Source organism: Dreissena polymorpha, chromosome 9 (assembly GCF_020536995.1).
Source record: "Dreissena polymorpha isolate Duluth1 chromosome 9, UMN_Dpol_1.0, whole genome shotgun sequence".
Taxonomy (NCBI): domain Eukaryota; kingdom Metazoa; phylum Mollusca; class Bivalvia; order Myida; family Dreissenidae; genus Dreissena; species Dreissena polymorpha.
In genome coordinates, this window is record NC_068363.1 from 64388431 (window position 1) to 64532609 (window position 144179).

At 34.5% G+C, this 144179-nt stretch overlaps 5 protein-coding genes across 18 annotated transcripts; 3 read left to right on the forward strand and 2 right to left on the reverse strand.

The window, feature by feature from the left end:
• Positions 1-635: 635 nt before the first annotated feature.
• LOC127844043 (uncharacterized) lies at positions 636-27576 on the forward strand. 14 transcript variants are annotated; one of them, XM_052374007.1, is made up of 9 exons: positions 636-1007; positions 4715-4843; positions 7949-8260; positions 9170-9193; positions 9506-9582; positions 22537-22665; positions 25837-26144; positions 26514-26537; positions 26855-26977. In XM_052374007.1, the coding sequence occupies exons 1-6, from the start codon at positions 755-757 to the stop codon at positions 22594-22596; spliced, it is 855 nt and encodes a 284-aa protein (XP_052229967.1). In that variant the 5' UTR covers positions 636-754; the 3' UTR covers positions 22597-22665; positions 25837-26144; positions 26514-26537; positions 26855-26977. The 14 variants fall into 14 exon arrangements, with proteins under 14 accessions (XP_052229967.1, XP_052229959.1, XP_052229965.1 ...); XM_052373999.1 differs by lacking the exons at positions 22537-22665; positions 25837-26144; positions 26514-26537; positions 26855-26977 and adding exons at positions 13603-13731; positions 16884-17023 and having other exon boundaries at positions 7949-8272; XM_052374005.1 differs by lacking the exons at positions 9170-9193; positions 9506-9582; positions 22537-22665; positions 25837-26144; positions 26514-26537 and adding an exon at positions 18105-18128 and having other exon boundaries at positions 7949-8272; positions 26855-27576.
• Positions 27577-48341: 20765 nt separating this feature from the next.
• Positions 48342-50048, reverse strand: LOC127846107 (uncharacterized). Its single transcript, XM_052377283.1, has 3 exons — positions 49695-50048; positions 49229-49530; positions 48342-49017 (listed from the first exon to the last, which is right to left on the reverse strand). Exons 1-3 carry the CDS (start codon positions 50046-50048, stop codon positions 48342-48344), a joined length of 1332 nt encoding a protein of 443 aa, XP_052233243.1.
• A 19399-nt stretch (positions 50049-69447) lies between these two features.
• Positions 69448-90048, reverse strand: LOC127846108 (low-density lipoprotein receptor-related protein 6-like). Its single transcript, XM_052377284.1, has 16 exons — positions 89966-90048; positions 79399-79655; positions 78653-78763; positions 78213-78368; positions 77872-77982; positions 77498-77660; positions 77120-77260; positions 76806-76923; positions 76374-76512; positions 74530-74763; positions 73387-73414; positions 72328-72455; positions 71502-71658; positions 71086-71204; positions 70171-70302; positions 69448-69569 (listed from the first exon to the last, which is right to left on the reverse strand). Exons 1-16 carry the CDS (start codon positions 90046-90048, stop codon positions 69448-69450), a joined length of 2199 nt encoding a protein of 732 aa, XP_052233244.1.
• A 4288-nt stretch (positions 90049-94336) lies between these two features.
• On the forward strand, positions 94337-95245 carry LOC127846109 (uncharacterized). Its single transcript, XM_052377285.1, has one exon. The coding sequence runs from the start codon at positions 94337-94339 to the stop codon at positions 95243-95245; it is 909 nt and encodes a 302-aa protein (XP_052233245.1).
• LOC127846111 (uncharacterized) lies at positions 95242-96462 on the forward strand. The gene has a single exon (XM_052377286.1). The coding sequence runs from the start codon at positions 95242-95244 to the stop codon at positions 96460-96462; it is 1221 nt and encodes a 406-aa protein (XP_052233246.1).
• The last annotated feature ends 47717 nt before the right edge of the window (positions 96463-144179 follow it).

The window sequence follows — 144179 nt, forward strand, 5'->3', positions numbered from 1 at the left end:
ATTTTACAACTTGTCTTCTCTTCGTCCTCGTGGTTGACAGTCCCTTTAAAATACATTTAAACGCTGCTATAACAAATGAAGTCAAATAAACCTTATAAGAAAAATATATTTTTATCGAATCATGTTTTATTAAAAATATATGGTTTAAACTTTAAATGAATAGCATAAACTTAAATGATTATGTTTTTACTCATACTCGTATGTCCCAATGTTTTAATACATTGATTGTTTCCATAGTGTGTCATAATGTTGACATATGCTGGAATCGTCTTCATTCAGTTACTTAACGAACAAATTTTCAATTTGGTTGAAATATTGCAAGATACGAATACCACCAAAGGGATAGAACATACACACATCATTTTAATATCATCCTAATAGTTTTTTTTCTTTTAATAGATATCCTTTCCGATTTAATAAAAATAATTTCTTTAAAAAATAATTTATTTTATTTGAAGTAGCGAATACATGTCTCCGGTGAATAAACGGTTTAAATCTCGTATAAATCATTCTATACAAGTAGACGACAATAAACCATGCGTGAAATCGATTTCAGTAGTGACTGTCTGACGTCACTAATACGGTATATATGCTCGTGCTCCACGTATCTCGTTCTTTTTGCGAAATAGCTTTGACTGAGAAACTTGTGTTTACACAACCATAAAACTTAAATCTACAATGTCGGGTAGAGGTCGTAGCGTGCAAAGACGGGTGGGGAAAGTCGTAGCGAAACAGCCAGAGAGAGGGACGGGGTATGCGGGCGGCAGTTGATCCGGCCCCGGCGAAGGAACAAAGGACCAGATGGCTTAGAAGGAATGCGGCGGAAACGGCGCCGGTACCAGAGCCGGCATCAGCTCCTGTTCAGGGACCAAAGCCAGAGGTGGCACTCGCAGCAGCGCCACCTTCAAAACGTAAACGCGCAGACGATGACGCCGCAAATGGTGAGGTTGTGGATTTCTGTGATATTTTCGGCAAAGCCCATGGGCTACCACGTGGTCACAACGTGGGTAAGCACGAGGCACAAGCGTGTAATGAAAAACGAAATCTTACCTAAGACAGGTCTGTCTAGAATGGATAATAGTCAAAGAATTTTTATATTGCCTAGACAAACTAATGATGATGTATCAGTTTACGTGTCTGCGTCGCTTACACAGCGACATGTATTAGTTGTGGCGAATATGTTAAAGTGATCTTATGAGTTTTTTTTTCACTGTTGAAATGAGCTTAAAAGAAGTAACATGTCAAAATATTTAGTTAAAATGTGGTTACTGACCGATTGTCTGGAGCTCGTCTTTCTTCTAGTTATTTAAAAAAAATAATTTTATATTCGATATTTTACATGACTGGCGAGTCCTGTAAGCCGGGATGATCCGTAAAACAAAATTGTATCTTTGTGTCGTATGAAGGAATCTTCACTAAAACTAAATTTGGTGTCGCATCGTGCCTGCATGTTCGGTTGTCAAACTCGAGTGCGGTTGGTATTCGGATGCGTTGTTTTTCTCTTTCTGGTATATTGTTTTAGTATGTTGATGCTGCATTGGCAGATATAAGTGTATAGGCAGTAAAAACAAAACAAATAAACAACGGTTCCGATAGACACCTATAGACTGTTAGATGCCCATAATAGCGGTTTAATCTTGCATTATTGCTTAAAACCGCCCGATCTGATATTTCTCACAACAATTCAGTTATCTCAACTGACCAGAATTGATCAGTATTCGTCAGTCACATTCTATAGCTTAACTCTTCCCTACTGATTTTCGAAAAAAACTGTGTCAAAAATGCCCAAAGCATCAAAATTTGAAACCTAATCATGTACATAACGGAATCCTCCAGACTATTTTTAACCTGTGACTTATGCACGCTTTGGGTATCGTGAGCGCCAATTTCACGTGATGTCCGCTTCCGCGCAATTCAAAACAAAGAAGAACTACTAAATAACACAATCTGTGTGCTTGTGTTTGGATCTAAATCCATTTATGTTCATACTTTGTACGTTTAAAGACATATTTAAAGTTTGTTCCTGTATACTAGCAACTTATCTACATTTATAACATATAAGATATCAATACGACACAAACATGGCTGCGGGTGTAAAACATGCATTTGAACTGGAAATACGCGACACACTATACACGTGCTTAAAATGACATGAACAAATAAAGATGACTTCGCTCATGAATTAAACGTTAGCGGGCATTTTTTGTATTGACAGGGTTAAATAAATCATAGCAGACGATAAAAAATGTATCGGTAGAGTTTTAAAGCTGAAATTTAAAGAACGTGAAAACAAGCGGTCGATAGTAAAGTTAACATGGGGCGGGTTATACGAGTATTGAAAATGTAGTCATAAAGCAGACGGAGTGTATTTACGAATTAAATCGGCAGTATAAAATCACATTTTGTGAACATGATTTAAACGAAATGTGCATGAGGAAGACCGCATATATTTTAACTGGTAATGACATTATTATTCATCATTCATGCAAATGGCGTTGTAAACATTGATGTAATGGTCACGTGATTAGAGCGTGTTCGGAGACTGGGCCCGTTTGCGGACACGGCAGTAACTCCAATGCCGGCTTACCTATGGGATGTATTCAATATAGAGCTAAATAATTGCTACGCGCAGGCATTTCTAAATAAACGCAATAAGAATATATAACGGCGATATGTTTATTTAATGAATTCAGGGAGTTGTATAGGTCAGCTGTAGTATGGCCAGCTCTCGGGGTTGTCATTTTATTATAGGATTAACGTATGGTACTGCATTTCGGACATATTTTTTTGTAAGCGAAATACTTCAGGGCGGTCAGAGGCAAAGGCATGTCGTGGATAAGAGCCACGATTTTTATGTTATGTTCGATTCTGCCAAAGGTCGCTCATGATAAGCCTGAATCTGTATTGGCCAAGAATATCTCTACGTGGGAATTTATTATCGTTTATTCAGAATCAGCGAATTAGAATCTATTAAATATATTAAAAGGGCATTTCCGGCGAGCATAATAGTATCGAAAAACACCAGGTTTTTCAAAAATGATGGCGTTCACTTATCTGACGTCGGACTCGAAATATATATTAAGATTCGTTGCGCGAGTGTTTATTAAAATTAGTTTTAAAGATGTCATAGAATTTGGGGGAAAATAAATAAATTTTTTTTGTGGCGGAAATTCTATGTATTGGAGGTGATCGGAACCATTAAAATTATAAATAGGTAACTATATATTGATGTACATACGTCCGGGGGAGGTAAACATAGCATTTTGCTGTCACCTATCACGTAGTGCTCGTATGTGTGAGGATGGCAGGAATGCTTTCGAAATTATTTTCGGGAAAGTATGGGTGTTTTAGTACTCGCTCGATGGCTCGGCGTGCTTAGGCGTACCTGGAATAACTCTTTTGTCTTGAAAACCTACGGTACGGCGTACCGAGGAAAATGGCTGGTTGCGGATGGCCTTAACGATTGCGCATGTATGTTATGTTGCACGGTACGGCGTACCGAGAATTTATTTGGCCGGTTGCGGATGGCCTTAGCGATTGCGCATGTATAATATCTATTTCCGAACCACCACCTAATTCCCTGAAATAGGATTGTATACATTTGCGAAATAGCATAAAATGGTGTGGATTGTCTGTTGGCGATTATTGCATAAACGAGAAGCTAAATCAATAGTGCAACTGGGGTTGGGGCTATCTTTAGGGCAGTACTTCCGGTCGCCTCCTCGACATGACTCAATTATAGTGCTAGTCTATAGCTGAGGTTTATTTACTCTAGTGCTTGTCTTGTGTTAATTATATTCCGCCATTTGGCCATTTAATTCCATTTATATTTTTGTATTGCTCCTCTCGTATGTTTTCTATTGTTCAAATATAGAATATAAAATGTGTTTACGTAAAGTATCACATTAAAACATTTAAATAAATATTAACTGACAAAGCTGGCTTTTCTTGTAATTATTTATCAGCCATTGCTCTTGTTAATAAATTCGCGTAGAACGAGTGGGTGTCGCCAAGAGATCAGGGATCAATTTGATAAGTTGGCTTCTGTAACCGAACGTGCATAACATAGACAAATGGTAAAGGACGGTTACACTTTGTAATCCGAATAACTTTAACCGGATGAATGAATCGAATCTTTGTTAACGAATGGGGTACTGAGCTGCTTTCTGAAATAATATGTAAAGAACCAGTTACAGCCAGTGTTTGGTTTATTTATTACACCAGTTTAATTTCAATATTATTCTGATTTTTCATGAATACTTTGACCTTCATAATTTAAATTGAATTATTTAAAACAAAAACCAATAACCTCACGGGTTTAAGCGCATTTAGCTAGGTTGCGGGATACAATAAGTTTTATCACCGTGGTGTTCAATATCCCATTACTACCTTATTTAAACCTTAATTTAATTTAATTTATGTAAATACTAATTAACGGAGCAAAGCTGTACATAAATTTTGGGATTTCGAAAGTAAATTGATTGCATAGCTTTATCACTTAGTATTTTTTGGAAACGTATTGAATTTCTTGTCTCTTATAATTTCATGTACGTGTTATTTTCTGACGGTGTTCTCTGGTATAGATAAACTGATATGCCGTACTGTGCGAAAATAAAACATGGTTGCTTGCATAAAAATTGAAATAAAAAATAGAATTTGGAATAAATTGTCTTCATGTGTTTCTGGATTTTTTAATCATTGTTGCTTTTATCAGCTTCAAGTTTCAACGTCAGACCAGAGACGCCAGCGCCCAACTTCCTGCCGAGTCCCTTGAATGTCACTTTCCGGCGCGGGGAGCTGGCGGTACAGGGATGCAGCGTGTACAACCTCGGGAACAAAAACGGTTTGAAAATACTCATTTATTAATGAATTTAAATATATAGCATTGCAGTAAGGCACTCGAACATTTCTGTTTCTTAAAACGGAAATATAAAAATATAAAACAATAAAGTGTAGTGCCTTTTAAAATGTATTTCGATAATATTTTGTTTATAAAAGTTTGGTACTATTAATCATCATTTCATGTGTACATTATTCTGATATATATATATATATATATATATATATATTATTATATATAAGCTAGCTAAATTATATCATTTTCAATCCTTACTATGAACATAACAATATTGGATAAGTGAAAAGTATCAGGAAGCAACTCTTACGTTCTATGCATAGTCGAATGATTGATCCCTTTCAATGCACATGTTTTAGCAGTGGACAGATAACATGGTTTAAATCGAGGTTCAATTTAAATGAAAAAAATTGAATTCCAAATTAAGAGACCTACGTGCTGTTGTAACTTAGATAAACAAAAAACAATATTTTGTATTTGATTGTCGATTTGGGTCTGCAAAGTGGGTTAAAAAACAATACCACAGTCATACCAATCATTTTGTGCTTAAAATTCGCGTGATCTTATGCATCCGTGAATTGCCCCGAACGTTATGTAAACTATATTCTATATGTTCTTATATACTGGTAATATGTATGAAAACATATATCCATTTAAGAATTTAAGAAATCACTTACATGGATATCTTCATAATCGTATGCAAACTCTCACGAATTCTTACTTAAACGTACCATGATTGATAAAATGTCTGCAAATATTGTGTGCAAAATCAATTAAGGGTTTTAGATATCATATTCAGTAAAAACATCAATCTGTATTGTAATGGTGGGAATCGTTTGCAATAAGTTTTTGCTTGAAACGTTATCAATCATTCACGATCTGTGAAATCGGAATTAAGCTTAATTACGCTTTGTATAACAATTTAATCTTCTATGAATGTGTTTTTGGTGCGCCAGCATTCCTTAAGCACTGGCTTGTAAACTATAAGTTTGTATTCATTATTGATGTCGGAAAACTGCAAATATTTAATATTTGATGTTCGCATCTTGCTTAAATAACCATCATTATAAACTTTTTCCCTATATATATTTATATATCGTTCTAAATATCCAAAATATTCTCAAACTATATTTGGCTTATAAACACAATTTAAAGTGACGGCAAAATGTAGTATTTGTGCAATTAAAATACATCTAAATGTGTACATCATGACGTGTATACAATAAATACAAATACCACTATATTATACTTGACAAGGTTGTTTATAGGCGACAGGAACATTCTTTCCCATTGACAACGGCACGATGACCGTTGTGGCAGACGACCGGATACAGATTGGTCATGTAGACTTTAAGAATCAATGGGATCTAATGATTAAAAATGTGCAACCGGAAGACGAGGGCGTGTATGAGTGCTAGGTGCCATCAACCAATAAGTATATGCGCAGAATGGTCACTTTCACAGTGATTGGTTGCTTCATTTCTAAAATTGACGTCATTTCCGCCATTCTATTTTTGTGTGTAAGACAGTGCGCTTGTCTCTTGATTTTAATTATATCAGTTAAGATAACGTTGTGCATATGGTTTAGATTTTTATCCTTCCGACTCGATGTACCATCATTTCTATCGCTTCAGGTTGTAATAAATTTTGAAACCGTATTTCACATCGAGTGTTATAGTTGATAAGTAATGATTAATTGCTAACGAATAAAATAAATACAATGTTTCTAAAAAAACAACAATGAACGTCGTTTTGTATGATAAGTTACCAGAATCGAACAACATGTAAATACATACAGTAAGTTTATTTGGACTCAAACGATAGAGTACGATAACACTTCTATGTAAGTTTTAGTGCATTATGTACAGCACTTAACGCAAATGAACATTAAAACACATTTATCTTCTGTCAGGTTCCCCGTTTAGATCTATGATCAATACTAAACTATAACCATGTGCATTTGTAGTATCGGTCCTCTTAATGAATACTTCTAAATAGTTTTTTTACAAAATACTTGCTAGGGTTAGCTGTAGTAATCTAATCTGTATCATGTACACAACTTCTGTTAATATCAGTCCTTCTGATTGGTTGCTCAGGCATTTGACTATGCGCATGTGCTTGTTCTATCAATAGATTCCAAATGAAAAATTGAAACTTTTGACCATGTTGGTTCTTTAATATTGTAAGATTATTTTCACAAAGATGTGGCTTATAAAACATTGGATAAACCTACTGATAAATGATAAACAAACTGATACAATTATGTGTTACGTAATAAAAAAAATGCAAGCATCACTCTGAAATAAACATAACCTACTTTCCACTGAAAATCAGAAATCATGACAATGGTCGTCGTAATTTTTCATTTATTAACACTAAATACATTGACACTTATTAATATTGACAAAAGATAAGCTGTCAAGCACTTCTTGAGGGTTTTTCGTTTAAGTCACAATACGATAAGGAGAGGCGATTCTATGCGAATAAACGATACATCGCGAAGATTGATAATAGAAAAACTCTACGTGAAAATACGTCAAAATTTAAAGTGTTTAATCTAAATATTTTTATTTCACAGCATGGCACTTAATAGGCTTAAATATGAGATATTGCTCCATAATATGTATTTTAACATCAAACACTCACTGACTAGTTTAATCATGTATATCGACTAGCGCATTTTCATATTTATGTCTCTATCATAGATTTTTCGAATTGTGATATCTAACATGTTTTCTCTGTGCAATGCTTCTTAATAATTTGTCTAATTTAAAGCTCCATTACCGGTAACAACATACGAAATAGTTATTTATTCTTGCATTTCAAAGTATCACTCATATAAACATTTATTATCAATGCATAATGGTTTCGGAAAACAATATTATTTAATGCCTTGTTATCACGTTTTACATTTTCGAATTTGAAACGAAGTTTTAAATAAAGTGCATTAGATTTGGTTCAGATTAACGGGCGAACGTGCGAGCGGGCGAGTTCATGCATGTGTTGAGATTGCTGTTGGGTCCCCAACCCCCATTCCCCAAATATAAATCAGTAAACATTTGATGCTTAGGTTCGCGCGTTCTATAATTTCAGATTCAAGAGCAGATGCACCGGAGATTTCCATCAGCGAAGAACAATACGTTGAACGTGGCGAACCAGTCACTTTACACTGCAACGCCACGGGACAGCACTATACCCCGGATGAGATAGACAGGTTCCGAAACGGCAAAAAAGTCACGTCGGAGAAACATAGTGGCATAAAATTATTTAAACATCTATCAATTACTCATAAAACGTTTACTAGCATTTTGAGCATAGATAAAGCGACTATGGAAGACAATGGAGTGTATGTTTGCAGGGCGTCCAATGTGCGCATTGCTAATACGAAAGTCCACGTTTTGAACGGTAAGAACAAAGGTACATATAGTAGTGCTTTTTAACCAGGTTTTCCGAAGGAAAAAACTGGTTATTAGATTGGCGAATGCGGGCGGGCTGGCTGGCTGGCTGGCGGGCTGGCTGGCTGGCTGGCGGGTTGGCGGGCTGGCGGAACAAGCTTGTCCGGGCCATAACTATGTCGTTCATTGTCAGATTTTAAAATCATTTGGCACATTTGTTCACCATCATTGGACGGTGTGTCGCGCGAAATAATTACGTTGATATCTCCAAGGTCAAGGTCACACTTTGAGTTCAAAGGTCAAAAATGGCCATAAATGAGCTTGTCCTGGCCATAACTATGTCATTCATTGTGAGATTTTAAAATCATTTGGCACATTTGTTCACCATCATGGGACGGTGTGTCGCACGAAAGAATCACGTCAATATCTCCAATGTCAAGGTCGCCACGACTAAAAATAGATTTAAAAAAAAAACAAACTTACAAAGGGGGTTAATTTTGTTTGTTCATTTCAAAAGTTCAGTTTGAGTTTTCTCCCTTTATCAGATTTTTTTTTACAATGAAAACCTGGTTTTGTGACAATTTTGTCCCTTGTTGTTTTTTAAATCATGTATACATCATTTACAGTTCTTATAATTTTATAGTAATTCGTTAATGTGTTTTAGAACTTTCTAATCAATCTTATGTTGTTTACGTGATAAAAAGTTAGTTAAATGTATACAATACACATATAATAAATAATGTTTACGATAAAAACCTAATAAACTTGTTACGATGAGCGGCCATTCAAAGCCGTTAGCCATCAAAATAGAACGTTGTATTTTGAACTTACAGTTTTTTGTTTCGATTTTTGTCAGCTTACATGTTAACGTGGAACACGATTATAATCGTAAGTGTAATGCTTTACATTTATATTTTAGCGGAAACGTCCAATAAAAAGCGAGGTACATTCATTTATTATTGTACTATGGTTCAATGATAGGAAATAAATACATTTAAATGGCAATTGCGAACTTGACAATACATACACATTAAAATAATTCCAAACCATATAATGTAAACAGTTAATTTGGCGTAGATGTTCAAATTTTAACCGTAAGTAACCAGTGATTTGTACAAACGCTAAATAAATACACGAACAGATAATCAATATATTGTGTTATTGATAGTTACTTAAGACTCTTAATTTGTTTACAAAGTGCATTATACTTTGTGAGCATGACGCTTTTTTAGAATATCTGCGTGTTTCTTTGCAGGAACATATCATGACGGGTATGCTGACGAACAAGTGTCCAGTGGTCATATGAAGTCGTCTGCTTCGACTATTCGGGAGGTGACATTCACGTATATTATCCTGTGTATTTTGCTAATGTTCAACTATTGATACAAACGGCATGAGCATGAAATAAGCCCATGCAGAGACTAATTCGAACTGAAAACTGAAACGGATTACAGCGTCAAACACGATATTAATCAGAATTGTCAAATGATATATATTAATTCGGAACGGTCAATTACGTCTTCAAAACGACAGGTGGAATAAAAGACTAGCACAACGGTATTACCGCCGCATTCTAAACGACAAATGTACTACAAGAGTTTATGCAACTGCATGCCAATCACTCGATCGCAAATCTGCTTTTTTCACGAAGATATTTTGGAATCAAAATATATACTAAGAGTAGTATGTGGCTGAAGACCCGTCTGAAGATATCAGTGATATACAACGTGTAGCGTGTGTGGCGGTCATTGAACTATAAATTTGGGCCAGATAATTGTGTAAACAATAAATTGTGTTTTATATGTATTCCTGCTATAAAAGTATTTGTCCGGCATAGATTCGAGCTGAATTGCTATTTACATATGTTTACATCATGTTAATTACATCGGCTGTATACGCGTATTTTTATCTATATGTAAATATAATCTTAAACGGTTTATTGCAACAGTGTATGTGTGGGGATGGGTCATTAAATACTGTCTAATGCCAGTTTCTCCCCTTTTTTGATCGAACATGAGCAGTTGTCGGTAACTAGCATAATTATGTTCAATAAGTACTGGTTATCAGGAAAACGAGCGTTTGTAAATTGACTATGAATGAAACATAGTTAAAGAAAAGAACAAACATTCAAACATAAACACATAAAAAATACGTTCGACACTTTGGTCTGCACATGCCTTAAAGGTTTTATCAATTTCGTATCGATCCCGATTGAATACAAAATATTGAAAATGTTTAAAAAAATTAATTGCGAGGTGGGGTTAATTGCCAAAACGAATACTTGATAGACTCCTGTGAAATTTAGGCCAGCTATATCAGGACGATTTTTATTATTATTTAATCAAGCTGAATTGTTGCCGCTAGTTTGGACTAAAAGAATAATTCCAATAATTTAAAAGGGCGATAAATCTTACGTTAGTAATTACAGGGCAATAACATTGTAAATCAATTATGCTAAGTGATTTTTAGCCCATTAACCATAAAGATATACTTTAGGACAGGCAGAAAAACTGAAGATGCAGCGTTTATCCTTCATTCCTTGATTCCAAATTTTTTTAATATTCATAGAAGTCTTTATTACTGCTTAGTTGACATAATTCAGTTAAACATTTAAGCAACGCCTTGAATTATTTAATTATCGCAGTTCGGTGAAGGTTGGGGAAATACTTTCGTTCTTAGTATTCCCTCTGTTCGTTAACGGTCTAGAACTTAATTTTACAAAACTGTATATATTTGTGGAATTATTTTGCGAGATATTCATTGTTATCTTTATTACTTTTTCGCAGATGATAAGGTTGTATTAGACACAAATCCGGAAAAAATCCTAATCTCAAATTGTTCATACAACTAATATTTTACTTGCAAATTACAACTAAATATATAAAAAGAAACAATGATGTTGTAAGTTTGTCTCGTAAACAGGGAAGTGCATATGTAAACGAGACGTGAGCATACATACGAGAAGAACTTAAAAATCCTGAAGTATTGTATTAACATAGGGGTTACCCAAAATTATACAGAAAGTGTAAGTTTAATACTTGCATTCTACATGGCAATCGTTCAAACGTATTAAACAATTTGTTATCAAAATTAAAACCTATGTTTATAATCAAAAGGTTGCATTGAAAATTTCTGAAACTGTACAGTTATCTGTAATGACGACTGGTGTGTTCTGTAACTTATATTGCCTATTGTATGGAAACATTCAACTTGTGATTTGTAGGCAACATTTGAATGAATATTCATAATAAGGACAGGTATTCACGGATTTACGGACACGAACTTATGATGAAACTACATTATCAAAGAGATGCATTCTATTGTATGTTGAAGCATTTTTGTTCATTAAAATCTATGCCGTGATAGTAGTAGATGGATATGACTTTTATATCTTTTCTGTGCGTATGTAAAAGACGATCGACATTTTGAAATATATTGTTATAACATGCATGCGTTACGAGTTTTGTTTCCAATTTGTAGAAACAATAACCATAGGTTATGTGAATATATTTTTAAGTAACACAGATTTTCTATAAAAATCGTTATTAACGTCTTTTTATGAAGAAATAACGAAGGCCCTGTCACAAAAATCATTGTTAAAGGTGTCCGCATAAATGCGTTTAATACTTTAATAATTATTTATTTTGGTAATCGAGGGGAAGTAAAGGAAAAATAATTGAATATTTTTTAGAAAGAATGCTTCTTCACAAACGTGACACAGCTGAAAATGTTCAATGTATGTAAGCAATAAATATTGATAAATTGCCGAGACTTTTGTTTTCTGTTATTTACAATGTACAAGTGCTCCAATCAACCTATGGGTCTTATAAAACTTTGTTTTTTTTATAAGGAATTGTTGAGTATCAGATCAAATTTGTTAAGTCGAATAGCGTAACTTACCAATTGTTCATCCTCTGCACTTTAATATGCATTTGTTTTGTATATATTTGTGATTTTAACGCTGGTTTTCTGCGAATATACATGTTGACATATATATATACCAACAACATGTGATATCGACGATGTACATTGTGCATTCAAAAAAAAATGTGTGTATGTATGTCTGTAATACAAAAAGAGTAGTTGTGCTGAAAAGATGCTCATGTCATTTGATATATTCTTATTTTTCCTAAAAACGATTAACAAGGATTTCAAGTCCCTTTCATCGTAATAGGCACATAAATATTTATTTTTTTTGCAGGGAAAAAAATATTCAATACATCTGCTGTACATGCGCTTATTATCAAGATGAGGCGTCACATTGGTTGCACTCGCGCGTGTATGAATTGTATATATGACAGTGTCCGACAAATTTCTTATTTTTCAGGTAGCCCACTGGGCTACCAATAAAAATATTTGGTAGCCCATAAAATTTTCCTACACAATGATAAGAGGCAGGTTTTCATCTTTATTTTATTTCTTCATTTACATATACATAATATGTATACATACATATACATAATACAGCAAGTAGTCTTATGTACACGGTCAATATTGTTAATTAATGTTACAGTACAGGCACCGTGTACTTAAATGTAAATGTACCAAAGAAAATCATATACTACATGTAGATATTACATGTATGTTCACATGCATGTGTACTTAAATTCGGACAGCACGTTAAGTTGGAAACGTAAATAAAGCGTTTAGATAATCAATACGATTGACTCGTATGGTGTTGCAATTGCCCTTTTTAACAACAAATACCGAGTTTCAAGAAATCAAGAGTATTAAATCATTTATTTACTTGTGTCCGGATGAATGAATCGAATCTTTGTTAACGAATGGGGTACTGAGCTGCTTTCTGAAATAATATGTAAAGAACCAGTTACAGCCAGTGTTTGGTTTATTTATTACACCAGTTTAATTTCAATATTATTCTGATTTTTCATGAATACTTTGACGTTCATAATTTAAATTGAATTATTTAAAACAAAAACCAATAACCTCACGGGTTTAAGCGCATTTAGCTAGGTTGCGGGATACAATAAGTTTTATCACCGTGGTGTTCAATATCCCATTACTACCTTATTTAAACCTTAATTTAATTTAATTTATGTAAATACTAATTAACGGAGCAAAGCTGTACATGAATTTTGGGATTTCGAAAGTAAATTGATTGTATAGCTTTATCACTTAGTATTTTTTGGAAACGTATTGAATTTCTTGTCTCTTATAATTTCATGTACGTGTTATTTTCTGACGGTGTTCTCTGGTATAGATAAACTGATATGCCGTACTGTGCGAAAATAAAACATGGTTGCTTGCATAAAAATTGAAATAAAAAATAGAATTTGGAATAAATTGTCTTCATGTGTTTCTGGATTTTTTAATCATTGTTGCTTTTATCAGCTTCAAGTTTCAACGTCAGACCAGAGACGCCAGCGCCCAACTTCCTGCCGAGTCCCTTGAATGTCACTTTCCGGCGCGGGGAGCTGGCGGTACAGGGATGCAGCGTGTACAACCTCGGGAACAAAAACGGTTTGAAAATACTCATTTATTAATGAATTTAAATATATAGCATTGCAGTAAGGCACTCGAACATTTCTGTTTCTTAAAACGGAAATATAAAAATATAAAACAATAAAGTGTAGTGCCTTTTAAAATGTATTTTGATAATATTTTGTTTATAAAAGTTTGGTACTATTAATCATCATTTCATGTGTACATTATTCTGATATATATATATATATATATATATATATATATATATATATATATATATATATATAATATATATATATATATATTTATTTATTTATATATAAGCTAGCTAAATTATATCATTTTCAATCCTTACTATGAACATAACAATATTGGATAAGTGAAAAGTATCAGGAAGCAACTCTTACGTTCTATGCATAGTCGAATGATTGATCCCTTTCAATGCACATGTTTTAGCAGTGGACAGATAACATGGTTTAAATCGAGGTTCAATTTAAATGAAAAAAATTGAATTCCAAATTAAGAGACCTACGTGCTGTTGTAACTTAGATAAACAAAAAACAATATTTTGTATTTGATTGTCGATTTGGGTCTGCAAAGTGGGTTAAAAAACAATACCACAGTCATACCAATCATTTTGTGCTTAAAATTCGCGTGATCTTATGCATCCGTGAATTGCCCCGAACGTTATGTAAACTATATTCTATATGTTCTTATATACTGGTAATATGTATGAAAACATATATCCATTTAAGAATTTAAGAAATCACTTACATGGATATCTTCATAATCGTATGCAAACACTCACGAATTCTTACTTAAACGTACCATGATTGATAAAATGTCTGCAAATATTGTGTGCAAAATCAATTAAGGGTTTTAGATATCATATTCAGTAAAAACATCAATCTGTATTGTAATGGTGGGAATCGTTTGCAATAAGTTTTTGCTTGAAACGTTATCAATCATTCACGATCTGTGAAATCGGAATTAAGCTTAATTACGCTTTGTATAACAATTTAATCTTCTATGAATGTGTTTTTGGTGCGCCAGCATTCCTTAAGCACTGGCTTGTAAACTATAAGTTTGTATTCATTATTGATGTCGGAAAACTGCAAATATTTAATATTTGATGTTCGCATCTTGCTTAAATAACCATCATTATAAACTTTTTCCCTATATATATTTATATATCGTTCTAAATATCCAAAATATTCTCAAACTATATTTGGCTTATAAACACAATTTAAAGTGACGGCAAAATGTAGTATTTGTGCAATTAAAATACATCTAAATGTGTACATCATGACGTGTATACAATAAATACAAATACCACTATATTATACTTGACAAGGTTGTTTAGAGGCGACAGGAACATTCTTTCCCATTGACAACGGCACGATGACCGTTGTGGCAGACGACCGTTAACAGATTGGTCATGTAGACTTTAAGAATCAATGGGATCTAATGATTAAAAATGTGCAACCGGAAGACGAGGGCGTGTATGAGTGCTAGGTGCCATCAACCAATAAGTATATGCGCAGAATGGTCACTTTCACAGTGATTGGTTGCTTCATTTCTAAAATTGACGTCATTTCCGCCATTCTATTTTTGTGTGTAAGACAGTGCGCTTGTCTCTTGATTTTAATTATATCAGTTAAGATAACGTTGTGCATATGGTTTAGATTTTTATCCTTCCGACTCGATGTACCATCATTTCTATCGCTTCAGGTTGTAATAAATTTTGAAACCGTATTTCACATCGAGTGTTATAGTTGATAAGTAATGATTAATTGCTAACGAATAAAATAAATACAATGTTTCTAAAAAAACAACAATGAACGTCGTTTTGCATGATAAGTTACCAGAATCGAACAACATGTAAATACATACAGTAAGTTTATTTGGACTCAAACGATAGAGTACGATAACACTTCTATGTAAGTTTTAGTGCATTATGTACAGCACTTAACGCAAATGAACATTAAAACACATTTATCTTCTGTCAGGTTCCCCGTTTAGATCTATGATCAATACTAAACTATAACCATGTGCATTTGTAGTATCGGTCCTCTTAATGAATACTTCTAAATAGTTTTTTACAAAATACTTGCTAGGGTTAGCTGTAGTAATCTAATCTGTATCATGTACACAATTTCTGTTAATATCAGTCCTTCTGATTGGTTGCTCAGGCATTTGACTATGCGCATGTGCTTGTTCTATCAATAGATTCCAAATGAAAAATTGAAACTTTTGACCATGTTGGTTCTTTAATATTGTAAGATTATTTTCACAAAGATGTGGCTTATAAAACATTGGATAAACCTACTGATAAATGATAAACAAACTGATACAATTATGTGTTACGTAATAAAAAAAATGCAAGCATCACTCTGAAATAAACATAACCTACTTTCCACTGAAAATCAGAAATCATGACAATGGTCGTCGTAATTTTTCATTTATTAACACTAAATACATTGACACTTATTAATATTGACAAAAGATAAGCTGTCAAGCACTTCTTGAGGGTTTTTCGTTTAAGTCACAATACGATAAGGAGAGGCGATTCTATGCGAATAAACGATACATCGCGAAGATTGATAATAGAAAAACTCTACGTGAAAATACGTCAAAATTTAAAGTGTTTAATCTAAATATTTTTATTTACAGCATGGCACTTAATAGGCTTAAATATGAGATATTGCTCCATAATATGTATTTTAACATCAAACACTCACTGACTAGTTTAATCATGTATATCGACTAGCGCATTTTCATATTTATGTCTCTATCATAGATTTTTCGAATTGTGATATCTAACATGTTTTCTCTGTGCAATGCTTCTTAATAATTTGTCTAATTTAAAGCTCCATTACCGGTAACAACATACGAAATAGTTATTTATTCTTGCATTTCAAAGTATCACTCATATAAACATTTATTATCAATGCATAATGGTTTCGGAAAACAATATTATTTAATGCCTTGTTATCACGTTTTACATTTTCGAATTTGAAACGAAGTTTTAAATAAAGTGCATTAGATTTGGTTCAGATTAACGGGCGAACGTGCGAGCGGGCGAGTTCATGCATGTGTTGAGATTGCTGTTGGGTCCCCAACCCCCATTCCCCAAATATAAATCAGTAAACATTTGATGCTTAGGTTCGCGCGTTCTATAATTTCAGATTCAAGAGCAGATGCACCGGAGATTTCCATCAGCGAAGAACAATACGTTGAACGTGGCGAACCAGTCACTTTACACTGCAACGCCACGGGACAGCACTATACCCCGGATGAGATAGACAGGTTCCGAAACGGCAAAAAAGTCACGTCGGAGAAACATAGTGGCATAAAATTATTTAAACATCTATCAATTACTCATAAAACGTTTACTAGCATTTTGAGCATAGATAAAGCGACTATGGAAGACAATGGAGTGTATGTTTGCAGGGCGTCCAATGTGCGCATTGCTAATACGAAAGTCCACGTTTTGAACGGTAAGAACAAAGGTACATATAGTAGTGCTTTTTAACCAGGTTTTCCGAAGGAAAAAACTGGTTATTAGATTGGCGAATGCGGGCGGGCTGGCTGGCTGGCTGGCGGGCTGGCTGGCTGGCTGGCGGGTTGGCGGGCTGGCGGAACAAGCTTGTCCGGGCCATAACTATGTCGTTCATTGTCAGATTTTAAAATCATTTGGCACATTTGTTCACCATCATTGGACGGTGTGTCGCGCGAAATAATTACGTTGATATCTCCAAGGTCAAGGTCACACTTTGAGTTCAAAGGTCAAAAATGGCCATAAATGAGCTTGTCCTGGCCATAACTATGTCATTCATTGTGAGATTTTAAAATCATTTGGCACATTTGTTCACCATCATGGGACGGTGTGTCGCAGGAAAGAATCACGTCAATATCTCCAATGTCAAGGTCGCCACGACTAAAAATAGATTAAAAAAAAAAACAAACTTACAAAGGGGGTTAATTTTGTTTGTTCATTTCAAAAGTTCAGTTTGAGTTTTCTCCCTTTATCAGATTTTTTTTTACAATGAAAACCTGGTTTTGTGACAATTTTGTCCCTTGTTGTTTTTTAAATCATGTATACATCATTTACAGTTCTTATAATTTTATAGTAATTCGTTAATGTGTTTTAGAACTTTCTAATCAATCTTATGTTGTTTACGTGATAAAAAGTTAGTTAAATGTATACAATACACATATAATAAATAATGTTTACGATAAAAACCTAATAAACTTGTTACGATGAGCGGCCATTCAAAGCCGTTAGCCATCAAAATAGAACGTTGTATTTTGAACTTACAGTTTTTTGTTTCGATTTTTGTCAGCTTACATGTTAACGTGGAACACGATTATAATCGTAAGTGTAATGCTTTACATTTATATTTTAGCGGAAACGTCCAATAAAAAGCGAGGTACATTCATTTATTATTGTACTATGGTTCAATGATAGGAAATAAATACATTTAAATGGCAATTGCGAACTTGACAATACATACACATTAAAATAATTCCAAACCATATAATGTAAACAGTTAATTTGGCGTAGATGTTCAAATTTTAACCGTAAGTAACCAGTGATTTGTACAAACGCTAAATAAATACACGAACAGATAATCAATATATTGTGTTATTGATAGTTACTAAAGACTCTTAATTTGTTTACAAAGTGCATTATACTTTGTGAGCATGACGCTTTTTTAGAATATCTGCGTGTTTCTTTGCAGGAACATATCATGACGGGTATGCTGACGAACAAGTGTCCAGTGGTCATATGAAGTCGTCTGCTTCGACTATTCGGGAGGTGACATTCACGTATATTATCCTGTGTATTTTGCTAATGTTCAACTATTGATACAAACGGCATGAGCATGAAATAAGCCCATGCAGAGACTAATTCGAACTGAAAACTGAAACGGATTACAGCGTCAAACACGATATTAATCAGAATTGTCAAATGATATATATTAATTCGGAACGGTCAATTACGTCTTCAAAACGACAGGTGGAATAAAAGACTAGCACAACGGTATTACCGCCGCATTCTAAACGACAAATGTACTACAAGAGTTTATGCAACTGCATGCCAATCACTCGATCGCAAATCTGCTTTTTTCACGAAGATATTTTGGAATCAAAATATATACTAAGAGTAGTATGTGGCTGAAGACCCGTCTGAAGATATCAGTGATATACAACGTGAAGCGTGTGTGGCGGTCATTGAACTATAAATTTGGGCCAGATAATTGTGTAAACAATAAATTGTGTTTTATATGTATTCCTGCTATAAAAGTATTTGTCCGGCATAGATTCGAGCTGAATTGCTATTTACATATGTTTACATCATGTTAATAATATCGGCTGTATACGCGTATTTTTATCTATATGTAAATATAATCTTAAACGGTTTATTGCAACAGTGTATGTGTGGGGATGGGTCATTAAATACTGTCTAATGCCAGTTTCTCCCCTTTTTTGATCGAACATGAGCAGTTGTCGGTAACTAGCATAATTATGTTCAATAAGTACTGGTTATCAGGAAAACGAGCGTTTGTAAATTGACTATGAATGAAACATAGTTAAAGAAAAGAACAAACATTCAAACATAAACACATAAAGAATACGTTCGACACTTTGGTCTGCACATGCCTTAAAGGTTTTATCAATTTCGTATCGATCCCGATTGAATACAAAATATTGAAAATGTTTAAAAAAATTAATTGCGAGGTGGGGTTAATTGCCAAAACGAATACTTGATAGACTCCTGTGAAATTTAGGCCAGCTATATCAGGACGATTTTTATTATTATTTAATCAAGCTGAATTGTTGCCGCTAGTTTGGACTAAAAGAATAATTCCAATAATTTAAAAGGGCGATAAATCTTACGTTAGTAATTACAGGGCAATAACATTGTAAATCAATTATGCTAAGTGATTTTTAGCCCATTAACCATAAAGATATACTTTAGGACAGGCAGAAAAACTGAAGATGCAGCGTTTATCCTTCATTCCTTGATTCCAATTTTTTTAAATATTCATAGAAGTCTTTATTACTGCTTAGTTGACATAATTCAGTTAAACATTTAAGCAACGCCTTGAATTATTTAATTATCGCAGTTCGGTGAAGGTTGGGGAAATACTTTCGTTCTTAGTATTCCCTCTGTTCGTTAACGGTCTAGAACTTAATTTTACAAAACTGTATATATTTGTGGAATTATTTTGCAAGATATTCATTGTTATCTTTATTACTTTTTCGCAGATGATAAGGTTGTATTAGACACAAATCCGGAAAAAATCCTAATCTCAAATTGTTCATACAACTAATATTTTACTTGCAAATTACAACTAAATATATAAAAAGAAACAATGATGTTGTAAGTTTGTCTCGTAAACAGGGAAGTGCATATGTAAACGAGACGTGAGCATACATACGAGAAGAACTTAAAAATCCTGAAGTATTGTATTAACATAGGGGTTACCCAAAATTATACAGAAAGTGTAAGTTTAATACTTGCATTCTACATGGCAATCGTTCAAACGTATTAAACAATTTGTTATCAAAATTAAAACCTATGTTTATAATCAAAAGGTTGCATTGAAAATTTCTGAAACTGTACAGTTATCTGTAATGACGACTGGTGTGTTCTGTAACTTATATTGCCTATTGTATGGAAACATTCAACTTGTGATTTGTAGGCAACATTTGAATGAATATTCATAATAAGGACAGGTATGCACGGATTTACGGACACGAACTTATGATGAAACTACATTATCAAAGAGATGCATTCTATTGTATGTTGAAGCATTTTTGTTCATTAAAATCTATGCCGTGATAGTAGTAGATGGATATGACTTTTATATCTTTTCTGTGCGTATGTAAAAGACGATCGACATTTTGAAATATATTGTTATAACATGCATGCGTTACGAGTTTTGTTTCCAATTTGTAGAAACAAAAACCATAGGTTATGTGAATATATTTTTAAGTAACACAGATTTTCTATAAAAATCGTTATTAACGTCTTTTTATGAAGAAATAACGAAGGCCCTGTCACAAAAATCATTGTTAAAGGTGTCCGCATAAATGCGTTTAATACTTTAATAATTATTTATTTTGGTAATCGAGGGGAAGTAAAGGAAAAATAATTGAATATTTTTTAGAAAGAATGCTTCTTCACAAACGTGACACAGCTGAAAATGTTCAATGTATGTAAGCAATAAATATTGATAAATTGCCGAGACTTTTGTTTTCTGTTATTTACAATGTACAAGTGCTCCAATCAACCTATGGGTCTTATAAAACTTTGTTTTTTTATAAGGAATTGTTGAGTATCAGATCAAATTTGTTAAGTCGAATAGCGTAACTTACCAATTGTTCATCCTCTGCACTTTAATATGCATTTGTTTTGTATATATTTGTGATTTTAACGCTGGTTTTCTGCGAATATACATGTTGACATATATATATACCAACAACATGTGATATCGACGATGTACATTGTGCATTCAAAAAAAAATGTGTGTATGTATGTCTGTAATACAAAAAGAGTAGTTGTGCTGAAAAGATGCTCATGTCATTTGATATATTCATATTTTTCCTAAAAACGATTAACAAGGATTTCAAGTCCCTTTCATCGTAATAGGCACATAAATATTTATTTTTTTTGCAGGGAAAAAAATATTCAATACATCTGCTGTACATGCGCTTATTATCAAGATGAGGCGTCACATTGGTTGCACTCGCGCGTGTATGAATTGTATATATGACAGTGTCCGACAAATTTCTTATTTTTCAGGTAGCCCACTGGGCTACCAATAAAAATATTTGGTAGCCCATAAAATTTTCCTACACAATGATAAGAGGCAGGTTTTCATCTTTATTTTATTTCTTCATTTACATATACATAATATGTATACATACATATACATAATACAGCAAGTAGTCTTATGTACACGGTCAATATTGTTAATTAATGTTACAGTACAGGCACCGTGTACTTAAATGTAAATGTACCAAAGAAAATCATATACTACATGTAGATATTACATGTATGTTCACATGCATGTGTACTTAAATTCGGACAGCACGTTAAGTTGGAAACGTAAATAAAGCGTTTAGATAATCAATACGATTGACTCGTATGGTGTTGCAATTGCCCTTTTTAACAACAAATACCGAGTTTCAAGAAATCAAGAGTATTAAATCATTCATTTACTTGTGTCCGGATGAATGAATCGAATCTTTGTTAACGAATGGGGTACTGAGCTGCTTTCTGAAATAATATGTAAAGAACCAGTTACAGCCAGTGTTTGGTTTATTTATTACACCAGTTTAATTTCAATATTATTCTGATTTTTCATGAATACTTTGACGTTCATAATTTAAATTGAATTATTTAAAACAAAAACCAATAACCTCACGGGTTTAAGCGCATTTAGCTAGGTTGCGGGATACAATAAGTTTTATCACCGTGGTGTTCAATATCCCATTACTACCTTATTTAAACCTTAATTTAATTTAATTTATGTAAATACTAATTAACGGAGCAAAGCTGTACATGAATTTTGGGATTTCGAAAGTAAATTGATTGTATAGCTTTATCACTTAGTATTTTTTGGAAACGTATTGAATTTCTTGTCTCTTATAATTTCATGTACGTGTTATTTTCTGACGGTGTTCTCTGGTATAGATAAACTGATATGCCGTACTGTGCGAAAATAAAACATGGTTGCTTGCATAAAAATTGAAATAAAAAATAGAATTTGGAATAAATTGTCTTCATGTGTTTCTGGATTTTTTAATCATTGTTGCTTTTATCAGCTTCAAGTTTCAACGTCAGACCAGAGACGCCAGCGCCCAACTTCCTGCCGAGTCCCTTGAATGTCACTTTCCGGCGCGGGGAGCTGGCGGTACAGGGATGCAGCGTGTACAACCTCGGGAACAAAAACGGTTTGAAAATACTCATTTATTAATGAATTTAAATATATAGCATTGCAGTAAGGCACTCGAACATTTCTGTTTCTTAAAACGGAAATATAAAAATATAAAACAATAAAGTGTAGTGCCTTTTAAAATGTATTTTGATAATATTTTGTTTATAAAAGTTTGGTACTATTAATCATCATTTCATGTGTACATTATTCTGATATATATATATATATATATATATATATATATATATATATATATATATATATATATATATATATATATAAATATAAATATATATATATATATTTATTTATTTATATATAAGCTAGCTAAATTATATCATTTTCAATCCTTACTATGAACATAACAATTTTGGATAAGTGAAAAGTATCAGGAAGCAACTCTTACGTTCTATGCATAGTCGAATGATTGATCCCTTTCAATGCACATGTTTTAGCAGTGGACAGATAACATGGTTTAAATCGAGGTTCAATTTAAATGAAAAAAATTGAATTCCAAATTAAGAGACCTACGTGCTGTTGTAACTTAGATAAACAAAAAACAATATTTTGTATTTGATTGTCGATTTGGGTCTGCAAAGTGGGTTAAAAAACAATACCACAGTCATACCAATCATTTTGTGCTTAAAATTCGCGTGATCTTATGCATCCGTGAATTGCCCCGAACGTTATGTAAACTATATTCTATATGTTCTTATATACTGGTAATATGTATGAAAACATATATCCATTTAAGAATTTAAGAAATCACTTACATGGATATCTTCATAATCGTATGCAAACACTCACGAATTCTTACTTAAACGTACCATGATTGATAAAATGTCTGCAAATATTGTGTGCAAAATCAATTAAGGGTTTTAGATATCATATTCAGTAAAAACATCAATCTGTATTGTAATGGTGGGAATCGTTTGCAATAAGTTTTTGCTTGAAACGTTATCAATCATTCACGATCTGTGAAATCGGAATTAAGCTTAATTACGCTTTGTATAACAATTTAATCTTCTATGAATGTGTTTTTGGTGCGCCAGCATTCCTTAAGCACTGGCTTGTAAACTATAAGTTTGTATTCATTATTGATGTCGGAAAACTGCAAATATTTAATATTTGATGTTCGCATCTTGCTTAAATAACCATCATTATAAACTTTTTCCCTATATATATTTATATATCGTTCTAAATATCCAAAATATTCTCAAACTATATTTGGCTTATAAACACAATTTAAAGTGACGGCAAAATGTAGTATTTGTGCAATTAAATACATCTAAATGTGTACATCATGACGTGTATACAATAAATACAAATACCACTATATTATACTTGACAAGGTTGTTTAGAGGCGACAGGAACATTCTTTCCCATTGACAACGGCACGATGACCGTTGTGGCAGACGACCGTTAACAGATTGGTCATGTAGACTTTAAGAATCAATGGGATCTAATGATTACAAATGTGCAACCGGAAGACGAGGGCGTGTATGAGTGCTAGGTGCCATCAACCAATAAGTATATGCGCAGAATGGTCACTTTCACAGTGATTGGTTGCTTCATTTCTAAAATTGACGTCATTTCCGCCATTCTATTTTTGTGTGTAAGACAGTGCGCTTGTCTCTTGATTTTAATTATATCAGTTAAGATAACGTTGTGCATATGGTTTAGATTTTTATCCTTCCGACTCGATGTACCATCATTTCTATCGCTTCAGGTTGTAATAAATTTTGAAACCGTATTTCACATCGAGTGTTATAGTTGATAAGTAATGATTAATTGCTAACGAATAAAATAAATACAATGTTTCTAAAAAAACAACAATGAACGTCGTTTGCATGATAAGTTACCAGAATCGAACAACATGTAAATACATACAGTAAGTTTATTTGGACTCAAACGATAGAGTACGATAACACTTCTATGTAAGTTTTAGTGCATTATGTACAGCACTTAACGCAAATGAACATTAAAACACATTTATCTTCTGTCAGGTTCCCCGTTTAGATCTATGATCAATACTAAACTATAACCATGTGCATTTGTAGTATCGGTCCTCTTAATGAATACTTCTAAATAGTTTTTTACAAAATACTTGCTAGGGTTAGCTGTAGTAATCTAATCTGTATCATGTACACAATTTCTGTTAATATCAGTCCTTCTGATTGGTTGCTCAGGCATTTGACTATGCGCATGTGCTTGTTCTATCAATAGATTCCAAATGAAAAATTGAAACTTTTGACCATGTTGGTTCTTTAATATTGTAAGATTATTTTCACAAAGATGTGGCTTATAAAACATTGGATAAACCTACTGATAAATGATAAACAAACTGATACAATTATGTGTTACGTAATAAAAAAAATGCAAGCATCACTCTGAAATAAACATAACCTACTTTCCACTGAAAATCAGAAATCATGACAATGGTCGTCGTAATTTTTCATTTATTAACACTAAATACATTGACACTTATTAATATTGACAAAAGATAAGCTGTCAAGCACTTCTTGAGGGTTTTTCGTTTAAGTCACAATACGATAAGGAGAGGCGATTCTATGCGAATAAACGATACATCGCGAAGATTGATAATAGTAAAAATCTACGTGAAAATACGTCGAAATTTAAAGTGTTTAATCTAAATATTTTTTATTTACAGCATGGCACTTAATAGGCTTAAATATGAGATATTGCTCCATAATATGTATTTTAACATCAAACACTCACTGACTAGTTTAATTAATCATGTATATCGACTAGCGCATTTTCATATTTATGTCTCTATCATAGGTTTTTCGAATTGTGATATCTAACATGTTTTCTCTGTGCAATGCTTCTTAATAATATGTCTAATCTAAAGCTCCATTACCGGTAACAACATACGAAATAGTTATTTATTCCTTCATTTCAAAGTATCACTCTTATAAACATATTATCAATGCAGAATAGTTTCGGAAGAAATATTATTTAATGCCTTGTTATCACGTTTTACATTTTCGAATTTGAAACGAAGTTTTAAATAACGTTCATTAGATTTGGTTCAGATTAACGGGCGAACGTGCGAGCGGGCGAGTTCATGCATGTGTTGAGATTGCTGTTGGTGCCCCAACCCCCATTCCCCAAATATAAATCAGTAAACATTTGATGCTTAAGTTCGCACGTTCTATAATTTCAGATTCAAGAGCAGAAGACCCGGAGATTTCCATCAGCGAAGAACAATACTTTGAACGTGGCGAACCAGTCACTTTACACTGCCACGCCACGGGACAGCACTATACCCCGGATGAGACTGGTTCCGAAACGGCGAAAAAGTCACGTCGGAGAAACATAGTGGCATAAAATTATTTAAACATCTATCAATTGCTCATAGAATGTTTACTACCATTTTGAGCATAGATAAAGCGACCATGGAAGACAATGAAGTGTATGTTTGTAGGGCGTCCAATATGCGCATTGCTAATACATAAGTCCACGTTTTGAACGGTAAGAACAAAGGTTCATATAGTACTGCGTTTTGTTTTTTTTCAATCATGTATACATCATTTACAGTTCTTATAATTTTATAGTAATTAATATAGTATAGTAATATGTTTAAGATCTTTCTAATCAATCTTATGTTGTTTACGTGATAAAAAGTTAGTTAAATGTATACAATACACATATAATAAAAAAAAAATTACGATAAAAACCTAATAAACTTGTTTCGATGAGCAGCCATTCAAACCCGTTAGCCAACAAAATAGGACGTTGTATTTTGTACTTACAGTTTTTTGTTCCGATTTTTGTCAGCTTACATGTTAACGTGGAACACGACTATAATCGTAAGTGTAATGCTTTACATTTAAATTTCAGCGGAGACGTCCAATAAAAAGCGAGGTACATTCATTTATTACTGTACTATGGTTCAATGATAGAAAATAAATATATTTAAATGGCAATTGCGAACTTGACAATACATACACATTAAAATAATTCCAAACCATATAATGTAAATTGTTAATTTGGCGTAGATATTCAAATTTTAACCGTAAGTAACCAGCGATTTGTACAAACGCTAAATAAATACACGAACAGATAATCAATATATTGTGTTATTGATAGTTACTAAAGACTCTTAATTTGTTAACAAAGTGCATTATACTTTGTGAACATGAGGCTTTTTTTTTAAAGAATATCTGCGTGTTTCTTTGCAGGAACATATCATGACGGCTATTCTAACGAACAAGTGTCAAGTGGTCATATGAAGTCGTCTGCTTCGACTATTCGGGAGGTGACATTTACGTATATTATCCTGTGTATTTTGCTAATTTTCAAATATTGATACAAACGGCATGAGCATGAAATAAGCCCATGAAGAGACTAATTCGAACTGAAAACTGAAAAGGATAACAGCGTCAACACGGTATTAATCAGGATTGTCAAATGATATATATTAATTCGGAACGGGCAATTAAGTCTTCAAAACGACAGGTGGAATAAAAGACTAGCACAACGGTATTACCGCCGCCTTCTAAACTGCACATGCACTACAAGAGTTAATGCAACTGCATGCCAATCACACGATCGCAAATCTGCTTTTTTCACGAAGATATTTTGGAAACAAAATATATACTAAGAGTAGTATGTGGTTGAAGACCCGTCTGAAGATATCGGTGATATACAACGTGAAGCGTGTGTGGCGGTCATTGCACTCTAAATTTGCGCCAGATAATTGTGTAAACAATAAATTGTGTTTTATATGTATTCCTGCTATAAAAGTATTTGTCCGGCATAGATTCGAGCTGAATTGCTATTTACATCTGTTTACATCATGTTAATAACATCGGCGGCTGTATACGCGTATTTTTATCTTTATGTAAATATAATCTTAAACGGTTTATTGCAACATTGTATGTGTGGGGAGGGGTCATTAAATACTGTCAAATGCATTTTCTCTCTGTCTTTGATTGAACATGAGCAGTTATCTGTAACTAGCATAATTATGTTCAATAAGTACTGGGTATCATGAAAAAGGCGTTTAAAATTGACTATGAATGAAACATTGTTAAAGAAAAGAACAAACATTCAAACATAAACACATTAAAAAAACGTTCGACACTTTGGTCTGCACATGCCTTAAAGGTTTTATCAATTTCGTATCGATCCCGATTGAATACAAAGTATTGAAAATGTTTAAAAACTAAATTGCGAGGTGGGGTTAATTGCCAAAACGAATACTTGATAGACTCGTGTGAACTTTTGGCCAGCAATATCAGGACGATTTTTAATATTATTTAATTAAGCTGAATTGTTGCCGCTAGTTTGGACTAAAAGAATAATTCCAATAATTAAAAAGGGCGATGAATCTTACGTTAGTAATAACAGGGCAATAACATTGTAAAAAAATTATGCTAAGTGATTTTTAGCCCATTAACAATAAATAGATACTTAGGGAAAAGCAGGAAAACTGAAGATGCAGTGTATATCTTTCATTCCTTGATCCCAAAATATTTGTATATTCATAGAAGTCTTTATTACTGCTTAGTTGACATAAGTCCGTGAAACATTTAAGCAACGCCTTGAATTATTTAATTATCGCAGTTCGGTGAAGGTATGGGAAATACTTGTGTTCTTAGTATTCCCTCTGTTCGTTAACGGTCTAGAACTTATTTTAACAAAACTGTATATATTTGTGGAATTATTCTGCAAGATATTCATTGTTATCTTTATTTCTTTTTCGCAGATGATAAGGTTGTATTAGACAATTCCGGAAACAAAACTAATCTCAAATTGTTCATACAACTAATATTTTACTTGCAAATTACAACTAAATATATAAAAAGAAACAATGATGTTGTGAGTTTGTCTCGTAAACAGGGAAGTGCATATGTAAACGAGACGTGAGCATACATACGAAAAGAACTTAATCCTAAAGTTTTGTATTAACAAAGGGGTTACCCAAAATTATACAGAAAGTGTAAGTTTAATACTAGCATTCTACATGGCAATCGTTCAAACGTATTAAACAATTTGTTATCAAAATTAAAACCTATGTTTGCAATCAAAAGGTTGCATTGAAAATTTCTGAAACTGTATAGTTATTTGTAATAACGACTGGTGTGTTCTGTAACTTATATTGCCTATTGTATGGAAACATTCAACTTGTGATTTGTTGGCAACATTTGAATGACTATTCATAATAAGGACAGGTATGTACGGATTTACGGACATGAACTTCTGATGAAACTACATTATCAAAGAGATACATTCTATTGTATGCTGAAGTATTTTGTTCATTAAAATCTATGCCGTGATAGTAGTAAATGGATATGACTTTAATATCTTTTCTGTGCGTATTTAAAAGACGATTGACATTTTGAAATATATTGTTATAACATGCATGCGTTACGAGTTTTGTTTCGAATTTGTAGAAACAATAACCATAGGTTATGTGCATATACTTTTAAGTAACACAGATTTTCTATCAAAATCGTTATTTACGTCTTTTTATGAAGAAATTACGAAGGCCCTGTAACAAAAATCAATGTTAAAGGTGTCCGCATAAATGCGTTTAATACTTTAATAATTATTTATTTTGGTAATCGAGGGGAAGTAAAGGAAAAATAATTGAATATTTTTAGAAAGAATGCTTTTTCACAAACGTGACACAGCTGAAAATGTTCAATGTATGTAAGCAATAAATATTGATGAATTGCCGAGACTTTTGTTTTTTGTTATTTAGTATGTACAAGTGCTCCAATCAACCTATAGGTCTTATAAAACTTTGTTTTTTTTATAAGGAATCGTTGAGTATCAGATCAAATTTGTTAAGTCGAATAGCGTAACTTACCAATTGTTCATCCTCTTCACTTTAATATGCATTTGTTTTGTATATATTTGTGTTTTTAACGCTGGTTTTCTGCGAATATACATGTTGACATATATCAATACCAACAACATGTGATATCGACGATGTACATTGTGCATTCAAAAAAAAGTGTGTATGTATGTCTGTAATACAAAAAGAGTAGTTGTGCTGAAAAGATGCTCATGTCATTTGATATATTCTTATTTTTCCTAAAAACGATTAACAAGGATTTCAAGTCCCTTTCATCGTAATAGGCACATCAATATTTAATTTTTTTTGCTGGGAAAAAAATATTCAATACATCTGCTGTACATGCGCTTATTATCAAGATGAGGCGTCACATTGGTTGCACTCGCGCGTGTATGAATTGTATATATGAGTTGAAATTGTACCTAAACTGTATCAAAACCCAGTTTAATGTCGATTGTTCAATCTAAGAATGGATGTTTAGGATGATTATTACGAACAATAGGATGATCCAATTGCATTTAATAATACTGAACTCTTATTTGCACAGCAAGCAATGTTTCGTTTTATATCTGGAAAAGGATTTGTATTTTGGTTCAAGTGACGATCAAATGGACTATACTCGCTCGTGATTGGTGAAATGAAAAAAGTACAACATAGAAAGAGTGTTATCGATAATCAGTACTCATTTATTTTCCCTCAATTTAATCACAACGTCTCGAGAAATATTGAGGCACACTAGCGAGAAATATTCAGAGACAGGACAGCTTACATAATAATGTAAGTACTTATTCTGGTCAAAAGAATCTAACGTTCGTTGTTTTGATACGAGCCCACGAATATTACAGTGTTTTCCCAGGCAGAACTTTGGCTTCTTTTATTTGAACAGTTTTAAACTAACTTGATTGTCATTGTTAGGCGAGGTGGCGTCATAGATCTGCATGATATCTTAAACAACTCAAGATAGTATCCTTTAATGTTCAGTTGAAATAGTGAATTGTGGTACCAATTGAGAAAATACAGTGATAAATGTACATTTACCAATACAAATATCATTTATTTAAGCACATATCCAACGGAATACTTATTTTCCTTGCATATTCTGAATATTCTTCACAAACATCAGTATAATAAACGATGATTGTTTGACTCTTTGAAACACTGTATGTTATTAAACTTAGCATACAGCCATGCATTTCTGACTAAAATTACCATTAATAAACAGCATTCAGGCTGGAAAGGGCATCTTTTTTTTAAACACGTTGTTACTGAAACAAACCCTGCGCGTTTTATAGAATGACCGTAGGGACAGCAACAAAAACTCCTATTGTCTGACCCGATGTTAAAAATGGACTCTAACCGACAGATGATGATTCGGACCTGTATTGTTATTTCGCAGATCACACAGCATAAAATATATTAATAGTTGGTAAATTCTGCATAATGTATAAGGACAAAGCGATTTCATAGGATAATTTATGCATGTACATTCGACTTTTACCATGGTGCTAAATATGAAGTTTTTGTGTAAGTAAATTGCAGAAATTGCTAATGTATACTACGTGATTGTCCGTTCTTTCGTTGGTCACTTCATAGTGTTGACGCAACTCTTATGTAAGACACTAGTTGAAAGACAATTACTCAATTTGCAGGTCTATACTTAAAAACTAGCCGTTAAGACACAGAGGCGACATGTAGATAAACTTCTGACCTACACACAATCTCTCAATTCCTTCTTCTGATCTACACACACAATCTCTCAATTCCTTCTTTTGATCTACACACACAATTCTCAATTCCTTCTTCTGATCTGCACATACACTCTCTCAATTCCTTTTTCTGATCTACATACACAATCTCTCAACTCCTTCTTCTGATCTACAAACATAATCTCTCAATTCCTTTTTAATTGGTTTTAGATCGAATGGACGTAACTTCTGATCTACACACAATCTCTCAATTCCTTTCCAATTGGCATTAGATCGAATGGACTTAACTTTTGATCTACAAACATAATCACCCAATTCCTTTCCAAATGGCATTAGATCGAATGGACGTTGTTTAGTTGATAACACTGAAAATCGTGTGATTGTTAAAACGCATTTCATAATATTCATGTGAACGGAATAAACGATACCGACACGCATTTGTTACTTGCACATACATAATATGCAAATGTAGATATTCTCCAGGCATCGCAAGCTGACGTACACTCAGAAACTGTATGATGCAAACACACTTATCTTTTTCTACTTATACGCAAATAGTGCTTTATAGTCAGAACGCACATGTCATAATCATTAGGAATAATTAACAAAACATTGTCCGTTTTTCGTGCCTAAAATGCGATGGCGTTGTAAGTTATTTTGCTTCCAATTGGTAGTGGTACAGTGCATGGTAATGCAAAGTAGAAAATAGACAATGCAATAATGGAAATCGAATTAAATGTTAATATGCGTGATTGAATATCAAAGAGGACTTAACATTACTCCCCATGATGCTTTATTTTTGCGTTCAAATTATGTTACATAAATATGTCTGTTTCCCAATACAAAGATTACAAAGAACGTTAGAGTGATTCATAATATTAAAACTATATATGCCCAATTTTCCGGTTTCATCGTTTCTTCACATGGATCAAGTGCCATTTATTACCTCTTAATGCGAATGAACTCGAAAATATGCAGGTATACTCCGTAAAAAACTCAAGTGTGCATTCCCAATGGAATATCCGTATGTCTGTCCAGTCTACTAACACCTGCTATGCACGCATTCTCTTGCTCGTAAACGAATTTAAGTTTGCATACTCAAGTGTCTATCAAGTTTTAAAGGTCAACATGAAATCTACACCCAATCTACGTACACAGAATACACAAACGCAATTAAATCTAAACCACGATATATCCACGATATAACCATTACTCTGAGAAATTTGATTCTAAGACTTTTGAGGTATGTTAATAAAAAACAACACCTTTCTTATAAATGATTAACGACCAAACAACAATCACATCGGCAGAAAATTGCCAAATTGCCGTTTTTTAATCAATTTACGGACATTAGTATTAATCTTGCTTGTTCAATTTATCAACCAAGTGCGTAACCGACAACATTGAAATATTCGCTTAAGAAAGAAAGAATTGTTTAAGGCATTTTCAAAATAAGCAAATATGGTATACTTTCACTGGAAATGTGTTTTATGTACACTCGTTAACAGCAATAAAAAAAGGCAAAAAACTTTTAAAGAATCCCATCACATAAGTAACAATTAAGCTTATTAAAAATTACATTGACTATGGCTGTTCCGTTGTGAAAAAACTAATACTGCGTGGTCTCATCTCATAATATTCACAACAACGATACTAAAACTAAACGAAGCAAGACGTTTCAAATTTAATATTGAACTGGTATCATTAAAAGCGAATAAATACAACGAAACACCTTCTATGATATTAACATGATATTACCGACAATGGTATTCAAGACATACATAATGTCGTTTCAAAACAATACACCTGTACATACAAGATTCCTACAGAATAAGTCAAAACATATCATATTTATATAATATTGATTTAATTTTTTTTAATTTTAGGGCTACGAATAAAAGCGCGAACACCACTTATTGGTTAGTGTTTATGACTTGCTATGATAAGATGTTTCTTCAATCTCACAGGCATAAGTGAACATGTTTTCATTTATTAAACAGATATGAACACAATGTAATTAATTATTCAATGGTTTTAATTACTTTAAAAGAAAAGCTAAAATTAACAAAGATATTTAATTGTGCCATAATTATCGAAATACATGTTATACATGTACTCATATCCAATGATTTTAAACAAAAGCAGACATGTTAATTTGTATCTTAATTTAATGTAACTATGTTTGTTGATTATCCCGTTAGATTAGCTAACAATTGCTGTCTCAAGACTCGACTATTCTTCTATAATTGTTTATATTTATGTATACTCTCTAAGGGAGAAAACTGCGCAAACAGATCTATGATGATATATCTACCAAATACAGAGTCGTAGCGTTACTCGCTTTGCGTTTGTTTTTACCAAACCAAGAATGGTAAACGGGACCAAATAATTTCGATTTCAAATATTGATTGTTAAATTAAAATTGAAACGAAATATGGATACATTAATACGTTTCGTGTTTTGCATTATACTTTGTACAACAAAACAACGATAGAATAAGTTGATTTGGTTTTCATATTTTGTTTTTTTAAGTTTTCAGCACAGACTGAAGTAAATGTTCTACATTATAACAAAACTGTGTTCAGATTATATGCAGAACTGATGAGCAAATTATTGTATACCACACATAGCATTTCAAAAATGTGCCCCACACATAGCATAATTACATTTTTTATACAACACTCCGAATCAGATGTATTTGCGCAAACATACAATGTATGCAGCTTCTCTATGAAGTCCGCCCTATTTTTCAAACCTTCGACAATATTATAATGAACGTTTTTGTTGATTGAATAAAAATATACCACACATAGCATTTCACTTCGTGTGTTTTCAAACACGAGATTGCACTTTTTGGAAAAAAACTTAATTAATTTTAAGCAAACTTAACAAAGTTGTGTATTTTGACAATGACCAGGCACTCGTCTTTGTTTTTTGTAAATGGATTTTAATGAATGAAGAAATCATCAAAAACGTTACCTGAAGCGATGTTTTGTTGACATCCGATTATCCCACACATAGTCGAAAAAGTCACGTGGTACAGGCACCTTGTTGTAGGAATTGGTGGAGCCTCTTTATAATACTAACTTACGTGCTTTGTTACATATGCAGTCAACACAGGCTAATCAGGGGCGACACTTTCCTCTTCTATGGTATTTTTTGTTTGCAGAAAGTCTCTTCTTAGCAAAAATACAGTTTGGGCGGAAAATGTCGTCCCTGATTAGACTGTGCGAACTGCACATGCTAATCTGGAATGACACTTTACGCACACGCATTTAACCCCTTTTTTACAGAGCACTGCCCATGTGTATCGTCTACTCATTAGTAAACTGCAATACAACAAGCTATTGAACCTGACTTTTGTCACGTGCACAGGAGGAACTTGTTGGCTGAATAGACGCTAGCTTGCTGTGTTTCACCATACTACCATGACAGCATTCATACACATGCATAATACAACTTAATTCCACACCTAACGGTGAATATATGAATACTTATACGTATACTTATACTTACGATACATTTTGCAAAGCCCTCGACAACGGTTTAGAGGTTAAAGCTGTCTTTTTCGACATTAGTAAAGCATTTGATAAAGTCTGGCACCTAGGTCTTTTACATAAACTGAATGCTATTGGCATCCGTGGAAAATTACACTCTTGTTTTACTAACTATCTTAATGGAAGACGTCAACGTGTAGTACTTCCAGGCGCAGTGTCAAACTGGGCTTCACTAGAGGCCGGTTATCCTCAGGGCTCTATATTAGGTCCCCTTCTTTTTATTATTTTCATAAATGATATTGTTAATGACATTCAAAGTAACATTCGTCTTTTTGCCGACGACACATCTTTATACATTATCATAGATGACCCAAACACTTCAAATTCAATATGACATAACAATATCAACCGAATATTTGACTGGGCACTAAAATGGCATGTCTTATTTTTTCCTTCCAAATCTAAAACACTAACATTCTCCAGAAAGCAACAACCGAATACCTATCAATTCACAATGTTGTCAACGCCAATACATGAAGTAAGCTCTTACAAACACCTTGCAGTTTTCTTTCGAACGATTGTAAGTGGCACATCCATATTAATTACATAACAGATAAAGCATGGAGTCGGATTAATATCATGCGTAAACTGAATTGCAAAGAGAAATTAACTGGGAACCGCTAAAAGATCGACACGAGAAACATCAACTAATACAAAATGCAAAATTCACTAACCCCTAAGTACTTGACCGACCTTGTACTTCAACATGTCGGAGCTGCTTCTAGGTATACTCTCCGTGATGCACATGAATTACACACACCCGAATCAAGATCAACGCTCTACTATAATTCCTTTCTACCAGCAGTCATTCGAAAATGGAATGTACTACCAGAAGAAATTAAACATAGTGAATCGTTGAATATATTTATATCCAACCTTAAAAAAATGATTAAAACACCACCGTACTTTTATGTAGGAAAACGTTACCTCCAAATACTTCATACGCGGCTAAGGACTAAATCGAGCGCACTTAATGAACATCTTTGCTCAAGAAACATCATCGCATCCCCATTGTGCTCCTGTGGAGATATTGAGTCCAATCACCACTTCCTTCTCGTATGTCCTCGCTTTAACACTAGACGTATTAAATTAATGAATAATATCACCGGAATAACCAGTTATGCTGAGCTTGATATAATACTTTTCGGTAATACACATCTTAACGAAACTGAAAACTCTGAAATTTCCCTACATGTTCAACAATTTATTACAGAATCCCGGCGATTCGCTTAACAACCCGGTTACTATTTGTCGTGGCTATTTTAAATCATAGTCCTCGCATTTACAATCCTTCATCCTTAATTGGCTATTTGCTTATTGTTCTCTTTCTTTGTTCTCTATTTTAGGTCTCGTGTTTTCTTCTTTTTTTCAAACCTACGTATAAGTATCACTCACATTTCCTATGTGTAGCATCAACTAAGTTATGTTGTTCCTAATACACTGGCAATAATTTGTAAACATAATCCAAAGGAGAGAAACCATATAAGAATTATTTATTTCGTTTCAATCCTTTTCTGATATATATTGTATTGTGCATTTTGATAAATTGTACTTGATAAAAGAAATAAATATATTTAAACTATAGAATTGCATTTGTGGCAAACACATTTTTTATAGCATATTGTAATTATATTAAAAGTTGAATGTGCATAATTAAAGGATTGTCCACTCCGTCGACCGCGGCCCGCAAACCTTTTATTAGACATTGTAAACACTAAAAGACTTAGATCATGGAAGATATATTCGGCGTTTGAATACATACGGACTACTCAAGGACGATTATGTCAGAAATAGAATGTTTGAATTGAATGGCTATTTATTCATCAGTTGTAAAATTACATGTCATACTAAACTGTTCAATGCCGGCAGAACATTCAAGATTTAAATATAATCATTTTTTGAACTTAAGTCTAACCCTGGGTTGATGGGTAATGGCCCTGAGAATATATGGGCCGTGTTCTGTGAAAAAGGGTTTTAATGCATGTGCGTAAACTGTCGTCACAGATTAGCCTGTACTTCCACACAAGCTAATCAGGGAAGACACTTTACACTTTTATTGTATTTATATCAAGGAAGACATTGAAATGTGTTGAATACGCATTTTAGCACTAACATAGCATAAAATATTAGAATATATTCACAAATATGTCTGTTGTTGAAGTATTTTTCCCCATATATTATCACCCTATACAAGACAAGGCACGACACGTACATCACAGAAATATAGACTAAATTAGCCATATACAATGATTCCCCAAAGCACATTTAAAGGTGCTTTTCCATGTTTTGGTAAAATGACAAAATAAAAAAAAATGTTTCAGATTCGCAAATTTTGGTTGTGATCTTTGTGATGGAACAGTAATACCAAATATTTACCATGCTCTAAAACATAAATTACATGCATCTTTTGACGATTTAAAAACCTGAAAATTATAAAGCGTCGCAACGCGTAACGATTGAATAGTTTGGAGAGTTCTGTTATTGCCGTTATATTTTGTGATACTGCGAGGATTGCTAATATAATGTATAAAATACATCAATAGTTGTATGGGCACGGATGGCCGAGTGGTCTAAGCGATAGACTTTTACTCCAAGGGTCAGTGGTTCGAGCCCAGTTGAGGGTTACTTTTTTCTTTCTTCAATTGTATTCTTGTCTTTTTACTGGAGCTATTTAGATTCAGTGTTTACATTGATCAATATAAAGCATTTAATGAAAAACCTCAATACATGCAAAAATCTGTGTTAAGGTCCCGTTAAGAAAAAAAACACAACCAAATGGTGCTTTGGCATTACATATTATCGATTACCATGTATATATATATATATATATATATATATATATATATATATATATATATAGTTATATATATATATATATATATATTTATATACAGGCATTTCCCCAGGGGATTTTGATCAGGCCTAGCGGCGAGACAGCGCGGAAGGGGGTAGGTGCGGAAGGGGGCGGGCCCCGTTTCGCGTGTCGACTTTTTAAATTTTGTAAATGATCTAAATCAAAATCTACACTATTTCAAAGCAATTAGAATACAAAATATTATTTTATTACTTTTTATGTTTTCTTAATTTATTTCATTTATGTTAAATATTTTAATATTAGATAGCAAGCAAAAAAGCAGTAGGCATTTCAACGCCAAATAATTGAAAAAACAACCACAATACATATTTTACCACAAGTACACAGATTAACATTGTTTTTAAAAAAAGTTCTCCGTAGCTCGTCCTGGTGCCAGACATCCACCATTCTTCCAAAGTCCACTGCCTCATTGTCTTGTCCTGTTATGCTGACCACCATTAGAGCATTGAGGACTGCAGACTTCAGGCGAGAACAATTGTTAACCCTTTTCATTGAGCTGAAGCCCCTATCGCAGACTCAAATACACACGATGTGTTAATTACTCTGACATTAGATCTTTAAATCGTTTCGAATGAAAAAGAACGAGATATTTAAGCTAAAAATGCATATTTTGTTTGTTAGTGTGTTTTTGACAGCCGAGTCAAGCATCTACCAGCTGAAGATGTATTTGTAGGGAGAAGTAGGCGAACAACTTACCTAGGTTAGTATGAGGGATATAGTTTGTTGTATGAAGAATTTCCTGTTTCCTGTTTCATCAACCAGCTCAAGTTCTGAAGGCTGCCATCATGTTACTCTTTTGTAGAGAGCACAGATCTTCAAACTGCCCAACCGAATTTCTCAGTCGGTTTACCCTGATGTGTTTGGCCTGGAAGTGGGTCTTTGTATTCTGATCGAGACTTGGTGAGTCCCTTGCCATCCATGTGTAAGGCACCTGTACCCATGGAGCAGTACCGTCTTCCAAACGCACTGGTCACTATATGTGACGAATGCACCCAGAGAACGGTACACCTATGAAACTAGTTATCAAACATTTTTTTATTAATAGTGTAATTTATGTTTACATATGTTACATATGATTTCATATTGAAATATAACTATGTTAAATGTCTAATCTTTATTACAAATATCTGATATACTGTTACAGAGACTATTCAGTAGTTGGCTTGACCAAGAAGCAAGTAATTGCAGATTTCCCAGACCCAATAACTGGTCGTTTCTTAGTTTTAATCATTGTTGTCATGCACAACAACTTAAGACAAGAGCACCGCCTTGCGGGTGCAGAACGCTCATCTATTTTCTTTTTAAAGGTGAAGGGACTCTCATTTTCAATCACAAAGGAGGGAGGGGTGGAGTGAAGAGCGGTGCATTGTGTGGGGGTGTGGACATTTATTACATTATCTTCCAAAAATGCGAAAAAAAGGAAAAACAATCGGGGGGGGGGGTGGGGGGGGGGTGGGGGGTGGGGGGTTGGGGGTGGGGGGTGGGGGATGGGTGGGGGTGGGGATTCTTGGGTGCGATGGTTGGACGGTATTTCAAACATTAAATAATAAAAATAAATATTTGTTTTTTAACTGTTTCAAAAAAAAATAAATTTGGGGGGGGGGGGTGAGGTGGGAGGGTATAGTGTGAGGGTGTGGTGGTAATTTGTGAGATGATCTTTAAAAAAAAATAGGGGGGGTATTCGGGTGGGGGGAGGGGGGGTGGGGGGGATTCTTGGGTGCGATGGTTGGACGGTATTTCAAACATAAAATAATCAAAATAAATAGTTTTGTTTTTTAACCGTTTAAAAAAAAATTCGGGATGTGGTGGGGTGGGGGGGGGTGAGGGGTATAGTGTGAGGGTGTGGTGGTCATTTGTGAGATGATCTTAAAAAAAATAGGGGGGGGTTCGGGGGTGGGAGGTTCGGGGGGGGGGGGGGCACGGGCGATGGTTTGGGTGGAGTCTATTGTGGTATGTCAGGTAAGAGTATTTTTGTCAAAGTATCAATCAAATCTAATCACAAATAAAGAAGTTATGGCAATTTTAGCGAAATTTAATAATTTGACCTTGAGAGTCAAGGTCATTCAAAGGTAAAGGTAAAATTCAACTTGCCAGGTACAGTAACCTCATGATAGCATTAAAGTATTTGAAGTTTGAAAGCAATAGCCTTGATACTTAAGTAGGAAAGTGGATCGAAACACAAAATTTAACCATATATTCAAAGTTACTAAGTCAAAAAAGGGCCATAATTCCGTAAAAATGACATCCAGAGTTATGCAACTTGTCCTTTTACTGTACCCTTATGATAGTTTGCGAGTGTTCCAAGTATGAAAGCAATATCTATGATACTTTAGGGGTAAAGTGGACCAAAACACAAAACTTAACCAAACTTTCAATTTTCTAAGTATAAAGGGCCCATAATTCCGTCCAAATGCCAGTCAGAGTTACATAACTTTGCCTGCACAGTCCCCTTACGATAGTTAGTAAGTGTTGCAAGTATGAAAGCAATAGCTTTGATACTTAAGGAATAAAATGGACCTAAACACAAAACCTAACCAAAATTTTCAATTTTCTAAGTATAAAAAGGGCACATAATTCTGTCAAAATGCACGCCAGAGTTATCTAACTTTGCCTGCCCAGTTCCCTCATGATAGTAAGTAAGTGTACCAAGTTTGAATGCAAAAGCATTGATACTTTCTGAAAAAAGTGAACCTAAACGCAAAACTTAACCAAAATTTTCAATTTTCTAAGTATAAAAAGGGCACATAATTCAGTCAAAATGCACGCCAGAGTTATCTAACTTTGCCTGCCCAGTCCCCTCATGATAGTAAGTAAGTGTACCAAGTTTGAATGCAATAGCATTGATACTTTCTGAGAAAAGTGGACCTAAGCGCAAAACTTAACCGGACGCCGACGCCGACGCCGACGCTGCCGCAGACGCCGACGCCGACGTGATGACAATAGCTCATAATTTTTTTTCAAAAAATAGATGAGCTAAAAAATTGTTTGCAAGTATATAGCGTATTCCTTAAATATCATAGAGCATATTGAATGTGAATAATAAAATGTTGGTGCTGTTAATATGTAGTCGCAATTGGGAAAATAGCGTGGACACATTTTAAAAAGGCGAGACCAATCAAACGAGACGTTTGACTGCATTTAATTGTAATTATTAATTCAATTACCTACTGTATGTATGTATTTATTTTGACCTTGCGGTCAAGGATAACCCATGAAAGTGCAAGCACTTATTTCCAATGGGGTCCTTTGGTTTTGCTGAAGAGACAGCAAGCAGAAGAGACAGTATTGGGATACAAGGAATCCGCGTGCGATACCCTAGCTCTTTGCGAATAGATAACTTGGTTCGTTTACGTGCTCAGTGTATAGCACCGATACACGCGAGAATTACCTGGGTTTCATACCAGTACATCTCTAGTTGGTCGGGGAACACTTGTGGCATTTCGGAAATTTCCAGTGCCCCGGCCGGGATTTGAACCGGGGACCTTTGGAATGGTAGACAAGAGTGTTACCACTCGACCACCGCACCACCCACTACTACTGCAACAAACACCAGTTACTGCTGATTTTTAAATACCGCTGAAATACTCGTTAATATTTAAAATAAAACAAACACACACATTTAGCATACCTTTTATTTGCTATTACGCAACGTGTACCGGTATAACCGATCTATATCGACCATTAATAGTGGACAAACAACATCATTGACCCCCATAGACGTCCCATAAAACGTCTACACCTCATATCTAAGTCTTTATGCCCACAAAGATTATGAGCGCGTGCTTGTTTTGGTTGGTCATTGGCCGAATGCAGACAATATTCGGACCATAACTTGCAAGCGCTTTCGAAATCTTAAAGCGTCGCGGCGACATGATCAGAAAATCAAGCGCCGCAACGAAATATATTTTTAAGTCCAAGCACCGCGGTGCCGCTGTTGTAAAACCGCCTGGGGAAATGCTTGATAGCAGGGTCGATTTATGATTGAGTACGATCAATGTGACGAGTAGTACCATGGGTACTGTGCGAGGGCGGTTCATGATTTAGTGCGATCACTGTGATGAGTAGTACCGTGGGAAATGTGTGAGGTCGGTTCATGATTTAGTGTGATCACTGTGATAAGCAGTACCGTGGGTAATGCGTGATGGCGGTTCGTGATTGAGTGCGATCACTGTGATGAGCAGTACCGTCGGTCATGTGTGAATTCTTCTGCCCTCAGATGGTTTTGACATCCTGAAATACCGCTGTCCATTGAAGTAATTCGTGTTTGTTTTTACACGTTATAATATAGACAGCCGTGGCGTTTCTGCTCAATGTCTGATTACTTGTTTTGCACAGGCTGGACTGTGCGATGGCATATTTAACATTAAATGTTATGTAATACAAAAGTATTTCTGAATATGAAAACAGGCCTCTTTTTTTCTTAACGTGAATGAAATATTAAAGATTTATGTTTCAAGCTCACAAAATTTAAACTGTAAAACTATAACGCGCATTGTTGTTTAAAAGTTGAATACCACATGCGTGTAACATAACAATACTGGACATTTGTCGGGACTAGGAAAAATTTACATCTTTGTTTTCTAGAAAGGAAGAAGGTATGTGACTGTAAAATTGTGTTAAGTCAAGAAAAGCATCTTCATCAACAACACCAAAATAAAGCTAAAATAATAATAACAAAATGCATATAAAACAAATTTACAACGCATTTTAAAATCATACAATGTACAAAATATTGACAAAGATAATTTTATAAAAACATGATAAAGTGCAAAACATTTATTGTTGGATGATATGTTGTTTGTCCTATTAATTTTGTTTCAAAATATTAAGTAATATATACACGAACTCATCACAAGTTATGTTTTTAATTAAAAACATCAAACAAACATGATTAAACCTGTTGTATTAACGCAACAAATCTGCAATTAAGTAAAATCACGTAACAATTTAAAAAGAAAACAATCAATCAAAAACATAATTTTTGTCAGGCGTTTGTAAACAAAAGACTTTATCTTTATGAATTGTGTATATACACACATATAGTATGCACATCTTGGTATTTAATCGTATATATGCTTATTAAATCATCATACGTGCGTAGCAACGTACTGTATTCTAAAAATACCTTTAAATGTAATTAAAACGGGAGAGGAGAGCTTAAAAAGTAATACAAATAAGAGGACCCGGATGATACGTGATCGCTCACCCGACATACAGAGGTAAAATACTCGAGATGCCTGGTCTGTGATTACTTTTTACTACAGAGGCTTACATTTGACACGCTAAATAGTGGATCAGTTTACGATCAATATAATATTTTAGTGCCCAAAATATTTACACAAGTTCCACCCTTCCTTTCAGAGGTTATTTTGCTAAATAGTATAACTATAAATCAGGTTACTCATCGGGCGTGGTCAGCTTTTGTCCCAGAGGCATGAATATGTAACACACTTTATATAAGACCACTATCGGAGGTGATATACTCAGTATTAAAGCTCGGGACCTTGTAGTTTCGGATAATACTTACATGTGTGTACGGCTGTGTGTTCATATTATAATTATGACCCCTTTGTGTATGGTCTATTTTCAAGCTTCTGGCATGATTTGAATACATTTTGTAAGTTGGGAAGTAAAACTGATGATCCCCGGGTCGAGGACACTGTTCATCCCAGGACCATAATTAAAATAAATTTCTGAAATATCCTTTAGGTGATGCCACATGCCAAAGACAATATTAGTTTTTAAGCAATTCTCAACATAAGTCTGTGTAAAACTGTTAACCCTCGGAGTGGGGCTAGTATTGACCCCAAAGAGCATCATTAAAATAAAAATTGTAGAGAACCACATTGCAATACTATATATGAACTATTTAAATCACATAAACTTTCGGTGTAATTGGAGATTGATGACTTTTTAAATCTCAAAACACCAGGAGGTACTTGTCACCTAATTAATCAAATTACAGAAACGAGTTGAACAATTTCAATAGAGGATCACAACAGAAAAATTACTATATTCCAATATGTCGTCATGAGAACGCTGTGCAAAGGTGAGCTAAAACACACGCACATACAAACACCTCCACCCACGGTTTAAAACAGATATGTAATAAACGATCAAAACATGCAAAGGATACTGGCGTTCGCATAGTTCCGAAAACTATATACAAGTTGGTCCCTATATATATACAATGTACATCTTATTGCTATTATATAGTCAAGCTACGTTACATAGTACTGTTTCTTATATACAGTGCGAATTGGTTCTATGCAAATATAAACCAATCAAGTTAAACCAATCAAGTAATCATTTGAGCCGCTTTCTATGAAAACAGAGCTAAATGCATGTGCGTAAACTGTCATCCCATATTAGTCAGTACTTTCCGCTCAGGCTAATCAGGGACGACACTTTACGCCTAAACTAAATGGTTTTCCAAGAAGAGACTTCCTTTTAACGCAAAATACAATACATGCGAAAAGTGTCGTCCCTGATCCTGATTAGCCTGTGCGGACTGCAACAACTAATCTAGGACGACACTTACGCACATGAATTAAACATTAAGCATACTCTTTCCAGAGCAAGGCTCATTTATAAGGGTAATTTATTTCAATCGACGGCCACTTCGTATACACCGATGTGTGTCTCTTTCTCAGATCGTCTCTTTACCAAGTCGCCTTTTTATCAACTCGTCTCTTTATCAAGTCGCCTTTTTATCAACTCGTCTCTTTATTGAGACGCTTTTTTATCGACTCGTATCTTTATCGAGTCGCCTTTTTATTAAATCGCCTCTTTATCGAGTCGCCATTTTATAAAATCGTCTCTTTATTGTGTCCTAGACTGATCAAAATCCTTGTCATAGTTAGTGAGGCCGGTGCTGTTGGTGTTGCTGTGCTTCCGCCTGGTGTCATCCGAGTCCGAGGTGGTCGCCTTGTACTTGGACATGTCGCAGCATAACTTTCTCCATGCGTTCCTAATCTGTAATGATGATTTTTATGATTGTTTAATAGTAATAAACGTAAATAATTTTAATAGTAATAACGGTAAATAAAAATATATAAACAATAAAAATAATAATTAATAAAATAATAAGTAAATAAAAATAAATGAAAATAAATATAATTAAAACAAGCACAACTTTTTAAATCTAACATAACGTCCCCCAAACGTTCTGTATATGTAATGTTGGTATTAATGATTGTTAAATAGCAATAAAAGTTCATATAAATAAAAATAAATGACAATACATAATAAAACATTAATACAAATAAATAATAAAAATAATAAATAATAATAAGTAAATAAACACTAATAAAAATAAATGAAACAAATGATAATTACAACAAGCGCAACTATGTAAGACTAACATAACTTTCTCCAAGCAATCCTTATCTGCAATGATGAAATAATGTTTTTGTCATTTAAATGAGAGAGATGTTATAAGTCCAGTCGATGTGTGTGAAAATTGTTCACAAAATGATAAAAGCATGAAACTTTGCAAAAATGGAGTTTAGATTATAACAATTAATTTCGGAAATGGACCCATCTTAAAATTTAAATGGCGGATTGTGGCAGCCATTTTATAATGGCGGCCATAATTTGTTCATAATATCTTCAAAAAATAACAATGATATTTTTCATCTATTTCAATAAAATTTGGTATACAAATCTCTAATAATATCCCCAATCAATAAACTTCTTCAATTGGCAAAAATACGACGGCCATCTTAAATAGCGGCCATTTTGAAAATTACATTTTTCAAAATAGTCCAAAAAATAAATGCATGTTTTTAAATTATGTTATATTAATATTAGGCAATCTTTTTTCATGAAAATTACAAACGCTTACATATAATTTTTAATGTATATCATAACACATTATCTATGTCAATCATTTTTCAACTCAATACATGCACATATCTATTCTGGATACCAGACTAAAATATTCTGCAGTAATTATCGCGACGCGCTGAGCAATTGCGTTCGCAACCTCTGTCATTCCAGCACATGCTTGTGTAAATATCTGGGATACTTTAAAAAGAGCAATACTGGTCTTTCTTAATGACGTAAGCCACGTCAAAAGAAAATTAAAACACGTCCAATTGTCAATGACATTTAAACGAAAACAATGTTTACAAAATACACAGATCAGTTTGACAAATTATACAGGATGCATATGGCCAATTTCGGATATTATTGTAACATGGTAAATATTTTCATTTGGATAAAATTGCATACATTATTTTAATAATTGTATTACAAAAGGTGGGTGGTGAAAATAGTTTAAAAGATCGGATTTTGTACACAGAAAAGTCGCATCGTTAAATAAGACGAAGGTACAAATATTGTACAAAAAAGTTTCGTCTTATACACCAGAAAATACGGCAAATAAAAGGTTTTTATGCAAGTTTTTGTAAATTGCAGGTTTACCCAAGTAGTTCTTGCATTTCAAAAAACATGTGACTTTTAAAGATATAATGGCAAAAAAAGTAAACTTGTAGATGTTCATGATATACCTACCGTAAAACCTCTGATCCATTCGATTGGAAATAATGTTTGATTTGTCAAGAGAGAACACACGAGGAATTACAATGTCCTGCTGATACGAAAAGAACTGATGTAGTAATTGGAGCTGGTTACTATTCATTTGGAACTATTATACAAATATGTAAAGTAATAAACTGGTTCCCTGTAAAACTTAACTAACAGCAACTGGATGAAGAAAATGGCGTTAAATCAACACTTCAAATACGCAAGGCAAAGTGGCGTAAAACGTGCAAAAACAAATTTTCTGATCCTAAGATGTCAGGAAAAAAAAAGAAACAAACATCTGATTTAGTTGGAGATTCACAATCTGGACAGGGAAGTAAACTAACCAGACCAGTTGTGGTTATACAACAAAAACAATGATGCCCGGATGCTTTTTTGTGGGGATGAGTTTGGAGACCTTCATGAGGCATCAACATTCATGATAGACAGACGAGTTCGGGAATGTGCACAAGAACTACAAGATAAAATTCTTTTAGCTAAACTAATTGCTGGTGATCTAATATCACATGAGGCGGCGAAATATCATACCACCTGCTTGATAAACCTTTATAACAGGACACGAAAACATGTTCCAAAAACCGAGGAGGAACGTCAGGAATCGGTCGTTCAAGGACTCGTTCTTGCCGAATTGGTAGAATTTATTGATGCATCACGATCTGAAACTGATGCCGTCCCGGTATACAAGCTGATAGACTTGCAAAAACTATATAACGAGCGTCTTGAACAATTAGGCGTCTCTGTTGAAAGTCGTGTCAATGCAACACGTTTGAAAAATAGGATATTGGCTGCCTTACCAGATTTACAAGCCCATAAGCAAGGGAAAGATTTTCTTTAAGTTTTTAAAGAAGATGTTGGCAAAGTTCTCAAGCAGTCAACATCTTGTAATTACGATGATGAAGGTATAATGTTAGCAAAAGCAGCAAAGATAGTGAGAAGGGATATGCTGAATACAAAGTATCGAATTACAGGCACATTCAATGAACGCTGCCAACAAGAATCAGTTGCAAAAACGTTACTTTCATTAGTTAGAATGATCCTAGGAGGACCCATCATTGAGATTCATGCTAGTAATGTTGTCGAATCGCAATCAATACTAATCATTTATCAGCTATTACAGTTCAACTGTGCAATACATCGTCGAAAAGATGCAGATGCAATTTACCATTCTTCAGATAAAGAGTCTCCATTGCAAATATACTAAGGAATGTTTATCCACACAGAAACAAGAAAAAGGGATCTTGTTGATACACTTTTCAGTTTAGGACTCAGCATATCGTATGACAGGTTGATGGTGTCTCGAAAAACTTCATGGCAATATTTTTACAACCGGAGCAGTTGATACTATTGACCACAATTTAAGCTCCACTACAGCTAAAGGATCATTGCATGGAACAGAGATTTTTCTATTTCAACACCCAGAAGTTGATAACCTAGGTCTGACAGAGAAGGGACCTTTATCAATGAAGACTTGAAAAGAGACAATATAAAACCATTCATTCATTCAATTCTCTCTGCGCCGTCTGGTGCTTGAGGCGACGGCAAGGGAACGCCACTTTGGTCTGTCAGCTGCTGTTGCGGGTGCTGTCTGCAGAGTGAGGCATCTGTTCTTGCGCTCTCGCTCAGCGGATCGGCGCCACGTTTCTTTCGGTCGTCTACGGTTTCTTTTCCCCTGTGGCGTCCATCTAAGTGCCACCCTGGGTAGCGAGTCGGGTGGCATTCTGCAGACGTGGCCTAGCCATCTTCATCTCCTCAAAGCGATGGTCTCAGCGATGCTGTTTGCACAAGCTCTTCTACGCAGTTCCATGTTCGCGATCATGTTTGGCCAGAAGACTTTCAAGATCCGTCGTAGGCACGTGTTCTGGAAGACTTCCAGTTTGCGCTCGTTGGTAGCAGTAGTCTTCCAGCACTCAGACCCATACAGAAGGACGCTCAGCACGTTGCTCTTGAAGAGTTTGTTGCGCATGCTAAGACTTGTGGTCCTCCAGATGGGCTTCAGCATTGCGAAGGCTTGGCTTTGCTGATTCTCGTGTTGAACTCCCTTGCACAGTCTCCATCTGTGGTGACCTTGCTGCTCAGGTAAACGACCATCTTGCAGAGGCTGGCCATTGATGGTAATTGGGTCGCCCACTTTGGTGTTCTTCCTCATGACCTGAGTCTTTCCAATGTTGACCCTGAGACCTATGGTGCTTGCTGACAGTGCCAACTGTTATGTCTTCTGCTGTTGATGTCCTGGTTCCTGCTAGCAAGTAGACCGATATCGTCGGCGAAGTCCAGGTCATCTAGCAGCGATGTCAGCGTCCACTGTATTCCTTGCCTCCTTCCCTCTGTGGTGCGGCGAATGATCCGGTCAATTGCCATTGAAAAGAAGAGCGGCGAGAGGATACATCCTTGCTTCACTCCAGTTTCCACCTTGAATGGTTCAGTGACCTGGTTGTTGTGGACGACTCTGCGCTCAAAGTTTTCGTACAGAGACCTGATGACGTTGACAATTTTCTTAGGGATGCCATAATGTCGCAGAATCTTCCAGAGAGAGTCTCGGTGTAGGCTGTCGAAGGCCTTTTCAAAGTCCACAAAAACCACGTAGAGGGATCCATTCCATTCATGGGACTGTTCAAGGATCTGCCTCAGGACAAAGATGTAGTCGATGCAGGACTTGCCTTTCCTGAAGCCTGTCTGTTCCTGGCGAAGGATACCGTCGACAGCTGTTGAGATGCGTTGGAGGATGATGCAGCTGAAGATCTTACTGGTGAGAGACAGTAAAGTGATGCCTCGCCAGTTGTTACAGTTCCCCAGGTTTCCTTCCTTGGGCAGTTTGACGATGGTGCCGGTCTTCAATTCGGTTGGCGCTTCTTCACTGTCCCAAATCTTTTAAAGAATCTAGCAAAGGAGCTGCGGTGTCACGGTGTCTTCTGCTATCAGCATCTCAGGGCACACTCCATCGTCGCCAGGTGCCTTCCCATTCTTTAGCTTATGGATGGCTTCATTGACTTGACTCTTCAGCTTCAGGAATGTCGGCGAGGGCTGGTGGGTCTGGGCGGTTTAGGATGGACTCGAAGTGTTGCTACCATCTCTTCAACTTCTCCTCTTCCAAAGTGACATGCGTTCCGTCTTCAGCTCTCACAGGAAGGGCATTGTGCTGGCCGTAGTCGCCCTTAAGCTTCCTGGTGTTCTGGTACACTGTCCACATGTCATTGTGCTCGGCTGCTGTCTCCGCCTCCTCTACCAGCCTATCTATGTACCTCCTCTTGTCTCTTCTGGCTGATGTCTTCACCACCTTGTCTTTCTTACTATATTCCTTTGAAATTATTTCCTTAAGTCTTAGGGATTTGGTGTCCAACAGTTTGTTTTTTGATCTGTCTTCTTTTTGCTATATGAGAACATGTATCTTCTGAGATCCATGCTATCCTGTTGCTCTTTCTGAAGCCTAGAACTTCCTCTTATGTCTCTTTCATTACTCTATTGAAGCCTTCGATGGTCAGTGCTGTCTCATCTTCCAAAATACTTAATCTATTCCTGAGGGTTATATCTTACCGCTTCTTTCACTTTTGGGTCTTTCAACGTAACCACATCGTAGTGTTGGTTCTTGATGTCTCCCGTCTTGGCTTTCCTGAGCTTCAAAGGCACCTTGGCCCCAAGAAGACTATGGTCGCTGCCGATGTCTGCATGTCGCATCACACGCACGTCCTGCAGAGATAGCCTCCACCGACTGTTGATGATAATGTGGTCGACCTGGTTCTGGGTCCTGTCGTCTGGTGATGTCCATGTAAATTTGTGGATCTCCTTTTGCGCGAACAGGGTCCTTCCTATGAACAAGTCGTTTTGTTGGCAGAAGTTGACTAGTCTCTCCCCGTTGTCGGTGATCACACCCACTCCATGTCTTCCCATGGTCCTCTCTCTGTCTTTGTTGTCGCAGCCAACCTTAGCATTGAAGTCGCCGAGCAACATCAGCACGTCGTGTTGGGGGATGTCCTCTTAAACTCTTTGAAGGGCATCGTAGAATGCATCCTTGTCCTCTTCTTCCGCGCCGTCTATTGGTGCGTAGCCCATGACAACAGACAGCTTGGCGTACTTGGAGTTCATCCTGACGTACAGCAGGCGCTCGTTCACAGGTTTCCTCCGTAGCACGGTGTTGGCCTTGCTCTTGCTGATGATGACGGCAACTCCTTCCCGGTGGTCGTTGTCAGTTCTTCCTGACCAGATGATGACTTCTCCGGAACCCACCTTCTGCTTGCCAGAGCCAGTCCATCTTGCGTCTGTTACTCCCATAAGGGTCAGGTTGTATCGGTTCAGCTCACTCACCACTTGTGCTAGATTTCCAGTCTGGTAGAGTGTTTGCACGTTCCGACATCCAACTCTGATCCATCGCTTTGGCGTCAAGAGTTCCGCTATCGGGTTGGGGACGTCCTTGCGGCTTTGATCACCATCCTACATTAGTCCAGTTACCTGGTCTGCTTCACTATCGGCGCCGTTTGTCGCTTGTTCCATTGTTTTTGTTTCCGTAGCAAGTATTTCTTCACGGGATGGGGTTGCTAGCCCCACGCCCAACCCTTCTTCTTTTTCAGCGCGGGCTTGGGACCATCCTTGGCGGATTTATAAAACCATTACAAGAAAGATACACAATAGTACCACCTGTCATTCTCCCTAAGGAGCTAGCTGCTGTACCACTTTTGGAAGGACCATTGACGATCCATTCAGACCATTTCAGTGAAGCACAAGACTTAGAGTATAGGACTATTTTATGAGTAGAGCTTATAATTTATATAAAAGCATGTTGTATAAAAATAACACTAGCGCATATAACCTCAGATATGTACTTAAAAGCCATTTCGCACAGGAATACAAACATACATTGTATATCTATGTAGCACTTTTCATTGCTTTGACAATGCAATTCTGGATAAAGCATCAATCTTAAGATTTTCTATCTGAACATATTCATGCTTACATGTATGCTTAATTGTGCTTAATGTTGCTTATTTACCCCTGGCTTAATCATGTACGTCAAGAGATCGAAAAAGGTGATGAATAAGGCAATGTCTGCTGCAATTAGTCGGCACTTAATAACCATTATCAAAGAGTGTGTACATTTTCTTAATCCATGACAAATAACTGTTATGGCATGTGCTCAGCCACTTTTTGCCCTTGACAAAATCATTCAATGGATTTGGCCCGAGAGATACGCAGAGAATCTTATTGTATTGTACCAATCTTGTTGGTGGTCTTCACATGGAGATTACTGCTTTGAGAACGATTGGCTACAGGATAGTGGCTTGGTGAATGCGTTAATTAATGTTGCATCTGCCGGTACAGCAGACTCATTCCTCAAGTCATCACATGTAATTAGAACCCGACATGCGCACCAGATAACTGCTTGCACCATACATATTTTGATGCATAAAGACTCTACTAAATTCTTAGACAGTGTCGATGATATAGGGGTCAATAGTCACAGTTCTGAGGAGTGGGAAGAAAGAAGAAATGGAAAGTCCACTGTTCAAATTCTGGTCACTTACATTGAAGCTTAAACTAATAATTCTCATCTTTGTAAGGTCTCTACGAGAAAGAAATTTTGAGCTGTATAAAGAATCTTTAACCATGTTAATTCTCTTATTATTCGCGTTGGACCATCCAAATTACGCTCGTTGGCTCCCTATTCATGTGAGAGATATGATTGCGTTAGACAGCGTAGCACCAGGTATAGCGACATAATTCAAGAAGGGTCATTTTGTTATACAAAAAACTCACCACGCATTTTCTGCAATAGCTATCGACCATTTTCATGAGCAAAACAACACATAAGTGAAGGGACAAGGAGGAGTTATCGGGCTTAGAGTGAATGCATCTCAACTTGTACGATAGATGGTATGTGGTCCAGAAATGGCTCGTGTGGTCAATGAGTTTGAGATTTCACAAGAACGTATCAAGCAAGAACAAACTAAAGGGCCGGACATAAAACACATTGAGCAAGTAGAAAGTAAACATAATTCATTTGTTAAAAAGTCCAAGCGATAACAAATACTCCTGAGAAAATGGGGAATCCATTCTTGGAAAATGTGAGGTTCTTTTAGTCCTAGGCACGCGTGACATTGCTGATCCGAAGGTTGCAAATACAAAATATTGAACAGATTGGCAAGAATCAACTAAATCACTTTCTGTTCCTATTAAACAAAACAAATTACATCTATTCAGTTGTCAAGAATCCAAGGATGTCGCATAGGATAAATAGCAAATAAGTTCACTGAAACAAAATTGTTCGCTTTTTTCTCAGTTGTATGTGTCTTGTCAGGTTCGTGACGGTAATCTTGACGAATACTTTCGTCATAAGAATCAAGCGTATCCACCTTCTCTTCCGCAATTCGGACAGTTGAGACTCGGTTTAAGTCAGATTTGTTAGTGCCTCTAGAGAAGATCATCACATCACAAACTGATTGTCCTGATATATACGCTTTGATCTTAGACGGAGCTGTAATTGTCAATATGCTGAAGCCAAGATTCTGCAAGACGTTCGAAGATTATGCCCAAAACGGTTTTTTACCTTACATTGACAACCAATTGAAGACGTGTAGCAGAGTTGATGTTGTATGTGATGAATATTGCCAAGACAGTTTGAAAGCTTCAACTCGTGGCAAGCGTGGAAAAGGAATAAGAAGACGTGTTCATGCACATTCAGCCGTTCCATGAAACTGGGAATCCTTTCTTCGCATTGATTACAATAAGACGGAGGTATTTACCTATCTAGCAGAACAGTTATCGACATTTAAAGCAACCGATGACAATATAGTTCTCTCCACACTCAGAACGGAAGTTGTATGCAATTGAAAGGATACAAGCCAAATATCACCGTGTAACCATGAAGAAGCAGAAACGCGCATTGTGTTACACGTTCAGGATGCAGTACAAACTGGTATGCGTCTAATAATGATCAGAACCGTAGATATTGATATTGTTGTCATTACAATATCGAGTGTGCATAAACTGAACATACTAATCTTGTGGATAGCATTTGGAGTCGGTAAAAAACTAAGATACATTCCAGTTCATGAAATCGCTGCCAATTTGGGATCTTCCAAGTCCAGTGCACTTCTTTTCTTCCATGCCTTCAGCGGCTGTGACCCAGTGCCATCCTTTTCTAATCGTGGAAAGAAGACTGCATGTGAAATATGGTCCGTCTTTGATGAAGTAACTACAGATTTCGAAAAATTGAGTGATAAGCCAGATATCGATAGTATCAATGAATGTACTTCAAACATTCAACGTTTTGTTGTGTTGTTATATGACAGGAGCAGTGATTGCATAACCGTAGATGAGGCAAGAAAATATCTTTTTACTCGAATAGGGCATGAAATCGATAATATCCCACCAAACTCTGTCGCGTTACACCAACACATCAAGAGAGCGGCTTACCAGGAAGGATTTTGCTGGGGACAGTCACTTAACAAACAACAAGAGCCCCAACCACCTAGCTCCTTGGGTTGAAAGCGCAACAAAGTTGGAATGTGGAAACCTTTCTGGACAACCTAACAGCAAGCATCTGAGTCTTGTGCTGAACTCATCAGATGTGGATGCACAAGTGTAAATGGCTGCCGAGGACGTTGCAAGTTTGTAAAAGCAGCTTTGAGCTGTACAACTCTATGTAAATGTGGAGGGCTATGTTATAGGGAATGAATACATTTTCTTTTACTTTGGACTTGACATTAAATTTTTATTTGATCCTGCACATGTGATCTGTGTTGTTTACGGATAGTGAACTCTTAATTAACCTAAATTTGTTTCAATATATTTTCAAATCATACCAATCACTTGCTATTATTATTATGTTTGCAGTGTATATTTTAATCGGATCGTTAAAAATGTTCAAGACAGTTTAATATAATATTTTTCAATGATTTTGGCAAATGTGGCTAGAATTTCATATTTCAAGATGGCCGCCATTTAATTTGATCATATTTATTTTAAATTTGGAATTTGATAACATTGATAAGGTCATTTGCATGGTAAATACAAAATTTCAGGTCAGTTGATACACTTATAAAATTGGATGAATTTTTATATGTATTTTTTGGAAATTTGACGGCCGCCATTTTAAAATAGCCGCCATACCCCTATATACAAATTTTTGAGAATGTGTCCATATCTGATATTGTTCAGTATGTTCGTAGCTAGTATTCTGCGAATTGTCATGCTTTAATCAAAACATGAACAATTCTGGTAAAAATCTGCACAAATCAACTGGACTATAAGTGATCGCAACTAATTTTGTTGCGTGCATATTCCCGTATTTATTTTATTGCGTGTGTTTACCGTTTATGATGATCGTAAATGGTATAGATGTAAATAACTTCCCCCAGCGTTTTTTATCTACAAAATAAGCCGTGTTGTGGAAAAACTGGGCTTAATGCATCTGCGTTAAGTATAGTACCAGTTTCGCTTGTGCAATTTGCGCATGCGCATACGGAACAACACTATCCCCTAAAATGGATTTGTTCTTCGATGAGACTTCCTTTAAACAAAACATTCGGAAAAGTTTTGTCGCTGATTTGCGTGTGCAAACTGCTCAGGCTAACACGAGACGACACTTGACTCACATGCATTTAGCTTTTTTTTTTCAGAAGAAGACTCACATAATGATTTTGTAATTTTAGTGAGAGGATTTTTAAGGTATCGCAACTAAATGTATTGTGTTCTTTTTTTGGTTTCCGTTAATGGTATATGGTACAGTCGTTAGTTCCGGTGACTAGCTATGTGTAATAAACGTCTGGCCCCAAAGTGGTTGACACATTGATGACAAAGTTGAGATTTAAAAATATTTCGATCAATATAAGAAATAAAATCACTTAGTGTTCCCCGACCACAAATGCCAGATGCTTTTTATGTTTTACCGATAACAGAAATTAAATTATCATGACATTATTATGTTGTTCGTCTTTACGTTTAAAGATTTGCAAACATACACATGAAACAACAAATACAATTACACTTCAGTAGTAAACTCAATGTTCCGGACATATTCGTAGCAAATGTGTTGAAGGGACGAGATCACGAATAAGCTAAAATAAATGTTTCATGATACTATATTTTTAAGATATTTCAATCTAAGTAGTGAATACATTTTATAACATTGTTCAACATGCGAAAATACGTCAACACGCTGCATTACATAGTTATAACAGATCTGTACCTGTTTAACCCTTGCGGTGAAAAGAAGAAACACACACAGTCCCTGGAATGCGTTGAAGATGGCAAACAGGTAGTGGAAGGCGATACGGGTATCGTCCACTGTCAGGAACCCGAACACCCATGTTAGTCCTGGCAAAACATACATACATTAGTACCAACACATTTCACATGAACATCACGAGTTTAGCAGCTGTATATTTGTATTTTACCTCAATCATAATACTCAAATTCTTATTGGCTATGCCTAGTCACATGCTGACCTTATTTTTTCTATATTAGGTTTAAATGCCTTTTATATCAATCAAATAACAATACATGACGAAACATAATTAAATAAATGTCTACAATAAATGATTTTAGTCGCAAGCGAATTATTCCTTAATGAATAGTTAGGTAGTAGTCTTTACAGCAGCGTCACAACCCCGAATTGGATCCATTAATTGACTATACTTGACTACATACAACTGTGAAATCGTAGCAATAAGTATATGTTAAGAAGTTCTGATTCATTTTAAGCCTATTTATGTCAATTTAATCCGACGCTTAATTTAGGCTTTCCGAGAAGAACTCGAGTCCATTTGCTTGATAGATAAGTATATCAAGACAAACTCTCAAACGATAAATCAGGATCGATACAGACCAAGATCCACTAAAGACTTTTTCCACTACGCTTTATACCCTTTATGGTCTCTACCATCTACGGACTCTAAGAACTACGGACTCTATCAGTTACGTCAACGCGATTGCAAATGATTCACACTTTTTATATCAATAACCAATCCTAAAGCTAGGTCTTTTTAAACTGGAAGAAATAAAGAAAAACAGATATAAATAATGAAAAAGAAAAGTGCTAACCTAAAATGAAAAAAATGGACACGGCAGCCTGGAAATGCAGAAAGGCCATCTTTCTGTCCGACTGGTTAGACGCCAGATGTTTGTTCTTCCGGCGGAAAAGTTTACACATCACCATTGTAAAGACGATAAGGTTAGATAGTATGATGACGGCCACCGGTATAATGAAACCATAAAGCATTGGATCTCGAGACAGCCAACAACTGAAACATTACTAATATAATATAAAAACACTCTAATTGTGTATCACAAATAATTAATTGACTAGTTTATTCAAACTATATTATTAATCTAAATACGTCACGTTGCGTACCAAGTAAGGATTGCCGATGTTTAATTTGGTGTATGTCTTCCGTACATTGTATTTCATAAGCACGAACCTTTCACTGACAGTTTATCCATCAAAATATGGACATTTAATTGTATTTAAAAGGCAACGAGAGGCTGTCTCAAACAGAGTATACCCCGCCACAGGTGCAATGTTGTCGAAACGGTACACTAAATGCGATTGCATTTAAAAAAAATAGCTGTTTCAAAAACAAACTAGCACCAGGATTCATATATCTTGTTTGAGTACTTTTGAGTAATAGCAGGATCGAGATTTTGGTAATTTATTTAATTTGAAACAGTTGCAATCACTCGAAAAACGTCACTGAAATAGCGTTTGTAAGCCCTACAATTTTTTTTATTTACAAACCGAGTTACCAATCTTAGCCTTTTTGGTATAAGGGGAGGATCCATATGACAATTTTCATTAATTATCTAGAGTAAAACACACACAATTGTTTTATCCTACAAGTTTTATCAACTTAGTTTAGATAGTTTGTGAGTCATCCCAGGACGACCAGCGTATTACGGACAACGGATAGACGATCAATCACACGCACGCACGGACGTAATGACGCCTGTTATATTCATATCGACCGTGGCCTTTGAAAAGTGGTTTAATGCGTAAAGTCTCGTTCCAGATTAGCCTGTGCAGCCCGCAAAAGCTTATGAGGAATGACACTTTACGCTTCAATTTGGCCGTTTACAGAGAGTCTCTTCTTAGCAAAAATCCAGTATGAGCTCCACAGGCTAATCTGGGACGGCACTTTACGCTCATGCATTAAACACCCTTTTTACAGTGCTCTGTGTAAAGGGGCTTTATGCAGTCCGAACAGGCTAATCAGGGACGACACTTTCCGCATTAACTTGATTTTTACTAAGAAGAAACGGAAAGCTTCGTCCCTGATAAGCCTGTGCGGACATGCATTCAGCCCCTTTACACAGAGCACGGTTTATATGTTAACATTTCATAATAACACTAGGTAACTTACTATCCTTTCCCGCCGTAATACATATCGTAATCAACAGCCAGGATCACGATAACCGGAATGAGTGGAATGCCTGGAAAGAATCCAATCAGAATTATGCGTTAATCTAAGCACAATTCTGGGCGCTAATAAAACTAGTAACTAACTAAAATATGACAACTATACTATTTAATCAAAATTAACTTAGGGGTGACGAATCTACTGAAAATTCAGCAAAACGGGGATTGTATATTGAGACAGTAAATTTAAGAGTCGGCTATCAAAAGTTGAATTGCTCAAGTCAATAACACAAACTAGGAATTATAATATACAATCGTAGAAATGTACCAGCTAAATACACGTATACCTCACTCAAGGATACACAATTGCTTACCCCATGCAGGTATCATGGACTTCATCATAAAATTTGGAATGTAGGTGCCCAGCACCTTAACGAACCGGAGGTACTGCAGAACACCTTCCACTAACATCCACATAAATGATACCAGGATAAAATAGTGCAGCAACACCTAAGAAGAAAACGATTTATTTCGTTATTTAGAGCGCGAATGAAACTCTACAAAACAAACTTGTCATGCACGTGTTAGATACAAATAGATATCAACTATCTTCAAATTAAGATTGATTTAAAGATCTTTGCATAGATATACTAAATATCTGATTCAAAATAAACAACAGTAAATAAACAGGTACAGTTGTTTAAAGCCATCATTTAGCAATTGCATCGGCGTTTTTATATAATTGGATTATCGTATTTACGATTTCTGCATACGTTTTGCATTATTGTTGGGGATAAACACAATATCCCACGTGACTACAGATGCAAACAGCCTTAACTAATATGATACAATGACGTAAAGTCAAGAGGTATGTAGTTTTCCACGATATACAATTTATTATTAAGAAAAAAACACCTGCATAGCATAAAACATCGATATTTTCGCTTTCTAGCACTATACTGCTTGTGATTTTTAGTCTGGTTAAACTATTATTTCTAAAAATATTCAAAGAACAATTTCGATAAGAAAATGTAAACTTACACACTTTTTAGTACATGTGTGTTTTCCATTTATAACAAGATGTGTTTGTGAAACACATATGTGTATGTGTATATGATCTGAGATCAAATAAATGAGTGTATTAAAATAATTTGAATACAGTTATAAATAAAGTGAATGTACCGCAACGGCAATGCAGCCGCCATATGATGATGTCCGATCCATTCCGACTAAAAACAAAATGGCGGAACACAGCATGGCTGCACTAAGGTTAACAAGCGCATGTTGACCACGCCCATTGCGGAGATGTCTAAAGTAAACAAGAAAGTTCGTTGAATTCATATCCAACGCGCAAATTTCAAAATTTTGCGCCAGACATACGGACAGAATGGCGGGCGGGCGGTCGGACGGAATGACGGACGGACGACGCCAAATTATATCCCTCCACCGTTGACAGATGATAAAAATGTCTTTTGTTAATATCATTTCAATAAAGACTAAATACTTGCATGTCTGTAAAACTCATACATTGTCAAAACTAAACCACGATCAGTAATTGTAGCTAAAATTTAATATTGTCATGAATATGTTATTGCAAGAACAATATGACGTCATTTGATGAACATCGTGTGTCTTGATGTACCTTCTTCCATTGTCTTGACGATTTTCAAACTTTCTTGACACTTTTAATATAATACTTGGTTAGAGTCGGATAAGTTTAGTTGCTTGGAACAAAAACACGAACCCTTTGCAAAATCTAGTGGGTGATGCTTTCGACGCCTCGCTAAACGAAAAAGTCTGTATTTAACATTTATTTAAAATTCTCTATTTTTATTACTTCTTGTTTTCTATTTATTGTGCCACTTTGCCATTTAAGTAATGTCACGTAAAATACTACAAACATAAAATATTTAAAAGTAATAATGGCTTTAATATGGCATTTATTTTGCATATTTTAAATATATACATATCTAGCAATAAAAACTTTAAAGGGTCATTTTCACCGATTTTGTCATGTTTTGAAGTTTGTCATTAAATGCTTTCTATTGCTGAATGTAAACATTTGTTTTTAAAAGCTACAGTAAAAAGTCAAGAATAAAAAAAAAAAAATTTCCCTCAACAGGGTCGAACCACTGACCCCTGGAGTCCTGGAGTAAAAATTCTCCTACTTTGACCTCTCGAGCATCCTTCCGTATACAATGAATGATGCATTTTATACTATATATAAGCAATCCTCGTTGTTCACAAAATATAACGACAACAACAACAAAATATAACGACAACAACAGAACTATCAGCATTATTCAATCGTTTCGCGTTGCAACGCTTTATAATTTTCATGTGTTTAAATCGTCAAAAGATGCATATAATGGCTATAATAGTGCATGGAAAATGTTAAGTATTATTTTTTACTCACACATATCATAACTAAATCGAAAATTTGCGAATCTGAAACAACTTTTTTAAATGTTGTCAATTTACCAAAACGTTAAAAGACCCCTTTAATTAACCAATAAACACCTGAACCATTATAGCGAGCGGAATGACTGTTACCATACCATTATTTTAAAGATTTCTTTCATAATACTTACTTAAACATCAGGAACGTTAAAATCGTCAGCCCGAATCCAATTATGGAGAGAATGAGACCAACTTTTGTGATGATGCTCAGGACGACTTTGTCAGTCTCAGATAGTTGACTGTTAGCGTTGAGATCCTGAAAACGTATATGCAAGTATTTTACAATGAATTAAAGATTTCTGAGATCCCAGCCAATCCAAACCAGATAAGCCTGTGTGAAATCGACCTTCTTTAAACTTAAAATATCAAAAAGCGGAAAATGTTGTCCCCGATTAGCCTGTGCGGACTGCTGAGACTAATCTGGGACGACACTTTGCGCACATGCTTCAACCACTTTTAACAGACCACGGCCCAACAGCAGTCAGGCGATAGTAGTGAGTTCAAAATTGCCAGAGAGGTTCAAAGGCGTTTAACCATCGTAGGGATGCAAATTGCAAATATCAATGTAATATTTTATGCACTCCTTGCCATGGATGTAAAAAATAGAATACTACATGGAACACATAATAATTCATATATTAAAAAAAAAATATATATATATATATATATATATATATATATATATATATATATATATATATATATATATATGTGTGTGTGTGTGTGTGTGTGTGTGTTTGTGTCAGGGGTCTGGGGCCTACATCACAAAAAACTTTGTACGATAAAGGGAAAAAAATGTATTATACTCATAAAGTAATATGTTCAAAGTTAAACAAATGTTATATACTTGATAAGATAACGTAAGTCCCTCTACTAACCACCAGAACTGCAAAGTTAGTCAGATGATTGCACTTGCAGACAATGGTATCACCGTCATCATCACCGACATCATCGTCGTAATTATCATCATGTGTTAGGTTACACCCGTCGGTCTCCCAGCCGCCAGCAGCCTCATTGGCATTGTAATCCCAGTAGGCGCACACGAGGTTGGCCGGGGTCTAGAGAGTGAACAAGTGAGATATGAGGTCGACGTGGAGTAGCGGATATGGTGTCCACCAAGCGACCGGGAGGACACGGGTTCGATCCAAACTGTGGTAGCGTTCTTAAGAAACCTCCCCAAGAAACACTTATTACTGGTTCTAGTCTCATAAAACGGACACATATAAGCTTTAGGCTTTCTATGCAATCGAGCTAAAATAAATAGGTTTAAACTTAATAATTGAGGAAAACACCAAGTTGGCGTGGGTCTAGAACGAACAAGAGATGTGAGGAATACACTTATTTGGCACGGGTCTAGAAAGTGAACATAAGAGATATAAGGACCGAACGAAAAACGATGTTTTAAATGCAAAAGGCGCACACCAAAGTGACGTAGGTCTTGAGAGTAAACAAGAAAGATGGTATTTTTTAAATGTTAAAAAATATGTTGCTATACCAGAATGCACAACCACATTGGCATGGGTCTGGATAATTGAATAATAAACAAGAGAGATGAGAGGAATAAACGATAACAATTAATACCAATACCAGTAGGCGCAAACAAAGTTGGCGTGGGTCTAGAGAATGAAAATTAAAAATATCAGGACTAAACAAGATGAACTTTCAACAATACAGTAGGCGCAAACCAAGTTAGTGTGGGTATTGAGAATGAACAATAAAGATTAAAGGACTAAACGATATAAAATTTGCCAATACAGTAAGCGCAAACCAAGTTGTCGTTGGTATTGAGAATAAAGAATAAAGACTTTGGGACTAAACGATTCAAACTGTAACCAATGACATGTTATGACAATAGATATGTACTAAATAACGTGCCATTGTTATAAAACATATGCAGCAGCTTTGCATTTTACTGAACAAAGACGTTATGAACTATTGTCAAAACGTTTACCTACCTCATAAATGGAACAGACAGATTAAAAATGAATGTATTGCTTTGATTCCTATCTTAACCTCGGTAATATTGAACATGAAAGAGATGACCTCATTGCTTCAACACTTACCTCTGATATATCGACCAGTTATCAAATTAATTGTCTAGATGCCTACTTATCTCGTATATATCGAACACAGAGGAGAAGAACGCGCGCATTGCCTAAATGCCTACCTACCAAGTAAACATAGACCTTAGAGGTTATGAAATTAATTGCCTAGTCTCAGGGTACCAATTATCGGTCGCTTTTTGCCGATTTTTATTTTATTTGTCAAACTATTTAAAATTAAAAAAAACTTAAGCTTATATTTCAGGTTAAAGTAATAACTTTATGAAACTATAAAATATAAAGAAAACAAGCGTTAATAACTCGACCTTACCGTTGGTCAAACGAAGTTGGTTCTGTTTTCATTTTGCGGTTCTTAGCCTACAGAATAGACACAATCCAATTGACATGCCAGACGCATAACACCCAAATGATGGCATGTGTGCATCAACGAATGGAATGGTTGGATGTGACAAATGTTCCAACTTGTTCTATTATCAATGTCTGGTCGGCAGCTACGTTTAACTATGGCACGTGCAAAAATTCTAATGAGAGAAAGGGTGATAGGCATTAACCTAGAGGCCATGTACTTCATATAGTTATTAAGGGCCTGCTCGTCGGCTGCATTTAAAGTAGGATCAATCCCTCGCTTTTTAATTACCCCTTCTAACTTTCCCTGACTGTGATCGTACAGTGTGGAGTTTGGTATTCTAATTGTTCTTGATACTTTGGACAAACATTTTCCTTTTTTGACTTCTCTAACTGCTGCATGTGGAGCGCAGACTGAGCATTTATTTGATTTTGTTCGTGTAATTTGTTTAAAAAAAGAAAAATGAAATCTAAATAGGTATTTTTTAATTATAAATAAAATAATTCTCAATAAATGCGGTTGAATGTTACCGAATTACGATTTGGCTTCAGTACGAATTGACCATAAAACAACATAGTTGTTTGCAACATAATCGAATAAAATAAAACATAGAAAACAGAGCGATGTCAAGAATGCAATCACTTATTTTGACAGTTGTAATCAATGTGAAAGGCAGTAAAAAACCTTAAAGGGGAATGAAAACATCGCTCATATTGTTAGAATCTTATAAAACAAAACATTTTGATGACTTACTGAATTAACCATCTGGTCAAATATTAAAATTGTACTTGGTTCAATGAATCTTCGTCTGCAGTTGCGTTTACAAATAGGCTGTAAAGAGTTATTTTTATAATTTATAAAAATTGTTCGGGAATTTGTTCCGTTAGAGAATTGGTACCCTGAGGCTTGATGCCTACTTACCTCGGATATATCAAAAACAGATGAGAAGAACGCATTGCCTACATGAATACCTACCAAGTATATATGGACCATAGAGGTTATGAAATTAATTGACTAGATGATGTTAATTTACTCTGATGTATCGAACACAGAAACCATGAACTAATTACATAGATTCCTTGGATATACTAAATAAAGAGCTATTAACCTTAGATTCCTGCCTACCTCGGATATTTGGACCACAGAATGGTTAACTACTTATTGTTTAGATTTCTACCAACACCGGTAATATCGGACTCAGCCTTTATGGGCCACAAAGGGTATGCAATAATTTCCAAGAAGTATACCTACTTTGGATATATGGATCGTAGAGGTTATGAATAAATTGAATTAATTGACTAGATTCCTATCTACCTCGGGTAACACAGGGACTATGAACTAAATGCCTGGAATCCTATGCACCTTTGATAAATGGAACATCGCCGTTACGAACTCGTTGCCCAGATCTCGGACCTCTCGGTTGTTTCTGGTAAGTCTTGCCGCGGCAACGCTGCTCTGGACGACGTACCTGTTACTGCTGTCAGAGAACAGATTCCATCTGCTATACACATGGAACGAAAGCTTTGTAAGATTACCTGAAACAAATAAGATCACCTTAAAAAAGTACGATCACCTTAAAACAAGTGCGATCACCTTAAACAAGTACAATCACCTTAAAACCTGAAAATACCTTCTAACTAGCAAGATCACATTAAAACAAGCAAGATAAACTTCAAACAAGTAAGTCTAACTTGCAACAATAAGATCCCGAACAACAAGTAATCTCACCTTAAAAAAAGAAAACCACTTAAACAAGTAACGTCATGTTAACTGAGGAGTATAGCACTATATATCACCTTAAAACATTTAAGGTCATCTTTTTACAAGTAAGTGTATAAGAATATGCACAACTCTCAGAGGAAAGATATGCCATACTGTAGCCGTGGAACGCCAGATTCTAAGTCACCGTGACACACACACAAACGCACACGCGCACAGGCGCACACACACACGCACAAACACTTCAACACTTACCTTTTAAAAGGTTTTTTGTAAGATAGATTGCAACCTCTGTCTTATTGAATCGGAGTTCAGAGTCCTCGGCCAATGATGTTACTGATCCAGGTTTGATCTTTCTGTCGCTATCATTGTCGACACTGATACCTATTACAACACGCCCGTCCCCATTTTGTAGCCACACCTCGCTAGCTATGTAGTCTTCAACAAACGATGCTGACTCATTGTCACGGTCAATAAGGCCCGGTAATTGTATGCGGTTGGTAAGATCGTCCACTGATTTTACGATTCTGAAGTATAATTGATTCATTATTAACAAAGTTGATGTTATGTCAGGAGATAACAAAACTGAAACGTAAAGGTTCCACACAAATTGCAATTGTGATTTTAATAAATTATCCGCCTTCTTTTGTTCGATTGTTTCGTTTGACGACTGGAAATAATGTTTTTTTAGACAAAAAAAATAGCAAAACCTTAGAAAAATCAAGAATGTATATCTGCTTTACACATATTAATGACGCTTAATTGTATTGGCCGCGGTCATGATCTATGGCTCTGAATGGTCAACCTTTAATCAGCGTTCGTGATGTATGATTTTGATACAATTGATGGTCGCGTTCGTTCTTGATATATGATTTTGTTTGAACCATCTGTTTGTCGCGTGTGTGATATATGATTCTGTTTGATTTACCTGATTGTCGCGTTCTTGACATATAATTCTGTTTAACCCCCCTAATTACCGCGTATATGAACAATTGCTGTCTTTATGTTGGCCACGCTAATATATTTCGTTCTTTTTGAAAAACCTGTTGGCCGAGTTAGTGATCTATGGTTCAGTTTGACTCACCAATTGGTCCTTATAGTTATGTATGGCGATTTTTTACTCACCTGTTGGTGGGTGATCTATGTTTTTAAACCACCTGTTGGCCGCGTTCTCGATATGTGGATCTGTTGGAGACTCTTTTGTTAGTCGAGTTATTATGTATGGCTCAAATCGACTCGTTTGATGACAGGGTTCGTTATCTGTGATTATGTTTGACCCACCTGTTACCACGTTCAGTATCTATGGTTCCGTTAAACCTTTTTATTCGCCTGTTTCGTGATATTTTTTTCTTTTTAAACAATCTGTATACAGAATGTTTGCTTGTGTGTTTTGTTTTACAAACCTGTTTGCGGCGTTAGTGATCTTCTGTGAGTTGTTAATAGCTGCTCTGTCAGCGAAGAGAATGTTGTTGGTTATTTTATAAACGGAGCTTAATACCTGAAATAAGAGCTTAAACAATTATTTTTTAAATGATCTTTACTTTTTAAATTTATTTAATCTAATGTCATGCCTGTCCTATTTGAAAAAAAAGAATGCAATTGATAATGATTTGATGTCGTAGTCAAAACTGCGTCATAGTACAGATTAAAGTGTAATGACACTCTAAAGAAACAACCAACAGTTAAGAAAATAGAGAATCATTCTCTTAAGTTTTGAGTTGCAAATGGCCTCTTCAAAATGATCAGTTGTTTGGTGAATTGTGCCTCAAACGTGAGCGAAATAATAGTTTTGTCCCCATTTAATATGCAAAAATAGGCGAGCTATATCAGTCTATGTAAACAGGAAACGCCCCATGGGGGAAAAGTCTTAAGACATGATAATGATTTGAACAAACTTGGTTGAGAATGACTAAAGGATGTGTAGTAATACATACCGAACCTCTGGGTCGAGCGACTTCAGTGGAGACGATTTAATTGATTAAGTTGTCAGTTTACACGCATAAGAAAAACAAGTTTCCTCTGATTAGTGCCAATGATCCCATGGTATGATTTGAACAAATTGTGTAGAGGAAAAAGATGTGATTTTAAATTTATATTTTACATATCAAACCTCTGGGAAATGCAGTTTTATAAGAGGAGATTTTGGTTAATGTTCACTAAATGCTTGTAAAAAGTTCGTTTTCGCACCCCCCCCCCGAAATGCTGTGATAATGGAGCCAGAAAGTAAGAAAGAATTAACGTGAACGTCTCAATTATTGCGAAGTGGAAGCTTAAACATAGTGGACCCCGTATTTTGTTTTAAATTACTTACATAAACGTTTGATGAAATGAAGTATATTAATTAAATAAGTAGATATTATCATTTATGAAAAAAACAGTTTTGGTTAATAACTGGATTGAAATATTGAGACTCAATTATGTCTGTTTGTGCCTGAAAAGATTTGTAGGAGTTCAAAAAATGCAATGCAAATGTATGGGAATGCGAACATTGCATTAACAATAGAGTTCCGTTTTGGAAAAACTGAGCTATAATGTTTGCGTTAAGTGTCGTTACAGATTAGCCTGTGCAGGTTGAACATGCTAATCTGGGACGACACTTTCGGCCTCGCCTGGATTTTCATTTAGAGATTTAATTAAAATAAACAGGTCTATAAAAGCGGGAAGTGTAGTGAAGTTCGCCCAGGCGAATCTTAGACGAAACTTTAAGCACATGCATCAAGTCAAGTCTTCCCAGAGCGAAACTCCATTAACGCAGAGTCACAATTGCAAAGAACAACTTATTAAAAAAATTACCGTATCGGTGCTCTTTAAGTTTGCATCGTAGAGGTTACTCAGTATGTCCGCCGTGTAAATTACGTCTGCCTCAGTGACGTTGACGTCAGGTGACGTCAGATTGACAGTGTTCCGTAGGATGTCTATATAGTTATGCTCGTCCATTTTGGTCTGAAACAAGTAATTCCCTGGTAATTAGGGAACTATGAATAAATGAGTCAACTGAAGTAGTATTTAGTTCGATCCATTTCGGGTGCACTCATTAGGTGTGATGAATAATATCCATGTGGTTGTTCATAAAAAAACAAGTGGTAAATATGAAGTTGACTGAATGAGTCAACTCTTGATATGCATGTTTTCTAGCCATATTAGGAAAACGGCATAAATACGCGACTAAAATACTAAGAAACCTGGATTATTTAAAATGTACACAGGATATAAATTTAAATACACACTATTATATATATCGTACAAAACTGAAGGGCGAGACAAAATATAACCTAAAGATTGAAAAATAGTAAACAATGAAAACAAACACTAGGCATAAAAAGTTTGATATCGAAGAAACATGCAAACAACAGATTTTACACACGATACATAAGTGTGAAAATACATAAGTAACACGATGTGTTTGCGAAACACTATGTCCCCCCATATATTTTACCTTTGACCTTGAAAGATAACCTTGACCTTTCACCATTCAAATTGTGCAGCTCCATGAGATACACATGCGTGCCAAATGTCAAGTTCCTATCACAATATTGCCAAAGTCATAACCAGGGTTAAAGTTTTAGGACAGACACACACATGCAATGACAGACACACACATACAATGACAAACAGACAGGCCAAAAACAATACACCCCGATTTTTCGATCCGGAGCATAAAATATCATAAAGTGATTAGTTTAAACTAATTTATTAAAACACGTTTGCATTAAAAGTATTTACCCCTTATTTAAAACGCTCGCGAGTGCGTTTCCAAGGCATAGAACCAGTAAGTGTTCTCTTTTGAAGAGATCTAAAGAAAGAAACTACATGTTTTACCATTGCGAGACCCTTAAGACTCGAGGTGCTACTGGACTGATTGTAATCCGGCACCGTTCCACAAGCAGGGGCCAACAGTGTATTCTCCCAGAAGGCCCCAGTCTCGTTAGTTCCGTTGCAGTCCGCAGTCGCTAGTGCTTTGTTGTCTGGAAGTAATTTGATTGCGTCATGAAAAAATGGGTCTAATATAAAATGCGACCAGCGTAGATCCAGCCAAGCCTTCGCACCGGCGCAATATGGTCAGGAGCTACCCTGTCCCCTTATAGGCCCACGAGAAACATGCATGGCTTTATATTGGAGAGCTGAGCTCCTGACTTGATTGCGAACATACCAGGCTGATTTTCGGCTACGCTGGGCGCATATGTCGTAAGACCAATTTTATCATGAGGCTACTTGTAAATATGACTTACGTGTTCGTATTCATAAGCAATATAATAATTACATGCCAGGAGAAGAGTTTTGGGAAGAGTTCAAATCATGTGATTGCTTTTTGCCAATGTGTGTTACGTGTATGTTTGAATAATATATATATGTATCATCTACTTGGTACCAAACATAAGTCACCTTTGAATAAAGTTGTGTCGATTTTTTTAAATGTAATTTAAAAGGGCCTTTTCACGTTTTGGTAAATTGACAAAATAAAACATTAGCTGTTTCAGATTCGCAAACTTTCGTTTTAGTTATGATATTTGTGAGGAAACAGTAATACTGATCTTGTACCATTCACTCAAATATCTATTATATGCATCGTTTGTGGATTTAAAACCCTGAAAATTATAAAGCGTTGCAACGCTAAACGATTGAATAATTTGGAGAGTTCTGTTGTTGTTGTTATATTTTGTGAAACTACGAGGATTGCTTATATAAAGTTTAAAATACATCTGCCATTCTATAAGCAAAGTTGGCCGAGTGTTCTAAATAGTAAACGTTTACTCCAGGACTTCATGGGTCATTGGTGCGAGCCCACTTGAGGGTTACTTTTTTTCTTTTTTTAAATGTATTCTTATTTTTTTACTGGAGCATTTAAGATCGAATGTTCATATTTATCAATATTTTACAATTTTAGAGTAGATTAATTGTTCTAAACAGGAATGGGTAAGGTAATTACAAAGTTCTGCTCTTCTGTCAAAACATAAACTTATTTTTGAATATGAAACATTCTTTCATTAGGAATGTATGGATCCGCAAATAAGTATTGAAATACATATTTTTAACTTGAAAATATGATAAATAAGTATACAATTAGTATAGTAACAGTATGGAACCAATGTGTTTGTAACATGTTTTTCGGTAGTGATGTTAGAATGCCAGTTTTGAGAGTAAATTGTTATACTGAACAAGTATAATACCATCTACCGGAAAAAATACCCAAAGCTGTATCATACCCTATAATACTTGAGGGCGAGAAAACCCAAAGTAATATTTATATGTAGGTTTAGAATCTTTAACCTATCCTGGATAACACCTTTCCCGGAAGTATCACGTCTCTTTAATGCTTGAACTGGGAATGTTAACTTTAAGAGCTATAATTATCTATAACTTAAAGCCTTTACATGGATAACATCTCTCCCAGCTGTATCCCCTCTCTCCAATGCGTGTAGCCGAGAATGTAAACACCTTCCGGTCCTCTTGCATCTCACGCATCGGACACGAGACTGAAACAGGGTAAGAAAGGCGGGCACGCAGACGGATATATAATATTGCTTATAAAAAATAGTTTTTAACTCAACCAACTGATCGGAATGACAACGAAAAAAAGATGAGACGACAAATAAAAAATAAGTAAAAACTATTTATTTTTGTTAGACATGTTCAGCATGATGTGGTTGTTGTTGATGTGGATGATGAGGCTGTTGTTGTTATAGATGCAACACACATAAATTGCATCAAACCTTTTAACATAATATATCGTTAGATATAACAATACGGTATGCTACAAGGGATATTTTATAGACTCTTAACTGATGATATATATCACACTATTTAACCAGTTCATTATACCGAAACTTTCACACTTTTCTTAGTGACTATGACATATAATTGTTTCAAAAAGGGTAATGATCTGGTAGGATGTCTTGTCGTGAAAGGAAGACTTAAAATATGTGGAAAGGCAACTTACTATATCAATATCCTATACTTGATAAATACGTGCATAAGCTTAAGCTCTAAGTAAGATGCTTGTGCTTTGCCGCTTTTGTGGTAAATAAAACTTTAAAATCTCGATTATGTATCATAAATATAACATTTAAGTCATACCACTACGGCATGTCTTTCCATCCAGATGCACTTGCTCTCCGTCAGGGCACCCACACGTGAAGCTGTTCGGTGTTGGGTGACAGAACGTGCTGCAGTTTCCTCGTCCATTGTTACTGCTGCATTGTGACTGGACTATAATATTCATTTAAATTATGATATCATCCGAAATGGTTTATGTTTATAGATATTAACTGCCTTAGTTGTAATGTGATATTATGTGCTGAATTCGTTACCTTGTCCATTGTTACTGCTGCATTGTGACTGGGCTATAATATTCAATAAAGTTGTGCTATTTTCCGAAATTGTTTATGTAGGTAGAAATTAACTGTATTAGTTGTAATGTAACAGTATGTGCTTAGTTGTAATGTGACAGTATGTGCTTAGTTGTAATGTCATATTATGTGCTTATTTGTTTCCTCGTCCGTTGTTACTGCTGCATTGTGACTGGACAATAATATTCATTTAAGTTATGATATTATCCGAAATGGTTTATGTTTGTAGAAATCAACTGTCTTAGTTGTTATGTGACAGTATGTGCTAATTTCGTTCCGCTCGTGGTCCCTGTTCATCAGAAAATTGAGTAGAGCACATATCTATACATTCGAACGGAATGGTTAACAAATCCGCATCAACGCTATTTCGTTTACAATTTCTAATACATGGCAAACTAGGTAATACAATGAAGACCAAACCAAATTATATTCGTCATGTATGTGTATGAATTAACATATTCACAAAACGTGTCTGATTATGATAATGACAAAAACAAACTAATACATGTATCGACAATGCAATTTATACATTTGTTGATCTTAGGTAAATAAATACAATGGATTGTATACAAATTTGTTTTATTTAATTAAAAAACAATTAATGCCGTATTGTATGTTCAATACATATTTTAGATAATCTTACTATTTGTTGGGAGAAAGGTTGAAGAGTACAAAGAAATGGAATCCAATCTGCCGAGTTCTGCATTGTTTGCGAATTTAGCGATGTCGCTTGAGTTAGTTTTGTGCAATTTAGTTATGTACCTGAAAACAGATGATTGAAATACATTTTTTCAAAGCAAGTTACATTTAAAAATCATTTGAATAATGAATATTGTGAAAAATATTATTTACATCAATTAGTAGCGTGGACAATAACATATTGATATATCCAAGTAAATGTATTTTGATTAGTGGTAATGCTTTCATTTTGCTAAAACGTAATCAATAAAATATATCTTGTAAGTATATACAAAGGAACGTGAAAATTAATGTCAAACGTCATTACATGAAGTATTTTGTAAAATGTTCTATAACATTTCATACGCAAAATAACCTTACACTTTATTCCAAGCAGTGTAATAGAGATAGTTTCCGAGAAGTTTAATGTCCATGAGATGAGATTCAGGGTCCTTAAAGTATTGATCGCACGTGTTCACCTCATACCCACAGCGGTAGATTATGTTTGTATAGCCATCGGTAACGTATAATGCGCTTGCTGAAAACGACATTTAATTTAAAACAAAACATATTCTGTCTGAAAACAATTTTCTTCCATTAATCGTTATACTAGAGAGACCTTTCTGTTTCAGAAATTTACCCAAACAGATTTTCGTCCCATTAATTACGAATTTCTAGAAATGCATGCCAAGTGAATTATATGCGTATTTATTTCAAAATGAGCATGTGTTACTCAAGCCTTTACAAATTAAGGAAATGTTTTGTCGTTTAAAAAAGCACACGGCTAATGCTATACAAAATGTATTACATAAGTATTTTATCTGTTGACACTTTTCTTATATCTATGAAGATATTGTTTATCAAATATTTCTAATGCCTATTAAAAAAGAGACAATGTGGGCTTTTTGTACCGTGTAATATAAATGTAAACTACACTTGACGAGACCTTTTATGTCTGACCATTAGTAACTGTCTCTGTTTGTGCATACATTTTCCTTTAGAGATATAATTAATTTATACCAATTTAACGAGAAAACTATACAATTAAACGTAGCAAGAAATGAAATAATTAGATACGTGTTTTCAGTATCCCAAAAGTAAATGTTTTAAATCTAAAACTATATAATAGCAACATCAGTATATAACTGAAACTTTAAATAGACAAACATCAAGTTTAGAGAATAAACAGAAAACATAAATGTGATACCCGATCTGTCAATGGCAATCCCGTTAGGCCATTTCATTGATGTAAACAGTGTTACAATTTTGGTGCCGTCTGTGTGGGCGCGTTTTAATACTGCAGGTGTTGTACCATAGTCGGTCCAAAACAGATATCTAAATTGGATTTGGTTAAACGATTGGTAACAGAAAATTCATATATTAATACAAATAAAAATATTAGCATACAAAACATAATCATTTATTGCAGCATCCACAAAACATATGTTTTTTGTCCAAAAGAAGGATACACTCAACAGAAAACTCTCCATAAAACCTGATTTATGATTTAAATATAGTCGTAAAACAAGTTTTATCATTAAATATTGTTCGCTAGCAGGACTATTATTTAAAGACTTCTTACAAATATGACTACAAAAAACTATGATTATATTTTTACCATTGTAAACAAAAGACACATACAATGTAAGACATAACATTTAAGACATAAGTTTCACCGACAACATTTACAAATATAGTTTTTTTTTGAAAAAAAATGTGAAGATGAGGTATAATAAATACTTATAATGCAAAAACATCCCTGCTGTGTAATCGGATATTTTATACATAGATTGCTTAAGATCAATTATATTAATCTGGTAATTTCAACACAGGATGCCAATATCCGAAATAGTGTTAGCAGAAATACATTTTTCTGATACTAACTTCATTTAATCGTGCCAAACGGAATTGCAATTGTGTTGCTCATGTAAACATCAAACCAAGCGAAACATTCAATGGCAATAATCAAATTCTTATTATCTTGTAGTGCTCTTGAATTGTAATTTTATTACTATCCTTACGTTGTGGTGAATGTTTCTTAACAAGTCAGTGTTTTCGATTAATTGTAATTACATGTACGGTTTGGCATGGCTTTCTACCAATCTAAACCCGTTTTAATTGCATTGACTGTTCTAAGGCGGCGATAGGATGTTTATATCATTTATCATACCACCGAATTGATATCTGCCTAATATAACGTTGCCTGATATATTTTTTCAATCATGGTCAACAGGAAGTTCTTATATCAGTCAATGTTTGGAGTTACGTGGGTTTTGCAAAAAAGTCAACAATTTCTATCAACATGAATCAGGTTCAACAAAACAAACAATTTGATACCAAGAACGTACATATTTTATTCTAGTTTAAAGTCATAAATCACAAAAACGTTTATTTTTAAAAAATCACCACAGCCCGCACTACCGAAGTTAAATGACGTAATCGATGGGAAATTAATCTTAAAGATCGATAAAGTCATTGCACTCGCATGTGTTGCACAGAAAGACAAGACACATGCTAACTGTATGCTAATCCTCAACTATTTAACAAACGATTTAACACGCCTATGGCAATATTGACACCATCATCAAAATGTCAATTTCAATACACATCTCCAAAATAGCGTCTCCGTGGCGTAGTGGATATGGTGTCCGACTAGCGATCGGGAGGTCACGGGTTCGATCCCCACTGTGAGAGCGTTCTTTAGATCTCCCCCATAGACACCAAGGACACGGACTCGAGAGCGTTTCATATAAGCTTAGGCTTGTTACGCAATCGAGCTTAAAATAAATAGGTTTAAAAAAAATAGCGTCTCCATTCGGTGAAGTGTGTTCTTTTATTAAATTTGTCGCTGCAGTCCATACCTGATCTTTAATTCAAGACGTTTATAATTAAAGTGGGTGTACTCTTCCCATTCGTAGTGCAAACAACTTTTTTCTCTATAAGATGTTTACAATAAGCAATTATTCGTGTCGTCTTTTCGAACGCCGTTGCTACATGTATGTCAACGTGTAAAAGCCGGATCGGCCGGGATCCGTACATTTAAAATATAAAAAAATGGATTGTTTTGAAGATTTTTAGGAAAATGTGTTATGATAAACATAAAAAACAGGTTATTGTCCCATCGTTTTGTTATATATTAGGCTCGGTACGAATCAAATAACGGCTCGGCAAGCCTTGCCGTTATATTATTTTAAGCCTCGCCTAATATATTACAAAACGATGGGATAGTAACCTGTTATTATCTATATATCTTATGATATATTGATATTATATCTCTTGTTCTATGTATCAAACTGTATTAGTAAGCTAATTATACAGTTTCCTTCACTACATGGCAAGCTTAAGTAAGATAAAGGCATTTATATTTTAAAAGAAACTTCTTAAAAATGGTTTTTCTTGAAATCATAACTTATGTCTTGTGTTCGATAATGTTTGTATATGTTTACCCACCCTTTGCTTGGGTCAATTTCAACTGCTCTCGGATAAACACCTCCCGAGATCAATTTTCTATGGTGACCATTAGGAGACACAACTCCGATTCCGGTGAAACTTGCTGGCAATTGACTCGTTTTCACAGCAGTGTAGTAAATGTTTCCCGTACTGTAGTCAAGAGCCAGTCGGTCGGGGTGTGCACGATACACCCCTGTGGAATAAAGGATAGACACACAACTGTTATACACTGAGAAACATTAAATTAAAATGAATGATTGATTCAATGGTTGCAAAACAACAATTAAAAATAAAAAAAATGTTGCAATATGAAATCCAATGACTGAGTTGGAAAATTATCAGTTAATATACATGGCAAATATCTGCAGACGGTTTAAATAGCAAATCACTTAATTTTAAACCCTTCTTAAAACATATTAGAAAGGGACATCTGAAGGAAACTATGATTCCGCAATTGGTAACGGTATGGAAAGTGAAATAAATATTACTGTCGTTTGTTTTTATATGGAGGCACTATTTGTTACGTCTTTTTTATACATGTCAAAGGTTAAAACCGCATTGCATTGCATTTTCCGGTCCAATTGTGTAATCCGCATTAAGATTCTTTAAGGTTGGTGTTTTTAGTTAATTTTAAATTAAAATATAAAAAGCAGCTTTACGTTTTCATAAGAGAAAAACAATTACGAGTTTAATTTTTTGAGCAAATACAATTTTTCAAATGTCTGTAACATACATCAAACTGGGAATACTGATGTGCACGGATAAACCATATAAGCACAGAAAGGTGTATTAGATCTAAAGACGTGTCAAAAATGGGCCGGTACTCTAAATTTGTAATACGCTTTTGCAAAAGCACAAGCTATGCAAGATAAACTTCTGTTGAACCAAAGGTCAATGCATTACGCATAATGCGTTTAAGTTATGTACGTACCAACATCAATTAACACGGAATATCCCGCACCGTTGACATTTGCAGACTGAATATAATTCGTTGTGGTATCACCCCAATATATTCTGTTCGTTATTGAATTATAAAGTACTCCAGTAGGGGCATCGACGGTCGAACTATCAAGGGCGTTTACAGCGTCATTTATTAGAGAAACTTGATATAGTTTATTATGGGTCCAATCAGAAATATACATAAAATTGTCCGACAGTGGTTCTGCAATAACAAAGCGGAACACGTGGTTTTAAATTAGCATATCAATAATACATTAACTAGTTCATGTTTAAATATTATAGTTTTATGCATAATCTTATGAGCGGTAGTTAACTGAATCCGTTATTTGTGGAATTCAGGAAAACGTTACACAACTATTTCACGAAGCTTTACAGTTGTGCCATGTTTATCAATAGCACGGTGTTCCTTTAATTCAATAACAGAATAGAATATCAGACTTATTTGTATGTATGATTTATTTACGCTCCTGAACGGATTAGCAAGCAAATTGACGGGCAACTGACACGTACCTGATGAGCACGTTTCCTTGTTGCTATCAAGAACGAAACCATAGCTACACTGACATATTCTGTTTTGACCAAGTGGAATACAAATGTGCTCACATTTTCCATTATTAGCATCGCAAGGACCTTTACGAGAAAGAAGATATATCAAAGCTGTATTTACCGCCTAATATATGTTTTGATTTATCACTAACGCAATACATAAAATACTACATTCACAAAATGAAGTCTGTTTAATGAATTTACGACAAACATAAGTTTTTGTTCATTAAATGTTACAATTGAAAAAAAAGCAAAGCAAGAAAAATAATATACAAAGTCATTCACCAAGTTATTTACCGTTCTCTTTTGGCTGTTCGTTGATATCAACAACACATATATCAGTAACTGATACAAGAGTTCTAAGAGATGCGCTCCCTGTCCCTGTCAGGGGCACAACATCAATATTAAAGCCATCGTCAGCCACAAGAAGGTTATTCTGGAAATCAAAACTTGTGAGCGACACTCTGACACAGTTATTGTATTTCTAACTTCGACAAAATCACGTTTTTGCAACAAAATGACCAAGTCCGAAACATACAATAATAAATTAGCAGAACAATGTGTGACTAGTTTTACATACAAAATAATGACCTCTACTCCATTGTCATATGTTACATTCGTTTTTCATCACGATACGTTTTTTTCAGCAAATGAATACGTTATACCTGTGCCTCTTAATGTATATCGTGGTCATTATAGCACTCGTTGATGCAATTTATAAACAATTACCTTGTATGAATGAAGTTTTAGAGGTCGAATAGTGTAAGCAACCCATACGTATACTTCTGTCAGTTCAGATCCATCTAACTGCACTGATTTGAAAGAGTTACCGTCAATAAAATACAGTCTGAAATAATAAAAATTTATAATTACGACGAATTACGAGAAAAAGTATCTAGTTAGAATTAATTATTGTGCCATCAAATTTGTGAAACATCCGTTTTAATAAATAGCAAAGCTTTGCAGTATTATTGTTGTTTTATCAAAACATGTCATTGAAGACGCATTTTCTAAAATGCATTTTTAAAAATATATGCGCAAACCTTTGGGAAGCTGCATCAACAGTTAGGTCTCGAGGTTCGAACAAGTCCATAAAGCTTACAATCGTCTGAATATCTGTTCCATGGACATGAGCCTTCTTGATCTGATAGCTTCCTAATCTCCCATTTATCCATATCATTGTGCTAAAACAGGTACCAACTTCCAAAGTTAAGAGTACAGAATAGTACAAAATCTTCTAAGCGTTAATGTTTTATATTTTATTTTCGAAACGTACTTAGTTTGACTACTTATCATTTAGTTGTATTCAGTTTGTTTGTTTATTAGGTTGGTTTGTCTATTTAAGTGGGGATATGATAGCCGATGAATCAATGTGATGCTATTTTGGCTTCGTTTGACTCATACGTTTATACGTTTATTACCTTAGTAACGGAATCATATTAAGAGCTTTTGGGTTATCCAATCCACTTGAAATAAGCGTTTGTATGTTTGTAGTTGTTTGCGAGAAAACGTTTATTTTCCCAGTTCCAGATTGTTGTCCTTGGCACCAATAAACGTTCTTATCACCCCAATCTACTGCGAGGCCTGATTGAAGTGTTAAAATTTACTATTATATCAACTCTTTTAAAGAATGGTTCAGAAAATAAATATATTTTCCTAAAGTCTTAATTTGCTTTATATTTTTTAACCAGGTCATTATCATTTAAAATCTCACATTTATTAACCATTAAAAATACTTTTAAATTTACAAATAACATATATGCAGGCGAGTTTGGATTGTTTTCATGAAAAATACCAGTCACGGTTTCCGTTGCTGATGTAATACGTTTCTTTGTATGAACTCCATCCAATGTCATCGCAAATATGTCACTGCCGTCCGCAAAGATTATCTTTCGATCGTGAGAATCTAAATTGAAAGATTATACATTATTACAATCTTAAAATAAAATGTATACATGAACATGTAAAAAATCCAATAATTAAATAGCACATGTCAATTCAAAATAAAGGTTAATTAATATTCTAGCATTAATATTTTATACAACATGATAATATACCATTGGTTCCACCATTTATGTTGTTTACTTCAGTTTTAAAATAATTTTTCTGAACATTTATATAGAATTGGTCTCATACCGACTGTTATCCAATTTATGTTTGATCCAACATTAGAGAAACATGTCTTGTTAGACGTTATGTATTCACGTTCGTTGTGAATCCCTCGTATATCAGCAGCACATAAAGTTGTTGTTGTAGCCCAGACTAAGGCACGATGAAGGGAACCAGTAGTCGCTGCAATCACGAGAAAGAAATCTTACCGTTTGCATGAAAAAACTTACCAAACATGCATAATCATTGTCAATTTCATTATGAATACTTGTATACATAATGTGAATATGAAACATTTAAGCCTAATACGTTCCTCGACGATATGGACTGATTTTAATAATACTCGTTTGTCATCAAACTATACATATTTATCTTGTGATTGGCCGTGTGCTTAACGATTGACCGGTTTGTTCATGTGTTTCATAAAGTAAAGATTCAAAGTATGGCCAAAGTATGGCCAACTTTACCAGAACAGGTGCGTCCATCTGAATTCAACGCAAAACCCTCCGCACACAGACACACGGGTCTTGTAGATTCGCTCACACATATGTTCTCACAGGGACTGCTTGCACAGTGATCTTTAAAAAATAATGTTGCCTGTATGAATTGTGTAAATCTAAATCGTATAATTGCTTTATATACATTATTAGTATATTGCACAGCAAACGTTTACCTGTTATTCGACAGTATTTAAATTGAGGTATTTATCATGCGGAAGTGATAAATAGGCTTTGCATTACGGCATTTACAATATCTCTATTGCATTAAAGCCGATAATGTAATATGTCATGCAGAACTATTATTTATTCCATATGGGCATTGGAGATGGCATTTATGAAATATCGTATTGAAAACGAGATTTTTTCAATCCGCATATTAAGGGAAGCGAAGCTTTCAAACGAAAACAATTAATGGGGTGATCATTTTGGTTAACCTGTTGTCGTAGGTTTTGGTGCATACAAAGTTACGCTGATAATGTGATAATCCCGTTCAGCTGATCCGACAAGTGTGTCGTTTTTGCCGGTCTCCTTGTTAAATAAACGCACAAATCCGCTGAGGTTAATCTCCGTAGTTAAAATAACGTCCTAAAACATAGTTCTATTTATAATAACTATTATTATATTAAACACGTAACAAAAACAAAACCGATTGAAACAACCGAATATTACTATATTTAGGTATCAATTCTGTTTGTAAGTTTTCAAACAAATACGAACGGAAAAGACTTGTATGTCCAGAAATGTCGAGAGCACCAATCTTTTAATCATCTCTCGTTCTGTACCATCTAAATTTGATCGCTCCACAGAGTTACGGTAACTGTCAACCCAGTACAGCTTTGATGATTGGATATCCACATCCAAAGCTATTGGATAGGCTATACCCTGAGACACTATGATTTTACGGCTGCTTCCGGTAAGAGTGGAACGCTCAATCTTCGGCAATGACCCAACATCGCTCCAAAATAGGTATCTTCAATTCAAAGATACAAAAATGTACGTGTAAACTAATATAATGATATTCAAGAATGAAAAATAATATACTTTTGTCCGTATGTTAAATACTTATGATGACAAAAAAATGAAAACTAGATTGTTTTAATAAGATGGCGTTTACTTATAATCATACAACGAAAAACAACTCGCCAAAAAACAACTGACTGGTGAATTGGATCGACGGCAATTCCAGTTGGTTTCTCGACGTTGTCGAAAACGATAATTTTGTAATTCCCATCATTTCGTAATGACTGAACTGTAACCGATCTAAATGTTGGATCTGTCCAGTAAAGGTTGTTTGAGATCCAATCCAAAGCTATCTTCACTTCTCCTCTAGAAAGTCCGGAATGCAGATATGTAAAAGTCAAATTAGGATTACTGCTCTCGGGATCAAAATTTAGCTTTTGAAGAGTCGCTGTGTGGCGGTCATAAATGTACACCTGCTTCCGACCGTAGTCCACGTAGATACTCTCGGGTCGAGTTAAGTAGTGAGTGTAACTAACCGTCTGATTACGGTTTAAATCAAAGGTAGTGTTTCCATTTTCCGTTTGAATCGGAATTGAGAGCAACTGGAAACTTTTGTTAACATATTCCCCATTGGATCCAAGCACCAGATACCCCGTTGACAATGCATCTGAAAAAATAAATCTAGCACACTCTACAAGAATATATGCAAGCAAATACTTAATGAGTACTAAATGTTCAGTTGCTGTAAGGTTATTTTCTTATTTCCATAGAAATCACAGGAAATATATATATGCACGCCCCTAGTATGCGAATCTGATTAAACATATTATTTACCAAATAGACATGCATACTAACTAATAGCGTACGTACCCTTTTATAAACAGTACGTTTTCAAATCAGTATTTAATCATTTTATAAAAGAGTACATTGTATTTGCATAGTATGAGTATCTTTTGTTATACCTGATCATATGACAATCAGTAAATGCACATTCAGAAGCATATTAAAGCTCAAAAGTCCATTCATTTAAAAGCAATTATTTTCAAAATAATTTTGTTCTAAAAGCATTTTTAAAATTTTGTTCTCGTGTTAACATTACACGTCATTTCAACACTATATTATGGAACGCCTAGCCTGTCTCCTGTTGACTATTGATGTATCGAAGTTTTCATTGAAATGATGTGTATTTAAATAAAATTATATGTGTTAATAATAGCATGATGTGTGCTTGTCATATTATGATGTGTGTGTTTGATGGTATGATGTTTGTTTGTGATGGTATTCTGTGTGTTTGTGATGCTATGACATGTGTTTACCATAGTCTGCTGTGTGTCTGTCATGGTATGTTGTGTGTTTGTCATGGATTGCTGTGTGTTTGAACTGGTATGCTGTGTGTTTGTGATGGTACGCTGTGCGTTTGTGATGGTATGCTGTGAATGTCGTTGAAATGATGTGTGTTATAATCGTATACTATGTGCTTATAATACTATGATGTGTGCTTGCCGTAGCATGGTTTGTGTATGTGATGGTATTCTGTGTGTTTGTGATGGTATGCTGTGTGCTGTTCACGGTATGCTATGTTTTGACATGGTGTGCTAGATGTTTGTCATTGTATGCTGTGTGCTTGGCATGGTATGCTGTGTTTTCGTCATGGTATGCTGTGTGTTTGTCATGGTTTGCTGTGTGTTAATCATGGTATTCTGTGTGTTTGCTGTACTATCCTGAGGGTTTGTCTAACATGATGTCCTTTTTATTCGCTATGATGTAAGTTGGAGTTATTATCATTTGGAAAACTCGGTTCTTGTCAAGGAACTAATCTTTACGTCATACGTATTATTGTCGGTCCGTACGTCAATATTTCCATCCGTCTGTGCGTCTGCCTCTTGGTCTGTGTAGCGGGATCATATGGTGCTTGTATTCAGTGGAATTGTTCACTTTTTGATAAAAAGCAACAAACTTTGCACATTTGTAGATAAAAGTATTTTATTCAATTTTAGCTATGGACCAAATTCCAATTTTCAAGATGGCCGCCATTTGTTAGATGGCCGCCAAGATGGCCGCCAAAATTTAGGAAATTACATGTTACTACCATATTTGATTAAAATGTTCTGTTTTTGGCATTGAAATTAGCTGTTTTATGTTATACGTTAATTAAAATATGTTTCTACATGAACAAAATATATTAAATATTGCATATAAGTCAAAATGGCTTCCAAAATGGCCGCCCAAAGTACCAAAATAGGATTTTAGTACTCAAATATATAATTTCAAAATTCATTAAACGTATGTTGTATAAGGAAGTGTTTTTCTTTTTTGTATTTACATATAACTTCATTTGTATAATATTATCAACATTTTTTTCAGTCCTTTAATAAAGAAATAACTGCATTCAATGTGTTCACACTTCCAGACCTTAAAGCTGCCTTAAAATCTAACAGCGGTCACATCCTCCACCACATATGGTGTTTGTATTCATTTGAATTGTTCACTTTTTCATAAAAGCAACACACTTTGCTCATTGGTAGTTTAAAGTATTTAAGAAAAAATAGGCTGATCCAATTCATATTTTTCAAAATGGCCGCCATTTTCAAAATGACTGCCAACCTATCAAAACAAGAGGGACAAATGTCCCTAGTTCGCTCACCTGAGAGGAGTCGGTTTATTCAATCTTTACCAAATATCAAACTTGACCTAGATATTGTCCAGACAAACATCCTGGACAAGTTTCATCATTATTGAACCAAAACTCTGGCGTATGGAGTGTTATTGTTTTTGTAAGATTTGACCTGGTTACCTATATTTTGAGTTGACCCCCCTTACCAAACATCAAACTTAATTGCTTACAAAAATAAATATTATGACCAAGATTCATAAAATCTGAAACAAAATTGTGACCTATAAGGTGTTTACAAGGAGTTTGTACAATATAATGAAAAATTGGACAATCTAAGGGCATAATTATGGCATTATTTTGTGATTTTGCTCATTATCAAACTTAACCGAGATCTTTCAGCAACTTTGATAAAGAATGCTAAAGAAATGTGAATGCTAGAGTGTTAACAAACCAAATGTGAACGTACGGACAGAGGACAAAGACCAATCCTAAAACTTCACCAGAGCAATCAGGTGCGCTAAAGTGTGTTTCACCGATCTGAGCAATTGTCCAACTTGTCAGAGAAATCAATAAAACCAATGTATTGACTAAATTTCACGATGATTAGGCAAAAAATGTGACTACTATATTGATCGATCACAATGTTTCTCTCTAGTCAAATAAGAAAACATGCCCCGCCCCCTTGCGGCAATGTTTTTTACTGATCGGAACCATTTGCGAACTCATCTGAGATATATATAAAACCAATCTGTTCAACAAGTATCATGCTGACTGGGCAAATAATGTGATTTCTAGAGTGTTCACAAGCCTTTTTTCTATATAAATATAAGAAAACTGCCCCCCGGCAGCCATGTTATGCAACTGACCGGAACCTTTTTTGAATTGAACTCTCGTATCAAGAAAACAAATGTTCTGACCAAATTTTATAAAAATTGGGCCAAAAATGGGACTTCTAGAGTGTTCACATGTTTTCACTTAATACATATAGAGAAAAATGCCCCGCCCACTGACGACCATATTTTTTCACCGATCTAGACCATTTTCGAACTCGTCGAAGATATCAATAAAACCAATGTTTTGACCGACTTTCATGACGATTGAGCCAAAATTGTGACTTCTAGAGTGTTAACAAGGTTTCTCAATAGCCAAATAGGGAAAACTGCTACTATATACATATAGAAAAAAATTCCCCGCCCACTGTCGGCCATGTGTTTTCACCGATCTGGACCATTTTCAGAGAGATATCAATAAAACCAATGTTTTGACCAACTTTCATGATGATTGGGCAAAAATTTTGTCTTCTAGAGTGTTTACAAGGTTTCTCTTTAGCCAAATAGGGAAAAATGCCCCGCCCACTAGCGGCCATGTTTTCAACTGACCCAAACCACTTTTGAACTCAACCAACATATCATTAAGGCAAACATGTTGACAAAGTTACATGAAGATTGGACATGAAATGTGACTTCTACAGTGTAAACAAGGTTTTTCTTTTATTTGATCTAGTAACCTAGTATTTCACCCGACACAACCCAGTTTCGAACTTGACCGAGATTTTATTGGGACAAAGCTTCTGACCAAGTTTAATGAAGATCGGACAATAAATGTGGCCTCTAAAGTTTTTACAATCAAATGTAGACGGACGGACGGACGGACGACGGATAAAGACCGGTCACAAAATCTCAACTGAGCAATCAGGTGAGCTAAAAAGAGGAAAATATCGAGGTGCTGATTTTTTGTTGCGATCTTTTACAAATCAAATGAAATATAACAATACTGTATTACTAATTTTGATGATAATACAAAATCTTTGCAAGAAAAACATTTAGTATTAGTATTTTGTTAATTTTGTACTTTTTGTAAGGTCAAAAGGTAAATTTTTTTTTTGGGGGGGGGGGAATTATGCTTTTTTGGCAAATATAAATTTACTTTGATATTAAATAAATCAATAAATCAGATTTTCATGGTCCGAGAGCCCACTGGTGTTTATTGCAAGTTTAGAGGCCAAGAGTTTTTGTGTATATTTTTTGAATAGAGAATTGTATATCCTTCCAGAAAACCCATTTCTTAAGTGTCACAGCCGTGCATATCTATGTTTTTTTTGGGGTAAAATCACTCAAAATCGAAAGTTTTCCCTCTGATGTCTAGAATATTTGTGCGGTTTTCATTCAAAAATTGCAAATGTTGATATTTATCTGCTAACATTTAAAATGATCCAACATTGCTTAGATATGCCCTATAACATTTTCAATTAAAAAATAATATAATGTTTTGATATAAGTGTTAATAGGTTGAAAAAGGGCCATTTCGTCCTTTTAACAACTTTCTTGATTTATTATTTATTACAATACTTTGTAACGGATCGCAAACATTTGTACTATATTTTATACATTTACAGTATCATTATAAACAAAACATCTACTAACATTTTATGTCACACAACTGTTACATGTAACAACATTTGGCATGAAATTCAAACAGTTATTTAATTTCATCTTGACATAAAACATACTTTATATACATGATAAATTATTATAGTTGATACATGTACTGTTTTTCATGTAAACATATATACTAGCATTTATCACGGATAATTGGTATTAACATGAAACAATAGTTTAACTACTTATACTTTCAATAAATATTTTTTAACAACATTTCACATGAAAACCACACATGTAAATCAGGTGAAATGACTCAAAAAGCAAGAAAATGTAAAAAGTTAGTGGATTTAACCCTACAAGTACACAGTTCTCATTGGAATGTTTTATTTTGAGCTATGTTATACGCATAAGTACAAAGACGAACAGTTTTTATTATGTGTGTCATAAATCAAACTATATAAAAAAATTCCAGAAATCAGCAGTTTTGTGTTTGATTTTGTATATTGTTCCTGAAATCTCACTAAAAGTCGTCATTAAAAAATGTTCATGTTTCAAGTAAATCAGGAGACCCTTTGTGTGTTTTTAATACAATAGTTAGACTACTATTGTGAAAATTATTTCAGTTGAGTAAACATTCGAGAAACTAAAAGGTTTTGACCTATAATAACAATGCGGTCATTTAGTTGTTTGTTTAGAGTGATCTTACATGCCTTGTTTGTTTAGAGTGATCTTATATGCAATTGTATATATGCGAACAGTATTTGATTATTATAATGATCACATGTCTTATAAATCTTATTAAATCAAATTATTCCAGAAATCATCAGTTGTGTGTGTGATTTTATTCATTTCTACCCAAACTCACTAATAGATGTTGAAAAACATAGCTATTGTTAAGCAATATGGTCCCCTAATGGCTCCAAAATTTGTCAGAAATTCCACCATTTTCAGAATTATTTTTTTGATGCCATAGCAACCACACTTTTTGACGTAGGAACAAAATGAAATGACGTGCATAATGTTCATATTGCCATCTATCCATGTTTTAAGTTTCGTGAAAAAATATTAAGAACTTTTAAAGTTATCGCAGGATCCAGAAAAGTGTGACAGACAGACTCACAGACAGACAGACACACAGAGCGCAAACCATAAGTCCCCTCCGGTGAAACCGGTAGGGGAGAAAAAAGTCTTTATTGGAATGAAACAAGTAGGCATATGTGTGTTTTTATAACACTAATAAGACAAATATTTTGGAAATTGTTAACTTAATAAAAGAATTCGCAATTCTAAAATTTGAAAAATGGGTAAATAAATTGCACAAATAAAATCCGAAATTTGGTGGTTTTTAACTTAAAAAAAAATACATGGAAAATGAATTTCTTTTACTGAACTATCAGAAATGTTTCTGTAACCTATTTAATACCCCAAAACTGAAACCCTGGGTAAATTTCTATTACTGAAAATGTATATTTATTCAATTATGCCAGAAATCAGAAGGAAAACTTTCGATTTAGAGTGATTTTACCCAAAAAAAATCATAGATATGCACGGCAGTGACACTTAGAAATGGGTTTTCCGGAAGGATATAAAATTCTTTGTTCAAATATACACAAACATTCTTGGCCTCAAAACTTGCAATAAACACCAGTGGGCTCTCGGACAATGATAATATGCTTTATGGATTCATTTATTATTAAAGTAAATGAATATTTGGCAAAAAGCATAATTCCCCCCCATGACCTTTTGACCTTACAAAAAGTACACAATTAGCAAAATACTTATAATAAATGTTTTTCTTGCAAAGAATTTTGATTATCAGCATAGTTAGTAATAAAGTATTTAATATTTCATTTGATTTGTAAACGATGGCAACAAAAAATCAGCACCTCGATATTTTCTCCTTTTTTGATAGGTTTACGGCCATTTTGAAAATGGCGGCCATTTTGAAAAATATGAATTGGGTCCATAGCCTATTTTGTCTTAAATACTTTTAACTACCAATGAGCAAAGTGTGTTGCTTTTATCAAAAATTGAACAATTCCACTGAATACACGCAGCAAATGTGGTGGAGGATTTGACCGCGGTTAGATTTTAAGGCAGCTTTAAGGTCTGGAAGTGTGAACACGTTTAATGCAGTTATTTCTTTATTTAAAGACTGACACAATATGTTGAGAATATTATACAAATGAAGGTATCTGTCAAGACAAAAAAACGAAAAACACTTGCTTACATAACATACGTTCAATGAGTATTGAAATTATAGATTTGAGTAGGAAAATCCTATTTTTTGTTCTTTAGGCGGCCATTTTGGAAGCCATTTCGACTTATATGCAATATTTAATTAATTTGATTCATGTTTAAACATATTTTAATTAATTAATAAGATAAAACAGCTAATTAAAATGCTAAAAACATAATATTTAAATCAAATATGGCAATAACATGTAATTTCCTAAATGTTCGCGACCATCTTGGCGGCCATCTTGAAAATGGCGGCCATCTTGAAAATCGGAGATGGGTTCATAGCTAAAATTGAATAAAAAACTTAAATCTACAAATGTGCCAAGTTTGTTGCTTTTATCAAAAAGTGAACAATCATTTCACCATATGACCCCTCTAGTGTTTCTGTCTGTGTGTCTGTCTTTCTGTCTATCTGTTTGTGTGTCTCTCCGTCTGTCTGTCTGTTGTATGTATGTTGGTGTGTCTGTCTTTCTCTCCGTTCCTCCGTTCGTATGTCCGTCCGTCCGTGTATCCTTATTTTATTGTGTCCGTCTGCCCGTGAGTCTCGTATGTTTGTCTGTCTGTTATTTTGTCTGTCCGTCCGTCATTCCGTATGCCTATTTTGTTCGCGTGTCCGTCCGTGTTTCCTTATTTCCGACCGTCCGTGCATCTGTCTTACCGTCTGCATGCCCGTCCATTTCTCTCAGCGTCCTTATATCTGTATTTCTTTATGTTGTATATACGGATATACAAACAGACCGACGGACATACGCACTGACATACGGGAAAAAGGACCCGCGGACTGAAGGAGGGACGGACGGAGGGACGGGCGGACCTACAGACAGACAGGCAGGCAGGCAGGTAATCAGACAGACAGACAGACGCACGGACAGACGGAAATACGGGCAAACGAACCGACGGACATACGTATGACGTAACCATTAGATCTTCGACACGAACTGAGTGTTCCGAATGAAAATAACGCCAACTTACATCATACCGATTGAAAATGACATCATGTTAGATAAACCCACAGGCTGGTACAACAAACACACAGCATACCATGATAAACACCTAGCATTCAATGACAAACACACATCATACCATGATGAAAACACAGCAAACCATCACCAACACACAACATACAATCATAAACACACAGCATACCATCACATACAAACAACATATTATGTAAAGCACACAGCATAGTATTATAAGCACATATCACCTGATTTAAACCCTTATGATTGCAATGACACTCACAACATCATAAAGACAACCCCTGCGAAATGATATTCTTGAAATCATGAAGTTTTTATACTTTAAAGAATTGCTCATGAAATCTTCTTCATTAATTCTTAACGTCATTTCATGAAGTTTTCTTCATGAAGTGAGGTTTTTCCAATTTATGAAGATGTCAAGAATATATCACGGATTTCCAAAATTCATGAATAATTCATATAATGTTTTAAGAATAAATTAAGAATATTTCATGAATTTAATATTCTTAAATTGCAAATGAAATATTCATAAATTATTTCATGAATGTTTAATGAATATTTTTTTTAATTTAAGATTCTTAAACCACCCATGAATTATTCATAAAATGTTTTAAGAATAAATGAAGAATATTTTTGGAATTTAGTATTCTTAAACCTCCAATGAACTATTTAAAAAATATTATATGATTTTTTTTAATGAATATTTTTTAAATTTAAGATTCTTAAACTATCCATGAACTATTCATTAATTATTTTATGACTGTTTAGTCATTGAGCAGATCAGGTATTTTAGTCAGAATTAAGGAAACCATTGCGCCATTACTAGGAATAAATTAGTATCGTACACGACCCAAAATCAAATTTGACCCTGCATTTCATAACTATAAACATATATGCAATATTGATCATACATCTTATTCTATTTGAACATTACAAGTAAATTCTACCGCTCTAATTGTAGCAAATTACAGATACACTGTACAGGTCTTTAATCGGAGGATATTACAAAGGTCTAAAACTTTGTTAAATTTGGAATTAAAATTTATTTTGCCAATCCCATAAAGAACTACTATAAACACTGCCATCATTGTTGGTGTCTATCTTAGCCTGATTTATTTGTAAGATGTACCTTTTTCCCTCTTCCGTTAATCTTCATGCCATTACAGTAAACTTTGTACAAACAAAATAAAGCAAAAAATATGCACATGAATCTGATTATACACAGATCCACTAACATATAAATCAAACCATGTTTGTCTTTTTCAGTTTCGAATGAACGTCTTGTAAAACTGTTTTTCAATATTGCTTCCTTTTCTAGAACGCAATCTGCATCGTTAATTGACAAACGCAGTCCATCTACCCCACTTATTAATAATATTCTACGTTAATTCGATTGTTATTATCATTTTCATAATCCAGTATTATTTTCGCAAACACAGATTAATATTTAAAATAAAAAGAAAGATAGAATATTAATTATCAATCGTAATTGTTCGTTAATAATTGGCTTGTTCAATCGTCCCGCTCGGTTAAATCCGTATAATTGCAGAATTGATTTATGAAGACACTCGTAAATTTCCGTCATTGACGGTATTTTACGCTTTTCCGAAACGTCATTTTGATTGGTCGATTTTTATTCAAACAAATGCTCCAAAGACGGCGCCAATTTCGACGTTTGAACTTTCTGCTTGATTGCATCTGTTAACAAACAATACACTTTCGTATTTAGAAAAAAATCAATAAAGCTATGTAAAGATCTAACTCATACTTCTCACAATTCTGTAACATTTGTTTATATTAATTAATGCAGTCGAAGAAAGTTGCATTCTGCATTTAATGATGTTTGACTGATTTTGGGGCAATATAGTTTGAACTTTAAAGTAAGTACGTTTCTTTTCACTTAATAATAATGAAACTTTTTGATAGAAGCAATCCATAATTATAAATATATTGCTCAAGATGCAACTTGTAGTAAATAAAATTATTTTAAAGTAAATTAAAGTAAATGTTTTTGACTTAAATCACTTTTTTTGTTAACAAATGACTATGGAAAGTTTAAAACTGTTGATTTGTAGGACTTCTCCGCTCAGATGACACCAATAACCCAGAAATGAAGCCACTCTGGACCGGTCGCTCCAACCTCTCCTCAGTTTCAACCAGTCCACACAGATCAATAAGACCACACATATTGGTACATTTTCAAACTGTATTTTTTGCCATTACACCACTTCTTGTAATTATTATGAGTAAAGTCATATTTGATCATGTGATTAAATAAACAAACAAAAACAACCGGCAAACAAACTTATTGTGATTTAAATTATAGATATTAAAGCGACAAGCTTTCCATAACAGCAAAATTTAACATTTTAGTGGAATGCACAATAAGCAATTTAGTTATATGTTTGAAGAATGCCTTCATGACAAGAGTCCATGATTCATAAACCACGTGCCCCTAACATGGCTATAATAGATTCTAGACCTTTTTGAGTTAATTATTTCTTGCAAAGGAAGTGACCAGGGCTTTTTCAGCAGTTTTTATAACCGATATTCGGTCATATTCCCAATGGCAAAACATATCTTTTTTTCCCAAATCCAGAAAAAACATTCCAAATTGATAGTTTTAATTTTAAAAGTTTAGAAATAATGAGAGTTTTAGTTTACAAAAAAGACTAATAGCTTGAAGTTACCAATAAAATGATTGGTTTTCATTCATATCATTCTATTTTATAACCATATACTAAGAGTCAATAATTTTTGCTAATATTTTTTTCCCAATTTCGGGCGCATTGACACTTAAATTACCAATTTCTGTGTTGGTGTCAATCGTTTGCAGATCTACTAGTGTTTGAGATTCTCAAGAGGAGGACACAAGCAGCATCAGTGAATACCCTGCTGACATGATCATTGATGAAAATATGTCCAGCAAGTCTACTAGTTCTCATGAAAATGTGGACAGCAAGACTACTAGTTCTCGTGAAAATATGGCCAGCAAGACTACTAGTTCTCGTGAATTTGTGGCCAGCAAGACTATTAGTTCTACTAAAAACGTATCCAACAAGACTGATAGTTCTCGTGAAAATGTGGCCAGCAAAACTGTTACATGTAGTTCTCCTGAAAATGTGTATTCGATGTTTGAGGTTTTTTAGTGATTAGACTTTTGTCTGTTGACAAGGCTAAATTCAAGAAGTGAATTTTCATGAAGTTTCAAGAATAATTATATTCATGAATTGTTCAACTTTATGAAGTATGTACTCCTGAACTCAAAATGAGACATTAAAATATTGAACAAAAAAATGCATGAACTCTTCATGAAGTAAAGTGTCAAGAACTAAGCAAAAAATTAATGAATTATTCATGAATATGAGATATGTACAGTTTCATAAATAAAACGTAAATTTTCATGAAGTTTTCAAGAATCATTATATTAATGAATTGTTCAACTTCATGAAGTAAATGCTACTGAACTCAAAATGAGACATTAAAAAATTGAACGAAAAATACTGAACTCTTCATGAAGTAATGTTTCACGAACAACTGAGCAAGAAACTCATGGATATGAGATATGTACAGTTTCATGAATAAAACTTAAATGTTTATACTAGGTGTGTAAACTTCTTGAACTCTACATGAATTCTTCATGGGCATTAAGGATGCATGATATGATGAAGATTTGATGCATTTTCCACTTTATGAATAGTTCATTAACTCTTTTTTATTGAACTTTTCAGGAATAAGTCCCATTTTGTCTTCACATCTTTCTCATGAAGTCTTCATGAAGTACCATCATGAATGGTTCATGAAGAAAATGCGAATAGTTCATATGGCATTCTTAAACATTTGGCAGGGGAAAGCGTACCATCACTAACACACAGCATACCATTTCAAACACATAGAATGCCATGACAAACACACAACATACCATGAAGTACACACAGCAGACTATGGTTACCACACATCATATCATCGAAAGCACACAGCATTTCATTACAAAAACACAGCATACCATCACAAACACACAACATACCATCACAAACACACAGCATAATATGGCAAGCACACATCATACTATTATAAACACATCTCATATGATTTAAACCCACATCATTTCAATGAAACTTTCGATTTATCAATAGTCAACAGGAGACTGACTAGGCGTCCCATACTTAATTAATCCGACGCTGAGTCTTAATTATTCGAACACATTATATTGATAAGACAATTGTTCGAACCAGTCCAATGGTGTTTAGTCTGGCCAACTGAGAGTCTTAGAAAACACTCAGTTGACGCAGAAAGCGCTTATTGTTTTTAAAGTTTAAATCGACAGTGGTCCATTTTATATATTAAAAAATGTTTGATGAACGTTTATGATTAATTTATAACATTTTTGCATTACCCCATATATAAATTTTGTGATATAAATTAGTAACATGCCAAAAGAAAATATTTGCATAAATTCTAGTATCCTCTCATGTTTATCAACGAGGAACATATCGGCACTTGTTCATCCTTTTAAACATTCAGTACAATTTTCGAACGTGTAACTTTAAATCAAAATACAACATACTACAAATATGTCAAACTTCTTACTCATAAAACAATTCAAAATTACCAGATGAACTTCAACCGACAATTATAAAAATTGCTTTTTTGGCTTGAGTCTACAGTGTAAATTCCGACGGTTGTTCTTTTGTCCATCATGTTCTGGATAATCAGAATTTTAATTAATGTAAATTAATATATAAAACACAAGCAGATGTTGAAAAATTCATTAAAATACCTAAAGACCCATCCGAACAATCGACTATAAAAAGTAATACAGTTACAATACTGCGAATAGTCCACATTTCAATAAAGACATTGATTGTAATATAGATAATATAGATACTATAGATAGTCTTGTATGGATTGCTTAACGTCTCAATACGAAAGTTTTAAAACACCGCAATCGATTTAGCATTGTGACTATATAAACGTTTTGTGAATAGCGCTTTATAACTTGCGGTTTGGTATTAAGCTGTACTGGTGCCAGAAAGTAGTTTTTTGTGTTTTATTGAACAAATTGAACACATTCATTGCGTTTTTATGTGTAAACAAGTGACTTTTAATGTTGTTAAAATATATTTGTAAATCATAATTGTCTTTACTTCTAACCAAATTTGCAAACATGCGTCAACAATAATGTTAGGTTATACAATTGGGGTCGCATGACTCCTTCCGGAAATAGTTTGTTTTATTTACATCACGTGTTAAAACAGTGCCACTCTTAATGAATTGTTCCTTTACATAAAAAGGATGAAAAAGCTAATGTAAATAATTATAGGGGCATTACACTGTTGTTTACACAACTGATAAATAATAGATTAAATGTTTGGGCTAAAAATATCATGTATATATAAAAGCTCAGGCTGGTTTTAGAAAACACATGGGGACTGTGGATAATATTTGTATTCATCTTGGTGTAATTAACCATTTGTTACAGAAAATTAAGAAATTAGATGTTGCTTACGTGGATTTCACAAAAGCGTTCGATTTTTTGGTAAGGGTTATTATTTGGTACAAACTTATTAAATTTGGGGTAAGGGGTAACATGCTTAACATAATTGAGCTATATATATATGAATATAAAATCAAGGGTAAAGATTGGCAATGTAAAAAGTAAAGAAGAATTCCTATGCTTTGTTGGGGTAGAGCAAGGAGAGTCTCTCTTACCGTTTGTATTCTCGATGTATTTAAATGATATAGAAGAGTACTATATGTTGCATGGATTTCATGGGATATATTTAGGTATGTTGAAATTATTTTTACTACTTTATGCTGATGATATTGTCATTATGGCAGAAACCAAAGACGAGTTGAAAAGGGGTTTGTTATTATTAGAACAGTACTGTGACAGATTTAAACTTTATGTAAAATTCTTTTTAACAAAATAATGATTTTTTTAATAGGTGGAAGATTAAGAAAAAATCTACAATTCTTTTATAAAGATGAACTATTAGAAATTTTCAGTAATTTTACTTATTTAGGTATTCATTTTACCACCGGAGGATCTTTTACATCAACCTTTGAAACCTTGTCAGGTCAGGCATTAAATGCAACTTATAAACTAAACGTATGTATGTTAAAGTACCCTACAATGTCTGTAAAATGTAAACTTGACTTATGTGATAAGCTCGTATTGGCTTCTTTGCATTACGGGTCTGAGGTTTGGTGTTTAAACGAATCTCCTATGCTAGAAAGAAATCATTTACATTTTTGTAAAAGAATACTCGATGTAAAGATACAAACTAAAAAATAATTTTGTTTTTGATGAACTAGGAAGAACTTCCCTTCGTACGATTAGAGCTGTGAATGTAGTTAGATATTGGTTAAAAATTGTCAAGTTACCAACTTACCATGTGATCGCGCTCTTGATGTTACTTGGGATGTCAGCACTGATCAAATTAAGCTTAGGGTCGAGTTGGACGATAAGCCAATGACAAGACGAGGTATTCTTTCTGTAGTCAGTGCGATATTTGATCCGCTTGGACTGATCGCCCCAGTGACACTTCGTGCGAAAGCCATCATACAAACCCTATGTAGAGACAAGATGGGATGGGACGAACAAATACCACGTCAGCAAGAGTTGGAGTGGAAAGCATTGCTGTCTTCGCTGTCAAATATTGAGAATGTTTCCGTCCGACGCTGCTACAAGACACACAGAAGTGGAAATATTGTTAATGTGCAGCTTCATATCTTCAGCGATGGGTCACAGACAGGATACGGTGCGTGCGCATACATACGGTTGACAGACGATGCTGGAAATATTTCGTGTTCGTTAGTTGTCGGGAAATCAATACTGGCTCCCATTAAACAAGTGTCCATACCGAGGTTAGAGTTGTCCGGCGCCGTGGTCGCATGTTGTCTGTACGAGCAATTATCCGAAGAGCTGAGCATACATATAGACAGTGCTACATTTTGGACTGACTCTATGATAGTACTCGGGTACATAAACAACCAAACAAAACGATTCAAGACGTTCGTGGGCAATATGGTTGCCGCCATTCATGACGTCACACAACCAGAACACTGGCGTCACGTGAACACCAAATCTAATCCAGCAGACATTGCCTCCAGAGGTATTGATGCTAGTGACAGAGTAAGTATGAACATTTGGTTGAACGGACCAAACTTCCTGTCACTTGACCAAAGCCAGTGGCCAGAATCGTCCAAAATTTCGCCACTTCCGGAAGACGACGCGGAGATTAAGAAAGATACAACGGTGCTGGTGACAACTACAAAGACTGTAGATTTGCTCCTGTGCCAGTACTCATCCTGGAATAAACTTACCCGCGGTGTAGCATGGCTGCTTAAATTTAAAGAATTCTGTGTACGAAGGATATGAATAAAACTCCCACAATAGACGCCCAGAAACTCACGCTGGAGGATATACAGAATGCTGAAAGGTCCATTCTGCAATATGTTCAAAGGAGGCATTATAACGATGAACTAACACAACTGTCTTCTTCAAAGCCCGTGAAAAAGGGGAGTAGCATTGTGAGACTTAATCCAGTCTACCACAATGGGTTAATCAAGGTCGATGGACGCATGCGTCAGCCCGAAGAGCAGAAGATGATCATATTGCCCAGCCAACATCATGTGACGTCGTTAATTATTCGTCACTACCACGAGACATCGGGTCATATGGGAGCGCAGCAAGTAGTATCGTCTACGCGCGAGAAGTATTGGATCATCCACGGACCCAGTACGGTAAAGAAGACAATTGGAAAGTGTTTCGTTTGTAGACGGTACAGAGGAAAATTGGGCCACCAGAAGATGGCGTCACTTCTCTGTGAACAGACAACACCAGATAAGCCCCCGTTTACTAATGTCGGTGTAGATTTTTTCGGCCCACTGAATGTCAAGGCTGGCCGTTCAGTGCTGAAGAGGTACGGGTGCATATTAACATGTCTTTCATCAAGAGCCGTACACCTAGAAGTGGCACATTCGCTTACCACGGACTCCTTCATTTCCGCCTTTCAAAGGTTCATCAGTAGAAGAGGAACCCCAGAGAAAGTTTTTAGTGATAACGGTTCAAATGTAGTCGGAGGTCAACGAGAGCTACAAAAATGCATGAGAGAATGGAACCAGTTGAAATTGGAAAGTCATATGCTTCAGCGGGAGATTGAATGGCACTTCAACCCTCCATACGCGAGCCATATGGGAGGAGCATGGGAACGACTGATACGTTCAACTCGTTTCCATCTCAAAGCCACCGCACAGGAACAACTGCTCACGGACGAACAGCTTCATACATTCATGACCGAAGTTGAGAAAATTCTCAATGATCGTCCGATCACTCCAGTCAGCGATGACACCCGGGATCTACCGGCGCTAACGCCAACTATGCTACTTTTGATGAAGACCAACACAAGTATTCCACAGGGTGTGTTCCGTAAACAGGATGTCTACGCACAACGTTGGTGGAAACAGGTGCAATACTTGGCTCACGTGTTCTGGAAAAGATGGCTACATGAGTACTTGCCTTCGTTGCAAGCCAGGCAAAAGTGGCAACGGCAGACCACCAAACCTTCGGTCCGGAAATGTTGTCCTAATCGCTGAAGAAAACGTCCCTAGGGGCCAGTGGGCTTTTGGAAGGGTGGTCAGTGTATTGGAGGGTCTGGATGGACTTGTCCGTAGCTGTGTGGTAAAAACTCGTACTTCCGAATTAGTTAAACCTATTACAAAATTGTGCTTGCTTGAATGTTCAATCTAGTTAATCTACAGTTAAGTAAGTGATTTACAGTAATTTCTATTTGATTTGATTGAGTTGTAATTGCAATAGCATGGTGTTTATTGCAATGATTTACTTTTGTACTTTGATGAGTTGAGTCCATGTGAATTATAGTGGTAAAACACTTACCGTGAATATTTGTGCTGTTGATTTAAAGAAATTATTTAGATTATTGCAATTCAATTTTTTAAATTAGTTGTCGCTGTAATGGTTTTGTATCAAACTGATGTGTTTATGTTCTTGTATGAAATATTAATAATTTCATGGTGGGGAATGTAAGAAACGTATACGTTTCTTAAATAATGTCAAAGGCGTCAGTGTATGTAATTACGTGACGCGCCCTTTTTTATATTACGTTGACGTCATGTTATTATGACGCTATTGTTATTGTTGTGAAAACCGTTTACGGACAGGATTGAATTGGAACTTGGATGTTTTATAAGGACTTTCTGACACCAGTATCGGTAAATAATATTTATATATGTATCAAAATGAATTAATAAAATTGATTGTTTGAAATAATAAGTTATTATTCAAGTCTGTATCGGTATTTTTTATTGTTTATAAATTGGATTTAAATGTTTTGTATAAATGTAGATCTATGCTACTTATTGCATGATTGTTTAGATTCGAATGTATGATTTAAATGTGTTTGCATGTATTTATTATTTAATCTCTGTTGTTTCAGAGAATCGCTACGTCGATCAATAAAGGTTTGAAATCAGCGCATACTCGTTATTAAATGATTGTCGCCCCCAAGTTTCCAACATAGCCTTTTACAATCACTTGGAGTTCAATATGCATTGCTATACCAAATTGTTGGTAATGAAAAAATATTTGTGTCTATGTTAAAGTTGCGATTACATGACCATTTTTAACAAAACTGGCAAAATAAGCTAAATAATTCGTCCAGAGCTAGGACTTATGTAACTTTTTGTGATTTTAAAATGCAACCTTATCTAACAACTATAAAAACAAACACGTTTAGAAGTGTCTTAAGCAGACTTCGTGTATCTTCACATCGACTGAATCTTGAGGCCTGAAGATGGCAAAACCCTAGTCCAATTCCGTATCAGGAGAGACATTGTACTTGTCATATGCTCGAAGATGAATATCACTTTGTAATGGAATGTAAACTATATTCAGAAATAAGAAGGCTGTACATTGATAAATACTATTGGAAAAATCCAAATATATTTAAATTTGTTGATAAATGAAATCCGAAAATTTCGAATCAATAACAACCTTGCATAATATGTGAACAAAGCCTAGACTAAACTTTTTCTAAACTTAGAAAAGTGTTTCATCTGTATTATGATTATTCCTAGTCATTTAACATTTCGTACATAATCCTTTTATGTAGATCTATCATATAACAAGGATAGACCTCTCGCGTATGTTTTGTTTGTTTATAAAAATGTATTCTTTTTTTATACAACTTACTAGTCACGTGACCACTCGTTTCATATATAAATAACATTAATGTGCTGTATACACATGGACAATTGTCTATTGTATGAACAATAAACTGTTAAACTTAATGTGATAAGAAATGTACACATTAAAGAACAATTTAATTCAATTATAAAATTACAACAACAAAAACGGATTCTATACAGTATTTGTTCCTTTTGCAAATATAAACGCGCGATTAAAAGAACTTAACTGAGATGGCAAATTTGTTCATTATTGACCGCTCACAAACAGAACAATGGCAAATTCCATTAAAAAAATTTAATTGACACACACTCATTTTGTATTGTATTTTGATATGCAAGATATTGGTTAATCAATGAGAAAATAGACATGCTACAGAAAATATGCTTGTTAAAATTTCACTGTTACATGTACTTTACAAAAACAACACAACATTTTTGGGACCTTGGCAAAGTTAAAGGGGGCGGGTTGTAGTTTACGTCGTTTCCACAACCCTCTTAATCCAGATATAATATATATTACACAAACTGTTTAAATTTAAACGAGGTTTTGTTACAAACATGTTCTATTTGTTGCGATTTTTAAAGGCACTGCTTCATTAAATAAAATAAAAGAATATTTTATTTTTTCAACAAATGTTTAATTGGCGTTATTCGTGACACATTCGTAATTGATTTGTGGTCAGGCCGCAAATTCACAAATCTCCGAAACATTAAAAATGCAAATGAAATGTCTAAGATTAATTAACGAAGAAAGCACTAAAATCTTTTAATAATTTGCTTCTTTGTGTTTAATTAGAAATTCGAAGCCTCAATATTAAATTGTTCTAAATGACTGTCTTAAAAAAAGACTGTCTATTATTTTAAATAACTTACTCGAATAGGTAAAACTGTCAAGAACTGATTATGGTTTGGTATTGTAAATTCAGATTATCAACCCTGTTAGCGCAATCAATTGCATTTACACCGTGCATAATTTCAGATAGTAATAATATCCAAATAAAAAAGAGCTATCGCGAAGATTGTTCGAACATTAGTCATTATTTTTTTTTTGTTATTCCCATAATGAAAGCGATGACAGGTATTTAATTATTAAGTGTTAAACACATGAAACAATGCAATAAACAGAACATAAGTAACTGGATATTACACGTTTATTGTAGCAAGATTAAACACCATGGTTGTAAAAAGAAGTAACGTATATTGTAAACTGATACGCTTCCAAATTCAGGATAAGGTATTAAATCCCTAACGTTTGAATAAATATTCGCCAAAACTTGCAAGTAATATTACCATAACGCTTTACCGAAAACATTAACAAAAAAACATTCCCGTGTGCTTATTGCATTTATATTTCAAATATTGCCTATGAATGCGTTATATTGCCTTCTTTTGACACAATATAGATATTACTATCACAATGCCCATTTTAATCCAATATAAGGATGCTTTCTAACTCTATATTGATTAATGCACTTTCAAATATTCACTGAGTTGTTATGACCCTAAACGACATTGCCAAGCCGGTTCGAACAAATAATTGATCGATGACATATAGTATATATAAGCCACGCAAAATCTTATTGGAGGCCATGAACAAGTAAACTACGTTCAAAACGAACAAATGATTAAATAAATAGGGTTTTATGTTTTTAGTATTAATTCTGTTATTTTTTTAAATATAGGCATGATCAAAAATAAAAAGGACGTGGAAAGTGGAGATTATTCCCGTACCATGCCTACTAGCTTAGCTTCAAATATTTCATATATTTAGGTTTTTGCATGCTGTTACTAATTCTTTATAAATTTGTAATAAATACATGTAGTTATCGAGGCTTAGAAAACATTAATCACACGCCATAGCAAACGTTAATCCTTCTAATATAATTCTTATTAACAAAGCCTTTTTCGCCACTTTTCTTTAAGTCATAATGACCATTCATTTTTTAAATATAAGTTCGAATATGAAATAACTGACACATCTTAATACAATCATCAAAACAAGAAAACATAACGACATAAACATTAATTATGTATTAGGTTCTTCACGTACGTTTGTTCTATTCTGTTTAGCAATGCCTACGGGCTTTTCTTAAGTAACTAAATCGGTACTAACCAAAGCTTTACAGCGATGTTTTAATCAAGAAATAATTTGAACGAAAAAGTGCTTACCCGAAACACCGACTTCATAAATAGTCAATACAATCATAATAATGCCAACAGTCCACATTTCTGCAAACGTGTTGATCGTTCGCTGTACATGCAGTCAACTGATTTGCGGCAACTTCTCAATACGAAAGGTTGGAAACTACGCAGTTTATATCCGCAGTACCGTGACTAGGTATGTTTTGTGCAATGGCTTTCATAGCGGTCTGCATTCCGCTGTTAAAATATCTTAACCTGTATCAATTAACACTCAGATATATAACGCTTTGTTAAGTTTAAATCTTAATATTTCTTAAATTTACACCCGATACGGGTGACGATTGTGATAAAGATCTACACTTAACAAATATACCCATTGAATTTTAAATTAGAACAAAAGGTCGTATAACGCTTTATTTATTGAATACACTCTTACAAAGGAAGTAATTTTCAGTTGAACGATTCATTCAATTTTAATATTAATTTTACTTGACATACACTGGCTTATTAATTTCGTTTAAATAACGCAAAAATATTGTGTGCAATAATTTGAAACCCTTAATTTAAACCTTCATTGAATGTAATATTCAATAGTAAGAGAATATAAGACGTTGGCCTGTTTTTCTTTAATATTTTACTGCTTTATCTCGATGTCAGAGAACTTAATTTTACTGTATTATTTTCATACCAGAGAATTAAATTTTTAAAACAATATGGAACAGAGAAACATTTAAAAGTGTAACACTCCACTTATTCAAAAGTCAAACCATAGGAATTCTTTCCAATAATACTATCTGCATGTCTATAACGGCGCGTTTTTGTTCGGCATCAAGGGACCGAACCGACCCGGATTCAGTCGATGGATCGGTCGGGATACGAGGGCAAGTGTTCCATTTTAATTGTCCGCGGTCATAAACATCATATATATATATTCAAGCAACCTAGCCTATTTATTTGCTAGTGTGTTAGTTCGTATGGAAAGATTCGCATGAATGATATGAATGTAAAAAAATGTCCCACAAGTTAACACATCGAAGCGGAAGGTCAACAAGTTGGGGGATGAGCAGATTACCCAGAAAGCTTCCGGTATGAAGAGAAAAATTTCAGATTTCTTCAGGCCTATTCATGCAACAGGTAAGAAGCAGAGAACCCAAAAATATAACTTTCTGATGCTCGATAAAAATGAATCCAAAACTTGCATAAGCTCAATCTCATCTTTACAAAACGCTTGTAAGACACATCAACATAGAGTAAAACATTCGGATCAACGCCGTTGAATTCAGGACGAAGCCGCAATAAACTTGTAGAAAATCAAATTACGAAGCTCGGTTGTGAATTTATAAATTGAGTCTCATAAAATAGTACAGTTAAGGATCCTTAAACACTGTCCAATACTATTATGCTATATAAACGTTTCCATCAACAAAACGTGTATTCCGAAGGTAAGTGACAATAGGAAGACCATAAAACACGTTACGTAGGTGTAACAATGATAAAATACAATTATTCTGACACTTTTTAGCATCGACGGATCGCTTTACGATGTTATCATGTTTTGTCGGATGATCTCGAGTCAGGATTGGATTCATTCGGTTTGTGTTAATTTGTTCAATTTATGCAAACTATTTTTTATTTATTATCACGGTACTCTAAGAATTATATTGCATAGGTATTTTATAGTCAGGTACATACGTGAAATTTAAATGGAAATGTATTGTAACACAAAAAATAAAAACGAGCATTTTGTATATCGTTTACTCAATGTTACCACAACACATCTAGCGTTGAAAAGTTTGCTATTGGTAGAAGAAAAACTGATTTTTTTATGGGTAAACTTATTGTTACGAATTATTCGCTGATTTTGAGCATCTTTTAATCGTTTTAATTAATAAAACATGCACTTAAAATAAATAAGCAATTGATTTGAAAACACACGAAATTCTAATATAAAACAAAAATTATAAATATTTGTACCAGATATCCATTTTAAGACACTACGAATAAAATGAACAAAATAAGTTAGCCATTATAGAAGAAACACAAATGTGATCAGCTTTAGAAAAATGCACTAACTTGATGACACCAGCAAAAACAATAAGCATAAAAGTTCTTGAAAACATTAATTCGGAAAGCATTTTTGAAAGTTAGCTACTCGTAAGTGCGACTGAAACTTTTTAATGCGGAAGTCATGTGTTGAGCGCTCAGTACTACATTTCCTTGAGGTATATTTATTTTATGTCCGATGCATAGCTTAGTACATAATGGATGGATTTTCTGAATTACTTTGCGCAAGTGATTAAAATCCAAATTCGTAAACTTTGTCATTAACACTTTGTTATTAATATTACTTTTCCCATCATTGATTGATTTTCATTTCTCTTGGCAAAACCGAAAACTGTAACGAGCATGAACCAGGTCTACGTCACAAATGAAACACACGGGTCAAATAGTGGACTGTGTGTATATTATGATGCAATATACATGTATCAGGTTGTTTGATCTTGTACTGAAACCATACAAATATATTGTTTTTTTTATTCTGAGCTTTTTGGAAGGACTCAGGTTTTTCACACTCACAAACAATAAGTGGGCAATCATTGTAATGTGTGTGACATATATTTTCATTGATTTCATGGGTTGATTGGTACACAAACTTTATACAAGCACATCATAAATGACCGACGGCAATTAATCATGTTTTTTAGAATCAAATACCAACGACTCTTCTTAGCAAAAATCCAGCATGGGCGGAAAGTGTCGTCCCTGATGAGACTGTGCGAACTGCACAGGCTAATCTGGGATGGCACTTTACGACCATGCATTAAACAACCCCTGTACGTCGATAATCCATACTGAGTTGGATAATTCAAAGTGAAGAACAAAAATGTCGACCGAACTGAAACTGAAACTGAAAGGAATGTTATTATTTTATCATTTCTTTTAATTTAGTAATTATAAGGACGTAATTGTTCTACACATGTGATAATGAATGTCTGACACACACGTGCGTTTTGAATTTTGCAATGATTTAATAGTTTTCTAGTAAAAAACGAAACATTTGTCTTCGGAAAATGCTAATTTTCATGAAATGCGACCTATGTGTTGAATAATTTAGACGTTAATTGACAAAAGAGCGAACGAAACTGTAACAGAGGTACGCCAAATTATATCATGAATGTCCTTTAAAATTTCACTTTTAACACCTAGTGTGTTTCTGTGTTAAAATCATGTGTTTGCAGGAAGGGTATAAAAGTTTTTGGATAAATCCAATCTGACATGAACATTGTTGTGCATAATAACCAAACTCAAAGTGGATAATGCACAAACTGCGATGTATTGAACATGTTTTCCAAAGACAGGTTGGATATTATTCTTTGAAAACAACTATTTATAACCAAAAACTCGCGCGATGTGTATAATGGAATATAAAAAATACTTTCAACGAACATCAACATTCATTTATTTGTTGTTAGTGAAATCAATTTCAACGGAACTTGCATATATATAAAATTGAGATTAGAAGCAAAATAAGCATTCGAAATTTGCATTCCACGTACACAGAGATGCCATAAAACGTATTCCATGTCATTTTGGATAGCGTGAAAAGCATAGACATTTAAAAATGTCCCTACTTATTATTTAATCACTTGATTTTAAGGGATTCGAGTCGAAGCTGCAGGTTAAAGTGGCACTTGCCCCGCTGATTCATGTATTTGTCCCCATAAAAGAGGTTTCGAATATTATTTGAGACATTTACACCACGGATCTGATTCATTATACATTATATCAGAAAGAGTGCATCAAATGGTTAACAAATATTAAAGGGGCATATCGACGGCTAGTATAGCATTTTACTTTCCGAAATATTTTTACACACTGGAAAAAACATATTAAATGATTTCTCAATACACAGACATAGATATTAAAAATCTTCTGTAGATTATGTATTTTAATAATATTACAAGTTTACCCCTTGACCCTATTCGCCGGCGCGGGAAAATTGAAGTAGTAGAAAAATATTTACTAGTAAATTGTACAGTACCCCGCTATGCGCATGTTCACTGACGATAAACGACTTTTAACGGTATTTTAGCATAGAAAGCTTGCGAGTTCTATATGGAATGACTTTGAACCCCATTACAACCTTGGTGGGAATAATATTTGTGGACTTATAACTATTTTTCTCTCCGAGTTCATCAATTACGTATTATTCCTTCCGATTTTATGTTAATACAATTTGGACTCTTTGTAATTTTGAATATTTGATGAATATTATTTTTCTTCAGTTTGAATTATCCTACTCAGTTTGGTTTATCGACGTACAGGGGGTGATTTAACCCCTTTTTCACAGAGCACGGCCAATGTATATCGTCTATTCAGTAGTAAACTCCAATAAAACAAGCTATTGAACCTGACTTGTGTCACGTGCACAGGAGGAACTAGTTGGCTGAATAGACGCTAGCTTGCTGTATTTCACCATACTACCTTGACAGCATACATACACATGCATAATACAACTTAATTCCATACCTACATGTAACGGTGAATATATGAATTGCATTTGCGGCAAACTAATGTTTTATAACCTATTGTAATAACATTAAACGTTAAATGTGCAAAATACAAGTATTGTCAACTCCATCGACCGCGGCCCGCCAACCTTTTATTCGACATGGTAAACACTAAAAGACTAATATCTTTGGAAGATACATTCGGCGTTTGAATACATACGGACTACTCAATGATGATTATGTCAGAAATAGAATGTTTGAATTGAATGGCTATTTATTCATCAGTTGTAAAATTCCTTGTCATATTCATACTGAACTGTTCAATACCGGCAAAACATTCAAGATTTAAGAATAATCATGTTTTGAACCTAAGTCTAAATCTGGGTTGACGGGTAATGGCCCTGATCACAAAAAATATATGGGCCGTGCTCTGTGCATGTGCATTCACGGTCGTCTTAGATTAGCCTGTGCATCCACACAGGCTAATCAGGGACGACACTTTACACTTTCATTGTATTTATATCAAGGAAGACTCTTCTTTACGAACATTCCAGTTTAAGCGGAAAGTGTCGTCCGTGATTTACCCGGGCGGACTGCACATGCTAATCTGGGATGACACTTTACGCATTGAATTTTCACAGAGCACGGCCCAGTTAATATTTTTCATTTTGTGATAGCATGTTCGATATTCTCATCGCGAGCTATTAAATAAAGTAAATGCTGAAATATTATGGAACACTGTGTTCATTATAATGAAAGTATACATTATGATTTGAAAAGAATACACATAAAATGAATAAAGCTTTCAGAAAGTTTATGGTATAAATTGAAATGTGTTGAATAGGCATTGTATCACTAGCACATCATAACAGATTATAATATATTAAAAATATTCCTGTTTGTGAAATATTTTTATTCCCATATATAATAGCCCTCTATAAAACAAGGCACGACACGTTCAACACAGAAGTATAAACTACATTAGCCATATACAATAATTCCCCAAAGCACATTTAAAGGGGCCTTTTAGCGTTTTGGTATATTGACAAAATAAAAAAAAGTGTTCCAGATTTGCAAATTATGGTTGTAGTTGTGATATTTTTGAGGAAATCGTAATACTTATCATTAACTATGCTCTAAAAAATCCATGATATGCATCTTTTGACGATTTAAAAACCTGACAATTATAAAGCGTTGCAATGCGGAACGATTGAATAATTTGGAGAGTTCTGTTATTGTCGTTATATTTTGTGATACAGCGAGTAATGATGATATTAAGTATAAAATGCATCATAAATTGTATGAGCACGGAAGGCCGAGTGGTTTAAGCGATAGACTTTTACTTCAATGGTCAGTGGTTCGAGCCAACCGGAGCTGTTTAGATTCAATGTTTACATTGATCAATAAAAATCATTTAATGACAAGCTTCAATACATGTCAAAATATGTGTAAAGGTCCCTTTAAGAAAAAAACAACAACAACCAAGTGGGGTTTTGGCATTACATATTATGGAATACCATGTTTTTTGTATATATTTTTAAAGATAAAATTCTGCCAAATTTGGTAGCGAATCTTTGATTGCATTAGAATTACCAACGGGATATTGTTCTGTCTGTTTAAAAAAGCCATAGCAGGGGCGGTTCATGATTGAGTGCGATCACAGTGACGAGTAGTACCATGGTTCATGTGTGAATGCTACTGCCCTCAGATGGTTTGGACATCCTGAAATACCAATGTCCCTTGAAGTAATCCGTGTTTGTATTTACACGTTAGAATATGGACAGCCATGGCGTTTCTGCTCAAAGTCTGATTACTTGTTTTGCACAGGCTAGACTGTGCGATGGCATAAAACATTAAACATTATATCATACAAAATTATTTCTGAATATGAAAACAGGCCTCTTTTTTCTTAACGTGAATGAAATATTAAAGATATATGTTTCAAGCTCACGAAACTTAAACTGTAAAACTATAACGCGCATTGTTGTTTAAAAGTTGAATACCATAGGCGTGTAACATAACAATACTGGACATTTGTGTGGACTAGGAGAAATTTACATCTTGATTGTTTTCTAGAAAGGAAGTAGGTATGTGACTGTAAAATTGCGTTAAGTCAAGAAAAGCATCTTCATCAACAACACCAAAATCAAGCTAAAATTAATTTTTTTTTATTTGCATATCAAACACATTTACAGCGCATATCAAAATCATACAATGTACAAAATATGGACAAAGATAATTTTATAAAAACATGATAAAGTGGTATCATACATAAAACCATGTATTGTTCGATGAATTGTTGTTTGTCCTATTAATTTTGTTTCAAAATATTAAGTCATATATACACGAACTCAGCACAAGTTATGTTATTTATTAAAAACATCAAACAAACATGAACAATCATGTTGTATTAACGCAAAAAATATGTCATTAAGTAAAATCACGAAACAATTTAAAAAGAAAATAATCAATCAAACACATAATTTTTTTCGGGCGTTTGTAAACGAAAAGACTTTATCTTTATAAATTGTGTAGATATTTAATACACACATATAGTATGCAAATGTTGGTATTTAACCTTATTTATGAATTGTGTAGATATTAAATGCACACATGTAGTATGCAAATATTGGTATATATGCTTATTAAATCAGCATAAGTGCGTAGCAACTTACTGTATCCTGAACATACCCTTAAATGTGATTAAAACGGGAGAGAAGAGCTAAAAAATAATACAAACAAGAGGACCCGGAGGATACGTGAACGCTCACCTGACAGACAGATGTATAATACTCGAGATGCCTGGTCTGTGATTACTTCTTACTACAAGGGCATACATTTGACACGCTAAGAAGTGGATCATTGTACTATCAATATAAGATTGTAGCGTCAAAAATATTTACACAAGTTCCACCCTTCGTTTCAGAAGTTATTTGTCTATATGATATAACTATAAATCAGGATACTCATCGGGCGTGGTCAGCTTTTAACCCAGAGGCATGAATATGTAATACACTTTGTATAAGACCACTATCGGAGGTGATATGCTCAATATTTAAGCTGGGGACCTTGTTGTTTCGGATAATACTTAAATGTTTGTATGGCTGTGTGTTCATATTTTAAACGTGACCCCTTGTTGAATGGTCTATTTTTAAGCTCTGGCATGATTTGAATACATTTTGTAAGTTGGGATGTAAAACTGATGATAAAAAATGAATACGGCAGCCTGGAAATGCAGAAAGGCCATCCTACTTTCCGACTGGTTAGACGCCATATGTTTGTTATTCCGGCGGAAAAGGTAACACATCACCATTGTAAAGACGATAATGTTGGCGAGTATGATCACGGCCACCGGTATTATGAAGCCATAAATAATTGGATCTCGAGACAGAAAACAACTGAAACAGTACCAAGATAATATAAGAACACTTTAATATTGTATCACAAATAATTAATTGACTATTTTATTCAAACTATCATATTAATCTAAATAAATCAGGTTGCGTACCAAGACAGGATTGTCAATGTTTAATTTTTTGGTGTATGAGTCTTCCTGTATTTCATAAGCACGAACCTTTCACAGACAGTGTATCCACCGCAATAGGGAAATTTAATTGTATTTAACAGGGAACGAGAGGCTGTCTCAAACAGAGTATACCCCGCCACAGGTGCAATGTTGTCGAAACGGTACACTAAATGCTATTGGTATTTTTAAGAAAAATAGCTTTTTCATAGACAAACTAGCCCCAGGTTTCAAATATCTTGTTTAAGTACATTTTAGTTAAATTATGGCAGGATCGAGATATTGGTAATTGATTTTTGAAACAGTTGCAATCACACGAAAAACGCCACTGAAATAGCGTCCGTAAGCCTTACATAGTTATCTATTTACAAACCGAGTTATTAATCTAAGCCTGTTAAGGGTAATGGAAGGATCCACATGACAATTTTCATTAATTATTTATCCTACAGTTTGTTTATCCTACAAGTTTTATCAACTTAGCTTAGGTAGTTTGTGAGTCATCCCATGACCAGCGGACAAAGGATAGACGATCGTTCACACGCACTCACGGACTTAATGACGCCTGTTATATTCATATGGGCCGTGCTCTGTGAAAAGGGGTTTTAATGCATATGCGTTAAGTGTCGTTCCAGATTAGCTTGTGCAGCCCGCAAAGGCTTATCAGGAACGACACTTTCCGCTTTAATTTTTTCGTTTATAGAGAGTCTGTTATAAGCAAAAATCCAGTATAGGCGGAAAATGTCGTCCCCGATTAGCCTGTTTGGGCTGCACAAGCTCATCTGGGAGGCACTTTATGCTCATGCATTAAACCCCCTTTTTACATTGCTCTGTGTAAAGGGAGCTTAGTGCAGTCCGAACAAACTTGAATTTTACTAACAAGAAAATTTAATGAAACAAAAAATAACATATCAGTGGAAAGTGTCGTCCCTGATTAGCCTGTGCGGACATGCATTAAGCCCCCTTTACACAGAGCACGTCTTATATGTTTAAATTTCATATAAACACTAGGTAACGTACTATCCTTTCCCTCCGTAATACATATCGTAATCAACAGCGAGGGACACGATAACCGGAATGAGAGGAATGCCTGGAAAGAATGCAATCAGAACTATGAGTTAATCTTAACACAATTCTTGGCGCAAACAAAAACTGGTAATTAACTAAGAAATGACAACTAGTCTGGGGGTAAATAAAAAATTAACTTAGGGGTGACGAATCGAAAGTAAATTCAGCAAAACGGGGATCACACGTTGAGACAGTAAATTTAACAGGCGGCTATCAAAAGTTAAATTGCTCAAGTCAATTACCAGCGACACAAACTAGGAATTATAATGTACAATCGGAGAAATGTAACAGCTCAATAAACTTATACCTCACTCAAGGATACAAATGTGCTTACCCCATGCAGGTATCATGGACTTCATCATAAAATTTAGAATGTAGATGCCCAGCACCTTAACGAACCGGAGGTACTGTAGGACACCTTCCACTAACATCCACATAAAATGATACCAGGATAAAATAGTGCAACAACACCTAAGAAGAAAACGATTTATGTCGTAATTTAGAGCGCGAAAGAAATTTTACAAAACAAACATGTCATGCACGTGTAAGTAATAAATAAATATCAACTATCTTAAAAGATTGATTTAAAGATCTTTGCATATATGTACTAAATATCTGATTCCAAATAAACAACAAGAAATAAACAGGTACAGTTGTTTTAAGCCATCATTTAGCAATTGCGTAAGCGATTTTATATAATTGGATTACCGTATTTACGGTTTCTGCATATGTTTTGCATTACTGTTCGGGAAGCACACAATATCGCACGTGACCACAGATGCAAACAACCTTAACTAAAATGGTACAATAACGTCAAGTACAGAGGTATGTAATGATGTCTTCCACAATAGACAATTTGTTATTAAGAAAACAAAAACACCTGCATAACATAAAGTATCGATATTTCCTCTTTCTATCTCTATACTACTTGTGATTTTTAGTGCGGTTTTACTATGATTTGAAAGAACATTCATAGTACAATTTCGATAAGAAAATGTAAACTAACACACTTTTTAGTAAATTAGTCCATTTATAACAAGATGTGTTTGTGAAACACTTTGTCTCCCCCATTATTTTTGATCTGACCTTTCACCATTCAAAATGTGCAGCTCTATGAGATACACATGCATGCCAAATATCAGATTGCTTCAATATTGCAAAAATTATAGCCAGTGTTAAAGTTTGACGCAAACAAACCAACAAACCAATAAACAAACCAACAAACAGACAGGGCAAAAACAATATGTCCCGCAGGATAGACTGGGGGACAAAAAAGTATGTCTCTAAATACTTTATTAAGTGCATACATGCAAATCACTTTTGAATAAAACAGAGGCGCATAATGAATACACTGTCTATACGGTTTAAACAACAGCTCCTCCAAAACCAAACAAACAAAACCATGACATTCCCTAGGACTTGTGTACCGGGGCGAATATTTTTACCTTTATTAATGCTTATGGAATGAGTGATGTATTGGACGTCATCATTGATGACGTTCATTCGAACGAATGATAAAGGGGGCTAAGTTTCGTTAAGCTGGCGAGAATCACTGCGATTTGAGGCGCTTGAAAACTGGTCGGTTAATTTTGCTGAAATTTGACATGTATATGGAGAAGAATGCGATCTACCTGTTGGCGTAGGCGTTATACCTGGGAAAAATCAAGTTTTCGAGTATTTTGCGTTTAAATATTTTTATGGGAAAGGGCGCGCGCGCGTGACGTCATGAAAAGCGCTTAGGCTAGCTTCCATCTTGCTACGAAACAAAGAAACTGACGTTACGCGTTATTAATTCAGTTAGGCGTTTAATCGATAAACAAAGGCGTAATAATTGTGTTTGAATATCAATCGGTAGTACACATGCATGTCTTTTGTGCACATTGTGGTTTTTTTAATGAACATGACATAAATCTATGTGTTATTCAACGTATTGAGTGCGACGAGTTAAAGAAAGGTTTTCACGGCTAGGCTTTCCGAGATAAATGTAAGTACACACTGGTATTAGAATGGTATTCTGTTTATCCGATAATATCTTGAATATAAATGATATTCAGACAATTACATTATTAGGGTTTAATAATTTATTATTTAATCAATAAAAAAACGCAAGCAGCAAATCAATTAATTTCGTTTGTAGTGGAAACCGAAAGTAAACAAAGCAACCGTCGGCGAGGTATAAAACCCGGAACTATCCGGAAATCTTTATGGTAAAACCCGGATCCGATATAAATGGTTATAACTTCATTATTATTCGTCCGATATTAATTATAATGGTACCGTTGTAAAGAAGATCCTCTACAGATTCTAACCATATCAAAATATTTTATGGCAGGGTCGTAGTCGGCCTGTAAATCGCGGACAAAGTCGGCCTGTTTTAACGTTTTTTTTTACACACGCAAATGCCGAAAAGAAAACCCGGATCCGATATAAATGGTTATAACTTCATTATTATTCGTCCGATATTAATTATAATGGTACCGTTGTAAAGAAGATCCTCTACAGATTCTAACCATATCAAAATATTTTATGGCAGGGTCGTAGTCGGCCTGTAAATCGCGGACAAAGTCGGCCTGTTTTAACGTTTTTTTTTACACACGCAAATGCCGAAAAGAAAACCCGGATCCGATATAAATGGTTATAACTTCATTATTATTCGTCCGATATTAATTATAATGGTACCGTTGTAAAGAAGATCCTCTACAGATTCTAACCATATCAAAATATTTTATGGCAGGGTCGTAGTCGGCCTGTAAATCGCGGACAAAGTCGGCCTGTTTTAACGTTTTTTTTTACACACGCAAATGCCGAAAAGAAAACCCGGAACCGATATAAATGGTTATAACTTCATTATTATTCGTCCGATATTAATTATAATGGTACCGTTGTAAAGAAGATCCTCTACAAATTCTAACCATATCAAAATATTTTATGGCAGGGTCGTAGTCGGCCTGTAAATCGCGGACAAAGTCGGCCTGTTTTAACGTTTTTTTTTACACACGCAAATGCCGAGAAGAAAACCCGGAACCGATATAAATGGTTATGACTTCATTATTATTCGTCCGATATTAATTATAATGGTACCGTTGTAAAGAAGATCCTCTACAGATTCTAACCATATCAAAATATTGTATGGCAGGGTCGTAGTCGGCCTGTAAATCGCGGACAAAGTCGGCCTGTTTTAACGGTTTTTTTTACACACGCAAATGCCGAGAAGAAAACCCGGAACCGATATAAATGGTTATAAATGCATTATTATTCGTCCGATATTAATTATAATGGTACCGTTGTAAAGAAGATCCTCTACAGATTCTAACCATATCAAAATATTGTATGGCAGGGTCGTAGTCGGCCTGTAAATCGCGGACAAAGTCGGCCTGTTTTAACGGTTTTTTTACACACGCAAATGCCGTAAAGAAAACCCGGAACCGATATAAATGGTTATAAATGCATTATTATTCGTCCGATATTAATTATAATGGTACCGTTGTAAAGAAGATCCTCTACATTTTCTAACCATATGAAAATATTTTATGGCAGGATCGTAGTCGGCCTGTAAATCGCGGACAAAGTCGGCCTGTTTTAACGGTTTTTTTTTACACACGCTAATGCCGTAAAGAAAACCAGGAACCGATATAAATGGTTATAAATGCATTATTATTCGTCCGATATTAATTGTAATGGTACCGTTGTAAAGAAGATCCTCTACAGTTTCTAATAATGTTAAAATATTTTATGGCAGGGACAGTGTTAACCTGTAAATCGCTGTGCGGTAAAAGTTGACCGAAAAATACCGTGTTTTTTTTAACACAGAACAATGTCTTGAGGAAAACACGGAAAAGCTAAAAGGGGTTATAAAAGCATCCTTTTCCCAACCGACCATACATTTTTGGTACCGTTGTTACGGTATTGTTCCACTGTTTCTAAATATGTAAAAAATATTGTGAGAAAGCATAATATGAAATAAGGCGAAGCATCAAAGCGAAAATGGTTATAAATGCATTATTAGAAAAATAATGAATATCAACCGACATGACCGACAGAAATGATTCGATGCACGATGTGAATCAAAATTTAGTTTAAGTAATACGACACAAAGAAACTTTTTTAGTTTACGGATCATTTCGGCTTAGAGGACTAAGACAGTCATGTAAAATATCAAATAAAATATATAGTTATAATCAACTGGTAGCAAGTTATAAATATATCGGCAATGTACCAACCGAAAAGCACTTCATGCTGTTTATCATCTTATACGTAAATTGATGTAAATGTTTTAAGTTTTTCTAATTGACGTGAAACTCTTAAATAGAAATTGCAGCATGAATTTTAGTTCATGTGCTTTGTATTAATAATAGCGATTTTAATGGTTCCATTAAAACCATTTATTGCGCGAGCATCGAGACACTTTTGAGTTATTGATGTTAGCACAATGCAAGGTGACACAATATTATCAGTTTTTAATTATGTGTAATTTCATTCGCACCTCTCGCTTAACTCAACGTTCAAAGGCACGCGCACTTTCACACTTTATTAGCGCCGTCTTTAATCTGTTCTATCTCTTTTTACAGAACAGATTGATGTGAACTTAATGAACACAATTATTTTAACTAATGCAAGTTTAGCTAGAATTAATATATGACTTCTTGCTATACAATCATTATCATTCGAAAATGGATCTTATTTAATTGTGGTTCCTTCTTTGAACTTATGCTGTCCGCCAACATATAGAAAAGGTAGTGTCAGTAATAAATGTATTGCTTTAGATTCACATGTTTGTTTTTTTTAAGATATGTAAGATGCAAATGTGTCTAACTTATATTGTTTTCTGGTCTTTAAGCTATCTGATATATGTGACTACGTGCTATTTTGTTGGAGAAATGAAAGATTCAAATGTGTCTTATTTATATTTTATCCATGTATCGTGTGTATTCAGTGTCATGCGAAAATATATCTTATTTCTTAATTTCCACCTTCACACTTTATTAGCGCCGCCTTTAATTAGTTCATTAAATTAATTAATTTAATATAATGTGCAACGGTGAGGTGGATCAATGCTCGTTGTTAATTTAAATACACACCACTTCAGCAATAAATGAAATCAGTTATTTTGGCTGTAAATCCATTTTTTTCCGTACAGTAGCCATGTTCCTGTGTATTGAGCTGATAAGATCACCACAGCAAGTTGCTAATACACAGTGTAGACTTAAACGAAATTGGTTATTTTGACTGTAAATCCAATTTTTCCAGTACAGTAGCCATTATGACCATGTTCCTGTGTATTGAGCTGATACGATACCCACAGCAGGTTGCTTATACACAGTGTAGACTTCCCCTGTTTTATTATAGTATTTGTTATTTACCTGCTTGGAATAAATGACGTGTATTCATTCGGGTCTGATGGCGTTTTGTTAAAGGTCATTTAATGCAGCAAAGCTGGTTTTCTGACTTAATTTTTTAATCATTTCAATGTAAAAAGAAATAATGAAACAATGAATGTGTAATTTAATTCTCAACTCTCGCTTAACTCAACGTTCAATGGGACGCGCATAGTTCTTTTTATAAATTATGTACAAATATAATATGCTGTACATTGTTGTTTATTTACTCAAGAAGTACCAGAAAGAAGCATTGTTATGTATAAAGCGCTTTACTTTTTCAAAATTCTACATTAAATAAAGAAATATCGTATTTTTTGGTTAAGTGTACGTGCTTGATATATATTCATAAAATAGCAGTTTTTTTTTAAACATTCGGTCTTTAACCTTTAATTTGATGCAAATGAAAAGAAGAACTGCCTTTTTTATTTTTATACTTAAATCAACATTTAACGAAGTCATTATTGACTAAATAAATATGTACATTTTTTCACTCCATTAAAATCGGCCCTTATAGTTTACTTTCATGTATATATAGAATAATTGAGTGCTTTTCGGTGATTCTATGCTGGCGCGATAGTGCTTTTCGGTTGCAAATAAAAATACTTTTGTGCGTGATCTTTACACTTAAATCAATATTTAACGAAGTGATTAATTACTTAATTAATACGTACATGTTTTCAATCCATTATAAACGGCACTTATGGCTTACTTTCATGAAAATATGAAGAAATTGAGTGCTTTTCGGTGATTCTGTGCTGTCGCGGGAGTGCTTTTCGGTCGTCACATGAAGTGCTTTTCGGTCGGTATATTGCCGATATTTATCCAATATGGGGCATTAATACATCATAATAAACACAAGGTAGTATAGATATGCATGAAATATAACCATTTTTATCTAATTTAGTCCATTAACACACAATAGAAACGCATTTTTGCATATATATTGCGAGAAATCGAGTGCTTTTCGGTCTTCACATGAAGTGCTTTTCGGTCGGTATATTGCCGATATTTATCCAATTTTGGGCATTAATACATCATAATAAACACAAGGTAGTATAAATATGCATGAAATATAACCATTTATAACTAATTTAGTCCGTTTACACACAATAGAAACGCAAGTTTTCATATATATAGCGAGAAATTGAGTGCTTTTCGGTCGTCACATGAAGTGCTTTTCGGGCGGTATATTGCCGATATTTATCCAATTTTGGGCATTAATACATCATAATAAACAAAAGGTAGTATAAGTATGCATAAAATATAACCATTTATAACTCATTTAATCCGTTACTCACACAATAGAAACGCAATTTTTCATTTATATACAAGAAATTGATTGCTTTTCGGTCTTGACATGAATTGCTATTCGGTCGGTATATTGCCGATATTAATCCAATTTTGGGCAAAATGTAGTATAGACATACATTCATATAACCATTAATAACTAATTAAACCCGTTAACACACGCTAGAAACGATATATTGCATATATAGAGAGAGAAATTGAGTGCCTTTCGGTGCTTTTCGGTGATTGTATGGACCGACTTAAATACCAATAGAGCGTGACACAAACACAGCACAATTGTTTATTTCGGCAAACATTTTGATATTATTTGCTTTTAAACATAGCTTTTAATGACTATTGATAGATGAATAATGTTATACTATTATTTGTAATTTCAAAACATGTTAATTGGTGATTTTATTCACGTTCTATAAATACATCAGTTATTCTTATTAACCTGATGCCTGTTGTCTGCTACTGTTACAATACGACGCTTAAAAATGTGGATTGCATAAAGTTAAAGGTCACATTCCGTGTGCACTATATTACTTGTAATAATGCATTATAAATATGTCAAGCATGTTCACTTTAACAAATACGATACTTCTTTATGTAATGTAGAATTTTGCAAAGGTAAAGCGCTATATATATGACAATGTTTTATTTTTTCTTGTTGATTAAAAACAAAAACAAAATATAACAATACATATCATATGTGTACATACTTTTTTAAACCAATATAATGAATCACGTGATGTTTTTATAATTTTGTTAAGCGTGCGTGATATTGAACGTAGATTTAAGCGAGTTATGCGATTTAAAAACTGATACCACTCAGCTTGATTTACAATTCATGTTCCAACGCGCCAATGTATTTAATTAAATGGTTTCATGAAATTGTGTTTAAAAGCATAACGATTGAAAGTCAGTAAGAAACACAGTTTTGCACATAAAATGATCGCCAACAGACCCGAATTAATACACTTCATAAATGCCAATCAGATAAAAAACAATTCCAATAATACAACAGGGGAAGTCTACACTGTGTATTAGCCACCTGCTGTGGTTATCCCTATTTATCAGCTCTATCTCAGGCACCTGGCTACTGTTATGAACAAATTGGATTTACTGAAAATAACTGATGTCATTTATTGCCAAATTGTTATGTACATATAAAATAAACAACGAGAGTGGACCCACATCATTGTTGCACATTAGTATAAACTTCACTGTAATCTAGGCGCCCCGTAATCTGTTCTTAAAATAGACATAGCCTTAATAAAGACGGCGCTAATTAAGTTGGATATTAAAGAAGCTACATTAAGCGCACTGAAAAAGATGAATTGGACACATTTGCATCTTTCATTTATTACAAAGCATGTGAATATGTACAATACTTTTATTACTGACACATTATTCTTAAAGTCGACGGACAACATAAGAGGGAACCACAATTAAATAAGATCCATTTTCGCAGGATAGTGGTTTTTTTAGAAAATATTCACATATTATTTTTAGCTTGCATTAGTTACAATAATAAGTTCGCGTGCCATTGAACGTTGAGTTAAGCGAACGGTGCGAATTAAAATCTGAAACTATTATGTCATCTGTACTAACAGCATTAACTCAATGGTGTCAAATCCTCTATAGTCAATTAAAGGGGCATTTTCATTTTTTGAAGTAGTTAAAAACCAACTTGTAGTGAGTGATATTTTGATGCAACCAATTGAAACTTTTGACTTTAAATGACGAAAAATCGGATATGGGTGCATTGTGTGTGCTATGTATAAAACATGACAGTCACTACAAAATCGTATATATAATATACTCTGTAAGAGACGTTACATATTATGACATTTCAAATTTAAACCACAAAATTGACAATTATCCAAAGATATATCATTCATTTTAGTGAAGGAATGATATATTATAATAACCATGAAAAGTATTTCCGTTTGACTATGCCTTTAACGAAATAATTTTTCATAATAATATATATAAAATAAACGAGAGTAATGATACCTTCCTTTCATGTATAGTGTACATGTAAGACAAACAGATTCTTTAAATTCATCGCTGTCATTACATCAGTCTATTAGCATCTCATTCGCAATGAAATAATTTGCATTTCACGTGTGCAGAAAATGATTCATATTTTGGTAATAGGAATTGTACTTCTCTTTAGCGTATCTTACAAAAGTATAAGCACGCATTGCAGAAAGCACTTTTTAGAACAAAAAAATCAACGAAAGACTGACTTGCCTTTCGCTAGTAGTAAAATCGTTTTAAACGTCTTATGTAAACAAGACCACAAGCTGAAATAACTGCACAAAAATATGAGATTGTAAACGTATATTGCATTTAACACCAGAGAGAGAGAGAGAGAGACTTGAACGCTCCAAGGCTGCGGGTAAAAACTTGTACGAATTGGTCCAAAATCAACGAATTAGTATGCATTCATAGTGCAATGTTCTCGTTTAAAGTAAAATTCACTAACAAACTCAAATTCGTATATTCGAGCTCTCATCATGATTTTGATTTCAGTCTTCATGAAACGAGTCTTAATTTATACAGATTTTTTGTTATTGTACGAATGAGTAAGTGCTAATTATTAGATCTAGTTGATTAAGTGCACACTAATTTTGAAACATGAAATAATAATGTAAATAGCATTCATTTCTGTGAACTCAGGTTTATTCGCGAATATTAGTATGTTCAGTAGTCAGGCTAGAGACCGACCGGAATGAAAATAATGAGCTATGTAACAGAACTTGTTTTCATTGTACAGATAAGATCGAGGATGAAATACATGTACTCGTTCACTGTCCGTTGTATGTTGATGTTCAGGAGGGTTGACATAATTTATAACTGATATAGTCTTTAATTGTAAGCTATGTAAATATTGTCGTTGTTTTTAGGGTCTGTTAGTTATAAATCAAGCGTGGGTAACCATTGCTAATGAGTTAATTTCCGACCTGGTCATAATATACTTGATTTCTTAAACCATTTTATATTATGCGCGTTAGTGCATCTTATCGCAGTGTCATTGTTTTACGTAAATATATTTATATATCTATCAACGGTTACTAGATTTACCGAAAGCGCGGGTACAAATTAATGCTCGTGTAAACACGTTCATAAAAACATAAATTGCATCAAGATTATGACTTTGTTGAAATTATGATCTGTTTACGTCGTATTTGCTCAATCAGCATTTAGTAGTATAAGTCTTATAATCTAAGTAATTTACGTCATCAACAATGCCACCAAAACCGTTTATGCGATTCTAATTAAGAGCGCAGTATTTAGCAGATTTGAATAGAAACCAACACTCGTTAAGTCATGTAACGCGCTAAAGAAAGTATATAATGGCCATTGAAGAAACATGCCTAATTTGTGAAATTTCTGAAGTCGCGAATTCTTCAGAATTGTGAAAATGAGTCGCGAACTTGCAATATTTGCGAAAACACGTGAGTTTTCCAAATTGTGATTTTTTAAAGATTAAATGTAGTAAATAGTTAGTATTCAATAATTTCATTTTTTTTACACTTCATTTATTCGGAAATTTAAACATCGCATGCCATTAAACTGAAATAATGACCCTATGATTATATCTTCAATATACTTAGTATAAGAATAATTTTTGTGTGAACGCATCTCCTTGCAATTTCAATTGATTTTCTTTCAACTCATGGACATTATTCAGGGCGACATGCAGTTGTGCGTAATTGCGGAAAGTTATGTACTGTCTATTATGTAGAAAGTTATGGCCATTGGAATATCTGATTCTATTAACCCCAATTGTTCCTGAATCTGAATACCTAATTCCCCCATACAAAGGTTAATATTTATGTGTAAATTGTTATTCATGATAACAATTCACTGTCTCAGTAAAACGGCTATTACCGTCAAACACAGTATTTATATAGTATTCCGTATCTGAAAAAGTGTTCATTTCATAAAGCATGTATGTTTCCTTGGTTAAGAAAAAAAAATATTCATATGTTGAATAAGGTTGAGCATTTTGATCGAGGCAATGTAAATACAAACACGCTTGTATGTGTTAGTGTTATTCTATTATATCATTAAAACACCCTTGTAAATGTTTGGTCATATCTTCTGACCACATCTAGAATATCAGAACCATACTACGGAATTTCAATAACATCTTTTGCAAAAATTGATTGTGTATATTTGTAAGTATTATACTGAATAATACAAATAAATCCGTATCAACTCGCTTTCAACTGTGTTTCTGTTTTTGAAGTTTTTAATATGCATTGTTTATTCGTACACAGTACGGTGTGCCAAACCTGTAATAGTGAGAATTGAGCCATGAATACATTGTATCCTAAATGAATACACAAGATCCTTATCAGTGAATTCATTATATGATTTTCTCCAGAAATGAGATACACAGTAAATTCGCTGGAAACGGATAGTGTGACAATTTGTTTTCGGCGGGGTTTTGGGCTAACCGTTCAGTTCATCAGTTCGTCTAGTCACATGAAACCGTTTAATATGGCCTGTTTGTTGTTTAATTGCTGATTAACATATTTGACACAAATCGTGCAGTCCCGCTTTAACTCCTTATTTATGTTGGCTATATTGCACTTTACCGGTACGCTGCCATCATGGATTCCGAAATTTGCGCAACTTAACACTAATTATAAGGGCTTGGGTTATAGTGCGTACCGGTAAAGTGCAATTGCCCCGGACTGTTTAGTTGCTCTTATCCGCAGATGGTATTCGAACCATATATACTTCAGATGAGTGCAGACATAAGGTGATTTTATCTATTTTACAAACAGCAGCTTTTGTGCGATTTTAAAACAAAAAAGTTACTTAGTTACAAGGACTGTTATGTTGCTCTTATCTGCAGTTGGTTTTCGATCCATAAATGTTTCTTCCCGATTTGTGCAAAATAAGGGTTTATATGAACTACACGGTCGGCAAATTATCACCATTTTACAAACGGAAGCTTTTGTGGGCTTTTCAAACATTGCCTCGTGTGACCTTTTAAACTGCAAATATATCGTTCTAAATCATAAAACAATTTCAATGAAATGTACATGTAATTCTTTGGAAACGTTTTTCTAAGCAAGTTAATCATGCTATTCAACAGCATTGCAGTTTACCCATATATTTTTCAAAAGGTCAGAATAGCTTAATTGGTAGAGCAACCCAGGCCGGAATCATATCTTATTTAGATGGCTAATGGGTGGTTTCGGGTTCGAATCCCGATCTGACCTTCGTAGGTAAATTGTGGTTGCAAGGATGGCAACGAATAGGATGACAATCTGTTTTGGGCGGGGTTTTTGGGCTAACAGTTCAGTTCATTAGGTCACATGAAACCCTTTAATATGGCCCGTTTGTTGTTGAATTGCTGATTAAAGTAATAATTGAAAGTTCATTTCCTTACTTTTTAATAAAAGTCTTTACGAACTCCAGGTTCTTCTGCTAGAAGTGCCTTTAATGATTTAATTCAAATATTTTCTGTATATAAGTTGTGAGTTAGTTTCTTCACGGTGCGTATATTGTATATTGTCATCTAGATTTGCGTGTGTAAAAAAAACCGTTAAAACAGGCCGACTTTGTCCGCGATTTACAGGCCGACTACGACCCTGCCATACAATATTTTGATATGGTTAGAATCTGTAGAGGATCTTCTTTACAACGGTACCATTATAATTAATATCGGACGAATAATAATGCATTTATAACCATTTATATCGGTTCCGGGTTTTCTTTACGGCATTAGCGTGTGTAAAAAAAAACCGTTAAAACAGGCCGACTTTGTCCGCGATTTACAGGCCGACTACGATCCTGCCATAAAATATTTTCATATGGTTAGAAAATGTAGAGGATCTTCTTTACAACGGTACCATTATAATTAATATCGGACGAATAATAATGCATTTATAACCATTTATATCGGTTCCGGGTTTTCTTTACGGCATTTGCGTGTGTAAAAAAACCGTTAAAACAGGCCGACTTTGTCCGCGATTTACAGGCCGACTACGACCCTGCCATACAATATTTTGATATGGTTAGAATCTGTAGAGGATCTTCTTTACAACGGTACCATTATAATTAATATCGGACGAATAATAATGCATTTATAACCATTTATATCGGTTCCGGGTTTTCTTCTCGGCATTTGCGTGTGTAAAAAAAACCGTTAAAACAGGCCGACTTTGTCCGCGATTTACAGGCCGACTACGACCCTGCCATACAATATTTTGATATGGTTAGAATCTGTAGAGGATCTTCTTTACAACGGTACCATTATAATTAATATCGGACGAATAATAATGAAGTCATAACCATTTATATCGGTTCCGGGTTTTCTTCTCGGCATTTGCGTGTGTAAAAAAAAACGTTAAAACAGGCCGACTTTGTCCGCGATTTACAGGCCGACTACGACCCTGCCATAAAATATTTTGATATGGTTAGAATTTGTAGAGGATCTTCTTTACAACGGTACCATTATAATTAATATCGGACGAATAATAATGAAGTTATAACCATTTATATCGGATCCGGGTTTTCTTTTCGGCATTTGCGTGTGTAAAAAAAAACGTTAAAACAGGCCGACTTTGTCCGCGATTTACAGGCCGACTACGACCCTGCCATAAAATATTTTGATATGGTTAGAATCTGTAGAGGATCTTCTTTACAACGGTACCATTATAATTAATATCGGACGAATAATAATGAAGTTATAACCATTTATATCGGATCCGGGTTTTCTTTTCGGCATTTGCGTGTGTAAAAAAAAACGTTAAAACAGGCCGACTTTGTCCGCGATTTACAGGCCGACTACGACCCTGCCATAAAATATTTTGATATGGTTAGAATCTGTAGAGGATCTTCTTTACAACGGTACCATTATAATTAATATCGGACGAATAATAATGAAGTTATAACCATTTATATCGGATCCGGGTTTTCTTTTCGGCATTTGCGTGTGTAAAAAAAAACGTTAAAACAGGCCGACTTTGTCCGCGATTTACAGGCCGACTACGACCCTGCCATAAAATATTTTGATATGGTTAGAATCTGTAGAGGATCTTCTTTACAACGGTACCATTATAATTAATATCGGACGAATAATAATGAAGTTATAACCATTTATATCGGATCCGGGTTTTCTTTTCGGCATTTGCGTGTGTAAAAAAAAACGTTAAAACAGGCCGACTTTGTCCGCGATTTACAGGCCGACTACGACCCTGCCATAAAATATTTTGATATGGTTAGAATCTGTAGAGGATCTTCTTTACAACGGTACCATTATAATTAATATCGGACGAATAATAATGAAGTTATAACCATTTATATCGGATCCGGGTTTTACCATAAAGATTTCCGGATAGTTCCGGGTTTTATACCTCCCCCAACCGTCAAAATGGCTGACGACATAGCAACGTAGGAATTAACGCTCAGAAATTATTTACAAAATAAGATCATCAGAAATGATGTAAAGTGAATGCTCATTCGCTGTTTTGTAGATAAGTATACGATCTATTGAAAAACCATAACATTTGACATAAAAACACCCGCGGATATGAAAATCTTCAGTGTAACGAAATAGCAGACATCACACGGCGTCTCTGATTCTACGCTGTTTGCAAAGGCCGATAATGAATGGAAATGCACAAACTCAGTAACTGGCAAGCATATATGCATTAGTAGGTTGTTTCGTGATTATTTAGAAACGACTACATAATTCTTTTGGTTCAGCCAGTGCAACTAAACAGAAATAAGTATAAAAAGTTTCTACACCTGACAACAATGTGCCAACTTAATACAAGGTAAGTTGTTTACATTATTTAAAATATTGCAAGCTTACAGTATACAACAATAAACAGCCGGTACAATGTAATGTCATCATTTTAATTTTAATAAGCCCGTGGTTAATTACCCTTTTAAATCTTATGGATCAATGCATCTCTAACACCTTCAATTGACTTGTTCGTGAAAAATATACACCCTCAGTGCATGTTATCCCATACACCATCACTCACTTACTAAGGCTCGATTGATCATTCTCGGCTCGGGTACTACTTACCGGTACATGTACCCCGGGTACTCTTAATTTTACTTACATGTACCCTGGGTACGGTAAATAAACTTAAACATACCCGCAAATATTAGATTGTATCCGAGTTGTATATCCGCCAAAAATCCGATGTCGTTAAACATGCTACCGATTAACGTAAAACAACATTGTTTACCTTAAACAAACTTCTCTTTTAAAAAATCTGCATCAACATGCTTTTTAGTATGAGTGTTGAGAGGACGCCGTAGGAATAAGCAAGTAATCAAGAATACGTCTCTGTTTCTGCTTTTATTTCCTTCATGTATAATGACGATAAGGATTGACGACTAACATCGACGACAATGATCACAAGCATTTAAGACTAACACTGACAACAAGCATTGGCGACTAGATGTAACATTGACGATTCTCTACAATAAATGAAATTAACAGTAATAAATGAATAATAAGATTATAGTACAACAGATATGCTTTTCAAAGTATAATATAATAGCATACACTCATTAGAATAAGATGTTTCATAAATAACATTTTGAAACATTTTCAATAAATATCGAAATATCTTAAACAATATTTATTACACAGCATTAATTAATTGTTAAAACATAATATAAATACCGAATATGGTGTTCCCCATTTAACGGACCTTGGTAACCAAATAATGTTTCTTTAAAAAAATCTATGACGGTAAAAAGTGAACGTGCGATGTCGCGGAAAATATTATACTTGACGACGTCATACAATGACGCGACTTTAAACAATTTAAGATTTAAAATTAAATCACATTATTGATTTTAACAATGAGTTTTGATAATATAAATGCCATTTAACAGAAAATTGACATAAATGTAAACATAATTAATGTTTACAAAATAGCCGACAACAACCGATTTAGTGTTAAAATTTCCGCGTACGTTTTAGTATATTTACCGTACCCAGGGTACGAGCCTTACTAACTGTATTATTATTATATCTCACCGACTACAAGGTACCTTTACCTTGTTGTGTTTATCAACCTGGAATTTATGTAAAATCCGGCTAATTAGTAACAGATGTGATACACTGAGATAAAGATATTGCCTTAGTCCTTATGTATTTGAGGCTGTTTCCATAAATAATTAAGAAGTAACTTTTTACAGCTTTAAAGATTTTTTTTTAAATAAATAACTCAGAAAAAAGTTTATCAATTACAGAATAATTATTGATTTAATATAAAATGGCTCCTTTGTAATGTTTAAATGCTACAATTTTCAATCGACCAGTAATGACCAGTATTGACCGGTTTTAACCGGGTATTGACCGCCGCCCCGGTCAATACTCAATTGACCGGTCAATATGCCAACCCTGCATTGAAGCCTAATATGCATTTATCTATTATTATTTGGGCACAAATAATTTTACTGTGTGAAGACCCTGCATAAAAATGCTGATTTCTTTCTTACTTGCTACCTGGCGACACACATTTTCAAGTCTTTTTCATTAAATTTGGCATAGATATTTTAATAAATGGCATCGTATGAACCAGTAGTCATAGTATAAGCAACATTGAAGCCTAATATGCATTCATCTATTATTATTTGGGCACAAACAATTTTACCGTGTGAAGATCCTACATAAAAATGCTGATTTTTTTCTTATTTGTTACCTGGCGACACACATTTTCAAGTCTATTTCATTAAATTTGGCATAGATATTTATAAAAATGGCATCGTATGAACCAGTAGTCATAGTATAAGCAACATTGAAGCCTAATATGCATTCATCTATTATTATTTGGGCACAAATAATTTTACCGTGTGAAGACCCTACATAAAAATGCTGATTTTTTTTCTTACTTGGTACCTGGCGACACACATTTTCAATTCTATTTCATTAAATTTGGCATATATGTTAATAAAAATGGCATTGTATGAACATATCGTCATAGTTTAAGCAACATTGAAGCCTAATATGCATTCATCTATTATTATTTGGAAACAAATAATTTTACCGTGTGAAGACCCTACATAAAAATGCGGAATTTTTTCTTACTTGGTACCTGGCTAATCACATTTTCAAGTCTATTTCATTAAATTTGGCATAGATATTTATAAAAATGGTATCGTATGAACCATTAGTCATAGTATAAGCAACATTGAAGCCTAATATGCATTCATCTATTCTTATTTGGGCACAAATAATTTTACTGTGTGAAGACCCTACATAAAAATGCTGATTTTTTTCTTACTTGGTACCTGGCGACACACATTTTCAAGTCTATTTCATTAAATTTGGCATAGATATTTATAAAATTGGCATCGTATGAACCAATAGTCATAGTATAAGCAACATTGAAGCCTAATATGCATTCATCTATTATTATTTGGGCACAAATAATTTTACTGTGTGAAGACCCTACATAAAAATGCTGATTTTTTTCTTATTTGGTACCTGGTGACAATTTTACCGTGTTAGCACCATATATCAAGTTGCAGATTTTTTAAATATTCGCCACATACCCAAAGGCATTTTCATTAATATCTCAGAAAAATAGACCTATATATTAATACACATGGCATCTAAAGAACATTTTATCATAGTTAAACATGGTTCCCAGCCAACCTGGAAATCAGGGAAAACCTGGAAAAAGACTTTCACTTTCACTAACGCCCAGTACAAATATATGGACAGAATGATTTTTTCACTTACCGGTATGTGGGTGTATGTTGGCTCCACTTCACAAGATACAGTCATTGTAGTTTAATTGAAAAACGCATCTTACAATGTGAGATGAGTTCTGGGTTCAAGCCCCAGCAGTGCCCTATCATGTGTGATATACAGAGCCATTATGATTAAATATACACAGTTATCTTTTTAAACAATACAATTAAATATAAGGAATAATGTTAAAGGGGCATTGCTGCTTAGCCATTTTTGGGATTGTATTGTGATTTTTGGCCAAATTTGACACTGAATAACAGGGTTTATATACATCCCAAGCATAAATGCTTCTAAATTTGTAAAAAAAAACAAGTCGAAGTGTGCAGAATATTAAAAATTTGCAATTTTCTGATGTCTAAAGGTCATTAAATGCCACTTAAAGTTTACATTTTTTGTACAAAATGACCCATTTTGTGCTGTCCATTATTGGTTAATGTTTTACGCCGTCAGGTCCAAAAACGCTAATTCTGTAGCTTGTTTGGACTATAATCTATAATGTGGCCAAGTTTCAGCAGATTCGACCCAGTGGTTCTGATTTTATACGCCGTGCCTAGCTTTTATTAGTCCACTACCGGTTTCACCGGAGGGGACTTGTGGTTTGCGCTTTGTGGGTCCGTCAGTCAGTCACACGTTTCTGAATCCTGCGATAACTTTAAAAGTTCTTAATATTTTTTCATGAAACTTGGAACATGGATAGATGGCAATAAGGACATTATGCACGTGATTTCATTTTGTTCCTACGTCAAAAATTCTGGTTTCTATGGAAATAAATAAAAATATAAAATAAATTCTGACAATGGTGGAGCCGGTAGGGGACAAATTTGCTTGACAATAGTCTTGTTGAGTATTACTCACTGACTTATGCATATACGCTCGGCTGTTTTCGGAGAATACCTGAGGTATTGTCATAGCCAGCTCATCGCGTCGTGTCGTGTCTTTTCGCCGTCCGGCGTCCGCCATGCTAAAACCTTAACATTGACCCATTGTACCCACAATTTTCGTACCCACATTTTTTTTCGTAACCAAAATTTTCGTACCCACATTTGTTTAGTACCCAAAATTTGTGTTCCCACATTTTCTTACCCAAAATTTTTGAATCCAAATTTGTTTAGTTCCCACTCATTCCATCCCGCGAAACCCCTTAAGGTGTCGCAACTCTAGTATGGAATGAGTGATGTATTGGACGTCATCATTGATGACGTTCATTCGAACGAATGATAAAGGGGGCTAAGTTTCATTAAGTTGGTGCATATAGCCGCGATTTGAGGCGCTTGAAAACTGGTCGGCAACTTTTGCTGAAATTTGACATGTACATGAAGAAGAATGCGATCTACCTGTTGGCGTAGGCGTTATACCTGGGAAAAATATAGTTTTTGATTAAATCACGAAAAAGTTTCGCAAGTTTTACATAACCGGATTTACAAAATGCGGTATGTGGATATACCGAAGTCCTACCGAAATCCCCGAAATCAAACTTTGATAAAACAATGTTTCATTAGTGATTTCAGTGTATTTCGCAACGATCTATATTAAAATACGCAGTTTTTCAATACACAATCAATATTAATGGGGATTTCGTGGGATCTCGTGGATTTCTGGGGATTTTGGTAATTACGGGAAATTCGGTATTTCTTCACACCCGTCAAAATGGTCGACTTCGTCAGAATGAACGCTTAGAAAGTATTTACAAAAAAACATCATCTCAAACGATGTAAAGTGAACGCTACTTATCTGTTTTGTAGATAAGTATACGATCCATTGGAAAACACTAACATTTGACATAAAAAAACGCCAGTGGATATGGAAATCTTCATCGTTTGAAATAGCAGACGGCGTCGACCAAAGGCGAAAAGATCGCGAGAAAGTATTCACAAAATAACATAATTAAAAATGATGTCAAGTGAACGCTAATTCGCTGTTTTGTAGATAAGTATACGATCTATTGAACAACCATAACATTTGACATAAAACACCCGTGGATATGCAAATCTTCTGCGTACCAAATAGCAGACATCATGCGGCGTCTAATCTGAGTCTACGCTGTTTGCCAAGGCCGATAGTATAATGAATGGAAATGCACAAACTCAGCAACTGGCAAGCATAAATGCATTAGTAGATTGTTTCGTGATTATTTAGAAACGACTACATAATTCTTTTGGTTCAGCCAGTGCAACTTAACAGAAATAAGTATAATAGTTTCTACACCTGACAACAATGTGCCAACTTTATACAAGGTAAGTTGTTTACATTATTTAAAATATTTCAAGCTTACAGTATACAACAATAAACAGCTGGTACAATGTAATGTCATCGTTTTAATTTTAATAAGCCCGTGGTTAATTACCCTTTTTAATCTTATGGTTCAATGCATCTCTAACACCTTCAATTGACATTCTCGGCTCGGGTACTACTTACCGGTACATGTACCCCGGGTACTCTTAACTTTACTTACATGTAGCCCGGGTACGGTAAAGAAACTTAAACATACCCGCAAATATTAGATTGTATCCGAGTTGTATATCTGCCAAAAATCCGATGTCGTTAAACATGCTAGCGATTAAAGTAAAACAATATTGTTTACCTTAAAGAAACTTCTCTTTAAAAAAAATCTGCATCAACATGCTTTTTAGTATGAGTGTTGAGAGGACGCCATAGGAATAATCAAGTAATCAAGAATACGTCTCTGTTTCTGCTTTTATTTCCTTCATGTATAATGACGATAAGGATTGACGACTAACATTGACGGCAATGCTAACAAGCATTGAAAACTAACACTAACGACAAGGATTGGCGACTAGATGTAACATTGACGATTCTCTACAATAAATGAAATTAACAATAAAGAATGAATAATACGATTATAGTACAACAGATCTGCTATTCGAAGTATAATATGATAGCATACACTCATTAGAATAAAAGGTTTCATAAATAACAATTTGAAACATTTTCAATAAATATCGAAATATCTTATACAATATTTATTACACAGCATGAATTATTTGTTAAAACATAATATAAATACCAAATATGGTGTTCCCCATTTAACGGACCTCGCAAACCAAAAAATGTTTCTTTAAAAAAATCTATGATGGTAAAAAGTGAACGTGCGACATCGCGGAAAATATACTTGACAACGTCATACAATGACGCGACTTTAAACAATTTAAGATTTTAAATTGAATCACATTAATGATTGTAAAAATGAGTTTTGATAATACATTGTATAAATGCCATTTAACAGAAAATTGACATAAATGTAAACATAATTAATTTTTACAAAATAGCCGACAACAACCGATTTAGTGTTAAAATTCCCGGGTATGTTTTAGTATATTTACCGTACCCAGGGTACGAGCCTTACTAACTGTATTATTATTATATCTCACCGACTACCTTTACCTTGTTGTGTTTCAACCTGAAATTTATGTAAAATCCGGCTTTCTTTACTTTTATTTTTCATTCATTTGATTACGCAATTGTTGACGTATCTCGTGGAAAATTATTTGAATCTTTGGATTTTAGTGACGACAAGCTGGAAGTGTCAATTTATTTTTTACAATGAATCTAAGATGTATTTAATTTTTGTGTGTTTGTCATGCATAGTTCAGTGTTTTCCAGAAAAATTTGAGTAGCCAGTTATATGGCCGGTAACTATGCAGTAAAACCAAAGCATTTGTGACATTTACTTGATATATTTGGGAAAAGTAGCCGGCATCAAGAGTTAATGTAACCGGCAAGATCGCTAGCAGCCGGTATTTAAAGAGAACACTGATAATAGTAAACTAAATCTCTACGACGGGATTACAGCTTTGTAAAATTGTTTTTTGGGTGATAATGGTTAGTAATTCATACTAATGTTATTAAAAAATATCGGCTTTAAATTTAATTTTGAGAATGCGATGGAAGAACAGAAAATGAAGAGCATACAGGGATGGAAATAAGTGGTTTACCGTGAACCCGGGGCAAGTAGATTTTGGCCTGGGCAACTCAATTTCAAAAGTTGGTAAACTTCTTTTTTTTAAAGCTTAAAACAATTCACTGCAATAAAAATTGAAAAACAATTGATCACCATGGATCAATACTAGTTAAATAACATTCATTATTTAGGAATAGGACATGATTCAATTCAGGCTCATAATAAAACATCATGCATTGAACATGTGTTGTCAGCAAATGTATTTAATTATCTATTATTTTATTAAAAGAATGTATAATATTCACATGTTCATATTTCTGGGCTCGTTATTCTTTATCTGGGCAACCAAAATACTAAAGATGGTTGCCCACAATAGTAAACAGTTAGTTTCAATCCCTGGCATATCATTGTATCTCTATTGTTATAAGCATTGCATTAAAGTTGTGATTGAGGTTAGCCTGTTGTTTATGGTATATTTACATTTTAGCTTGACTGTTATATATGAAATATATATAGTCGAGCTATCCTACTCAACCCGGCGTCGGCTTGCGCATTGGAATGTTTGCGTACCACCTCAAATATATTTCCTATGTCCATTGACATATTGCTTTTATATTTTGCATACTTCATTACCGACATAAACCCAATCTATAAACAAGAGCAGACAACTCATTTACTGTATCAAGCATTTTAACAGAATTAGGCCCTTTTTCACTTAGAATAATATGCATGTCCCTTGACATATTGCGTTCATACACCATGTATTTTGCTTATTAACCAACATGACCCCAATGTATAAACAAGAGCAGATAACTGTATCAAGCATTTTGTAACAATTATGGCCTTTTTAACCAGGTTTTCGGAAGGAAAAAACTGGTTATTAGATTGGCGAATGCGGGCGGGCTGGCTGGCGGGCTGGCGGAATAAGCTTGTCCGGGCCATAACTATGTCGTTCATTGTCAGATTTTAAAATCATTTGGCACATTTGTTCACCATCATTGGACGGTGTGTCGCGCGAAATAATTACGTCGATATCTCCAAGGTCAAGGTCACACTTTGAGTTCAAAGGTCAAAAATGGCCATAAATGAGCTTGTCCGAGCCATAACTATGTCGTTCATCGTCAGATTTTAAAATCATTTGGCACATTTGTTCACCATCATTGGAGGGTGTGTCGCGCGAAATAATTACGTCGATATCTCCAAGGTCAAGGTCACACTTTGAGTTCAAAGGTCAAAAATGGCCATAAATGAGCTTGTCCTGGCCATAACTATGTCATTCATTGTGAGATTTTAAAATCATTTGGCACATTTGTTCACCATCATGGGACGGTGTGTCCCACGAAAGAATCACGTCAATATCTCCAATGTCAAGGCCGCCACGACTAAAAATAGATTTAAAAAAAAAAAAAACTTTCAAAGGGGGTTAATTTTTTTTGGTCATTTCAAAAGTTCAGTTTGAGTTTTCTCCCTTTATCAGATTTTTTTTTCACAATGAAAACCTGGTTTTGTGACAATTTTGTCCCTTGTTTTCACTTAGAATAAGCATATAATTGATAAATCTATTATTAAGTTTGCGTACCACCTTTAAATTGCCATAACTTGTTTATTATGCTCCCCCCCAAAATTTTTTAGGGGGAGCATATAGTCGCCGCTTCGTCTGTCCGTCGGTGCACAAATTTGTTTCGTACCCAATTTTTTTTGTACCCAAATTTATATATGTACCCTTTTTTTTCGTACCCAAATAGTTTTTTGTACCCTAATTTTTTCGTTCCCTATAGGTTTTCATAACCAAATTTTTTTTCGTACCCAATTTTTTTTTACACAAATTTGTTCGAACCCAAATTTCTTTGAACCCATTTGTTCGTACTCAAATTTTTTTCGTACCCAAATTCGTTTTGTTCCCAATTTTTTTTGTACCCAAATTTTTATTTGAACCTTTTTTTCGTACCCAAATAGTTTTTCGTACCCTAATTTTTTTTCATAACCAATTTTTTTTTCGTACCCACATTTTTTTGTACCCAATTTTTTCGTACACAAATTTGTTCGTACCCAAATTTCTTCGTACCCATTTGTTCGTACTCATTTTTTTTTCGTACACAAATTTTTTCGTACCTTATTTTTTATTTGTACCCATTTTTTTCGTACCAAAATAGTTTTTTCGTTCCCTTATTTTGTTTGTACCCTTTTTATCGTACTCAAATTTGTTTTCGTACCCAAATTTGTTTTTTTTCCTACCCGCATATTTTTTCGTACCATTTTTTTTTAGAAATAATCGATTTTCAATTTGATTTCATCTCTCCACTCATTCCATCCCGCGAAACCCTTAAGGTGTCGCAAGTCTAGTAAAGCAGAGTTGATGAAAATATTATGCTGTATACATGCATATGTTATACTGTTGGTTTGTTTCAATGTATGGTCACAATGTCGTTCGCATACAATTTCGTAGTGTAGTTACTCAAACTTTTAAAACTGCGCCATTCCAAATATGATAATGTTGCTACTGAGATTGATACAAACGTTTTGTTGTACGTGTAGTTGTCTGTCCTCGAATTTTCTCAGAACGTATAAAACCCAGAAAAATGTAACGATATTAAGAAGGAATATGCCTTATTTGAATGCAGAATTATTTAACATTGTTAAAGATTTGAAACATCAATACATACCTCTACCTATTTAGTCAAACTTGTCATGGTCGTTTTCATTTGTGGCAAAGTGAAATTTTGTGGTCCACCTCTTAAAAATACTTATATATATATTTATGTTATATCCTGCATTGTGTATGTGTATATGATCTGAGAATAAATGAGTGTATTAAAATAAGTTGAATACAGTTATATATAAAGAGAATGTACCGCAACGGCAATGCAGCCACCATATGATGATGTTCGATCCATTCCGACTAAAAACAAAATGGCGGAACACAGCATGGATACACTGAGGTTAACAAGCACTTGTTGACCACGCCCATTGCGGAGATGTCTTAAGTAAACAAGAAAGTTCGTTGAATTCATATCCCATGCGCAAATATATATATATATTACAATCCATGCATTATTATGTATTCCTTTATTTTGTTTAAATCGGCGGTGGCATGTAGTAAATAAAATATTACATTAATATTTGCAATTTGCATCTGTCCGATGGTTAAACGCCTTTGATGAGTCTGGAAATTTTGACCTCTTTACTATCGCCTAACTGCTGTTGGTTGAATGCATATTTAAAATGTTATATATTTGATTAGATAAACTAAGTCCCTCTACTAACAACCAGAACTGCAAAGTTAGTCAGATGATTGCACTTGCAGACAATGTCATCACGATCATTATCACCGACATCATCGTCGTAATCATCGTCACGTGTCAGGTTACATCCGTCGGTCCTCCAGCCGCCAGCAGCTTCATTGGCATTGTAACCCCAGTAGGCGCACACTCGGATGGCCGGGGTCGAGAGAGTGAACAAGTGAGATGTGAGGTCGACGTGGATTAGTAGATATGGTGTCCACCTAGCGACCGGTAGGTCACGGATTCGATTCCTACAGTGGGAGCGTTCTTTAGAAATCTCCCCAAGTTACACCAAATACTGGTTCTAGTCTCATTTTATGCTATCGATATAAAATAAATAGGTTTAAACTAAAGATGTGAGGGACACAGTCAGTTGGCGTGGGTCTAGAACGAACAAGAGATGTTAGCAATACATGAAGTTGGCACGGGTCTAGAAAGTGAACAAAAGAGCTATAAGGACTGAACGAAAAATGATGTTATAGGCGCATACCCAATTGGCGTAGGTCTTGAGAGTAAACAAGAAAGATGGTGTTCTATTAATTATTAAAACTGTACCAGTATGCACACACCACATTGGCATGGGTCTGGATAATTGAATAATAAACAAGAGAGATGAGAGGACTAAACGATAAACAGTAAAACCAGTACCACTAGGCGCCAACGAAGTTCGCGTGGGTATAGAGAAAAAATATTAAAGATTTCAGGACTAAACAAGATCAACTTTTACCAATACAGTAGGCGCAAACCAAGTTGGCGTGGGTATTGAGAATGAAAAATAAAGATTGAAGGACTAAACGATATAAAATTTACCAATACAGTAGGTGCACACCAAGTTGGCGTTGGTATTGAGAATGAACAATCAAGACTTTAAACGACAGTTCGCGGAATAGATCGTTGTTTTGCATATAAATCGTATAGCGAGAAATAAACTTACATACATTCATTGAAATATATTTTGTATCGGGGTTGACATCAAAAACCTGGTCAAAATCGGTTTTGAATCGATAAAACAATATATAACTGATCATAAATACACGCAAAAGGCAAAAAACATTGCAGCGTCGCGAGTTATGCATATTATATCTAGATTTAGCTTTCGCTAAACATTATTAGCATATGGAAGATAAAAACATAGATTTAGCAAAAACGTAGCGTTGCAACTCAGTTTCCGTCTGTAACAGATGTATTTGCATTTGTTCTTACCTTCTCGACGCTCAATTCGCCCGTATTCGCAATTTTGTTTGTTTATGTTTGAATTAACGTGTCGAATCATGGATATTAATTAGGTCGTTTTCGTACTTTACCGAACTCGACCCCAAATTAAAAATCGCTATATTGTTTGTTTTCAACCGATTTCAACCGGATTTTCAGTGATATCTTCAATAAAAACACGTTTTCTTACGATTCTGCCCATATATATAGCTATGACCGACGCGAACTGTCACTTTAAGGGCTAAACGATACAAACGGTAACAAATAACATGTTATGACATTAAATATGTACTAAATAATGTGCCATTTTTATTAAACAAACGCCAAAATCAAAATCTGATTTTGCAAAATATTTTTTTTTAATTGTTAAGACAGAGCTATAAGTCCATGCCAGTCGTGAGAAAACACTTCTTCTTAAAGAAACAAAAGAAAATCCGGAACGTGACACATAATAGACATGATTCCCAGACGCAGCCATGATAATTTGCACCCTAGAGACCTACCATCCTTAGCAGTATTAAACATAGTGTAAAGAAATAATTGCTTAGATTCCTATTAACTTTGCATTTTACTGAACAAAGACGTTATGAACTATTTGCCTAAATGTTTACCTACTTCGTAAATGGAGCCGAAATATTAAAAATGTATTGCTTTGATTCCTATCCTTAACTCGGTAATATTGAACATGAAAGGAACATTGCTTCAACACCTGCCTCTGATATATCGACCAGTTATGAAATTAATTGTCTAGATGCCTACTTACCTCGTATATATCGAACACAAAGGAGACGAACGCACGCATTGCCTAAATGTCTACCTACCAAGTATATATGGACCTCAGAGGTTATGAAAGTAAGTGCCTAGATGCCTACTTACCTCGGATATATCGAACACAGAGGAGAAGAACGTAAGGCCTAAATGCCTACCTACTAAGTATATATGGACCATAGAGGTTATGAAATTAATTGACTAGATGATGTTTATTTACTCTGATGTATCGAACACAGTGACCATGAACTTATTACATAGATTACTTGGATATACTGAATACAGAGGTATTAACCTTAGATTCCTACCTATCTCGGACATATGGAGCACAGCGTGGTAAACTGCTTGTTGCTTAGATTTCTACCAACATCGGTGCTATTGGATTCCACCTATATGGGACACAAAGGGTTTGCAATAATTTACAAGAAGTGTGCCTACCTCGGATATATGGATCATAAAAAGTTATGAATAAATGGAATTAATTGACTATAGATTCCTATCTACCTCGGGGAGCTTTGTAAGATCACCTGAAACAAATAAGATCACCTTAAACCAAGTACGATCACCTTAAAACAAGTACGATCACCTTAAATAAAGTACAATCACCTTAAAACATGAAGATACCCTCTAACAAGCAAGATCACAGTAAAACAAGCAAGATCAGCTTACAACGAGAAGATCCCGAACAACAAATAAGCTCACCTTAAAAGAAGTATAACACTATATATCACCTTAAAACAATTAAGATCATCTTTAAACAAGTGGGAGTATAAGAATATTAACAAATGTCAGAGAAAAGATATGCCATACTGTAGCCGTGGAACTCCAGATTTTAAGATCACCGTTATGCACACACAAACACGCACCAACACTTCAACACTTACCTTTTACAAGGTTTTCTGTACAAAAGATTGCAGCATCTGTCTTATTGAATCGTAGTTCAGACTCCTCGGCCAATAATGCTACTGACCCAGGTTTGATCTTTCTGTCGCTGTCACTGTCGACACAGATACCTATTTCCACACGCCCGTCCCCACTTTGTAGCCACACCTCGCAAGCAATTTAGTCTTCAACAAACGATGCTGACGCATTGTCATGGACAATTAGTTCCGGCAATTCTATGCGGTTCGTAAGATCGTCCACTGATTTTACGATTCTGAAGTAGAATTGATTCATTATTAACACAGTCGGTGTTATGTCAAAAGATAACAAAACTAACACGAAAAGGTTCCACAAAAACTGCAATTGTGATTTAAATGCGTTTACACTAGATATTGGCTAAAACTTGACTGACTTAATTATGCTTAATTTTTTACATCTTACAGTTACCAAATTTGGTCAGTGACCAAGATTTTGGTCATATATAACCATAATCATGGGAGCCGTTTTATTGGTTTTGGTTGATTCGCAGTTGCAGTTGCAAATTTGCAAATAATTGCAACTGGCAATTTTGTATCCGTTTCATTAAATAAGTTACAGTTGCAACGTGCACCAGTTTGTTGCAAATGTGTAAAGCGCGTTTGCAACTGCCTGCGAGGTGGTGCAAAATGTTGTCAAAACAGCGCCGGAATCGGCGAAATAGACGAATGTTCCTTCCTCGTATTCAGTTTGAGAATATTCGCGACATGGATTTTTTATCCAGGTATCGCGTTGACCATGTTACGGCCAAAGAACTGCTTAAAATAGTCAGGTATGATTAATTACATGGGACGCAAAAGGAGGACATTCAATACCTCCAGACACACAGAAAAGTTTATATTGAAAATGAAAAATATTTACCATTCTGTTTTACTTTTGTAGTAGTGAATAACCTGACCAAAATTATATGTTGTAGATATATTAACATCCGATACAATCACCCGGTGTAGAGGAAACAAATGGCGATCAAACTAGTGTTATCAAAGTTATATAGTTTTACAGGAAATTAACTTTATTCATTCGGATATCGAAGTGTATGCAGTGTGGATCAAACAAAGGAAGTTTTTTCTCATTTATAGTGTTCAATTTCAATTCCAACTGGTAGGGATCGAATTTTTTTTTTACAAAGTACCATGCCCATTTCGCCACGACGCTTAGTGAAACGTATCACGTATAAGTGTTGTATGTGTCACTATTGGTTATATCGTAAAAAACCAAAACAATATTATATATAATATATAGCTCTGTCGAATCATAGCTCCTGTTAAAAGTGTTATCAAGTGGAATTCTAGTCATTTCGGTACCTTGTCATTTCGGACTTTATGCACTTCGGCAATCGGCAGTTTTTTCTACTGTCAAGAAAATCATTACTCTATAGCTTTATTGACGTTAATATATGGCATGCATTATTGCGAAACCAGATACATACATGAGTTCTGTGACACACCTTATTGTTATTAAAAACTATTATATATTTTATGACTTATATTCTTTAGAACGATAACATTCTGAATTTCAATGTATCGACATCGAGGCTGGTAAGGTCGTTGTTGTTTCTGTAGATTTTGTTGTTGAATCTGTTGCTATCGTGTGGTTGTTTATGTTGTTGTTGTTGAATCTTTGTCATCGTTTCTCTTGGGATATTAAGGTCCTCATTTGGTCAATATGCTTACAAGATCTTAGCTATGGTAATTCCCCATGATGTTTTAAGTCGCCAGATGTTTACGGTTAAAATCCGGATGTTTTATATAAGCTCGTCAATTAGATGAACCACTGCATCATTCCATTGTGTAAAACTTCACAATTATTATGTCAATATTTGCGTCAAGCAATGTTTTTTCGAAGATTCTCATGCGTTGATTTCATTTTCAACAAAAAGAACCATCTATTATGCTTTGAGAGTAAAACACAGTGATGACCCACGCATATATGTGACGTATCATATTTAATTCGTTGTGTTAATTATCGTGTGGAAACTTCGATCAATGATTGTTTTATGTTTAAATGTCGCATCTCATTGTCGTATAAACAGATAAGTTATTCATAATGATGGCAAACATATATCAATATCCCCTTTAGTTATTGTTAAATATCGCCATGATAACTAACTTGTACACATTAATAAAACAATAAATCATTTACATCAATAATATCAGTTAATACCTCAAAACTTCCTTCAAACCAGTACATGACAGTTTGACATCTTCATGTCATTTACGTGTGTGTATTTATGAATCACAATATCGTGTATCTATTCTATACCATGTATACAACCTGACAGGTTACTTAATAGACCTGCTTAAAACTGATTCTGCATTCGTATACCTAATGTTTTCATGTGTACGCCTTAAGCACATTTTATAATGGCATACTTAGTCTATTTGTACGTTGAGTTAAACTCAATTACAATAACTTTGTGGTGAGACAATGATTATAACATTATCATTACTGTTATGCCTATATATTGGCATATCTCAGTTTCGGGTCTTATTCTCTAAATCCTTGGACTGCCAAGGTCTTGATTAACGACCCCGGATGCGTTCACACGTCGATTTGTCAGCCACACACACATAAATATAATGCAATAGCATTTTACCACCATTGATTCTCTATGTAACCTTAAGTAACGGGTAGCCGATTACTAGCAGACTCGAACATCCATTTAACTCATAAGTAACGGGTAGCCGATTTACCGTAGGCTTTTGCATCCATTAAACTCCTAAGTAACGGGTAGCCGAGTAAATATTGGTCCGTGCATCCATTCAACTATAAGGAAAACCTAAATTATACATTTAATGTGCATTAAATAGCATATTTTAACTGCACGCAACAGAACGCGTTTAATACTGATTTCAAAATTCACGAGACCTTCAATATATGTATATGTATATGTACAAATTACCGATACCTTACATACATCCGAAATAGACAAAGTAATGATGACGATGATTTATATACATATTTACATTATTTGATTGTTTTTTTGTATGTTATTCTCTGTCTAACGCATTGATTCTATTTTCCTACTTTTGTTCACATTCCTAAATTATTTATTTTTTACACTCCGTTATTTATCGACTTTAAGTTTCGGAGACAAAAAACACATTCAAACGTATTTCAGAACAGCCATTTGTTTGTAAACTGAACCTTTATAAAACTGTTAATTGGATTTTTAGTCAAATGCAGTGAAGGCCAAGATGGTGTCCAACATGAAGCCCCTAACTCTATCATCTCTGCCATTGACAACCAAATCACAAAACCACGAACGCCTGAAATGACATAACGAGCAATACATCTTCTGCATTCGAGGCTCATAGTTTGTCATTGACGACAGCGCCTGAGGATCCTGTTTTTCCAATTTCCATAACTAAAACAAAGACGAATTCCACATCCACAATTGAAGCGAATTCACAACAATTTTGTTTAGCCTCATAAGGGATTTCACTCAGTCGGCCGATGCTTTAATTAATGTGGCATAAGACCAGTCATCAATAAACCCCGATACAACTATCGCATGAGTCTTCTTCCATCGCGCCTTTTGCGTCGAGTATTTCAGAAACATTAACAATAGAATCAACGATTCAAACGGTCGGAATCAACACCAGAAACTATAGTTACAACCTTGGATGCAAGTACGTCATTAACTACTGTTTTAAGTGTTTCAGTATCAGCAGAGTCGACTTCGTCAGTTTAAGCAGATACAAATTTTCTTGTTTAAACGTCAACCTCAACGGCAGCATCGACATTAGAACGTATAACTACCGAGCAGCCGCTAACATCAACTTTGGAAACGTCGTGAATATTTAATTCTTCTCAATTACTAAAAAACATTGACTTCTTTGATATCGCCATTGTCTTCTACAATTGCATAAACTCAGACAGTGGATTCGACTTATATGACTCAGGCATGAACAATGATTTCATCATCAGAAGTTGTGACCGTAACAACCATTGCTGAACAAGAATTCCCAACAAATTCAGCTACGGCAACAACAATTGCTAGCGATTGCCCAACATCAACGACAGGTATTTTTCCGACGTCGAACACAGACATTTAAACATCACATTCGATCACATATTCCATTTCAGTGTCCAATCTTTGACCACTTCTATTGAATGCAACCGTAGATACACCGATAACCACGTCTACTGGGGACGCATCAAATACAATGATATTCAAATTCTATTATTGATAGATCATATCCATCTGGACAATAAAGACACATTTATTGAAGTAACAGCTGAATGCGTGTTATTCAATTTTATATAATTTGGGCAATTACATATTTTAATATCTTGAAGTATTAAATACAGTTTATAAATATATAATAGCATCGCGATGCAGCGTAAATTATGTGTTGATGCTTGTGTTAAATAGATCAACCTTTTAAATTTTCTGGTTGATCCTAGGACTACTTAACATATTGGTGAATTTACTCATTACAATTACTAAAATATACACACTTAAAAAGAACAACACTGATGTTTCAAGCAAGAATGAATCAAATATAGTTATCACGGATTATACAGTAAGAATAAAATAAATTCTAACAGCAATATACAACGCCATAAAATGGTAGCGAAACAAACACATGTTAACAAACCACATCATTTAAATATACAAATTGTATTAGCTAAACATGCCGACTATTATGCAAATAGAGCTTTGGTATTGTAACAAACAATGCTATCATGTCAAAGGTAAAAGGTACACGTAGCATGTAAGCTTTCACAGTTGTCTGTTAATTCCCTGATACCTTACGAAATTTAAGCAAATTTTACACAAAATATAACGTAAGTTTAATATAAGTTCGAATGGAGCATATTAATAAAAATAAATAAATTTAAAAGTATCATTTGGCAAAAAATACCAATTTAAATATATGTTATTTTTGCTATTTTCTTGCTATATTAACTAGTATTGAAATCGTGTTTTCATCAACAGAGTTTCACGAGTTCATTGTTTATAGTTATGCTAACTGACGTCTTTTTTCGTAATTGTTAGAATATATATGCGAACAAACACATTCGGCAATTGTTCGAAGTAAAACATTCATGTTTCATGTTTTTTCATGATAGTTAGAAAAGAATTTTATCTTTTTTGAGACCAACAACAATTCAACAAATAATAAGCTTGAGACTGAAAATGGCGGTTTCAACGATATAAAATATAGCGAAAAAGTATTAATATTCGCACAAATATGTTCGAGACACGATTGCTTCGCTCGTTTAACAAAACAAAACAAGAAATTTGTATGAAATAAATGAAAGTCTCCGCTTTATATCATTACATCTTTCCGCGACATATATTACACGACGTGACTTTTTGAGTAATTATCCGGATCAATTTAAAGTAAAAATTACCATAAGGCAATACATGTAACTCAACAAATAGGGGAGAACGTGTAAACAATGGACGATAACTGTACACATAGGAAAACAGCATTCATTGTTCACTTCACATCCCCTAATTGAGATCTGCCTCTGAAGTTTGTTTCAAATTGATACCTCTTAGTTTTCGAGATATGATCTGTACAAAAAATAGGTATGAACAGAGCAATAATTTCGTAATTAAATTCTCAATATTTCTTAGTGCATAGTATGATCGGATAAAACTCGTTGAGTCAGGGAGTAGACACCGAAATTAAATGCTGATAGAGCGAAAATAATCTTCCCGTCGGGGCATACACATTGCAAAAACTATGTACACTGCGACAATCGTACAGTGATACTGCGCTAGGTTTTATAAAGTATTAATAATTTTGTATTATCTTTGGTAAAAACATATATTGTATACATACATTCATACAAAAGACCTCGTGTAGTTTAACAAATAACCACATAACATTAATTACCAATCATAATTAGTAACAGGTTACTGTTGAATATACGTGTAAGTAAAAACATCTGAACATATCTTTTTATAATATAATACACTATAATATGAATAGTATACAATAGACGTAACATAACAGTAAAAAAATGCATCTTTTACATAAGAAGTAAAGATAGCAACATAATTGAGCTTCAAGTATTGCATTACACAACATAACAGTCAAAAAGAAATTGTTATATCGGAAATAAACGAAATTTAGAAAAGTATTATATTTCAAAACCTAACAGTGTAACATTCCTGTTTGACCTCGAAAATGAACATGGCTTAATATAGTTTAAATTAGAAAGAATACACTTGCAGTTTGAAATTGTTGTGTTCAAAATACTTTAATATTTCCAGCATATTATTAACTTTGATACTTGTAAAATATGAACATCACACATCTGATGTGTTGTTCTTCTTAAATATTCGTAAGATCACATTTTGGGTGCTCATAAGGTTCTTATTGATTTTGTTATCGGCAAAAAGCAAGATACTTTTTGTCAAAATCTCAAACTAAATTATCAAATAAAATAATTTTCTTTAACTATTGGGGTTCGTCAACTTTTTTTGAAAGAGTATTGTTTGTTCATTTGTTGAAGAGCATGCCATTCACAAGTTTAACCAGTGATCGTCGACTCCCTTCATAGTGTATTTAACAAGTCCTGAGGATTCGAAAAAGAGGATCGTTATCTGCTCGTTTCAATGTTTCTCAACTCGTTTAAGGATATCAGTTCTCATAAGTTTATTTATCGATGCTTACAAAAAACCCTGAGCTATAAGCCTGGGGTATTGGTAGATGCATACGTGCCGAGCAAATAAACGAATCGGTATTCGACATTTATACCTAGTATTTTTTTAACGTACAATATTCTCAAAAAATTCGGTCTTTGTTTAAAACACAACAACACAAAGCAATATCCCAAAATAAAGAAAATAAATCATCAATTAATGAAAGAACGAACACCATAAATGACAATTGACGGTATGTTTATAAACAACAATACGTCGTTGTAATGTGCATGACAACTATATCCAAGAATTTCTGAAATCATGAGGTTTATTTATATGTCGTTGATTTCGACAAAGCTCGTGAATGGGGGAAAATAGTTATATTTGCAAAAATTTGATTTGAGGAATTTAACAATTGACTGCATAGGTTAAAACCAAATGAAAATATTCCTTTTTGGAAAAAATGTCTTTATGTGTGCCCTATTTTAATACGAAAACGTACTCCTTGATTCCGGATTCTTTGTTTTTTTCCCTTTGAGTGTCGTTCTCCAAAAATTCAAAATCTGTGTTTCCCCCACTTCCATTTTTCTCCTGTTTGTCGCCGGGGTAATGTGTCTCCGCTTCAAAGTTGTCCTTACTTTAACCATAGTCAAACAGTGTTTCGGCGCTTGCATTAGTTGTTATTTCTTAAGTGACATTCATCAGTTCTTCGGACGCCTTGTACTTTGTCTCC

Coding starts and splice junctions, on each gene's coding strand:
- LOC127846108 (XM_052377284.1), bottom strand. CDS start 90,048: ATGTGTGGTCTTATTGATCTGTGTGGACTGGTTGAAACTGAGGAGAGG. Junction 76,924..77,119: donor GTTGATGCAGCTTCCCAAAG/GTTTGCGCATAT, acceptor TTATTATTTCAG/ACTGTATTTTATTGACGGTA. Junction 69,570..70,170: donor TGGAAAGACATGCCGTAGTG/GTATGACTTAAA, acceptor ACCCTGTTTCAG/TCTCGTGTCCGATGCGTGAG.
- LOC127846109 (XM_052377285.1), top strand. CDS start 94,337: ATGACAAGACGAGGTATTCTTTCTGTAGTCAGTGCGATATTTGATCCG.
- LOC127846111 (XM_052377286.1), top strand. CDS start 95,242: ATGAATAAAACTCCCACAATAGACGCCCAGAAACTCACGCTGGAGGAT.
- LOC127844043 (XM_052373999.1), top strand. CDS start 755: ATGCGGGCGGCAGTTGATCCGGCCCCGGCGAAGGAACAAAGGACCAGA. Junction 8,273..9,169: donor TTTGAACGGTAAGAACAAAG/GTACATATAGTA, acceptor TTTATATTTTAG/CGGAAACGTCCAATAAAAAG. Junction 9,583..13,602: donor CTGCTTCGACTATTCGGGAG/GTGACATTCACG, acceptor TGCTTTTATCAG/CTTCAAGTTTCAACGTCAGA.
- LOC127846107 (XM_052377283.1), bottom strand. CDS start 50,048: ATGGGAAGACATGGAGTGGGTGTGATCACCGACAACGGGGAGAGACTA. Junction 49,531..49,694: donor ACCCAAAAGTGAAAGAAGCG/GTAAGATATAAC, acceptor GTTCTCATATAG/CAAAAAGAAGACAGATCAAA. Junction 49,018..49,228: donor GAGGAGAAGTTGAAGAGATG/GTAGCAACACTT, acceptor GATTTGGGACAG/TGAAGAAGCGCCAACCGAAT.